General features: G+C 40.1%; 1 protein-coding gene and 3 long non-coding RNA genes across 4 annotated transcripts; 1 reads left to right on the forward strand and 3 right to left on the reverse strand.

Annotated features, from left to right (window-relative positions):
- The first annotated feature begins 4,405 nt into the window (after positions 1-4,405).
- ankmy2a (ankyrin repeat and MYND domain containing 2a) lies at positions 4,406-105,798 on the forward strand. Its single transcript, XM_042107526.1, has 10 exons — positions 4,406-4,622; positions 25,623-25,687; positions 31,131-31,269; positions 42,905-43,003; positions 45,056-45,216; positions 61,688-61,902; positions 63,694-63,829; positions 84,354-84,482; positions 87,971-88,100; positions 105,352-105,798. The coding sequence occupies exons 1-10, from the start codon at positions 4,556-4,558 to the stop codon at positions 105,456-105,458; spliced, it is 1,248 nt and encodes a 415-aa protein (XP_041963460.1). The 5' UTR covers positions 4,406-4,555; the 3' UTR covers positions 105,459-105,798.
- Positions 32,589-35,657, reverse strand: LOC121720989. Its single transcript, XR_006034704.1, has 4 exons — positions 35,582-35,657; positions 35,092-35,230; positions 34,732-34,782; positions 32,589-32,785 (listed from the first exon to the last, which is right to left on the reverse strand). It is a non-coding gene; the product is annotated as an uncharacterized LOC121720989 (long non-coding RNA).
- LOC121721010 lies at positions 60,446-84,984 on the reverse strand. The gene is made up of 3 exons (XR_006034725.1): positions 84,912-84,984; positions 68,950-68,960; positions 60,446-60,459 (listed from the first exon to the last, which is right to left on the reverse strand). It is a non-coding gene; the product is annotated as an uncharacterized LOC121721010 (long non-coding RNA).
- Positions 105,799-111,369: 5,571 nt separating the features above from the next.
- On the reverse strand, positions 111,370-112,366 carry LOC121721002. The gene is made up of 2 exons (XR_006034717.1): positions 112,279-112,366; positions 111,370-111,518 (listed from the first exon to the last, which is right to left on the reverse strand). It is a non-coding gene; the product is annotated as an uncharacterized LOC121721002 (long non-coding RNA).
- Between the last annotated feature and the right edge of the window lie 6,871 nt (positions 112,367-119,237).

Below are 119,237 nucleotides of genomic sequence, written 5' to 3' on the forward strand. Positions count from 1 at the left end.
TCAGCAAGACCAAAGAGATTGTTGTTGACTTCCGGAGAGGTCACACCCAACACCTGCCACTGACCATCGACGGTGCTGTGGTGGAGAGAGCGAGCAGCACCAAATTCCTGGGGGTGCACATCAGTGAAGACCTCTCCTGGACCACCAACACTGCATCACTGGCGAAGAGAGCTCAGCGCCGCCTGTACTTCCTGCGGAAACTCAGGCGAGCAAGTGCTCCACCAGCCATCATGACCACATTCTACCGAGGCACCATTGAGAGCATCCTCTCCAGCTGTATCGCTGTGTGGGGCGGAAGCTGCACTGAATACAACAGGAAAGCCCTGCAGCGCATAGTGAACACAGCTGGAAGGATTATTGGTGCTTCACTCCCCTCCCTGAAGGACATTTACACCACCCACCTCACCCGCAAGGCGACCAAAATTGTGAGTGATGCAAGTCACCCCGCTCACAATCTGTTTGATCTACTGCCCTCTGGGAAGAGGTACAGAAGCCTGCGCTCCCGCACTACCAGACTCACCAACAGCTTCATACACCAAGCTGTAAGGATGCTGAACTCTCTCCCTCCTCTCCCCCCTCCACCCTTAGCTACATAACATCCTGGACATTGGACCACAATGGCCGCCTGCACTACTCCACTTGCACACTTGCACACTTGTACACTTTACAACTTGTTGTTGTTGTCCTGAAAACACAACACTTCTGCTGCTCTTTCATAACTTGCACCACTATACCACTTTCTTTCTTACTTAGGTCAAACAGAACTACCCAAGCCTTTTATTGGCCTGATTTTGCACTAGTATTTTATTGACTGTCTATGCACAATTTCAACCAAATTTTGCTGCTCTTATTTTTTCATTATTATATGTGCCCTCTTATTTACTTATTTACTTACTTTTTTGTTTACTTGAATGTTATGTTTGTCTGTGGACTTAAATTGGTAAAATATGTCTTGTCTTCACCGTGGGATAGTGAGAAACGTAATTTCGATCTCTTTGTATGTCTGGAACATGTGAAGAAATTGACAATAAAGCTGACTTTGACTTTGACTTTGTTAAGCAATTAGAATCCTATGGCAGGTGTTCAGGCCACCTGGATCAACTGCCAGTCTCAGGCTTTAAGCATACAAACTGGCCCTATTAAGACTACACATCCTGTTCAACTGCTTCCTCTGCCAAAAACTGTTTCAAAATAAAAGTCCTCACTACAACATTTCACTGTTAAACAATTTAACCCTTTAAACTACTGAACTTTTTAACTGTTCAGCCATTGTAACTGTTACTTGTCATCAACAATGACTCCTACCCACTGCTAAACTGCTAAAAATGATTAGCTAAGTTAGCTAAGTAACATGGTTAGCATAGTTAGCATGTTAGCATTGTTAGCATGCTAGTTAGCATAGTTAGCATAACTACTAAAAATGATTAGCTAGGTTAGCTAAATCACATGGTTAGCATAGTTAGCATGTTAGCATGATCATTAGCATAGTTAGCATAACTACTAAAAATGATAAGCTAGGTTAGCTAAGTCACATGGTTAACATAGTTAGCATGTTAGCATTGCTAGCATAATTAGCATGTTTAGCAAAACTGCTACAAAATTTTAGCTAAGTTAGCTAAGTAGCATGGTTAGCATTGCTAGTACTGCTATAAAACATTAGCTTAGTAGCATGGTTAGCATAGTTAAAAATCTTAGCATAACTGCTAGCAAACATTAGAGCCATTCCAACTTGCAGTTATCGTCAAATATCTACTTATACACAGCCATTAAACTATTTGAATATCAACATTCATTAAACTGCTATAAAACATTAGCTAAGTAGCATGGTTAGCATGTTAGCATTGCTAGCACTGCTATAAAACATTAGCTAAGTAGCATGGTTAGCATAGTTAAAAATCTTAGCATAACTGCTAGCAAACTATAGAGCCATTCCAACTTTCGTCAAATTATCGTCAAATATCTACCTATACACATTCATTAAACTTCCAGTCGTCAACAACTTTTAAACTATTTACCTTCAACTTTTAAACGGTCTACTTTTAAACTATCTACAGATCAAAACAAAAAACGATGGTTCCATGCTATCCATGTGGGGTTACATGCCCACCAAGTTTCGTGTACCCCGGTCCCGGGAATCCTTGACGGAAATTTGGACATGCGCGGCAGTCATAATTATACCATGACTGCTGCTCTGGCATATGTTTGACCAACCAGTTTGTTTCTGTCACTGCCTTCTCTACAAAAGTAAAGATCCACTTGGCATTTGCCTCCTGATACATTGTACTCTAAATCAATCAGTGTCTATTTCGTTTTTAAATGGTAGTTGAAATTTAGCTTCAAGCAGATTGTTCTGAATTGTCTTTGACAAATATACACATCCATAACATAGGCTAATGTTATCATAACACATCAATGAACTTACAGGATGGCTACGTTGAGAAGCTGCACTTTCTAATGCATAGCCTAGCCTACAGTTTATCAAGTGTATCCTTACCGTAGCCAAAGTAGCACCCACAAACTGTGTTAATTTCACAGGAAGTCTCTTGGTCTCCCCTCTGCATTCACTCATAGGTCCTCATTTAAAAAAACTGTAAAGAATCCTGTAAGTTGCGGTCAACGATGTTCATCGCCTGAAACTTCCGTCGAATCCATCTTGCTAGGACTTAGCGAGTCACTAACGTTAGCTGACTAGTGGGGAAGACCCCTAGCTGATGTTAGAAAACACAGAGCTACACACAATAATCCTAAACGAAACTTTCTCCCCTATACACAGAAAAAAATCCGATGTACCTTACAAAATGAATGTAAAACAAATTGTGCGAATGAATTACACAATTTATAATGAAACTGTAGTAAAGTCACTGAAGGCAACTGAAATGTGATGGCAAGCTAATGGACAGTGATTGGTCAGAGTGTTGCGTCAATCATATTCAATGGCAGGAAGTGTGAAATTCTGCCCAATCGGTCACTGCTTCACGGGTGGGACTTATCTGCCATAAGCAGGGGTGCAGCTACCCATTTTTGAGGGGTATGCAACAACAATATTGGCGCCCCCCCCCCCAAAAAAAAAACACAAACAACTAAAGCAAAACAAAAGGCCAATAATTTACACTATTACTGTACATTAGTGTCTATTGAATATGTTGTTTAAAGAAATGCTGCCAATCTGATGTTTAACTTGATGTTATACTTGATTGATAAATGGTGCATTACCACTTTAAGAGAGTCTAAACGGTTCTCATAACGTCCTTTTGCCAGTTATTGCTCACAATGGATAAGGCTGATCCAAGGCACTCTAGCCTTGTTTGTTTGCACCACATTGACAACACAATATTAAGTTATTACAAGGACCCTTCATTGTTAGGATATGGAAACATGTAATGAGTTGCTGCTAGCATGACATTTCTGTTTGCAGTTACCCATTAAAAGTGCAGTATGAGCATGCACCTAGCTATCTGAATGGAATAGGCTATGTTTCAATCGGCATTATGCTTAACAAACGCTAGTTAGTCTGTTAACATTCATATTTGCAAGCCTCCAAGTACAGACGTCATCACTTTAAATCCTACCTGTTGCCTTTCACCGTCCACTTATTTAACTGCTGTTGCATCCCTTGACATGCCATCTCCTTTTCCTTCTTTCTTTTTCTATTTTTAGTCGTCAACAGCTTTTTTTTGCTGTATCCATCTTTTTCCATAGACGGCAACTCACTACTCGTAGGCATATCTGCTCGCCCAGCACTCACGGCGCCCCCACTCCCTCTTCTATGTCAAAATTCTATGATGAAATCTTATGAGATAGGGCGCCTACTCTAGCCTGTTAGTCCTCTAAAATGTTATAGAACATTGAGAAAATGTTGAAATGATTCAGAAACGGACAGCAGTAGCTACATATAGAAAATACCAAATATATTATTTTATTTTTTGTACCATCGCTTTGGCGCCCCCATGGAGCTGCGCCCCTATGCGCCGCATATAGCACATACCCACTTTTTGCGCCACTGGCCATAAGGATCAATTGAAACGGGAAAAAATCCACGAGCCGCCTGGGGTTTCACTCGATTTACATTGAAGTCAATGGGGAAAGATATCTATGGTAGTGAAGCAAAACGAAAAGTTGGTGAAGCAGTCTGATTCACTGTAATTCTCTGTTCCACCGCGGGTGCAATGGCGCTGTTGTCACTCACAGAACTGATTTCAGGAAAACAGCTCGTGTTTGTGACTGTATTTCTGTTTCAAGAGTAAAATTGGGATAATTGCATATCACATTAAAATACGGAATATTTTACGGGAAAATACTAAAACGATTTGATGAATATAACAACGTTTTGATGAACCGCGAACTTCGAATCTGTCTTCCAGCTTCAGACAGGACTTTTATTTTGACAAACTGAATTTCGGAAGTTATTGTAGGGGAAGTCGGGGTTACTGATGGATTACAGCAACCCATGCTGCAGCAACCACTGATCAACTCAATTTGATAACATCAAAGTTCTGTTAACTGTTAACATTTCTCGTCAGACACATCAAGCGAGAGTACAACAGCTGCAAGTGAAATGTCTGCTCCAGCAAAGGGGGACCTCAGGGGCGCGGAGAGGGAATTGTTACTGGTTATTGCTGCAGGTAACGTTAACTTCACCTATGAGAAACGGACAGGGACTGGACAGGACATGGCTTCTGTATGTGTTGTGTGCAGTTTACGTTATGTCTGACATAAAACTTAAAGTAGGCTTAACCAAGTTAATTAATAAAGTCGAGTTGGGATACAACATTATTCGGAGCAGTATTGTTCTATGTATCCTACAGGCAAGGTTAGTAGCGACATTTAGCTAAATAGCCTAACCTTACGTTAGCTGCTTAGCTGCTACCTTTCAGTCGTCTTGTATGATGAGCTTAACGAAACGTTAACGTTACGTTATAAGATTCCGTTTGAAGGGTTGTACTCAAGTGTAAATTAGCATTTCAGATACAGGACAGTTTACTTTTCTAGAAGGCTAGTGCTAAACCTTAAATTAAGTTTTTCTGTTCTCAAGGGACGATATGCTGTAGTGTGCAAAATACCCGTCAATGTTCGGTGGGGTCCCCATCTCCCGATTGTTGCGCGATACCGATGATCTTTTTTTTCACAATAGCATTAGGCCTATAAAATTACAATATTTCATGGATGCAAGTGTAACGTGGTAATTGGGTACTAACTGGTATAAAACCCGACTATGTCACTCTGGGAATTTCACCCAGGGAAGGGCTACAAACTAACTTTTTTTCACTAGGAGCACAGCACAGTGGCCCCCAACTGAAAATTTTAGTTGCGCAACCAGAAAATTTTGGGGCACACACCGTAAATCAATATGCTAACCAAATATTCACATTTATTTTAATTTACACTGTATCACTAATAAATACTTTGATAATACACAAAAATTACAATGTGGGCCCCTGCCGTGGCGCAACTGGCGGGCGCACCTGCACCGTACACCAGTGACCCGGGTTCGATTCCCGACCCGTAGTCCTTTCCGGATCCCATCCCGACTCTCTCCCACTCACCTCCTGTCATTCTCCACTATCCTATCACATTAAAGGCAAAAAGCCCAAAAATATATAATTAAAACAAAGAAATCACAATGTGCTGTTTCAAATTCAGTGTCACATTTTATATTTTACTGTGCACAACATATCACGGCATACTCTCTGCTTGAGGCTAAGATTATGTTTAACTAGGGTATTGTGTTTAAACTGCGAAGTGCCTGCACTGTCGGCAAACTTCGTGTTCCCCTCAGTTCTGGGGTAGCGACTGCAACATTCGCGGTTCATTGAGTTCGTCTCCTTATAGTACCTCAATCAGCTGAATTCTCACAGCTGGAAATTGTTTCTCCTCTTTGCAAATGAATAGATTGTCTCCATGCAGATTAATTTAAAACTTGTTGCAACAGACACTGCATCAATCCATAGTGTATTTTATAATGCTACTAGGCTATTTGCTTCATCTTACTCTTTATTCATTTAGGCTATTTATTCCTCATCTTCTATCCTTCACAGTACTTGTGTAGCGCATTCTCACCAGCAAACACCTGTCACCTGTCACTCATCGTCGTAGGGGAGGTTTTTGGCATCATTCCCGCGTTATAATCATCAGCCAATCAAGGTGGTCACTTATCAAGCTCGTGCATGAGTAATGACGTCAACCATAGCAACGAAGACTCACTCTTAGTTTAGGAGTTGGCATTTTTCCTTACTAAAAGTAGGTCTAAGACTAAGGCTTGGGGCCCTATCATGACAGTCAAAAGGGCATCGTCACTCGTCAAAAGCTTATTCAAATTTAGTAGAATGTCCAGTCCACATTGGGAGTGTTTTCGTTATCAACCGTCGAGCGCATGTCAGTCATTAAAAGTCAGTAAAACAGCATTTATCCTGCAGAGGAGTTGCTTATATCTCGTGACAGTGCGTCTTCAGCTGTGCTCCATACGTGTCTCTCGCCTCTCCCTTAATTACTTTTAACCGTCATTACCAGTTTGCAAATGATGGTGAATAGCTACAGTACATCATGGTGAATAGCTACAGTACAGTATTTCGTAATATCTTTATTGGGGGCCAAGCAGCGAAGCTGCGAAGGCACCCATAGTGTTTGTTAGTTTTCTTATTATTGGGGGCCAAGCAGCGAAGCTGCGAGGCAACCCATAGTAATTCTATGATTTCTTATTATTATTGGGGGCCATGCAGCGAAGCTGCGAAGGCACCCATAGTGTTTGTTAGTTTTCTTATTGGGGGCCTAGCAGCGAAGCCAAATATTGCGATGAAGCCGCCAAACAGGAAGTGGACTAACATCTCGGTGACACTTTGAGTTAACATAACAAAACTCAATACCATTAATCAGGACACTGTCCCAATCACTCACAGAAATTTTTATGCATATACATTGAACGCTCTACACCACCACCAGTTCAATGTTGGACATGCATTCATGCATGTGATCCTTTACTCTTTTGTTTGATTTTCACAATTGAGATAGCGTCTGAATCCTTGGACCATCCCAAGTTCATCGACCCCTATCGCGTCACTTTCCGCCATATTGGACCTCCACCATATTGGATTTGGTCCAAACTCTACGGAAAGTTTCAGTGGTCACAAATTTCATCCGATTTTCACAGAACTTGGTGAAGATGATCTTCAGATCGAGCCGCACAAACGATACTTGTCAGATTTTTCAAATTCTACTTTATTGGCCCATGACAGCCAATCAAATATGGCGATGAAGCCACAAAACAGGAAGTGGGCTAACATCTCGGAGACGCTTTAATGTATGAAGTCCAAATTTGGTACAGGGACTTTGTATCTGATTGTGAGGACACAGTAGGAAATTGGCATCATTTGGCCTCTATAGGGGGCGCTGTAATACAAGAAGTGGGCTCATATCTCAGCAACGCTTCGATGTATGAAGTCCAAACTTGATACAGGGACATATTAGCTGATTGTGAGGACATGCAAGGAAAGTGGTTTCATTTGGCTTCTAGGGGTGCTGTAATAAAGAAAGTGAGCTCACATCTGAGCAACACTTTTTTCTCAGCCATTCTTTATCCAATTGCCATCAAACTTGTTGTGAGTGCTTGCTCATGCCATGGCAATGCCATTCCTGCTATAGTGCACTGCTAGGCCCCCACATTGCTGCTTGCAGCTATAATTATTTTTTTTGCAACTTTTTTTATTGGGTGGATTTTCATAACATTCACAAAAAGTTCTCCTCTAAATCTTTAGACATAAATTAAATATCACATATAGGGCTGGGACAACGCATCGACGTAATCGATGATGTCGACGCAAAAAATATGTCGACGCAAAATATGCGCGTTGATTCGTCAAGCATAACGTGTGCTGCTAAATATTTTTAATCTTACACCTTCAGTGTTTTCCATACGTTGACTAATCTGTGGCTGGGCACCACAAAATCAAAACCGGCCATCACACGTTGATGTTCTATGTTGTAGGCCTACTATTTAAATTAAAGATAAGATAAAATAATTTAATTGAGCCACTTTTTACTCACACAGCCTTTCCTCGCCCCGCCCGCTCTCTCTCGTAACGAGCCCGCTGCTCCTCCTCTGCATGTGCATTTAACAAAATATTCACGATTGTTGAAGGATTGTTGTTGCCACATAGAAGCACTGCATAGAACACAGCGGGCTAAATTGCTATTAAATCAGCTTAGCATCGTGACCATGCTGCGCAAATTTGTTCAAAAATGCTGCATTAAAGTTAAAGTAAACTCTGTTAAGGTCTTATCACAGCATAGTACATTGAGGAGACTAAAATAAGTTAAGTTACAGTATGCAATCAAGCAGTATCTCAAAGCTAATGTTAGAATACTGTTTGGTTTAGCATGCTTAGTTGCAGCTGCTTGTTTTCGCTATTCATGTTTATAAATGTTTGCAAAATCCCGATGTAAATGGAAAAGTGTTTTCCAAGACTCAAAAGTGCTTGTCCAAAGGAGAATTACGAACCGTTAGTTGAACTAACTACGTTATGAATTGCATCCACACATCACACATCCACACAAGGATTCCCACACGAACGTCTTAAAATGACAGGCACTCAATTAGACATACACTACTGAACTTTATTGAATGCTACCTCTGACTAAGAATGCATTACTTTGCACTTGTATAGTCTTTTATTTTGTAATCTTAAAAGCAATTAACATATATTGCAATGTTAAAGAATTCATGTTTTTTCATTCAGATATGTAAACAAACATGTAGAAGTTGCTATTAGTGAATTAATGGGGAGATAATCGAATCGAATCGGACTGAAAAAATGAATCGTTAGATTAATCGATGCATTGAAAAAATAATCGCTAGATTAATCGTTTAAAAAATAATCGTTTATCCCAGCCCTAATCACATACCCACAAAATGAAATCCACATATGAAAGATTACAATCACAGTAAAAATCAAAAGACCAACCAACCAACAGAGAAGCATTATAAAAAGGAAACAAAACTACAAAACAAAACAAAACAAGACACACACCACATAAGCAGATGCATAATAGGTCTCCTCCAACCACTATACACCATCTTGCTGTAGGCTATGTATGAAATAGTCCCAACTAGAAACTCCATCCTCAAGCAGAACAGTTCTCCCCCCTCCATAACTTTCAACCATGGAGCCCACCCTTCCTGGAATTGCTCCTTGTGTGGTCTTAATTGAAATGTTATCTTCTCCATTGTGTATATTCCCCTAACTATGTCCAGCCAGGTGTCATATCTTGGTGGTTCCAGCTAAGCTAAGCTTCCTGCCATCTAAGGGTGATTGACTTCTTAGCTGCAACAAGAGGAATATGTAACAAGTATATTCTCTTTTTGCTCATTGCCTCAGTCTGAACTGCGCCCAGAATGGCCAAGAGCGGACCCCTCACTATTGTACAGCTGAAGATGTTATCTATAGAGTCAAATATCTCCTTCCAGAAGTCCTTTAAGACTGGGCAGCTCCAGAATATGTGAAGGTGGTTAGCACATTGTTCCCCACATGCTCTCCAACAGGCCCCTGACTGGTTTGGATTAAATTTGGAGAGGATGTGGGGCATTCTAAAGAACTTATGAACTATTTTCCATTGAAATTCACCAAATATTGGCATTAGTGACTTTATGTATTTGCAAAGAGATAGTCTCCCAAATGTCTTCCATGATTAGCATACCAAACTCTTTTTCCCATTTTTCTTTGACAAGAAGGTTGTTTGCCTGATCCATGCTGGAAAATATTTTGTACAAAATAGAGATGGGCTTTCCTATGTTTCCTTGTGTTTGAATTTTTGTCAAGTATTTCTCTATGCTACTATCAGCTCTATGTATCTTATCCCAGTCGGGATGTTTTGTCAAAAAGCTTCTTCTTTTGTCAAAAAGCTTCCTGGCGCATTCCCCTATGTAAAGTAAATGTATTAGACATGTGTCCATTGACCCTTACTAAGCTCTGAGGGGCAGTATACAGGAGCTTCATCCACCCAATGAATTTTGGTCCGAAACCAAACTTTTCCAAAGTTTTGAATAAGAAAGGCCACGAAACAAGGTCAAAGGCTTTCTGCGCGTCGACTGCTAATGTCATGCAGGGATGTTGACTTCTCTTACTTTGTTCCATAACATTTAGAAGCCTCCTAATGTTATCTGGTAGGTAACGACCCCTAATAAATCCGGTCTGATCGGGATGGATTAGGTCAGTAATGACCGTTCCAACTCTTAGCAAGAATAGAGGTCAAAATTTTGCAGTCTGTGTTCAATAACGCAATTGGTCTGTATGAAGTGCAGAAGGTAGGGTCCTTACGCTCCTTAAGCATCACTGAAATGATTGCTTCCTTCCATGTTGAGGGTAGCTCCCTCTTCTCAAGGGCATAAGAGAATACCCTTTCTAGAATAGGACTGATAAGATCTACAAACGTCTTATAAAATTCATTGTTATACCCATCTGTGCCTGGGCTTTTATTGTTTTTCAAATTGCGAATTGCCTCTATTTCTTTTTTTGTTATGGGTTTGTCTATATTTTCAGATGTATTTTCGTCTAATTTTGGGAGTTATTGTCTTTAAATACGCCTTTATTAAATCTGGATTACTATCTGTGTCTTTATCTGAGTACAGATCTTTATCGAATTCAGCAAAAGCATCGGAGATTCATTTGGTGTATAAACAAACGAGTTATCTGGAGTATTATTTTAAATTTTTTGGACAGTGGTGCTGCTACATTTCTTCCTCAACTGAGATGCCAATAAACAGCTTGCCCTGTTGCCATGCTCATAGTATTTCTGCTTTAAATACCTTACATTTCTTTCAAATTTTCCTGTCAATAGATTTTCCAACTCTTGCTTTACTTGCTTAAGTTTATTGAAATTATCAATGGATGCACTTATCTTTCAAGTTCCTTTATTTGTTGTTCCAGATCTGTTTGCTTAGATATTCTTTCCCTCTTTAAGCACGACGCAAACTGTATTATCTTCCCTCTGAGCACTGCTTTTGCTGCTTCCCACAACATGACCGGCGAGGTATCTTCTCGATCATTACATTTTAGATATATTGCAAATTCTTGTCTCACATAATCCTGAAAAGCTGTTGTGCCTAACAAAGAGGTATTAAGCCTCCATCTGCTGGACCTTTTCACCCTTCCTATATTCCAGGTCAAAGAAATTGGTGCGTGATCTGACAGAGTTATGTTGTGAATTTGACAATCTGTTATTCTATATAGTTCGGTCTTTGGTGTAAAAAAGTAGTCTATTCTAAAATATGATAGGTGAGGATGAGAATAGAATGTGTAATCTCTAGTGTTAGGGTTCAAATTCCTCCATACAGCAATAAGACCAAGCTCTTCACATCTCTTTTGAAGTGCTCTGCTCCTTGTTGATAAATGTGGAAGGGGTTGGGTAGAACTTTTATCTAGTAGGGGATTTAAAACCAGATTAAAATCTCCCCCGATCAGTAGAACACGTTAGCTTTATCCAAGACCAAGTCAAATATGTTCTTAGTAAAATGTGGACAGTTTTCGTTTGGCGCATACACATTTAACAAAGACAAGGCAACCCCATCAACTGATCCATTTACTAGGACATAGCGTCCATCTTTATCCTTGTAATAGGAATCTATACAGAAATTAAAGGATCTTTTTATCAGAACCGCAACCCCTTTCTTTCGCCCTGATGGGTGTGATGAGTGATATACTTGTGATGCCCATGATTTATTCAATTTTTCATGTTCTGCTTTGGATAAATGGGTCTCCTGAAGTAATTCGATGTCACACTTCATTCGTTTAAGTTGGTTTAAGATTTTTTTTCCTTTTGATCGGATTATGCAGCCCCTTAATGTTATATGAGACTACTTTACAGCTACACATGTTTGATTATAGTGGTAATAGTGTAGTTGAATCCATACCTTGACAACATATAATATGGACTTAAGACCCCATGGTATGCGTAAAACAAAAAAATAATAAAGAATTAAAAGAACTATACATTAACTAGAAACAAAGAACAGAAACTTCCACTCAGTGGCCCTCATTCTAATGAGCCTTCCCCGCCAGCCCCAGGCATAAAAAAATGTTTTCTTGGGTTCCGGTTTCCGACCGACCCTGTCAATTTATGTGCGACCCAAATTTATTTTATGAGCTTGGGGAAGAAATAACACTAAATAGTCTAGGCTACATTAAATAAATCCACACATAAAAGGCGAACTATAATTACATTAATTACCCCTTGCGTTATGTATAGGGATGAGCGTATTCTCTCTTTTACAAAGTAGCCTATGCACAGCTGTTCACGAAGACGATTGTTTTCATCACTTACCAAGGCACTCGCAATTTTGTCCAAACACCGCAACTTTTTCGCAAATTTGACCAATCGTAGTTTCACCGTGAAATTTCACCTACCACAACAGTCCCTCGTGCAGAATATTGAGCCAGATGGCACACTTACTTCTGCACCTTCTGCATATGACACCAAAGACTGCCCTAACGTGTTCGTTCCTCTGCAGTTTTGATGACAATAAATAGAAGGCTAATGTTAATGATCTGCTTACTTGCATCTCTCAACCTGGTGTTGCTAACCTACCTAGGCTATGAAAGTAAGTTAATTAAGGCCTACTTGGTTTACTGACATTTAAGTAGGCTATGCAACCCATTGGCAAACGTTTACCTGGATATGTCCTTTTAGCTTATGTCATGTTTGCTAGCTTGTGGGCTTAGTTTGAGTAGTGCTACCAAAATTATGGAAATTAATAAAATTGCAAGACATTTACCTCTTCTATGATCCAAGAATGATTTCATTCAAATTGTTTTTTTAACATTTATTTTAACTAATGACATAGAAGACATTCCCAATTGCATCCACATATCATAATGCACTATGCAAAAAGTGATTTACACTCGTAGCCGAACACGGTGAGATGCAAGCCTTCCAATCCACTCAGAAATGTAATTAGGCTACTCTCACGTCCTTAAAGGGGCAGGCAGTCAATTAGACGTACACCACCAATATAATGACATTAAACAGAAGTGTAGTCAAATAGTTTACATCAATATGAAATTACTAGATACTTACTTGGCTATTAGTAATTATGCAGGCCACAAACTATGAATTATTAAAAAGATATGAACTTAATATGAATTACAAAATATATGAATGTATTGAAACATATGACATGATGCCATCTCTTTAGGTGACTGTCTTTTTGGACAGTTCTACGAAAGGTTAATAACCTTTGACCTCAGTCAAAGCATTTTCACAAATAAAGTAGGCCTACTTTGATTTTCTGTAATCCTTACTGTTTACCTTTGATTATCCTTTTTAATAAGCATCACGATTATCAGTGTGATTTTGGTCTTACTAACCTTAATTGCCCTAAATAAAATAAAAAAACTATTTTTGCAATTTTCACTTCCTCCCGCAATTTCTCCACAAGAAACAGCTAAAAACACCTCAACTTCCATCCAGGCATTTTAGGTCAGTCTCAAAAAACCTCGTGAAATCCTGGAGGGACTGATTTTTTACCTATCCCTTACTGCCACTGGGGAAAAAAAAAAAAAAAACCTCAACTGACAACCAACAGGAACCAAACCTTTTTTTTTATGCCCCATAAAACTTAGGAGCAATGGCAGAGTAAAAAAGGAGTGTCCAGAATATCCTAGTCTGGGCCAAGACTGTCTGGTGTTGAGACAGCAACACAGGCATACCGATGAAATGATTTCCCTGCGCCAATTTCCCCCTGCGCCCCCAGGACCCCACCCCTTATATTCTAATTATTTAGAAACAGTTGTCGTATACCATGAGCGACATGGACACAATAACAGAGAGTTTGAAAAGTATTCCCTTTGGATTATTACAGTAAAAGAACAAAAAAGGTTCAAATAAAATAGAGATACCAAGACCCTAAAACCTATTGGTAATGGGTATAACTGACTTGCTGTCCAGAGCATATCAGGGCCATACAAATGAAATACAAGCTATTGACCAGTTACTTATGTAGCACCTCACTTATCTGTTTGAAACCATTTAAGACCAAAAAGTAATTTAAGATAGAAAAATGTATATAGAGATTAATGGGGGGAAAGTATTGTCCATCCAGGTAGAAAAAAAGTGTCCTTATTTTTCCCCACTTGACTCCCACAGTCAGATGTTATTTTAGTCCAGAGTTTTCAAAAGATTGGCAGAATGCAATAACTCACCATACTCACTTTCAGACGGAGAGTGATTGAATATCTCTCACCAAGGTCCGCGAAATAGGCTCTTTATCTTGGTTGTGTCGAGTGGACCACCCCAGCTGATGCAGTTCTCTGTCCATCAACTCTGCTTCAGATAGTGTCACGCCGATCCCCAAGTGTTTCAGTTGTTCCGCGGCCTCCCATGCGGAGTTGAAAGTCTTCTCTCCCTTCTCGTAACGTCGCTGGATATCCAGACTTGAACTTGATGCTGCGTTCTTTTAACTGCCGTTTGATCTCGGTGTACTCCACTCGTCGTCTTTGAACTGTCACCGAGTAATCATTGTCCATCCTGATCTGAGAGCCCTCATACTGCACATTCTTCATATTCCAACATTTAAACAGGATTCGCTGCTTAGTTTGGAAGTGAAGGAACTTCACTATGGTGAATCTTGGGGCTTTTGACGGAGACCTTGAGACAAGGGATCTGTGGGCACGCTCTATGCCCAATTCTTCCTCTGCAGGGAGACCGAGAGCAGTCTTCAGTAGTTTCTCTGTGAAGTCGCACATATTGGCGCTGCCCTCCGTCCCCTCTTTCACACCATAAATCTGCAAATTCGACCTCCTTGCGCGATTCTCAATGTCTTCACAATGTGCTTCTAGACAGTGTTGTTTACGCAACATGTATGCTAAGAGCTTGTCGGTTCGAATGCTTCGGTTTTCCAAGTCACTCACTCTTTGCTCTGCCTCGTTCATTCTCTGTCCACATGTCTGTAGTTGTTCCCTTATGTCCTTAATTGTTTCTTCAAATTTGTCCAATCTTTCAGAAATGTCCCTTCTCATTTGTTTCATTTCAGCTAACACTTCAGCCAGTAAATCACCAGAGTCACCTGTTGCTTTAGCTTGGGTGCTAGCTTTTGAGTTCGTGGAAGCTTTGTTTGAAGTCTCTGTCTTGCGTCCTGTTCCACTCATATTGATCACGCCCTTGGTATTACATATATGTAGTGCTGGGCGGTATACCGGTTCACACCGTATACCGCTGTATATTTTCGTTATGATAGGAATTTTTAATATACCGCCATACCGATGTATTTTATTACACAACGTTTGGAACGCTGCGCCGCGCGACAGTGTTTCAGACGGGACTTTTTTCCACGCACGCATGGTGCCACTGCGAGGCATAGTGAGGGTAAGCACAAAAAAAAGCACACCTTAAGTTTTTCCCCTGAAGTATGACCCTTAAGGCTTAATTTCTCCTTAGGTAGGGGGTTTATTTAACCCTCAAGGCGCCACAGTCGAGTTTACTCGACAAGATGCGGTACTGAATAAAACGGCCAAATAGGGTGTCATATTTCGTTCAACCTCCACTCCACTAGATGGCAGACAAGTCATACGTCATCCCCGAGTCGAAAAAACGACATGCTTTAAACAAAACTTTCTAGCTACAGCGCATTGAATCAGTGCGTGAAATACCGGAGCTAGTGTGCGTGTGAGCCACTTTGTCAGAGCGATATTGTCAACGTCAGCGAGTATTTGCATTAGATTATAGTCTAATGGCATCAAAAAAGTTTACCTGAAATGAAGTGTTGGGTCTTCTATTCGCGGACCCTGATTCTGAAGGGGAATAGTGAGGCTTCAGATGCGTCCCTGCCTTGCAATGATGCAGCTGGACAAAGTGAGAGTTTACTCCATAGTTTAGCTTACACCAAGCACAAACGTTGAATCGTTTGCCCAATGTCACTGGTGGGAATAATGTTTCACGGGTTCGGAGTGTTCATCGGGAAGTTAGCAGGGTGTTAGTGGTGTGGCGAACGAGGCTGGAGGTAGCCTAATATCCATAGCGCTAGCTTCTGTCTTCTGAACGTGTGCCTCTCCGCAATCGCGGCGACAGTAACGTGGTGGAGCCTTTGTCTAATGCCACTGGGTATGTTAGACGAGGTCGAAGTGCTCATAGGACAGTTAGGGGGGAACGTAGAGGCAGTGTGGGGAGTCGCAATGAGAATGACAGTAGGCCTAGTCCGAGCTGCGCAAATTTGCGCATTATCTCTACAGCCAAAGGCCTGCTACATAAAAAAAAAAAAATGTCAGCCATTTATTAGTAATGATTTACACTGTTGATTATCTATTTCCCTGACCATTTAGGACATGTGTTCTTTTTTGTGTGTTCATGTCCTTGTGATGTGTGTGTCTTTGTCAGCTAAGAAAAAAACAACAACAAAAAACATCAACAAAAACAACAAAAAGAAAACAAATACTAACATTGTCTCTTGTCTTGTCTCGTCATCTCACTCCTGATCTGTGCCTTGCCGTGGCAAGTGAGCTTTTGAACTAAACAGGTCTTGTCTACTTGTGTTTGTGTGTCATCTGAATAATATATGTGCCCCATACATGGAATCAGAGTGCCTACTGTATGTAGTAAATGGAAAATCTCTACAGCAAAAGGCCAGCCTACCGCTACATGCATTTGGTTTGTTTCTGCCATTTATTAGTAATGATTTATACAGTTTGTTTACTACTTACTATTTACCTGAGCATTCAGTATTGTCCAATATAGCATACAGAAGGTGAGGGACATTTTGGGGGAAAAGAAGTGGTGCATTTTATCATTCAAACATGCAACTTTTCATGAAAATTCTATAATCCAAGATGGCCGTTTAAAAAAAAAAAAAAAATGGCCGTTTAAAAAAAAAAAAAAAAGGGTGTTGCACAGAATACCTTAAATTGTTTCTTTAGTTAAGGAAAAACGTTAAGGGATACTGCATTGAAAGGGATTTACAGTCACGAACATTCTATTGAGATTGTTCAACAGCTGTAACTAGCTGGCTAGTAGGTGATGTCGTTAGTTAGCAACCCACCGAACACAGTGAAGTTTAATGTTCTTATTATTCATCTCACCTTAAGAATATTCGCTGAAATTATCCAGGTAGCAAGTAAAGCATGTTATAGACATGCACTGAGCAATACTAGCTGGCTAGTTAGAAATGATCCTGACTGTCATCAGTGCACCAAAACGAACTTTTTTGTTAATGTTTTGCCTACCGAACCGAACCGAAGCTCATGGCAGGCTAACAAGACATCCACATGAAGTTAACGTTGGCCTACCACTAACGTCATGTGAACCACACAATAACATTAAGGCATGTTTCTGATAGGCCTATTTGACAGAGTAAGCATATTAGCAGAGATGTTTTATTTTAAATTGTATAATTTTCAAAAAAAGTATAATTATTGCAAGTTGCACTACTTTTTGTATTGGTTTTATACAAGATGTTTGTGACATTTGCACAGTAAAAGTTCTGTATTTTGACAGCAATTGTCTGCATTCTGATTAGATTCTTCATTAGAGTCACAAGTGGCTTTTTGTAAACAGCATCATTTTCTGGGGCCATGCAACCACCTGCATTAGCCTACCAATATTGTGGAGTTATTCTACATCATGACAGTAAAATAGACCATCCTTAGTCAATGTACTGCAGCAATTCCTCTCTCAACCTGTAGAAAATGCTGTGAACATCTGATTATGCATGAAAAAAAAAAATACCGTCATATACCGTGAAACCGTAAGAATTTTGAAAAATACCCTGATATACATTTTTGGTCATACCGCCCAGCACTACATATATGTAAAACAAAGAATTATAAAATATCACTCAAATTAGTTCGTTATTATAGGTTTAGGGGTCCATGGGGTTGGCAGCCTGATCACAGTACAGCCATCAGCCAGGGGGCGGAAACGGAAGTCCTCTGCAGCTATATTTCTAATTATGTTTCCCATTGTAATTGTGCAATTTGTAATGTTTTGCTTGGCTGGTGTGCGTTCATGGATGATGCTGTAGGTGCACCCACCAATATGACTGTTGACAATGCGCTCTTAAAATAACATATAAACAACTCGCCATAGACTTCTGAACAGGTGTACAATAGCGATTTTTAGACAATGTGCTAAGCCACTCTCTAAGTTGTTAATTGCCACACCCCTGGGCGCATTGTTTAAAAAATAAACATGCAAAATAAGGAATTAAACTTTGTGCCGGGTGGAAAACAAGTTTTACGCCATGCACCAGGGTGCAAAATACAGTCCTTTGTGAATAACTTTTAAGAGAAAACTTCTAGCTAAAATCTTTCAGTGCGATCTAGGAGTGGTAAGATAAAATGCTTTGTGAATACGGCCCCAAATCTATGCATAAATCTTAAATAATATATCTGTATCACTAATGGTTCCAAAACTACAGCCCTTTGAAGCTTCAAATCATTTTAAGCATTGTGGTGAACAATCCTCTTTGTTCCAACATTATTGGCTCTTTTGGTATTTCACACACATTAGTAAAACTATGTGAATAGAAGTACATTTTCCTGTTGAATTAAAAAAAATCAGATCAGACGTACAGTATTTTGTGTAATTCCTCCTCTGCAAAGCTCTGAAAATGGCTATACAGTGGGCAGTGCTTCGAATTGGCCAGCTTCACTCGCGGTCCGCGCGTGGGATCACGCGGTATCACGCGACTTTAATTTGTATTTTTCCAGTGAGACGCTGCAACAACCCAAACAACCGGTAGATGGCTCAAGTGAGCAGGGTGTCTCGTAAAAAGAAATGGAGTCTGAAAAACCCTACACAGACTTCACTACAGACTTTAGCAGACTGGTTTAGAAATAATGTAATAGCCAGAAATATGCCTGCCCTAATAAAGAAATATTTGGTTAACTGCGAGTGAATCCCGTTTGCAGCCGTAGAGACGCAGGACAAATTAAACATTCTGGTTTTCTCCGAGTGCAACGATGATAGACAGTCATCATTTGGACAAAACATGGAGCATATTAACCTCCGTTGCTCAGCCAAATGCCTTCCTGTTACGTCCTGGTATCACGGAGTTACGAGCGATAAACGATTTTTGATGGTCACAAGTTTACTTCATTAGCGGTTTATTTTTTTGGATTATTAAAGAGTGTTTTTCATTTAAAGGTTTGACTTCGTGCTTATTCAGAAGAGCATTTAGTGCTCTCCCCAATCCCAGACGTTCACATTGCATGTTTGTTTGTAATGGATGCAACCGCGAGATAGGCTATGCGTTTGACAATAAGTTGTTAACAGAACCAAGACATATAGCCCAGCAGCAATCTAGGGACTGATCGTTATTTATTGAAGGGGCCACCGGAGGAATTTTGAGTGCTTCAATTGGAAGTTGCATGACCCTCTCTTGCCTGCTAGAAATTGTTCAATGACCCTCCGACAGAATTGTTAAAAAAAGACATGACCCTCCCCTGCCAATTGTCTTCCGCCCGCGCCACAACCACACACTTTGTGATAACATTCTTAAATCAATCTTTCCCGTGAGCTTGCATGCTACCAGTCCTTCCTTTTCAAATGTGTTGCGCCTGTTTGCACAATTTCACAAATAATCATATGTGATTAATAGTATGACAAATAATCCCTGTGCACGGGGACCGAAACAATGCATGCCAACTTTTTCCGTGTTTATCACGTATTTTAACTTTCCCCGCTGTCTTGCCGTTTTAATGTTTTCCCGTAGAATAGGCTATCCTATATTTTAATACTCTCATAACAGCCCTGCCATCGGGCCTGTCTCTGTGTTGCCCTGTTGCTACCCCTTGCCCTTCCAACGAAACAGATGTCTTCAAATCATCGTTTTCCTTGCTTGAAGGCGAACTTAGAGTGATGTTAACCTATTTAAGTTTAACGGCGCGATTGCCGTGAGGGCACGATTCATTGGCGCTTGCATGTTCGGCCTTATGTCTACGTGCGCACCTGAGGCTACTCAGCTGCAAGAGAAATAATTTCCCCTCTTTGTATGTTCACTGCAAGTTGGCCTACCATAACTTACCAACTCTGCACTGTAGACTGGCTATTTATATTTTTCTGTGAAATAAGCAAATGTATTTGTTCAACTTTATGAAGCAGAATTACCCATAGGGTACTTGGAACATAATACATTTGACAAAGGACAGATGAATGTTGCTAGTGACAAAATATTAACTTTCAGTGTTTTAAGATGTCTTTGTCAAGTGTTTTTCCCCATGCATTTATTCTAGGTTACTGTCAGTGACTGCCGTGAGAGAAGCGGGTTCTGTGTTTCGTTCATGCAGTGACTGACGCGAGAGAAGCGGGGTCTGTGTTGTGTTGTGTTGCGTTGCGTTAATTTATTTTCATTGGGCATACCGTGCCGTGCCGTCCATAGCTCTTCAGTTCTGACAAAGCCAAAATTACTCCTTTTGAAACAATGAGTGCAGGAAGGGGGGGGGGGGGGGGGGGTGTCCCAAGCAGCTTTCAGCCATAAGGCTACTTTGAGAACATTTCAATTCACCCGACACTAATATTCAAAATGTTGAAAACTATTTCGGCATAGCCTATAAAGCAGTTTAATTAAATGGAATGTTAGTTGTAAACAAACGAGCTACTTGGTGAGGCTTGGTCTCACAGATGCGCTCGTGCCTTAGATGGCAGGAAAAATCTTCACGATAGGCCTATTAACTAACCACCCGATTCACGTTGGCTGGGGGGAAGGGGGGCCATCAGACAATTGTGCCCAGTTAATCCGGCCCTTCCCCCAAAAAATCACACCTTCCCACCTCTGACAGCTTAAAAGAAGTCAAGAGGACTCCTTACTCACAGACCGAGTCACAAACCTGCGGTTTTGAAATCCTATGCAGCTACAGGAGCTTCCAATCGCGAGGAAGCAATTTTGCATTGTAGGCATAACTAACATGCAATAACGCCGCCAACAACAACCAAAACTAGGCTAGTCATTGTCAACATGTAAATTAAATGTAACATTGTTGTGAATCAAATTAAAATGTTCTCTTTTGCAAACGTAACAGAATAATTTAATAATGTTACAAGATACTACATCAATCCGTATGTTTCATTGGGCTACTAGGCTATTTGTTTTGCCTTGATTCATTTAGGCTAGGCCTTTTTATTCAGGGGCCATATTCACAAAGAATTTTAAGGCTAAAAGTAGCTCCTAACTGGCGAATTTAGGAGCAACTCCTAAAAATAATGGGCGTGTCACTCCTAACTTTAGGACTCCTAATTTTTTCACAAAAAGTAATTCACGAAGCATTTTAGACCTAAAAGTAGCACCTAAGTCTGGGACAGCTTAAGTCGAGAGGACTCCTAACTCACTAAGACCTATTCATAAACAGCTTTTTTGTGGCATTTTACGTTGCGATGTTTTGAAATAGCCTATGCGCAACAGGAGCTTCCAATTGCGAGGGAACAATTTTGCATTCATAAAAGGGATGCAATAACGCCACCAACAACAACACAAACTACTCATTGTTAACATGGAAATGAAATGTAACGTTTCATTGTGAATCAAATTAAAATGTTCTCCTCTTTGCAAACGTAGCCTAGGGATATGGTGACAGATTAATTTAATAAATGTTGCAAAGGTAGGCTACTGCATCAATCCATAGGCCTATGTTTCATTAGGCTACTAAGCTATTTGTTTTGCCTTACTCTTTATTCATTTAGGCTAGGCCTTTTTATTCAGTTATTAATCATCTTCCGTCCTTCGCACTACTTGTGTAGCGCACGCATTCTCCGACCTGTCACCTGTCAGTCATCATCGGAAGAGAGGTGTTTGGAATTCCCGCGTTACAATCGTCAGCCAATCAAGGTGGTCACTTCAGTCAAGCTCGTGCATGAGTAATGACGTCATCCATAGCCACGAAGACTCACTCCTAGTTTAGGAGTTGTCTGAAAGGCTTTGTGAATAACTTTTAAGAGAAAACTCCAATCTAAAATCTTTAAGTGCGATTTAGGTGTAGCCTACTCCTAGTAGTAAGATAAAAGCCTTTGTGAATAGCCTACGGCCCCAGTTATTCATCATCTTCCGTCCTTGTGTAGCGCACGCATTCTGAGACCTGTCACTCATCATCGTAAGGGAGGTGTTTGGAATCATGCCCGCGTTACAATCATCAGCCAATCAGCCAATCAAGGTGGTCACGCTTGCCCATTTACCCAAATTAATGGTCGAATATTACTGATGATCATTGTTATTTAAGAACATGCAGTGTGCGTAGGGTACCAAAAACATCTTGCTCGTAAAAAAGCATCATAACGCACATTCTGGCGGGTCTGTTATTTACTGTAGGCTGCGCAAACCACATGACTTTATTTTGGGCAAGCCTGCATTCATTCATTCATTCATTCATTCAACCTTTATTTATTCTCGGAGGGTCATTGAGGGAAGCCCTCATTTTCAATGAAGCCGAAATTACAGAAGCGAAGCAAAGCGCTCCACAAACAAGACAACATTCGAGGCCTTCTGTTGAAGAATTTTATATAAAGCCTGCGCTGACAGTAATCAGCTGTTTCTAATCCTCCTGCCCCTGATAGGCCTACCACAGCTGTGGATAGTGTGGAATGTTCAAGTAATAACACAATCCAATGTGTGTCTCAATTGTCCCCCGCTGACCACCTCACACATTTCTCTAGATTTTGCAACGAACTTACATGACACAATGCCATAAAATATGCCAGTTTTAGGACACAGAATAATGTTTGTAATGATACCAGGTAGGCCAGGTATTGTCGAAGGTGCATGGTGAAGTGAAATTCTTACTTTGGAAAACAAACATTTGCCGATATCATCGCCGATCATCAGAATATTGCAATAGATTCTGTGTTCTGGACTGCAGGTAACTTGTTAAGCCAGTGGTTATCAAACTTTTATTTCATTCCCCAGTTTGATCAAGGGGCATGACTGATGATAGTGGAGATAACGTGTTATCCCGAGGCTTTTGCAAGTCAGCATCTTCGACGGTAGTCTATTAAAAATTAAAAAAAGTTTTCGATGTCCCAAACGGAGAGCCATACTTTATTGTTTTTAACGATCTCTATGCTACTCACAAAAATGTAGGCATGGGGACATGATGAAGTAGGTTATCCAACTGTCGTGTGTTAAATTATTGTGATTACGAGCCAGTGGTTTTCAAACATTATGTGTGACTCGGACATCTAACTAAATGCAACAGGCTCATATCGTCCTCGCATTCGCAAAATGAGGACCAGTGTTTTGTCAAATTGCAAATAACGATTTTTTTTATGATAGTATAAAGTGCTTTTTGTATAGGCTATCTTAATATTGGAATATGGGGAGGGAAGTGGCGCGTCTGCAGTCAGCCAAATATGAATGTAATTCTGCGGCATAAAGCAGATGTAATTGTTTATCGTACAGAAAAATAAAAATGACATGTCAAGCAGTCAATTGACTACATTGCAGTCAAGAAGTAGGGCAAATTAATTTACGAAACCAAAACGTGGGTCATAGTTGTCTAAGCCTCTATTGCGTAGCCTGTTAAAAACGTCGCCAGATAGTATTAAATCGGCAACAACATTGTTTTCTGCAGAAGCCTACCCAAGGCTACAGATTAATTCTGAACAGTTATTTCTCTACTGTCTCAATTATCACACCACTGTTTTGATTTGCGTAGTTGCATTAACCCCAACACTGACAATAATGTAGACAGCAAATTTCAATTTCGATTTTCGTGTAGTCAAGCCTTAAGCCATACCCAAGTAGCCTAAATCGAGGTAATGTTTAATTATGCATGATTTATTTTGTTATTGAATTCGTAGGCTGGGATTACTCTCGGCAACAATTATGTAAGGGACGGCAGGCAGAGCGATGTACAGTGGCAGAGCGACGCACAGTGGCTGAAAGTGGTACTAAAGCTTCTCGCAGCTTCACGCCGCGTAATGCGCGAATGAAGTGGTCATTTGAAAGCGATGCCCACTGTACATTCATTATGTAAAAAGACATCATCACCTTTGAGGGCTTCTCAAAAAGTATGTGACACAAATTCATCAGATTTTTTTCCCACTCATATGGATTATCATGTTCATGCATTACCTTTGGTTGTTATCCTCATCATGTTGTCAGAGCTTTTTTTTTTTTTTTTAACTGGGCTTGATTTTCAAAAAAAAATACATTTTAATCTTCTCTTTCACCACGTGGACAGTTACCAGGATTTTATTTAAATTGTACCATATATCATTCTGTATGTGAGTATCATCTGTCCAAAATTTGGGCTTGTTGCTGAGTTTCTTTATTGAGATAAGATTTTTGAAAAATATTGTCGATAGTTGAATTGCTCCAAATAATTATAATGTTGCAATAATTATTTGGAGCTATTCAACTATGAACCATAAACTGTGTTTAGATTGGATATGTGCAGCAAACAAGTGGCTCTCTTACTCTTACATTGACTTCTATTGTATTAAAAGAGCACCACATGTGGTGCAAAGTGGTACTGCAGATCCAGTACAAATTCAGTGAATTTTAAAAAAAAAAATAATGTAGTATTCTTTCGCACTACTACAACAAAAAAGTCTGATTTACACATTTAGGTAATAAGGAATAGAAATGTCACAGACCAATTTTCTCATCCTCCGCAACAATTTTCAATCATTGTTTAAGTCAACTTACATTTTGTACATTTAAGGAATTTTGTTGGAAGGAACAGTATTTACTGGTTTTGGATCATATGATTGGGCCATAAACAGCCATAGCAACAAAGAGGATTGGGTTAAAGGGTTTGTTGGTATTTGTCGGTGCCTGCATTGGGGTGGGATTGCAGTTTGTCTGATTACATTGTTAATCAGATCATAAATAGCCACAGCAATGAAGAGAATCAAATAATTTTGTGGTATTTGTTAATGCACTCATCTTGAGTCTGGAGGGGGTGGGTCTGGGACATCAGATACCACTGTTCTTCTGGAGGTGTTGTGAGCCTAATTCAATTAAATGCCTATGAAGGAAGGTGCCTGCTTGATAACCCCAGTGAAATGCTCTTGAAGGCTGTTTTGTTGGTGATATTTTGTTAGTGATTTGAGCTGTGTTAGTGATTTTTAGGCTTGGAAATAGGCTTGGTTGTTGATTGGCCGCTGTGTGAAATCCCTTAACTATATCACTAGGAAATTAACATCTTTCCTGTGTATGAAATTAAAATACACTTTTTATTTTGTGATGTATTGTGCATATGACGCAAAGCCATATTGAAAATGCAAAGCCAAAGTGAAGCTTGGGGTTTCTTTTCTCCAATAGATAGATAGATAGATAGATAGATAGATAGATACTTTATTGATAACAAAGGGGAAATTTAAGAATTAGCATTAGCTTTTCCATTTTAGATATGGCCATGGAATAGTGGATGGTGATAAAGGTGAAGCGCAAATGTGCATTTACGCAATAAGCCCCATGTGGCCATAGGTTCCAGTGATTTAAGAACAGCTAAGGGCTGGTGTTAAGCTTGATGCAAAGCTGATACGACTTAGGCTTATGAGAAAAATAAATTGGCAGGACAGTTGCACAGAGAAAATGAGATGGAGGTTTGCATTTTCATTTTGTTGTTTTTATGATGATTTCTTTTTGGGTTGAACATACCTCCAATATAGTCTATTAAGATTTATTGTTCCCATCATGTCCCATCATTTAACAGGTAATGTTCAGGAGGCTTCGCGACTGTTGGGTTGTAAAGATGTGCGCGTCAACTGTTTGGATGAAGTAAGTAGAACATTATCATTATCAGCTGTTTCTGGGAGGATTTTATTTTGCTTTAGAATTAAAAAAAAAAAAAAAAAAAAATATATATATATATATATATATATATATATATATATATATATATATATATATATATATATATATATATATATATATATATATATATATATATATACAGGTGCTGGTCATATAATTATCATAACGTTTATTTATTTCAGTAATTCCATTCAAAAAGTGAAGTTTCTATAATGTATACAATCATTCCACACAGACTGATATATTTCAAGTGTTTATTTCTTTTAATTTTGATGATTATAACTGGCAAACTAATGAAAACCCCAAATTCAGTATCTCAGAAAATTAGAATATTGTAAAAAGGTTCAATATTGAAGACACCTGGTGTCACTATCTAATCAGCTAATTAACTCAAAACACCTGCAAAGGTCTTTAAATGGTCTCTCAGACTAGTTCTGTAGGCTACACAATCATGGGGAAGACTGCTGACTTGGCAGTTGTCCAAAAGACGACGATTGACACCTTGCACAAGGAGGGCAAGGCACAAAAGGTCATTGCTAAACAGGCTGGCTGTTCAGAGCTCTGTGTCAAAGCACATTAATAGAAAGGCGAAGGGAAGAAAAATATGTGGTATAAAACAGTCTACAAGCAATAGGGATAACCGCACCCTGGAGTTGTGAAACAAAACCCATTCAAAAATGTGGGGGAGATTCACAAAGAGTGGACTGCAGCTGGAGTCAGTGCTTCAAGAACCACCACGCACAGACGTATGCAAGGCATGGGTTTCAGCTGTCGCATTCAAGCCGCTCTTGAACAAGAGACAGCGTCAGAAGCGTCTCATCTGGGCTAAAGACAAAAAGGACTGGACTGCTGCTGAGTGGTCAAAGTTATGTTCTCTGATGAAAGTAAATTTTGCATTTCCTTTGGAAATCAAGGTCCCAGAGGTTTGGAGGAAGAGAGGAGAGGCACAGAATCAACATTGCTCGAAGTACAGTGTAAAGTTTCCACAGTTAGTGATGGTCTGGGGTGCCATGTCATCTGCTGGTGTTGGTCCACTATGTTTTCTGAGGTCCAAGGTCAACACAGGAAGTTTTAGAGCACTTCATGCTTACTGCTGCTGACCAACTTTATGGAGATGCAGATTTCATTTCCCAACAGGACTTGGCACCTGCACACAGTGCACACTGCACAAATCTACCAGTACCTGGTTTAAGGACCATGGTATCCCTGTTCTTAATTGGCCAGCAAACTCGCCTGACCTATTATGAAGAGGAAGATGCGATACGCCAGACCCAACAATACAATGCAGAAGAGCTGAAGGCCACTATTAGAGCAACCTGGGATCTCATAACACCTGAGCAGTGCCACAGACTTTTCATGTTCATACTTTTCAGTTTTTTTTTTTTGTATTGGTCTTAAAATATTCTAATTTTCTGAAATACTGAATTTGGGATTTTCATTAATTGTCAGTTATAAACATCAAAATGAAAAGAAATAAATATTTGAAATATATCAGTCTGTGTGTAATGCAGGGATGCATTACACACAGGGGACCTCAGGGGGCCGGATTACATTTTCGGACTGAAAATGCCAAACACATGGATAGGTAGGCTATTTGAAATTATTCATGAAGGCCTACACATTAAAAAGAAATTCCATTGGCACCAAAATATCCTCACAATGAGCCCTACAATTACATAAACTAAAGCAGGAGACAGTTACCCTCTAAAAACGTTTTCCTATCCATGCAAGTAGCCTACATTTATAAATTAGTAATGCAACAAAATTACGACTACGTACCAACAAAACACATTTCCTATAAATAACACAAGTGTTACTTTTATTATATTTATTGAAGGCTTGCACTTGAAAACACGTCAATGCATAATTAGGCCAATTAAAAGAAGGCCAGGCCAAGTAGGCCTAAACGAGTCACAGAAAGTAAGCGCCAGAATAAAGTAGTCCAAGAATAGGCCATGTGATTGAATATCAAGTAGGAATTAGTAAAACAAAGACACCTTTTAACTTTCACCAGCTTGTCCATATCGGGGGACAGTTTCTGGGCAGTGGCTATTTAGCCTACATAACATCATTCAGATGTCCGTGCGTCAGGCGATTTCGCACTTTCGATTTATTAATAGTCATCACGGAAAAGACCTATTTACATAAATATGTTGTCCCAAACATACATCTGCACAAGTATTTTACCTGCAAAGGCCGTGAGCATTTGGTACTGTGGTGGCAATGATCGATCAAATGATTCGATTGCAACAGATACATAGTAGGCTAATCCTTCGACGGTGCACAACACTGCAGTTTTATCAGTTCCATTTGGATCGCCTCTGGGACCTCGGAAGCATCAATCGTGAATGGAGAGCAAAAAGCAAAAAAAGTTCAGCAAAAACCGTGAATTGATTGTCAAACTCATGCCTGAGTCCGGAAAGCAAATTTGTGTAGCCTACTTGTCCATACTCGATTAACAGGCTGAGATTTTAGACAGGGGAAGTGTGCTGCATTGCGCTTGGAGAGCTGCGTCTTCCATAACGCCAGTTTACTTTGAAAAGCAACACTATCATAATACTTTAACGAGTTTGATAACATTTCGATAGCGACTAGTCTACCGTCAGCGCGATGCTGCAATTGACGGATTCCACCGAAAATTAAATAAAAATAAAATAAAAAATATATTCTTCCCTTATCACCCGCGGGCTGGATGTGACATACAGTCGGGCTGTAACCCTGGCATCCCTGGTGTAATGAATGAATATAATATACAAGTTTCACTTTTTGAATGGAATTACTGACATAAATCAACTTTTTGATGATATTCTAATTATATGACCAGCACCGTATGTGTCAACTGTATAAATCGTTGATACAGGCTACTAAGAAAAGCATGTAGGTCACATCAAAAATGCAATATAACCACATTGCTAGGAGGTGTTTCCTTCCAAAGAGGATATGTTGTGTATTCTACAACATTCTAATTACAGTTTTGTCAGTATTTGCTGAAGAATAATGCATAAACAACCCTCATTTTAACATCTCATTTCCACCAACTGGATTTTCATGGTCTTTTACTATGGTGTTTAGATCACCAATTGAAATATAAAAATGTGAAAATAAATTCTGTTGCAATTACTTTTGGGTCAGACCTCATTTTGCCTGGACTATTAGCTCCGTTGTGGTATTCATGCAAATTAGCTATACGTAATTACATTATGCCCTGTTTGCCCATGTTAACTAACAATTTAAAAAAAACTTGTCTGTTTGTCTTGATGTAAGTAATCAACTCAGTAATTTTCATGGTGTTATGTAAAGGTAATTTTTTCCCCCTATTTGCGTAAGAAAAATACTGTATGCGCATGAATAGGGTATATTTGGGTCTTTTTCGAAACTTTCCCCTATTGGGATTCTTCGGGGCGTTTTTCCCCTTACTCAGGACATATTGAGGATACAAAATCAGAAGTTTTCAATTTGTTTTTGCAATTTGTTCAACCTTTTTTCATAAAACTAGTGCAGTGCCCATTCAAACATGCTATTCCTGTAGCCCAATTACATGCCTGCAGGTAGGCCTGCTTTGAAAATAGAATAGGGAAAAACATAATTCCAGGTAAGCATTCAATAATGAATAGGCCTACAGATAATACAAATTATCTGTAGGCCTATTCATACAAAAATGAATAGGCCTACAAAATTGTTTTTATTTTGACGTCATTTTGACATTCACGTCTTAGAAAGCATAAGTAGCTTCTCCAATGCATGAGCGCAGATAGGTGCGTCCGAAATATCTGGAATAGTGATTTGAGTTGGTGAGCAGAAATGTCTATGGATATCACCGGTGGGCTACCCGAACCTTTGAGAATTCAAATTCCAATTATGTTAGGGGAAAAAAAAGTGAGTAGTCTACATTAGTGCAGCAGCTAGAAGCATATTTTTTCCAAAGTCATTAACATGAACAATATTAGACAGCTCACAGTATGTTGCATTTAAATTGCATATGAAAATGTATGACGATTTCATACATAATCCATTTTATGGAGCATATGCAAACTTTGAACCATTAAGATGGGCAATTGAGGATTCCGACCTATGTCACTATTCCTTATTGTTCCCATAACAACCAGAATAGAGATATTAACGCCGCCATTTTGGGAGTCAAAAAATAGCATATGCTAATAGCGATAGGCTTCAAAGTCTAATAGCGATAGGCTTACACCTGCGATTAAATCCAAGTTTGCTTCATTGAGTATTTTAAATAACCTGGTGCAAGGTGATCGACATCCTAGATCTCAAGTAAGATACCATGTCTTGATACACGCATGACCATTAAAGCGGCTCCTACACACAGTTGCGTGCGTTGCAGTGCTGGAGACGCATCCCATTCACTTTACATGGGCTCACGTCATCCGTTGCCGAACTGAATTGTGGGTCGCATTTCTCCCGTCGCTCGCGTTGAGAACCAACCAATCAAATTACGGTTATACTTCAAGTCATTTGCATAGCTACCGTCGGGAACACCCACTGGCATGCGTTGATGGAACACAACTGTGTGTAGAAGCCGTAAGAGTATTTTCTGGCTGGACTAACGTATACTCATTCCTAAATAGTGCTACTGTTTCTCAGGCTACACAACCACGTTATTGAACATGACAGGCATAAACAAAATATGTACCCAAGTGCCTGGATGAGTCGACGTGAGGGGCTGTTCCCAAAGACGAAATTGCATCCAAAGCTAGCAGCGGCTAGGCTACAGATCCTTCAAGCGAACTGTTCCGTTATGTCTGCAGCATTTTTCTTGGTGTTTCCTTGATGTTTCAGTCAATTCACACACACACAATTCAATGGGATGGAAAGTTTTCTGACCCCGACATGCGCACACCTTTTCTGTGACGTGGACCGTGAAGGGGTCAATAAGAACATAATATGTATGTCCCAAAATACTATTAGATTCCTATAGCTATTTTTCGTAAGGGCTTTCATGGTCTATAAAGGTTTGGGAGAAAAAACTAGATCATTTATAATGTCGCCAGCGGGTATTTAAAACTGAATTGGGAATTGTGTGTGGGTCTCCAATTGTGGCATATTTCTGTTTATGAATTGCTTCATCTGCACTATTTAGTGCAGTGCACTGTTTAGTAGTTATAGTAAATGCCCTACATTGGCAGCGCTGTGAAACCTGCTCCCCAGGCGTAAATCAAATGAAGATCTGTGACGTCATTAGGACGGGTCAGTTCTGGTACACAGATGGATTTAAATGTAACGTATTGTATAGATGTTGCTGATTTTTGTTGTGTATTTTTAACGGGTTGATTGTGCTGATTTTTGTTTCCCTATCAGATTTTATAGGGTGATGACCCCTTTGGTTAATGCACTTAAGCCATGTGAGAGATTACATACATTCACATTTTTTCTTCTTTTTTTTCAGTATGGAATGACCCCCCTTATGCATGCTGCCTATAAAGGCAAAGCAGACATGTGTAAACTGCTTTTGCAGCATGGAGCTGACGTCAACTGCAATGAGCATGAACATGGTTATACTGCCCTCATGTTTGCTGGCCTCTCAGGTGTGTATTGCTGTTATTTGACACTACACTTTTTTCTGTCTTTCTTTCTTTCTTTCTTTCTTTCTTTCTTTCTTATATCCTTCTTATTTCTTCAACACATACTTAGATCATACTAAGGCTAACCGCTTAGGGTCGGCATTAACAGGGCCTAAGCATTTGTTAACAAAGCCTCAGGTGCTGGTCATATAATTTGAATATCATCAAAAAGTATATTTATGTCAGTAATTCCATTCAAAAAGTGAAACTTGTATATTATATTCATTCATTACACACAGACTGATATATTTATTTATTTTAATTTGGATTAGTATAACTCACAACTAATGAAAATCCCAAATTCAGTATCTCAGAAAATTAGAATATTACTTAAGACCAATAAAAAAAAGTTTTTTTAGAAATGTTGGCCAACTGAAAAGTATGAGCATGTACAGCACTCAAGACTTAGTTGGGGCTCCTTTTGCCTGAATTGCTGCAGCAATGCGGCGTGGCATGGAGTCGATCAGTCTGTGGCACTGCTCAGGTGTTATGAGAGCCCAGGTTGCTCAGATAGTGGCCTTTAGCTCTTCTGCATTGTTGGGTCTGGCGTATCGCATCTTCCTCTTCACAATACCCCATAGATTTTCTATGGGGTTAAGGTCAGGCGAGTTTAGATAGATAGATAGATAGATAAATAGATAGATAGATAGATAGATAGATAGATAGATACTTTATTGATCCCCAGGGGTTTGGTAATTGATAATTGGGTTGGTTTGCTGGCCAATTAAGAACAGGGATACCATGGTCCTTAAACCAGGTACTGGTAGCTTTGGCACTGTGTGCAGGTGCCAAGTCCTGTTGGAAAATGAAATCTGCATCTCCATAAAGTTGGTCAGCAGCAGGAAGCATGAAGTGCTCTAAAACTTCCTAGTAGACAGCTGCGTTGACTGACTGTGGAAACTTTACACTGGACTTCAAGCAACATTGATTCTGTGCCTCCCCATACAGAAAAATTATATATTCACATATGCAGCTTGAACATATTCCAGTATAAGCACATCTATGTTAAATAAATATATTTACATCTATGTTAAATACATATATTTCCATGTATGTATCAATATATTTCAAAATATAAGTAAATATTCAATATTGGCCACTTTCTTATATTTTATGCATATAATTAAATATATTGAAATATATGACACTAAGAAGCATGATCACATGACCCTTGATGAAGATTCTGATCACATGATATATATATTTCAGACATATATTTCTCTAATATAGTTAATATTCTACTATGGTTTGATATTTTCCGCACTGATCAATAAATATTTCACTATTGTGTTTACTTAAAATCAACCATAGTATCAGTATAAAGAGGAAGAAACACACAACACTTCTGTTATCTTTTATTCTATTTTATTGAAAATCTTTGTTTTTGTTATGGAACCTCAGTTCTGTCACTTTGGCATTTATTGCCTGGCCCAGCAATCTGGAGTGAGTGTCTGGCCTGGGAACTGCTTCAGGGTGGCCTCTGAATAAGACAGAACATATACAAATTAGTGCTGTCAGTTAAACGCGTTATTAGCGGCGTTAACGGAAACCTATTTTAACGGCGTCAATTTTTTTATCGTGAGATTAACGTTCATTTTGGTGTAACAAACTTTGTAGTTTTTTCACATGCTGTTGCAACAACTAGTAACGTTAGAACAACTACAACACCACACCGATCTAGCCAGACCGGAAACTAAACAATACGCACTGACGAGAACGTATGTGCTGCATACACGCCCCCTTTTAGGGGGAAGATGACTGATATAATGGAAATCTATGCTGCATCAAAGTGGAGAGCGAAACATGCTTATAGTAAATTTACTAAATCTTGAAACAAACATGAATAAAAGGCACAAAATAAGGTGTGTTTATGGGATTAATGTGACCATGTTCCTATGTTTTGCTCTCTCCAGTTTACTAACAGGAGTGTCACGAATGTATCGATAGGCACAGTCAAACTGCCCGTGGCTGACTAATTAAGTTCAGCAAGCTTAACTTTACATGTCATAACATCAACTAAACATAAGTCACACATTCATTCTATCACTTGTAATATGAACGTAGCCTATTTCCTACAACTAGGTGAGATAATTGGCTATGTTATACTGAAGTTCCACAGTTAGCTAGCTAGCAAAGTCGCCACAATATTCCGTAGAGTCTGCCGCCTCTGGTTTGGCAAGCTAACGTTTTGCATGAGATATTATGGTAAGTGTACATGCTACATTTGTATAATACATGGGGTATTGCAAACGAATAAGGTTGGTAATGTACATCGTTTTGACATGAGTAAGTTACATAAACACAATTCTTTATAACTGGCATGTTAGTAAAATGATTGAATGTCCTGTGAATTAATAACTAGATGTAACGTCAACGTGTGATTACTAGCTGTCTTTCAATGGTATAATGTTAATGTGTTTTCCGCTAAAATGGGGCGTGATGCAGATCAAATGTATCTTTATGATGATGCGCCGTTAGTAGGCTACATAAAGGCATGCTGCACACACTTGGTTGGACTAACAAGCCGGCCAAAGAGTAGTAGCCTAGGCTGACGCATTAGTTGTGTGCCGCCAAAGATTTTTTCACCGTCACTTGTTCTGTTATCAACATTCCTCTTTGGCTGCTACTATTTGCGATGCACTCTGCTTTCGACATTCATTTACATTAGATTCCATTCTTTTCAATACAACCCTGCACACCAGCATCACACTTTGCAGCCGTGTAAATCACGATTCAGTTATTTGGTCGCTGCTCCATAAAATCTATTGTTCATCCAGTGTTTGCCTGTTAAAAACTTCGGCGTTGATGTGTGTGGCAAGTGACAGTGCACCATAGACTGTAGGCCTATAAAATGGCAATGCACTCATGTTGAAAAGTTCCTTATTTTCAACTGAACTCAAAGATAATGAATATAATATTTTCTGTTTGTTATGCCCTTTATAATGTGTGTAGGCCTACATTTTGTGCATGCACTTCTGCAGTAGCATTTATTTCAGTTTATATCAGCTATATTTCTGAAGAATATGTGTTGACTCAGGTCTGCCTGCTTGAAATAATCAAATAGACCTATGTCTTAAAGTTCAGTTAATAAAGTAACTTGCTTTGCTTTCATTTGAATCCCAATCAAGATAAACAATAATTGCTTTATTGTTAATATGGACTCCTGGAAAGTTCAGAAATGCAAAATAATAGAATTTTAATAATATGATAAAATATGTGATTAATCGTGATTAACTATAGGAATTCAGTGATTAATCGTGATTAAAAATTTTAATCGTTTACAGCACTAATACAAATAGAACATGCAAAATATTAGTGACACAAATACAGATGCTAAAGTGCAGAAACACTGTTGTGTTATCACGATAATTGGAGATAAATACAAAGTGAGTTGGAGAGAAAGACATACAAATAAAATAAACTCACCAATTATCGTCTTAGTCCTCTCAGGGTCCAGGCATTCCCTCTAAGTGCCTCCTAAAAAATAGCACAATCAATTAGGACCTCAAATAGTTACAGTTTACTAACACAGAAAAGATCTATGATGGTGAGGCGAAAATGTGAAGCAGTTCACACAGACAGCCTTACACTTTTAAATGAGACAACACAACTAATATATCATATACACAGAAGAGAGAAGCACACAGATAAACACTGAAAGGAAAAGTTAGTTTCATCCTCAATTTTTTACTAAACTTGTACAATCAAGAAGCTGCTATTACATTAAAGTTAAACATGTAAATTTTAATGTAAAATTTCACATCTGTATGAAAACACTCTACAAACCTTGTTGAATAAAAGCCTTCAGACTCACAACCTCCTCTTGGAGAGCTATTATCGCCACCTCTTCTTTAGGTGGTTGTCAGTTCTTGGTTATCTCCCACAGCTCACACTCATAGAGAGCTCTACCAGCCTTCTCTGAAACCTGCAAGTGAACAGAATATACAGCATGAATGAGAGTGGCGTTGGTGAAGGGTATACTCGTGTAATATGTAATGTCCTGGGATATTCCCACTCATGAAGTGTCTCCCATCCGAGACTGCTATCTGAGACTGTAGGGAAGCTGTACCAACCATCATGGAAAGATATGGTTAGAAAGGTATTTCAGTTCACTTTGTGTCCCCAGTAGCCTGAAGCTAATTTCTTGTCATTCAAAAGATCAAAACTACTCAAACAAATGTATAAAATTCTCAGAAACAAAAGGTTATGTTCTGCATTCGAAAATAGGCCTTTAACAAAAAAGTTATATTCATAAGTAAACATTCATTTTGATTACCTTTGGTCTATGTGATGATGAAGCATCAACATCAACATTTGTCAGTGAAGCATACTGCGGGTTAGGCTTGGGTCGTCTTGCTCTCAGGTCTTCTGGTCCTTCCTCCGATGTCCTTGATGTAGCTTTCAAGTGTTGCCTCCCTCTCTAAAAGGTAAAAAAAGGGGTTTCAGTGCTCAAATATACTACATGACCATACATGGTCCTTTTCAATACAATTCAACTTTTACATTTCCATAATTTAGCATGGGTATGAATGGTTTTGCAAGAATGTCAGTGCACAAAGCATGACAAAGTAGTTTGATAGTGCACAAAACACATTACTTACAATGCCATTTCCATGAAATTAAGCACAGTACTTGTGTCTTCAATGTCTACACGTCCACTCTAATACTCTCCAGCACATACCACATAACATCCTATCTAAAAAAAAAAGCTAATGTTAGCTCTAAGTGTTGTCCATGATGCAACAATAGCATCTAGCTAGCTAAACCACAGTGCATAGAATGTCTACACCTTAGGCTAGTAATGTTAACCGTTACATTTTCTGTCTTGCAAAAAATAAAGCTAGCGCTGGCTAATTTATGCTAACGTTAATGTTACAGAAAGTAGCAAAGGTTAGCTTCCAGCTTCCACCAATAATACCATTATTAATACGGACACTAACTTCTGCAAATGTTATATGAAAGCAATTCAGCATACAATGAAGATCTACTTACCAGCAATTTTGACCACCATGGCCTCGAAAACCGGCCAAGAGCCTTCCTTCCCTCCACCACATAACGTTAGTTTCTAGCAAGATGTTGTCCCATCCAGAGCTGTTGCAAAAGTCTTCCTCATTAACGTTAGGTCAGTCTGCAAAATACTGGTTTTGCTCTCATACTCCCCGCCAATCCACTTAACCAGAGCAAACGTTTTACATTTGGACTAGTAGCTGTTAGTTATGCTTATGTAGTGAAAAGCTGCAAACATTTTAACCGTTATTCCAACGACCTTAGAGTACGTTGGTAGTGACGTATTTTGAAGTTGAAGGTTTTTTGTAAAGCCCACCCATTACTGCCTGTGTGCAAATCATGGTGCAAATAAGTTAATTGAATATATTCACCATACATGTTCATGTACAATATCCACATATGTTACATTGCTGGGTCCCACATATACTTGCATATATACATTCTTGTACTATATATGTATTAAATATATTGTAGCCATCTATTTAAATATAAGCTGGATGTAGCTGCATATATGTGAATATATTTTTTCCCTTGATTTTTCTGTATGGGGATCTCCTCTCTTCCTCCAGACTCTGGGACTTTGATTTCCAAAGGAAATGCAAAATTTACTTTCATCAGAGAACATAACTTTGGACTACTCAGCAGCAATCCAGTCCTTTTTGTCTTTAGCCCAGGCGAGACGCTTCTGACACTGTCTCTTGTTCAAGAGTGGCTTGACTCAATGAATGTGACTATCGATATCTATAAAGTTATCACGATGCCTACGATTTCCTATGTTTTTAGAATCGATACTTTATTAAAATAACGTTCTGTGTCTGTGTGAACTGCTCCCACTCTCCATGCTCCTTGCACGCATCTAGGCAAGTGGGCGTGTCAAGCAGGCATCTCTGAGTGAGTGAGTGCGCAGCCAACGTCAACATAGTTCTTTGCAGACAGTACTCGGCTTGTGGATAAAACAAAAGGTTAAGTGAAATCTGGAACTATTTCGGATACACCGCGGATAGTGAAGGCAAGCCATCAGGTACACAGAGGCCCGTTTGTAAAATATGTTTCAAAGTCATTCAAAAGCAGTAGGCTATGCATAGAACTTGCCAACATTTTTTGAAGAGTTCAAAGAACGACAGGTTGACGAATAGGCTAGAAAACACCACTACATGATTAGTGCCAAGTTCATCTTTTCAGTTATAAGTATAAGTATATGTACTCTTTTGATCCCGTGAGGGAAATTTGGTCTCTGCATTTATCCCAATCCGTGAATTAGTGAAACACACTCAGCACACAGTGAGGTGAAGCACACACTAATCCTGACGCAGTGAGCTGCCTGCTACAGCGGCGCTCGGGGTGCAGTGAGGGGTTAGGTGCCTTGCTCAAGGGCACTTCCGCCGTTCCTACTGGATGATGACAGTAGACCTCACAAGTAGGGCTGGCCGATGAAACGAAGCGATATGTATCGCAATAGACATGTAATCGATATCAATAAAAAAATATGTTCGATAGAACATTCGATAACTAAAACACACACCTCCCGCCTTGTCCCACGTTGTCCATAAATAAATAGGCTAAAAATCTTGCATTGTATGTGCAACTCTACCAGAGTAGGCGATAGAAGTAGGCCTATCTCAACACAGACTCTTAAAGGGGTGGTTCAGGATTTTGGATATAGGACCTCATTTCCAAGTAAGCAAGTGTGATATTTATCAGTGGAGACCGTTTTCAACACGTTTCATCCAGTCGTTCTAATTGCAGAGTTCACAGGTGCTAGGCTAGCGCAAGTCAACGGTATGTGCTAGCCTGCCACTAAAAACAGTCTTACCTACTCCAAAGGACACTCGAGGGTTTGGGGGCTGGGCTGGTGCAGAGAACAGCTGAAGGGGAGATGGTGATTGCCTACGCATCCAGGGGGTTGCGTGGTGCAGAGTGCAATTACTCCACCTCTGAAAAGGAATGTCTTGCAGTCGTCTGGGCTGTTGAGAAGTGGAGGCACTACCTTGAGGGGGTGGAGTTCACCATACACACAGACCATGCTGCCTTGACCTGGGCCTTCAATTGTCCGAAAACCTCCTCTCGCCTGACTCGCTGGATCCTGCGACTCCAACAGTTTAAATTCAAATTCCAGTACAGGAAAGGCCTCCATAACATCGTTCCTGATGCCCTGTCCCGAGCTGTTACTCCTCCCTCTTCAGCTGCAGTCTGTGTTTCTCCGATCTGCCCTCTTCCCTGACTGAAATAGGAAAGGCACAAGAAGAGGAATCAGAGGTCACAGACCTAGCCAAAGAGGCAGACACCCTTAGTAGGCCGGACAGGATAGGCTTCACAAAGTTGCAAGGCCTCCTGTATCGACGGTCTCCTGTGAAGGAAGGGGGGGACAAATATCAGCTGGTCGTCCCAAAGTCTCTTGTGCCTGTCTTTCTGGCCTACTTCCATGATCATTCTCTGAGTGGGCATCTGGGCAGGCTGAAAACACTCCAGAGGATCCTTGAGGTAGCCTGGTGGCTATCCATTCGCAAAGACGTTTGGAATCACGTCAAGGTCTGTACCATCTGCCAAGTCTACAAGGCTGAAAATCAGAAGCCGGCTGGCCTCATGCAGCCTACTCCAGTGGAGGACCCTTGGGAAAAGATGGGGATGGACCTCATGGGGCCCTTTCCCCGCAGCAAAAAAGGCAACACCTTCCTTCTCGTCCTGGTGGATTATTTCACCAAATGGGTGGAGATGTTTCCTTTAAAAGATGGCAAGGCACATCGCATTGTGTCCATCTTGAAAGATTAAATCTTCAGCCGCTTTGGTGTCCCACGGGAGTTGGTCTCTGACGGGCCGAACATCTGCCGAGCTGGCGCTCGGAAGGACCCTGAAGGGCTCACTGGAGAGACTCATTAGTTCACCTCCTACGCCACAACAGTCACCATACACACTTCTGGAGAGACAAAAGCAAATGAATGATCAAATCTAAAAGAGAGTTGAGGCGTGTCAGTCCAGACAAGCCAGGTATTACAATACCCACAGGAGAGGTGCACAGCTCCTGCCGGGAGACCTGGTCTGGGTCCGTACTCACCGTGTATAGAACGCCGGTCATTACTTGGAAAATAAGTCCCGACAGCGCGAACCGGACCCCGACGCGCAGCGGAGGGGTCTTGTTCCGCCCTGAAGGGACTGCTGAACTTGAATCAAACATTCTTTAGAACACAGCTGATCAACCGTCTGCTTTCACGTTTGAATGAAGTTCCAGTCCTTGCGTAGTGATATGAAAGACGTATCAGAAGCACAAAACCCGTTGCCATTGACAGCGGTAATTATATGTTTGCAGCGTTAATTACATGAATTTATTTACCGCTAGAACTTTGGGAAATCCCATTCAAGTCAATGGAGCGTTCTACTAGCATTGTGAAGAGCCGTATAATAAGCTGTTATGCGCAATTTCTCTCCTGTCTCTGCCAAATTTGAACGCTCCTCTAGTTTCTCTCAACATGGCTATTTGCTCACTGAAACTGAACGTTAGATCTTCCATGTGATCTTCAAAAACACATTTTAATGATATTTTGTTTTTGAGGGCTTTTGAGATCTGGGGTTATTACCTTTAGTGTTGTCACAATACTAAAATTATGACTTCGATACGATACCTGCCATAAATATCTTGATGCTCGATACTGAAACGATACCGCGGCGAAATCCTAAAATATCTGGAAAAGAAATGAGCAGACCTCCTCCAAATGTGTAATGAGTCATTTGTGTTGAATTTGGTGCACTTTTGTAGTGTGCAGGTTAATTCTGGGTTCTAAACTTCCTACATAATTATTATTTTTTATAGTCAGTAAAATAGTAATTTGTGTGTGAATAAGTCCTTTATTGTTTGTTATAGTTCATTTACATTGTGTTGTGTTTTGGCAATAAAGTACCTTAAAATAACCAAAATAGGCTAGATCAAGGTCAGTGTTGAAATTACTGCATGCAAATCACTGAATACTATGCAGAGTGGCCTAATCTTTAGGCTATCTGATGTAGGTTATCCTAGGCCTTCCCGTGTTTATGAGATTTCTTTGACAGTTGCAAAGGGGAAAAGGTGAAGATAGTCTTCTTTGCTCCCACAAGTGTGTACAAGTACGACATTCCAACCTTCTTCGTCAGATAGGCCTACACCATTACCTGTTACAATATATCTGTGTACATTATGTCTATTTCTTTGATAACATTATTTGCTACCACGTAACAATAAGCCGCTATTATTATTAGGACTCAACACGCTTCAGTGGTATTATATGCTGTGGGCTTTAATTAGCGCATTTCGGGTAGCTATCCTACATCTGGGCAATAATTATTGAACAAATTGCAGTCTAGATGCCATGACAAACATTACCAGTAGTAGCCTACAAACCGAATATTAACCCTTAGAACCCGATTGACGCAAAGTGCGTCAAAAAACACACCCTTTCTTCTCTGTTAAATTGCTCCGGATCTGTTCATCGCAGCGAGATGAAACCTTTATTGCATGACAGAGCAGAAGTGGGGCTTTCCAAAGAGACCACACACTTGTCTGTACGATCAAGTATAAAAATAAAAAAAAATAATGAAATTAAATCAAATTGCAACATATTTACAGTCTATACTTCTCTGCGTTCACCTGTGCACCCATTACTCTCGTTTGAATTACTCGCGAACCCGTGATCGCATAGATATGGCAAGCATATCAGATGAAAGAGGAGACACAGGGCTATCAATTGGTACCATGTATATCGATCCTTCTGGCTTATAAAAACAGACGAAGTGACTGCAAAATAATAACGCAATAATAACACAAACCAACGCTGCACACCCATTACTCTCGTTTGAATTACTCGCGGACCCGTACGTACCGCCAAACGAAGTGACAGCAAAATAATAACTTCATATTGCTGGACTTACCCCACGTTTTTGTCTGTTTTTGTGGCAAAGCATAATCCAACGCTATCGTGTGTTTCTCTATAGCAAAATATGTTCATAATCCGGTTTTGAGATCCTAGCAAATTCCTGCATGGCATCCAATTCAAGGCTCACATTGCATCCCAATTTGTTTAACAAAGAAACAGCTTTTTTGCCTTTACTTTGTTCATGGCAATCCAGTAAAAAGTTGAGAATCATTATGAGTGCATACACCATAGACACGCTGGCTAACACGCAACCTCGGGTCAAATCAGGTCAGATCAGTTTGTGTCACAGATATGGAGCGCAGAAAGGTCATTTAAATCACTAAATAAAAAAATGGCATTTATTTCTGTAAATCACACACCACATATTTCTGTAAATTGCTCAGCCCCAGAGTATCCCTCCAACATGGCAATTATATTGCCTGTTTCAGGACAGTCTGCCCTACACACACATGAAATGCATGTAGAGCTATGAGCTTGCTGTGGTGAGATACATTTCGAAATATAAGAATTTTTATAATAAGCTTTTTATGTTTTAATTCTTTCAAAATCAAAATAAAATCAATGCTAGTACTAATACATGAAATGATGGCCTAGACTCTGCTGAAAAAAACAATATATAATATGTGTGTGTGGCACTTACAATGACCAGAATAAATCCTTATGAATAAAGGTAGTGAAAATGCCCTAAAAACAGCTTAGGGTTCTAAGGGTTAAACAGATCGTTTGCAAGTTATGATAATGTTATACTAGCGTAAACATTGCGCTTTCATCACGTTAGCACACTGATCAGTCGTTATGTCTCGTTAAAATTCATTGATGAAGGAACGTTCGCTTTATCCCAGAAAACCATACTCGTTTCAGTTAGGCTAGACTAAAACTGAAGAGATTAACTTGGCACTAATCATGTAGTGGTGTTTTCTATTGCCTATTTGTTAACCTGTTGTTTTTTGAACGCTTTAAAAATGTTGGGATATTGGGTCTGCGAGTTGCTTAGCCAAGTTCTATGCGTAGCCTACTGCTTTTGAATGACAAACGGGCCTCTGTGTACCTGATGGCTTGCCTTCACTATCCGCGATTCACTTCACCTTTTGTTTTATCCATAAGCCGAGGACTGTCGGAAAGAACTATGTTGACGTTGGCTACACATTTACTCGCTCAGAGCTGCCTGCTTGACACGCCCATTTTCCTAGATGCGTGCAAGGAGCCTGGAGAGTGGGAGCAGTCCACACAAACACAGAACGTTATTATTTTAATAAAGTATCGATTCTAAAAACGTCAAATGGTATTGTTTTTTTGCGAGAAGGCATCGTGATACCTTTCTAGTATCGATACACCGTGCAACACTAATTACCTTACAGTAAAATTAATTATCATTAGCCTACTACACATTTCCCCTGCACACATGAGAGTTTGTCAGAGCCGTGCCACTGGATATGGTTCTGAAACTAGCAGCCTACAAGTTTTGTTTTCCTTACAGATTTCATAAATGACTAGAGTGGTATCAGTTAAGTGTACAAATTACCAGATACCTGTAGTTCAATATTTGATGATTGCCTGTGTGTGTGTGTGCGCATCATTCTCATAAATGACTATCTAAATTCTTATCTGAAACTATAGCCTGCATAATAACCATGTACAACTCTGCCATAGTATGCTTTAATTAACTATTTATGACTCATGCTTTAATGCAGGTAAAACCGATATCACCTGGATGATGCTGGATGCTGGGGCTGAGACAGATGTGGTGAATTCTGTGGGGAGGACAGCAGCGCAAATGGCTGCTTTTGTTGGTATGGAAGTTGAATTGATCACTTGATCTTTAGGTAGATATAATAAGAGGACTTTAATCAGTTAAGGACAAGGACAGCAACCTTTACTTTCTAAAAAGCCATTTTTGGCCAGAAAGGGAACAAAATCCCAGGGCCTTCACAAGGAACTGCACTGTTTGGCTTGCAGGACAGCAAGCAGGCAATACAGAGTGTTTTTGTGTTTTATGTCATAGTTGTTATTTCTTCTTCTGTGTGGAATAAAATTTGCTCCACTTCAAACTGAATCTGAAAGTACAAAATATTCATTTGAATTGCTGAATTTGAGCAATTGTATTGAAAAAACAAATTTGAATACTTTATTTTGAAATGTAATTAATTTATTTGGAACTGAATTCCAGTCAACTTGAAATTGAATATAATATTTTTAAATTGAACTCATTTGCTCTGATTAAATTATCCTCACTGAAAAATTCACTCCATGCACTTCCACATTCAGTTCTTACAGTTTAAGGATGGGAAATTAAATTTCAGTCGACTGAGACACAACATCTGGTAATTGAGGAAGTGCAACAGTAGACAGTAAATCTTTTTGGAGATCTCCAAAACGGTGTCCCTAACCTCCTCTTTTTCTGCCACAGATGATGCTGTCCTTTTAGACAAGTCCCCCACTCGGCGACCCACACTGGGCAGTTATCAGACAGCTATTTTCCTATTCAAGTGAATGTGGAGGCATACAAGAAGGGGTGGGATATGTGTAGAGACCACTGCCATATTGGTGTTACAAACTAACCCATGCATTTCTATGGTGGATTCTTTGAGTGCTGTGTCTCATTAGAAAGTCTCTGACTGTGTGTATTGTAGTGATTAGGATGTTGGAGTAGTTAAATACAGTAAATATTTTTCACGTCTGTTCAACTGTGCAAAGTACAAAGAGGGACATTTTCAGTGAGGATAATTACCAATCCGAGCAAATGAGTTAAATTTCAAAATATTTACTTTACGACGATATTTAATCTACACTTTACGATAAGGGTACATTAATTATCATGAATTCATGCATGAATTAATTCATGATTTATGCCTTACTTCATTCATTTATATCTTATGAATCATCAGGAATTTACATGACTTCATAGTCTCTCATTAATGACGATATTTAATCTACACTTTACGATAAGGGTACATTAATTATCATGAATTCATGCATGAATTAATTCATGATTTATGCCTTACTTCATTCATTTATATCTTATGAATCATCAGGAATTTACATGACTTCATAGTCTCTCATTAATGACCTCATGCATGAACAACACATCAACTAAAGCATTAGGTACGGTGGGTCCATCATTATGATTTATGATTTCTTAAGCATGATCATCATGATTACATGAATGTCAGGTTTATTACTCATGAGTTCATCATGTTTGTGGCCCCTCAACTAAAGTGTAAACAATGGCATGTGTTTAGAGAACCGCACAAGTTGTGTTCAAATCAGAATTTGAGTAGTGATGACTACATTTTTGGCAGGGGTCCGTGCTCAGTGTCTCTCAGCCAAGGGGTCCTTGGGTGGAAAAAGGTTGAAGACCCCTGCTTTAGAATGTCATGTTGATCAGCTACAGACAATGAGTGGCAGACAGCGTGATGTCACTTATAGACTATCAGAGATTGAGTTACATTGTTGCAAATTTCTCAAACGATGATGCATCATTCCACAAAATGGTTTACCTTCAGTATCAGGAAGTTATTCAATAATCGTAACATTAAACATAGCCTTAATTCAAAACAGCTGTTAGGCTTATGTCATTTCGATCTACCTGTGGGCATGTAATTGGGCTACGGGTTTTCTATGTTTGAACGGGCACTGCACTAGTTGCTCAAAATGTTCAGATTTAGTTTGAAGTGGAACAAGTTTTACTCCATAATTCTGTTGCTATTTCTAGCTCATTTTGAAAATGTGTAAAACTCTTTGAATATACGTAGTACTCTTCAAGACATAACAACAAATAATCTAGCTGTTGAACATCTCTTACTCCTCACTTTCTTTTATTTTTGTTCTGTCATCCCTTGTAGGACAACATGACTGTGTCACGGTCATCAATAACTTCTTTTCTCGTGCAAGACTGGATTATTACACCAAACCACAAGGTTTAGAGAAGGAGCCCAAGCTACCCCCAAAACTAGCTGGCCCCCTCCATAAGATCATTATGAGCACCAATCTAAACCCTGTTAAGGTAACTAAGAAGAGCCCATGGTAACTGAAAGAAAGGTTTATTAGGTTGATCATGCATAATATCATAATCTATCTATTAATGAAAGGAACGTCTGTCTGTGTGTGTTTGTTATTTGCATATGTCTCGAACCGTTCATCTGACTGATTTCAAACTTGCTGGGCCCCATCATGACATTCTAAAGTGGATCGTCACTCGTCAAAAGCTTATTCAAATTTAGTAGGATGTCCAGTCCACATTGGGAGGGGTTTTGTTATCAAACGTCGAGCGCATGGCGCAACAAGGTGTTCCTAGGTTTTTTAATCAGTCATATGGGTGTGTTTGGGGCATAACATCATTTAAACCAATGAGAATGACATCTGTCATTCCCTTTAACGGCGCAAAGCGCGATATGTCAAATAAATGCATCGGTATTTTGGCATTCAACGGCGCATTTGAAGGAGGCTGCTTGCGAGACCGTATGGAGTAGTCATTCCACTAAACCATGCTTTACTAAAACCTAGCATAGCCTTCACACATTTGCACTCGTCTATTATTTGAACTCATTGGCAAAGTGAAACTAACTTCACGAAGGTGTCCGTCAACGACAAGACAGTTATATGCAGTTACTTTCACTATTGACTGACAATGGGTTACCATCGAAAACAGGCTGAAAAAAGCAACACTTACCCAAATATTGCTCAAATGACTGAACAAAACAACATTTATCCTGCAGAGGAGTTGCTTACATCTCGTGACAGTGCGTCTTCAGCTGTGCTCCATACGTGTCTCTCGCCTCTCCCCTAATCACTTTTAACCGTCATTACCAATTTGCAAATGATGGTGAATAACTACTCATCATGAGATGTACAGTATTTAGTAATATCTTTATTATGACCGCCGCGCAGCGAAGCCATCATATATAGGTTTAGTCAGATTCTTTTTTCTTTTTTCTTTTTCGCATGTCCAAATTTCCGTCAAGGATTCCCGGGACACTGAAAGACCGGGGTACACGAAACTTGGTGGGCATATACCCCACATGGATAGCATGGAACCATCGTTTTTCGTTTTGATCTGTAGCCCCCCCGCTGGACTGGACCCCCCGAAAGGAGGGTAGGGCAGACACAGTTTTCTGTGAATATCTCGAGAACCGTAGGGTTTAGGAGGACCATATTTTTTTTGTATGTTGATCTCAAGGGGCCATATCAACCCATTCCATAACCACTCATTTCATGTATAGCGCCACCTAGTTAAAAATTAAAAAGCAAAAAGCAAAAACTACAGAAAGTGTAGGATCATTATGACACCTTCCGAATGCATGCCAAGTTTTGTGAACTTTCGTTCATGGGGGGCCTTACAATAAGATAATTTATGTGTACATTTAGTGACTGTACACCAACAAGGATTCCTGGGACACTGAAAGACCGGGGTACACAAAACTAGGTGGGCATGTAACCCCACATGGATAGCATGGAACCATCGTTTTTGATCTGTAGCCCCCCCGCTGGACTGGACCCCCCGAAAGGAGGGTAGGGCAGGCACAGTTTTCTGTGAATATCTTGAGAACCGTAGGGCCTAGGATGACCAATTTTTGACCTAGATGGGGGTGGGGTTGTATAAAATGAATTTTACATGTGAAATCTATGAACTAATCATGTTTTGGTACTTGTTGTCTAGCAGATACCAGTGACAATTGAGTGTGGATAATGCAATTTAGTGAGACAGTTAGAATCATATAGGCCTTTCAGCGTGATTTATTTTTGTGGAAAAAATTTGCTGGACTGGGCGGCGGTCATATTTTGTACCGCTCTGCGGTACATCTAGTTCTAATTATGTTTCCCATTGTAATTGTGCAATTTGTAATGTTTTGCATGGATGTGCGCTGGTGTGTGTTCATGAATGATAGAAGGATGGTGGGTGCACCTGCCAATATGACTATATATGTGTGTATATATATGAAAATATACTGCGCTTTTAAAATAACATAAACAACTCACCATAGACTTCTGACCAGGTGTACAATAGCGATTTTTAGACAATGCGCCAGGCCATTCCCTAGGTTGTTAATTGCCACACCCCTGGGCACATTGTTTAAAAAATAAACGTGCAAAATACCGAATTAAACTTTGCGCGGGTGGAAATCGTGTTTTACGACATGCGCCAGTGTGCAAAATACAGCACGCTAGGTGTCTTCCTAAGATACAAGTGAGTGCAGTGCCATCTTTGACATTGTTTGAATAAGAAATGCAAAAGATATTGTGGGCGACTCAAAGCTTTGGTTGCCGAGAGGCTGAGTAGGGGAGACTAACTTGCCCGACGCGCTGTCCAATAATTTCCAGTATGGCTTCCAAGAAAGTTAAGTTCCTTTATTGTAGTAAAATCGGCATCTTGAGAATATCAAACACAGTTCAATGTCTATCAATTCATAAACGTCAATAAATCCAGAAGTAAAATCCACAAGTTTCATGTAGTCCACAACAGCAATAATTCCATTCAACAGCTTAATATATCAAATGCAGTCAGCAAAACGTAAGGCTTCCCCCCATCACCCCCTCTCTGTTCATTCACAAAACACTTGAGCAGCAAGTGAGCAGGTGATATTATGATTCTTGCCGCCACTAACACCATGTGACCCAATTACCGTGAGTAACCACAGGTGCACAACACAGACGTCATCTGACCCCAACAGATATTGTTAAAAGAAGCACACATTGGCTTTAGCCGCTGCAGCCACTCCCCTTCTCACACGGCGCAGCACTGAATAATTGCACGCAGGTAGAAAGTCACGTCATACAAACTTGATGTACCGCAAACCAGTACAAAATATGACCGCTGCTCAGTCCTGCATATTCTCTTCGCAAAAATGTGTGAGTGAAAGAGTGAGAGTGTGCACGGGACAAGGACTCAAGGAGAGTCTGTGTTAAGGTAGGCCTTCTTCTATACTCTGGTAGAGTTGCACGTAGCTCTACAATGCAAGAGATATGACATTATTATTTAGCCTATTTATTTATGTATCAACCTAAGGCAGGAGGTGTGTGTTGCTATTATCGAAAGTTCTATCGAATATATTTTTATTGATTACATGTCTATCGCGATATGTTATTGTTTTATCGTCCAGCCGTAGTGTGCGTGTGCCTGCTTGCCTGCATGTGTGTGTTTTTATGCGTTTGTCTGTGTGTGTGTGTGTGTGTGTGTGTGTGTGTGTGTGTGTGTGTGCGTGTTTATGTGTGTGTGTGTATGTGTGCGTGCATGTGGGTGTGTTTGTGCATTCGTGCGGGTGTGTTTGTGCATGCGTGCGTGAACATATTTGTGTTTATGTGTGTGTTTTAATGTGTGTGTTCATGTGTGTTAATGCATGTGCTTGTGTGCATGCATCTTAATCACAGTACAGAATATTTTTATAAAGAATGGTTCAGCATACAGAAATGTGTTCTTTTTTCATAGATTCCACTGAATCAGTTCTTTTTTTTTCAGGGGTCCCAATGATTTAATGTTTATATGTTCAAGATTTTTTGGATGTTATTTCTCTGACATTTACTAACTTTAACTGACTATATTACAGTGGGCATTGCTTTCAAATGGCCACTTCAGTCGCGCATTACGAGGCGTGAAACTGCGTGAAGCTTTAGTACCACTTTCAGCCACTGTGCGTAGCTCTGCCACTGTACATCGCTCTGTCAGTAGCCTGACTGCCGCCCCTTCTGAAAAAGCAGGAGGCTAGGCTACCTTTAAACGTAATTGTTACCGAGAGGAATCCCAGCCTACGAATTCAATAACAAAATAAATCGTAATTAAACATTACCTCGATTAAGGCTACTTGGGTATGGCTTAAGGCTTGACTACACGGTGGTAGCGAAAATCAAAATCTGCTTTTGATAGCCTACCAGTGCCGCTCCACAAAACAAAAAAATATCTTAATTTGCTGTCTATGTTATTGTCAGTGTTGGGGGTAACGCAACTACGCAAATCAAAACAGTGTCTTAATTTGCCCTACTTCTTGACTGCAATGTAGTCATTTGACTGCTTGACATGTCATTTTTATTTTTCTGTAAAATAAACAAATACATCTGCTTTGTGCCGCAGAATTACATTCATATTTGGCTGACTGCAGACTCGCCACTTCCCTCCCCATATTCCAAGATTAAGATAGTATGAAGTGCTTTTTGTATAGGCTATCATAAAAAAAATCGTTATTTGCAATTTGACAAAACACTGGTCCTCATTTTGCGAATGCGAGGACGATATGAGCCTGTTGCATTTAATTAGATGTCCGAGTCACGCATAATGTTTGAAAACCACTGGCTCGTAATCAAAATAATTTAACACACGACAGTTGGATAGCCTACTTCATCATGTCCCCATGCCTACATTTTTGTGAGTAGCATAGAGATTGTTAAAAAAAACAATAAAGTATGGCTCTCCGTTTGGGACATCGAAAACTTATATTTTTAATAGACTACCGTCGAAGATGCTGACTTGCAAAAGCCTCGGGATAACACGTTATCTCCACTATCATCAGTCATGCCCCTTGATCAAATTGGGGAATGAAATAAAAGTTTGAGAACCACTGGCTTAACAAGTTACCTACAGTCCAGAACACAGAATCTGTTGCAATATTCTGATGATCGGCGATGATATCGGCAAACGTTTGTTTTCCAGAGTAAGAATTTCACTTCACCATGCACCTTCGACAATGAATAGCTCATTATACTTGTTACTTGTTACTGTTAAACGTAGGCCTACCTGGTATCATTACAAACATTATTCTGTGTCTAAAACTGGCATATTTTATGGCATTGTGTCATGTAAGTTCGTTGCAAAATCTAGAGAAATGTGTGAGGTGGTCAGCGGGGGACAATTGAGACACACATTGGATTGTGTTATTACTTGAACATTCCACACTATCCACAGCTGTGGTAGGCCTATCAGGGGCAGGAGGATTACTGTTAGCGCAGGCTTTATATACAATTCTTCAACAGAAGGCCTCGAATGTTGTCTTGTTTGTGGAGCGCTTTGCTTCGCTTCTGTAATCTCGGCTTCATTGAAAATGAGGGCTTCCCTCAATGACCCTCCGAGAATAAATAAAGGTTGAATGAATGAATGAATAAATTAATGCAGGCTTGCCTAAAATAAAAAAAAAATAAAGAATTGTTCCCTCGCGATTGGCTACGCATTTCAAAACATCGCAACGTAAAATGCCACAAAAAAGCTGTTTATGAATAGGTCTTAGTGAGTTAGGAGTCCTCTCGACCTGTCTCAGACTTAGGTGCTACTTTTAGGTCTAAAATGCTTCGTGAATTACTTTTTGTGAAAAAATTAGGAGTCCTAAAGTTAGGAGTGACACGCCCATTATTTTTAGGAGTTGCTCCTAAATTCGCCAGTTAGGAGCTACTTTTAGCCTTAAAATTCTTTGTGAATACAGCCCCTGTACAGCTCCTGTAGCTGCATAGGATTTCAAAACACGGCAAAATGCCGCAGGTTTGTGAATAGGTCTGTGAGTAAGGAGTCCTCTTGACTTCTTTTAAGCTGTCAGAGGTGGGAAGGTGTGATTTGTTGGGGGCAGGGACTGATTAACTGGGCACAAATGTCTGATGGCCCCCCTTCCCCCCAGCCAACGTGAATCGGGTGGTTAGTTAATAGGCCTATCGTGAAGATTTTTCCTGCCATCTAAGGCACGAGCGCATCTGTGAGGCCAAGCCTCACCAAGTAGCTTGTTTGTTTACAACTAACATTCCATTTAATTAAACTGCTTCATAGGCTATGCTGAAATAGTTTTCAACATTTTGAATATTAGTGTCGGGTGAATTGAAATGTTCTCAAAGTAGCCTTATGGCTGAAAGCTGCTTGGGATCCCTCCCCGTCAAGCAATATAACCATACAAACGCGCTTCCTGCACTCATTGTTTCAAAAGGAGTAATTTTGGCTTTGTCAGAACTGAAGAGCTGTGGACGGCATGGCACGGTATGCCCAATGAAAATAAATTAACGCAACACAACACAGACCCCGCTTCTCTCGCGTCAGTCACTGACATGAACGAAACACAGAACCCGCTTCTCTCACAGCAGTCACTGACAGTAACCTAGAATAAATGCATGGGGGAAAACACTTCCCCATGACAAAGACATCGTAAAACACTGAAAGTTAATATTTTGTCACTAGCAACATACATCTGTCCTTTGTCAAATGTATTATGTTCCAAGTAGCCTATGCGTAATTCTGCTTCATAAAGTTGAACAAATACATTTGCTTATTTCACAGAAAAATATAAATAGCCAGTTATGGTCTATAGCGCAGAGTTGGTAAGTTATGGTAGGCCAACTTGCAGTGAACATACAAACAGGGGAAATTCTTTCTCTTGTAGCTGAGTAGCCTCAGGTGCGCACGTAGACATAAGGCCGAACATGCAAGCGCCAATGAAGCGTGCTCTCACGACAATCACGCCGTTAAACTTAAATAGGTTAACATCACTCTAAGTTCGCCTAAAAACAAGGAAAACGATGATTTGAAGACATCTGTTTCGTTGGAAGGGCAAGGGGTAGCATCAGGGCAACACAGAGACAGGCCCGATGGCAGGGCTGTTATGAGAGTATTAAAATATGGGATATTCTACGGGAAAACATTAAAACGGCAAGACAGCGGGGGAAAGTTAAAATATGATAAACACGGAAAAAGTTGGCATGCCGTGCACAGGGATTATTTGTCATATTATTAATCACAAATGATTATTTGTGAAATTGTGCAAACAGGCGCAACAGATTTGAAAAGGAAGGACTGGTAGCATGCAAGCTCACGGGAAAGATTGATTTAAGAACGTTATCACAGTGTGTGGCTGTGGCGCGGGCGGAAGACAGCGACAATTGGCAGGGGAGGGTCATGTCTTTTTTAACAATTCTGTCGGAGGGTCATTGAACAATTTCTAGCAGGAAAGAGAGGGTCATGCAACTTGCAACTGAAGCACTCAAAATTCCTCCGGTGGCCCCTTCAATAAATAACGAACAGTTCCTAGATTGCTGCTGGGCTATATGTCTTGGTTCATGTCTGTTAACCACTCATTGCTGTCAAACGCATAGCCTATCTCGCGGTTGCATCCATTACAAACAAACATGCAATGTGAACGTCTGGGATTGGGGAGAGCACTAAATGCTCTACTGAATAAGCACAAAGTCAAACCTTTAAATGAAAAACACTCTTTAATAATCAAAAAATAAAAAATAATAAACCGCTAATGAAGTAAACTTGTGACCATCAAAAATTGTTTATCGCCTGTAACTCCGTGATAACAGGACGTAACAGGAAGGCATTTGGCTGAGCAACGGAGGTTAATATGCTCTATATTTTGTCCAAATGATGTCTGTCTATCATCGTTGCACTCGGAGAAAACCAGAATGTTTAATTTGTCCTGTGTTTCTTCTACGGCTGCAAACGGGATTCACTCACAGTTAACCAAATATTTCTTTATTAGGGCAGGGCAGGCATATTTCTGGCTATTAAATTATTTCTAAACCAGTCTGCTAAAGTCTGTAGTGAAGTCTGTGTAGGGTTTTCCAGGCTCCATTTCTTTGTACGAGACACCCTTCTCACTTGAGCCATCTACCGGTTGTTTGGGTTGTTGCAGCGTCTCACTGGAAAAATACAAATTAAAGTTGCGTGATCCCACGCGCGGACCGCGAGTGAAGCTGGCCAAGTCGAAGCACTGCCCACTGTACATTGTCTGTAAAAATTACAGCCCAAAAGGCTCTTTTAAAGAGCCACGGACCTGATTTCATTAAGACTCTTTCAAAAGACTCCAGTGTGACATGGAGACACATGTATAAAAATGACAAGTGACAAACTTAGATGGGAGGCGAGTGTGATTCACTGATATTAATATTAGCTGTGCTAGATAGACTTGCATGCATGTAACAAGGACAATGGGTCATGTCATGTACTGTAAGGAACATGGTACTGCAAATAAACAGAAACATAGCCTTTATTACACATTATAACAGAAAGCAAGATTAAAAGCCATTATTCTGTGTATTTGTGTTGCATTAGTCCCGCACGTGTCATTTGGTTGTCCTTTTCAACTCACTTTATCATTATAAATCCCATAAAACCTGAGAAAAATCACGACTCCCAATGCATTTCTATGGAGCCGTGTACTGCAGTTGTCGGAGTGTGTCTGCCTGTGCGGAGCTACTGGACTGCCATTGGCTCATCTGTGTTTGATGGGCGGGGATCAAATGGAATTGTAAAGTTAGAAATGCCATGGTTAAGGTGTCTTGCAACAGTGGGAGGTGAAGGCCCACATTTTATATGTCTGTGATGGTTAGTAGTGTACGGGTAAAGGGATGCTACCATTGGACCATTCTACCCAGTAAAATTGACAAACCACTTATGGTTCAGTCCGAGCCTATTTGTTTCCCATTTCTAAGTCCACATAGAATAGACAGACTGTAAGGAACTAAATTTGACAAGAAGTGCATTGAACTAGAATATGTACATTTTATGTTAAAAGAAGAAATTCAGCCAATTTTAACACCGAGCTCAATTGAGCATGTTCACAGAATACTGTTGGTAGGACAAATCGTGAAAAAATCATTGCTGTCTGATGTGAGTTAGCCAGCTACCAGCTAAAGCAGCCAAAGTCCATACAAGCTGTGCTATGAGGGCATACTAAACTGTACCTTTGTGCCTCCTAACAGACTCAAAATGTCAAGACAAGTGCTATGAACAGGGTCCTTACATGACATCACTGTGCATGTTCAACCAATAGTTGTGATGGAACAGTATAAATCCTGTGTTTGTACCCTCTGTCAGTCTACCTGTTTCCCTCCGTTTCTTCCTGTAGCATAAAGTCCATACTAGAGATGCACCGATTGCAATTTTTGGGCCGGTTCCGATTTCTGATTTTTCATAGAGTTTCACCTGCCGATACTGATTTTAGCCGATTCCGATTTCATTTCTTCTAACCATTTTACAGCACACACAAATAGTTTTTTTCTATCTTTTCTTTAATAGAACATGTTAAAGGAACACGCCACCCAATGTCAGTAGTAATATATGTTCTTACCTTAACTTTCACGAGTTGAGTCATACCTCTCCCGTATCGGTACGTGCACTCAAACGCTCTGGTGCGCAGCGCGAATGTGTTAGCATGTTGCTATGCTAGTGGGCTCAGACATAGCCAGACGTAGAAGTAATCAAAAACATCCACGTTTTCCCGATTTAAATACAGTTACAAGAGTAGTTGATTAAAATGTCTACGGTCAAACAAAATTAAACGGCAATTTCCCAAGCGAATAAATGGGAGAACTACAATGTGTGGCGCAATAGCACTTGGCAGTACTTCGACCTAGCGTAGTAATATTAATTAACACCTAATTGTAGATCCTATCCACCACAGAGTTTAGAATCAAGGCATGATCGGCCTCCCCCTCCCCTCTGAGCGAGAGAGAGGCACACACACACTAGAGATGCGCTGATGGGCTATTATTTCAACCATAACTGCATAGCAAAACTTATCATCCATCCACCATCCATCAGCACCAAAGTTTTTTGACCAATTTTCAAAACCGCACCCGCCCACCATCCGCTGGTTGTTTTAATGTATATGGGTGATGCAGCGCTGCTGACGTGAGGCTAGAAAGCTCTTGCCTGTTCTAGAAAGACTGATCCAATGCAGGGTTCCGGTCTGTGCGAGCATGGAGTAGCCACACTTACTTCACGCTCCCACCTACTATATAAATTCTAGTTCTCAGCTCCTTTTTATTCACACCGGCGAATAAACACCAATAACTGGTAACCCCCTACTGATCGACCTCAATGAGAAGATGGCCACAAAACCCAGCAGAGGTACGAAAAAGGACAAAATCGCTGCCAAAAATGACACAGCTGCTGGCCGCGTGGATATGGAGGCCATAGCTGCCATGCTTGAGGAGCACAGAGCAGCCCTTTCGACCGACTTCAAACCTGCGTTTTCAACCCTCGAGTCAAAATTGGTCACAATTCAATCGAAGGTAGAGGACCAGGAAAGACGGGTGCTTTCCCTCGAGTCTAATGCCAATGCAGTCAGCGAGAGTATCGGGGCTTTGGAGACTAGCTGCTCAGTGCTAGCCAATGAGAATGCTAAGTTACAAGCTAAGGTCTTGGACTTGGAGGGATGAAGCAGGAGGAATAACATACGTATTATCGGCCTACCTGAGTCTATTGAGGGCGCCCGTCCCACAGAATTTTTCGCCGGCCTCCTGGTGGAAGTTTTGGGGGAACAAGTTCTTACTTCAACACCAGAATTAGACCATGCCCATCGTGCCCTCACCTCCAAGCCAAGCCTGGGCGCGAAACCTCGATCAGTCGTCATCTGCTTTCACAAGTTCCAAACTCGAGACCTGGTGATTCGCGAATCCCGCAAGATGAGGGGCAGACTCCTGTATCGCGGCGATCCCATACACATCTTTGAGGACTACAGCCCCGATGTGTTGAACAAGCGGTCTGAATACCGGGACGTCATGAAAGAGCTCTACAATCTGGGTCTCAAGCCTGCTCTGCACTACCCAGCTAAGCTGTTTGTCACACTTAAACACGAAGGCAAGAAACGGCTTTTCTCTCCCCAGGAAGCCCGAGAGCTTGTCTCATCATATCGCCGTCCACAGCCAGACGAGTAGATGGAGCTCTTTAGTCGTTCTCAGCTGTTCCTCAGCTAAGACTTTGGGAGTCGGGGCCCATTTGGGGATTGTCCTACGTGCCATGAGTTTGACTTTTAAACGGCCGGCGGTTAGGTTTTGTAGGCTTTGCAGCAAAGTTACCTGTTTAAAGGTGCAATTTGTAGGATTGTTACCGAACGTTCTGTAGGCCAAAATCAAAACACTGGTGAACGTTCTCAAGACTACCAGACGCGAGCCTCTTCTGGGTTGCCAGATGGAATGAAGACTTAGCTAACGTTAGTTGACCTGCAGCTGCTTTAACGTTTCTCCAACCATGACCCAGCTACACATTAAGGAAACAATGAAAACAAAAAATACCTCTCTAACCAACGTAACATATTTAGCTGAAGTCACCGATGCAGATGAAGTTTAGCTGGCTACCTGTTGTGGAGAAATATGGCCAGCTCTGCGTCAGACTTGATATTCTTCATTTGACGAAGACATCACCATATCAGGAAGCTCCTCCGATGTCCACTTAATTTGTTTCTTGTTTTAATTTTGTAAATTTGCCTGCCTCTCGTAGGCGTTCATGACTACAACTGACAGCTATTGACAATTGGCCTTTGCTAATTTGGCAACCCAAATAGGAGGACGTGCTAGCCCATTATTAATACGCTATTCTAGAATGAATCGTTCAAAATATAAACGAAAATTCCAAGAGATTCCGCCCCGTAACTCATTTTTTTCATGGGTTTTACGGGTTAGAGTAATGTTGTCAAATAAGCCATTACGTCAATTCATCGTGTTTCCTTACTCTCTGACAACATATGGTGATCATTTTCTGAATGGTTACAGTTTATTTTCCATTATTTCCTACATACCGGACCTTTAATAAGCAAGTGCCTATAAGGTTTTGTTTTTTTCCCCTGATGTGCCATTCTTAAGTCTATTCTATATGTGCCTCATCACTATTGTGATTAGGCTACTCTTAACTGGGTGTTAACTTTGCCACCATTTCAATTTCATTTGTAAGCAAATGTCAACAGGTTATTCTAACCTTGCACAAACTAACTTTACAATGACATTTTGGTCTTAGACTCGCTGATGGCTTAAGCATTTCTCTGAACGTAGGAAGGGGTTTTACAACTAAAACTTGTTGGTTTCTACAAAGGTGTTTATTAATAGTCTTACTGTAAGTTATGGGGCATACTGTACAGTTTGGTGGGTTGCGAATTCGAGACACGAGAGCCCAAGAGATGCCTTCCAGCAGTTGGAGTTACCCTTTGGGTAGTCTCCTTGCTAGGGATGGGAGGGGGGTGGGTTATTGTTTAGGGTCTTCTTTTTCTTTGCCAGCTAATATATGTTACTTTTGCTTCCTCTGTGACAGTGCATGTTTACTTTACTTTACATACTTAGAAAATAGCACATAACATTTCTGCAACTCAGGTGCAAGCAATTTTTAACTCAATTCCAGACATTTCCAGTACTAACATTGTAATTGGGGGAGACTTCAACTGCGTGTTAGATCCTCTTCTAGATAAACAGTTTTCTAACTCCCTCCAAAAATCAAACTCCTGTATTCGCCTAAACACTTTGATTGAGAACCTCAATCTAGTTGATATATGGAGGCTGAGGCATCCAACTGTAAGGGACTATTCCTTCTTCTCTCCAGTGCATAAGTCATACTCCCGCATTGACTATTTCTTAATGGACTCTAAACTGTTAGCATTAGTGGACTCAGTAACATACCAACCCATTATGATATCAGACCATGCCCCTTTGGCCATGGTACTAAAAATTGGGGAGGTTAGAGCTAGACGCAATCAGTGGTGCCTTGACCCCACGCTCTTTTCAGATGAGCAGTTCACTAACATCTTACAAGAACAGATTTCTCACTTCATCACAGACAATGATACAGGCGATGTCAACGACTCCATTCTGTGGGAAACGCTAAAGGCTGTCATCAGGGGACATGTCATAGCCTATGTTTCCAGTAAAAGGAGAATGGAAGGCAGTAGACTCAAAGACATAGAACATGAGCTTTCTCTTCAAGAAGTTGTATATAAAAATAACCCCAATGATGCCACTCTTGAAACAATTACCAACTTAAAATATGAATATAACACTATCCTTTCGCAAAGAGTTGGCCAATTACTTGTAAAAACTCGACAAAATTACTTTGAGCTGGGAGGCAAGCCCCACAGACTCCTTGCAAGGCAGTTGCGACACTCGCAGGCTACACACGCTATTCATAAAATAAGAGACCATCAAGGTTACGTCACAACAGATCCAATCAAGATAAACAAGGCATTTGCTTCATTTTATGAGGACATGTACCAGTCTATTGTCAATGCTACTGATTCTCAGAAAATGAACAACTTCCTAGACAATAGCCAACTCCCCACATTAGACGAAGCAGCGGCCAAAGCGATGGATGCTGCCATAACCCTGGAGGAGATCCAAACTGCTATTTCTCAATTTCCTAATAATAAAGCCCCCGGCCCCGATGGGTTCACCATTGAATTCTACAAGAGATACTCATCTAATCTGGCCCCTCTGTTACTGCGCATGTTCACTCATTCTAGGGAAACCACAGAACTGCCTCCCTCACTGTACAGTGCAAACATTGCTCTGATCCTTAAAAAGGACAGGGATCCTTTGGAAATGGCATCATATCGTCCCATATCTCTCCTCCAGATGGAAACAAAAATACTCAGCAAAGTGTTGGCCAACAGACTCTGTAAATACATAGCCAGTTTGATACACCCCGACCAGACCGGATTTGTCCCAGGCAGACATATATATTTCAACCTACGTCGTCTATTCAACATTATATACCATAAACAAAAGGAGGAATCAGTGGTAATTGCATTAGATGCCGAAAAGGCTTTTGATTATATTGAATGGAGTTACATGCTGACTTCCCTGAAATACTTTGGCTTTGGTCCAGACTTTATTAAATGGATAGAAATGATCTATGCTCACCCCCAAGCCTCAATACTTACTAATGGTGACCTCTCCCAACCATTCCGTCTTCACAGGGGCGTCCGCCAGGGATGTTGGTGTTCACCCTATCTATTCAACCTAGCCATTGAAGCCCTAGCCAGTCAAATTAGATTGAACCAGGAGATAGCCCCAATCAAACTTCATGGCATAGAGAATAAGATATCCCTTTTTGCAGACGACATCACACTATTCCTGTCACACCCCAAAACATCCATCCCACCATTATCCCACCATTATTCTGGCTATAAGATCAATTGGGGAAAGAGTGAGCTAATGCCCATATCTGATGGAGTGGACTTAAACTTTCTGGGAACCGCTCCATTTAAATTAGCAAGAGACCAATTCAAAACTTTGGGTATCATTGCGACGCGGGAGCATGGAAAACTCAACAGTAACTGGGAATCCAAAATACAACAATTGAAACAGAATATTCAATTTTGGAACACACTGCCCATTTCTATGGTCGGGCGCATCAACGCTATAAAAATGGTTGTCCTTCCTAGATTTTCATACATTTTCCAGAGTATCCATTTTCCAGAGTATCCCTGTCTTTATTCCCCTCTATTACTTCAAAAAGCTGGACTCTATCATATCCTCCTTTCTATGGAACAATAAACTAGCCAGAATATCCAAAAAACACCTGTTTAAGTGTAGAGCGGAGGGAGGCTTTGGTTTACCTTACTTTAAGCTTTACTACTGGGCCACCAATCTGAATGCAATACTTTACTCGCGTAAAGGTTTCCCGACAGCCCACTACAATCAAGAAGATGTGCCCTCTTGGCTTCAGATAGAAATATCTGCATGTGGTGCCACCTCCCTCCCAGCACTCCTTAATAACCCTGCAAAAATAAAGACACCTCTCTATATAAAAAATCCAATTATACTTCACTCCTTAAGAATTTGGAAACAAATTAAATCTTGTCTTGATTTGCCCTTAGTCTACATAGACAGTCCAATCTGTCACAATCATGCTTTCCCCCCTGCTTTGATGGATCCAGCCTTTTCCATCTGGAAAGCCACAAATATTTTGTTCATACAGGACCTGTACCTTGAAGGAAACCTAATGTCATTTCAAAATCTCCAACAGACATATGACTTACCGTCCACACACTTATTCAGGTTCCTCCAGATCAGGCATTATATCAGGACTCATATACCACAATACGAACACACGCCCAAACACAACACATTTGATAGTCTTAGACGTCTTGTACCAGGGAGCAGAGGCACAGTTTCCTCCCTGTATGGTATCCTATTGGCCCATGAAGGAGTGTCCACTGATAAGTTGAAGAATGATTGGGAGCAGGAACTTAATATGGAGATTTCAGGAACGGTTTGGGAGGGAATTCTGGATAGAATTCATAGCACCTCTATAAACTCCAGACATTCCTTAATACAGTTTAAAGTAGTCCACAGGCTCCATTACTCTAAAACCAGGCTCCATGCCGTATACCCTAACATTTCCCCCTTATGTAATAAGTGTGCAAGACAAACACAAAAACACACAATAACAACTAACGGACTCTTACACATCATTTTTGGTATTGTTCGCCTCATTTTGCAACAGTGGAAGTCAGACACCAGCCCTCTTTTCCAGCTGTGGCTTAGAGAGTTAGGCAATGTACTTCACATGGAAAGACTCCGCTATAAGATGTTGTACAAAGAAAGGATCTTCCAAAGAATATGGCAGCCTCTGTGGGGGGGTTTAGGCTTTGTAGGTTTTTGCTGTTTTGTTGCTGAATTTCTGTCAAAAAATCCTGAGGGAAATCTCTTGTATTGTTATCCTGTATATTCCCTGTATAAACGTTTCCTTCAATAAACATATTTAATAAAAAAAAATAAAAAAAAGACTGATCCAATGCAGTAAATATATTAAAAGGCTGAAGTCCTACATTGGCTATGTTGTAGCCTATCCCCAGAATATCAGCAGCAAACTCAGTCTCTGTCTCGCAAAACAGTCTCCAAATAACGCACATCGGCATGTTGCCTATTCTGCCAGCTTGTGCAAATATATCGCCCAAAATGCTTGATTGCATTGCATTCTCCACATTTTTAGCTAAATTTTCATGTACCACATCAGCATTTTTGCCAACTACAGTGTGGGACATTAATTTCACAGACTACAAATATAAATGCACTGTTATGGAACATCCATTTTTTTTCTCACATCCAATATCCAACTAAAGATATAAGAACAATTTTCATGATACATTTGAACATGCTACCATGGAACTTATTTTCATATGCATTGATGAATTTATGGGAGGGCGAGGGAAAAGTGGGAGTAGGCTATCACGGCATGTCTCAGACTGACCGGCCGGTCGCCGGTCATGGCCGATCACGTGAAAATCATCCAATTCCGGTCACCAGACCTATCGGTGCATCTTTAGTCCATACCAAAGTTGAACTCATGCCTTTTCCCATTTCCACAGAGACCAAACGTGAAGTTTATGTCCAAAATAACGCTTCAGCATTCAGCATTGCAATGTTTATATATTAATATTAATGACTGTAACAACATGGAAGCTCCAAATGAGAGTTACAGTGGTGTCATGTAAAGAACCTGTTCATGGTGCACAGCACTTGATATGACAATTTGAGTCTGTTAGGAGGCACAAACGTACAGTTTAGTACATGCCCTCATAGCACAGCTTATAGGCAATTTGACTGCTTAAGCCTATAGCCAGCTAACTCACATCAGACAGCACTGATTTTTTCAAGATTTTTTCGACCGACAACATTCCGTGAACATGATCAACTGAGCTCCATGTTAAAATTATCCGGATTTCTCCTTTATATACTGTAGCAGTTTTGTTGCAGTGGTATGATTAGTGTTTTTGTACTTGGTGTTGCTCTGTGTATGTCAGATGGTGTTGCTGGTTCAAGAAAACCCTATGCTTGCGGAGCCAGAAGCACTGGAGAAATGCCGTCATGTGATGGAATTGATTTGTGAGAAGTGTGTGAAGCAGCAAGACATGAATGAGGTCCTAGCTATGAAGATGCACTACATCAGCTGTGTGCTTCAGAAATGTGCTGTCTTCATGAAAGACCGTCAGGACAAGTTGGATGGTCTCATCAAGAGGTAATGTTGCTGAATTTGATACAAAGTGCTTTTCAGATTAAACATTGATAAGATTGAGCTAAACCATTAATGAAAGCAAAACAAACATAAACAAAACAGCCAGATGCCTCTTCATAAAATAACAAAAACACCTTCATAAACAATAGCAAGTTTTATCGTGAGACTGCGTGTCGTTTGGAGCAGCATATCGATAGGCTATATTAAAAGCAGAAGATTTTCAGTTTGCTTCGGGATTTAATTCACTTTTGGATTCTTTGATTATAGTGCTAAATGTTTAGCCTGACGAGCCAGACCCACAATAAAAATGTAGGGTCTGGGCACTCACTGTTGGCAGTGGTCAGTCCGAGGGGCGGGATAATCGGTTGTCTTTCAAATTCCCTCTGCACACAATAGGACAGTGCCATGTGTCCCATGCGTTTTCCCATCAGCGGAGCTAGTTGGCTAGTTCAAACTTTTGCCAACTTAAAAAAAGCTTAATTCGTGTCACGCTTTTCGCCAACAGCAACATCAATCTTCTTTGTCTTGAAGTAGCAGGGAATTCAAGCCAAACCGTTGCAACTCTGCCATCAATCATTATGTTAAGCCCGCCTAACGTCTCTATACACGATGCGATTGACCCTATCGAAGTTTAATTTTTCCAGCTCGCAAGCCAACAGAGAGTTGCTAGACTAGCCCGGGCAGAAAATTACATTTGCTGCCGCTAGGGTGCGTCTAGATTTCTAGGCTACTAAATGTTGGGACTGTCGCAGATGTACTGTAGGCCTATCAGCCATCGAAATTAAAGCTAATCAGGGGGTAATATTGTGGAAACAACTGAAAAAACGTTGAGTGAATATATGGTCCATACTGTAACATACTGGCGTGCATCTATGAGCATTTAATTAGGTTATCATAGGCTGCTCGCTATTTTTTTCCAGCGATAGACAATGTTGTGGTTAACTTTACTGCAAACTGCTTTACACTCCTTTTTGAGAACATTGACAATGTCAATGTCAAAACAGCATGTTATGATACTCTTTGTAATCTCCATTGCAGCAGATCTAATTTACCTTATGCTACTCCAATCAGCCCGCCGGCCAATTTTCAAGACCCAATGTGGCCCTTGAGCCAAAAAGTTTGGCCACCCCTGATATAAATCACGATCTAACTCAAGAGGGTTTGTCCCCGGGATATTAAAGGTTGTATCAGCGATAGCGGGGATACGTCACTTCTGTTGATGTTTAAACAAAACAGAGAGCTAGCTCGCTAGTCCCTCCCGTGCAATTAAAACTCTCCTAAACGCGCATCTCCTCGGTTATTGGTTGAAATACTTTATTTTGCCTTTGAGTGGGTTGCCAACCCTGTTGGTAGAAATTATTTTTGTGTACAGATCTCAGAGCCTAGGTTGCCTACAGAGACGCTTTTTTTGACGGCCTGCTTATGGGACAGACAGCTAGCGGATCGTTAGGAAAGATTAGATGAATGTGATCATTTATGTTTGGGCCTTTTTGCGGCCTGCAATCGCTGATGCAACCTTTAAGTAGACTCTTAGTTTAAAATTTCACGCTATTTCCAATAGGTCCTTCTCCAAGCTTTATTTAATGCTACTGACTGATGGACAGCTAATACAACTTTAAGCAGGACTGGTGTCACAAGTAGAATTTGTTCGGCTATAACCGCACTATGTAAGTTTGCCAGATCGGGTAGCGGATCTGTAGTTCGATGGAATGAGACATAAGAAACTACAAATATGACTTATGATATACTTTCATAAAGTTTCATTTGTTTTTGTTTGCAAAATTGTAATTCCAGCCTTCTGAAAGGACGAGATGGAGATGGCTTTCCTCTCTATCAGGAGAAGTTTATACGTGAGTGCATTCGAAAATTCCCATACTGTGATGCCACTCTTCTACAGCAGCTGGTCAGAAGCATTGCACCAGTTGAGATTGTAAGTATACCTGAGTGGAAAGGAAACAGTGCAGGAAATAATTCTGTTGTATGTAGTCAGTTGTGTCAGTGCTGTCTAGAAAAAGCTTTTTTAAAAAAACAAATGCCAACAAGGCTTTTGGTCTAAGATCAATCACATTGTTTGGTCTAAGATCAATCACGTAGATTAGATTAGATTAGATTAGAGGTCTTTATTGTCCACTACTGTGGAAATTCGTCTTTGGCCCCACCAAACTTGTAACACACACAAGCAAGACTACACAACAGGTACAACATAAAGCAGACGCAAAGAAAGACTACACAGCAGGTACATGCATTCTATTTGGCACCAGACGTAAGCTACAAAAGGTACCTGTGCTAAAAGTAACATGTAACGAAAATGAAATTGAAGCAAAGGATACTGTTACATATCTAGGTATTACTGAAAATGAAAAATAAGATGCAGGTTATGCAAAACAATATGATCCGCTTCATACTGTCTAAACCCTCCAGGTATCATGTTGGAATAAATGAGTTTAAGAGGGTAGAATTCCTGCCTGTAAAGCTTAAGGTTGAACCATTTAAACTCAATCATACAATATCATGAATGGTGTAGCCCCAAAGTATTTGGGATTTCAGATTCTGATGGTGCACATTCAACATGCCCATGAGACTAGGACCAGTGTCTGTTCATGTAAGGTGCCATGTGTGAATAGTGAAGCAAGGAAATATTTTTTTTACACAAGAATTATTTTATGGAATAGTATTCCACTGAATATTAAAATGGCAGAAACGAAAAGGGATTTTAAACATAAAGTTAGGGTTTACTTGTGGAAAAAATAGATCATTAGGGGAAAATAGACTCTAGACTGGAGACCGGGTATTTATTGCTTTGTAGCTCATGGTGTTTTATCTGGTATTTTTGATGTGTAATTGTTTTATTTTATTTATTCATTTTATTTTTTTACCTTTAGAAGGGATGTATGTGTTCTCTTCCATCAGGGACCATGTTGAAAAAAGTGTTCATCACTTTTACATGTTATCCCTTGGATCCTTTTGTCTCTCTATATCCATAAATAAACCAAACCAAATTGATATTGCATTACCTTTAAAAAAGATGTCATTATCTGTTTATCCACACCTGGCTCATTAGACCCCCTACAGCAGACCAAATAGGATTACTGATGATGCCATATCCCATGTCCTCTCACCTGGATATATAAAAGGAGAATTAAGCACGCTATAATATAGCTCGGCATTTAACACCATTGTGCCCACCAAGTTAGTCGCTAAGCTTAAATATGTAGGATCTTTCCATCCCCGGATCCTCAGTGCGCTCTGAATGCGTCTTTTCCTCCGCTGGGAATATAGTTAATAAAAAGAGATCATCACTGGGCCCTTCAAATGTGGACTGTCTTGTGTTTTTGGCAAATAACCTGTAGGCCTTCAGGCCTAAGACCCGACAGTGACAGTGCACTAAAAAGACAATGGAATAAATTGTGGTCAGTTTTTTCCATTTTTTTATAAAAGCATCAAGAATGTAAGTAGCCTTTTTCATTTTTAATAGCACTTTATTTATTTTTTTATGAACCTCAGGGTAAACGTTCTTTGTTGTCACATGTTCTCGGAATTGTGTGCCTCATTAAGTGTGCTTGCAAAGCAGCACACTTATTGTTCATCTTAACCCTTTAGGCACCAGAGGTTTTTTTCCGAAACGATCAATTTTGACATCTTCATTTCAAAAGGCTATATCTTAAAAGTGATAAGAGATAGAGACTTTCTGTAAATTAGAGAAATATTAAGGATGACCCAAAGTGTATGTAGAGATTAAATGTTTATATCTAATTTGCATATTATGACGTCATATGGTGGCGGCCATCTTGGATTATAGAATTTTCATGAAAAGTTGCATGTTTGAATGATAAATGCACCACTTCTTTCCCCCCAAAATGTCCCTCACCTTCTGAATGCTATATTGCACAATACTGAATGCTCAGGTAAATAGTAAGTAGTGAACAAACTGTGTAAATCATTACTAATAAATGGCAGAAACAAACCAAATGCATGTAGCGGTAGACTGGCCTTTTGCTGTAGAGATTTTCCATTTACTACATACAGTAGGCACTCTGATTCCATGTATGGGGCACATATATATTATTCAGATGACACACAAACACAAGTAGACAAGACCTGTTTAGTTCAAAAGCTCATTTGCCACGGCAAGGCACAGATCAGGAGTGAGATGACGAGACAAGACAAGAGACAATGTTAGTATTTTTTTTCTTTTTGTTGATGTTTTTTTGTTTTTTTTCTTAGCTGACAAAGACACACACATCACAAGGACATGAACACACAAAAAGGAACACATAGTGTACTGTATGTCCTAAATGATCAGGGAAGTAGATAGCAAATCAACAGTGTAAATCATTACTAAATGGCTGACTTTTTTTTTTTTATGTAGCAGGCCTTTTGCTGTAGAGATAATGACTCCCTATCCCTATAGGGCCGGCATTCCCATCATCTTGTGATAGACTATGCATGACCTAATGTGTGTGTGTGTGTGTGTGTGTGTGTGGGAGAGGGAGAGAGCGTGTCACCACCTCCACCATGCGAGCAGCATGGCCAGATCTGCCTCGCGCGCGCCGAGTGGAGAGAATTTGCGCAGCTCGGACTAGGCCTACTGTCATTCTCATTGCGACTCCCCACACTGCCACTACGTTCCCCCCTAACTGTCCTATGAGCACTTCGACCTCGTCTAACATACCCAGTGGCATTAGACAAAGGCTCCACCACGTTACTGTCGCCGCGATTGTGGAGAGGCACACGTTCAGAAGACAGAAGCTAGCGCTATGGATATTAGGCTACCTCCAGCCTCGTTCGCCACACCACTAACACCCTGCTAACTTCCCGATGAACACTCCGAACCCGTGAAACATTATTCCCACCAGTGACATTGGGCAAACGATTCAACGTTTGTGCTTGGTGTAAGCTAAACTATGGAGTAAACTCTCACTTTGTCCAGCTGCATCATTGCAAGGCAGGGACGCATCTGAAGCCTCACTAAACGAATCACCGTCATTTTCTGAAGGCAGATATTCCCCTTCAGAATCAGGGTCCGCGAATAGAAGACCCAACACTTCATTTCAGGTAAACTTTTTTGATGCCATTAGACGATAATCTAATGCAAATACTCGCTGACGTTGACAATATCGCTCTGACAAAGTGGCTCACACGCACACTAGCTCCGGTATTTCATACACTGATTCAATGCGCTGTAGCTAGAAAGTTTTGTTTAAAGCGTGTCCTTTTTTCGACTCGGGGATGACGTATGACATGTCTGCCATCTAGTGGAGTGGAAGTCGAACGAAATATGACACCCTATTTGACTAAATCGGCCGTTTTATTCAGTACCGCATCTTGTCGACTATAGTCGCCTGTGGCGCCTAGAGGGTTAAGTTTTATTTTTCCCGTCTCCCTAATTTTTTGTCAGCTCTAGCTCCTAGGCCCTTTGAGACAGAGACATCGTTCCAACTTTAAAACGTCCGGTCAGTACCGGTGTAAGTTGGTCGCGAAGATGACGTCAGGTGGGCGTGTCGTTCGTCCGCCATATTGGATTGAACAGAAAGCTAAACTAAATTTTCACAGGTCACAAATTTGGTCCGAACGCCACGAAACTTGACGTACATTATCCTTGGACCAAGCCTCACAAAAGTTACCGGAATGATTTTTGATTTTCGAAAGCGTTTGCCCACCACAGCCAAACGAAATCGGCGACGAAGCTCCGAAACAGGAAGTCGTCCATATCTCAGGAACACTGTCACATATCGATACCAAATTTTGTATATGAACTGGGGACTCCAATGTGAGGGTGCATAAGCTAAAAAAAAAAAGAAATATTCCAAAAGTTTCCATCATTTTGCAAACCACCCACAGGTATTTGGTAACTCTCACCATTCACCTTTGCACCATTCACCTTCTATCACAATGCCTTCCAAGTATGCTCAATGCCTCTGGGCAGCCACAATGTCTCTGGGCAACCTTGCCCACTCATGAAATCCTTGCTCTGCCATGGGATAGTATGGACTTACGAACTGAAATAGCAAGGAGAACAGTAGCTATATATAGCTTACATAATAGAGTTGTTTTCACATTGACGGTATTCAAATTAAATTTTTCATTATTGTTAAATATCATGATGGGAGAGTATTATTAAAAATGTTACAAGTATGCAAATTCATATGTTTACGGGAAATTAGGTTTTACTGTGTTGTTTTGTTGTAAAGACATGCAAGGCATTCTGGGCCGTAATGAACAGTGGTCGGCAGCACTCCATAGGCTACGTATTAATATGAATAGGTGTTTCTGTAAACCTAGGGACAATAAACAGCTATCTCTGTTACAAAAACGAGCTGGTAATCGCTCATTGAAGAGGGAACTATGATAAAAAGATTGTTTTCCTAAAAGCATGGTGTTGACAAAAGAATAAGCAGGAAATGCCACGTTAATCTTAAATAGCCTACATCTGAACGCTAGGTGGCAACGTTGTATTACATTTCACTAAATGCAGTGGAATTAGTGTGAGCTTCACAAGGAAGGAAGGTGCAAATATTATGTAATTTATCATGGGAAATTATTGGAAATGTTATTTCTTGTTTATTCTAATTGCAAACCACACACATCCATTAGTAATCACACGTACACATTTAATACTGGAAGACTGTCATTTCGTTTATTTGATGTTGCTTAGCAACGGGGACAGACTTCAGAGCAAAGATTCTAGAACAGAGCTTCAGAGAGACAAGTTTTGAGTTCGTGGCCAAGTAGGCTACCTAAAATATCGGTTTCCATGTGTATGTGCTGGATGGTGTGCTTCCTTTATGAAAGTAAGTGTTTTATACAGTTAACGTTACAGACATGAGTCATGTTGTAGTGGTCCACATAAATGATGCCCCTTCTGTTATTAGAATGCTAAGTGGAGATTTTAACATCATTCATTTCTTGTGTGGCTAGAAGCTAGCTAGCTAGGTCATAGGGAGGAGATGTTGCTGTAACTTTATGAGATTTATGTTGCTTAGCGTAATGCCATGGTCATTTGATATGTGATGCTTGTACTCGTAACTTCGTCACTCGTAACTTTAGGACCCCTATTTTTTCTTTACTAAGAGTAATTCAGGAAGCATTTTAGCCCTAAAAGTAGTGCCTGAGTCTGTGACAGCTTAAGCGAGGACTCCTAATGAGACCGATTCACAAACAATGTTTTGTGGTGGCATTTCACGTCGCGATGTTTTGAAATGCGTCTAACAATCACGAGGGACCAATTTTGCATTGTAGGCATAACTAAGGGATGCAGTAGCACCACCAACAACAACCAAAACTAGCCTACTCATTGTTTACATGTACATTAAATGTAACGTTTCATTGTGAATCAAATTAAAAGATTCTCCTCTTTGCAAACGTTGGCATAGGCATATGGTGACAGATTAATTTAATAATGTTGCTGCGTGAATCACGGTAAGCGCGAATGAAGTGGCCACTTCTTAATGGGACTCACTGTATGGAAGTAGGCTAAAATAGAGATGTTTCAAATAAGATAAGGTTAGGATATGCCCGCTTGACAACAGCAGAGATAACTGGCCTTTGGCCATAGCAACCATCCATTTAGAATGACTGGCCTTCATAGCAACCAAGGATCTTAGCTGTGATTCATGTACCTACAGTATGCATGCAATGTAATGCAAAGTATAGAAAGGTGATGAAATATATACAGAGACAGGTCAAGAAATATAGTGCAATGTAGACAGTAGTATACAGTTGATTTACAGAAGGTGGTTTAGTGTAATATGAATTAAATATAAATATGTGCAGTGTATTAGCAGTTATCTCATACAATAAGTAAAATAATGTATGTAGATGTAGCAGTAACATAATAGTAGAAATAATAATATAAATATATATGCAGTGTATTAACAGAATATAATAAAACAGAATAAATATGGATATTCAATATGACAAATATATAACAGATATGTACATAACATACATGTATGCCACTTAGATGTTTTACCTGCACGCCTTTTTAAAGAAGTTTTTACCATCATCTGCCCTCTTGTATTGGCCATAATTAATCACTCACTAACCAATGGAGTGGTCCCCTCAGGTTTTAAACGTGCAATTGTGCAACCTTTACTTAAGAAACCTAACCTTGAGCCCAGTGACCTGAAGAATTATAGGCCTATTTAGGGCCCGAGCACCGAAGGGCGCAAGGCCCTATTGCTTTTGTAAGGATTATTATTATTATTATTATTATTATTAGGGCCCGAGCACCGAAGGGCGCAAGGCCCTATTGTTTTTGTAAGGATTATTATTATTATTATTATTATTATTATTATTATTATCGAGTATTATTATTGTTATTCTACTTTTTTGCTTTCCTGTTTTTGAGGTGGTTAACATGGTCGAAAACTCTTGAAATTTGGCACACATGTCAGGTGTCACGCATCGCAGTTAGGTACAAGAGCTTGACCCTGGGCGTGGCCCAGGGACTCACTAGCGCCCCCTTAGGTGACTGATCCCGTTGTTGGCAAATATTTTGAGGTGGTTAACATAATCGAAAAGTCTTGAAATTTGGCACACACATCAGGTGTCACACAAAGCAGCTAGCTAAAAAAGCTTGGCCCCGGGTATGGCCCAGAGACTCGCTATCGCCCCCTTACGCCCCCTTAGATGACTGATCCCGTGGTGGGCATATACTTTCAGCTACACACACCAAATTTGGTAGGTGTCTGTATCTCCCCAAGATGAACGACTTTCGTATGTACAATGCATTAGCCACGCCCAACAGGAAGTAAGGTATTTGGGATTTTTTGCAGACTAACGTGATGAAATATGTGATTAATCATGATGCCAAAAGAGGGGCTTCCCATGGGTGAAAACGCATGAAATTTGGCACACACATCAAGTGATACAGTGAATAGACAAGGATAAAAGCTTGGCACTGGGCGTTGCCCAGGAACTCCATAGCGCCCCCTTATGTCACTGTGACTTGTGGTTGGCATATAGTTTTAGATACACACACCAAATTTGGTGGGTGTATGTAACTCCCAAAAACAAACCACTTTTGTATTAACATGCCATTAGCCACGCCCACAGGAAGTGAGGTAATTGAGATTTAGTGCGTTGTGGACATGATCAATTTTAACATACTTCTCCTAGACGGTTGATCCGATTCATGTCAAAGTTGGTATACATGACGCCGAGCTGTTCCTGATTATAAATTGTGAAGCTTTTTTTTGATATGTTGTAATTTGACGAAATGGCGAAATTATTAATTTTCATACCCTTCCACATAAACAATAAATGTGTCATAATTCACCATGCATGGCTTGAAATGTTTTAAATTTCACAGGTCATTGAAGACCATGTTAATGATAATATTCACATGCCCATAATGCATTTTTGGCATAGCGCCACCAACTGGCAACAGAAAGAATGACAATTATACTGATGCCATATGATCAATTTAAACATACTCCTCCTAGACGGTTTGTCAGATTCATTTGAAATTTGGCAAATATTATGCCAAGATGTCGCTGATGTTAAATTGTGAAGGGATTTTTGATGACTTATATATTTGATATGATTTTAATATCTCAGCACATAAACAGGAAATGTGTCATAAATCACAGTGCATGGAATGAATGGTCTGAAACTTCTCAGGTTAATAGATATTATAATTATGATGATATCCAGAGACCCTATGGGCCTGCCTGGCATAGCGCCACCACCTGGCCAAGCAGGAAAATGTGCCAGAAATTGGTAATGCCTATATTGGTTGATCTGAAACTTTGCAAAATATTGGATATAATTATTGTGGTGATATTCACATGTGTAATTTCCATGCCTAACATAGCACCACCATCTGGCCAACCAAAAAGTGTATCAGAAATGTTCTTTGCTTAAAATTAATGGTCTGAAATCTCTCAGGTTAATATATATTATGATTATGATGACACCCAATGGGCCTGCCTTGCATTGCGCCCCTACCTGGCCAAGCAAGTACATGTGGCAGAAAATAAAATACAAAAACAAATAACACAAGCATCAAATATGTAGATTTCACAAATGCACCACGTCGGTGCTTTGTTGGATTCTGACATGTCACGGGTTGCGGCCTGCAGGTGCTCGGGCCCGCCATTGCCGCTTGCGGCTATATTTCTAAATTACCTTTTCTGTCAAAGATACTAGAAAAGGTTGTCCAATCTCAGGTTTCTTCTTATCTGAGTGAGTTTAATATATGTGATAAATTCCAATCAGGTTTTAGATCTCTGCACAGCACTGAATCAGCCTTGCTTAAAGTCCAAAACGACATTCTCTTAGCAGTTGATTCTGGATCTTGCGCCCTCTTGGTGCTTCTTGATCTGAGTGCAGCATTTGACACAATTGACCATAACATCCTATTAAAACGCTTGGAGGATGAAGTTGGTCTCCAGGGTTCTGTTTTGCAATGGTTCTCTTCTTATCTTAGTCATAGATCATTTTCAGTTAGTTTAGGCAATTTCTCCTCTTCCTCTGCCCTTATAAAGTGTGGTGTTCCTCAGGGTTCCATTTTTGGCCCTCTTTTATTCTCTCTCTATATGATACCCCTTGGCTCAATTTTTAAAAAAGTATAACATTCAGTATCACTGCTATGCAGATGACACTCAGTTTTACCTGCCTGTTAACACTAATGGCATTTGTTCCTTGGAGAATATTTTTAACTGTCTCAGTGACATCAAATGCTGGATGGCAAGAAATGTTCTTCAACTGAACGAAAGTAAAACTGATATAATTATTTTTGGCCCTCCAAGTGATGTTTCTATCTTGAAAAATGCACTAGGACCTCTCTCTGCAAACTGCCACAGTGAAGTAAAGAATCTTGGGGTTTTCTTTGACTCCTCTTTAAATTTTAATAAGCAAGTAAATAGTGTGGTCAAAGGCAGCTTTTTCCAGTTAAGAACCATTGCAAAACTGAAGCCCTTTTTGTCCTTCTCCGATCTTGAAACTCTTATACATGCTTTCATAACATCTAGACTAGATTATTGTAATTCATTATATGCAGGCCTGACCCACTCCACTCTCAACAGACTTCAGCTAGTTCAAAATGCAGCAGCTAGATTATTAAGTGGCTCTAAGAAACGTGAGCATATAACTCCTGTGTTGGCTAAGCTGCACTGGTTACCTGTGGAGCACAGAGTTAAGTTTAAAATTTTACTTTTTGTCTTCAAAGCCCTCAGTGGTTTGGCACCTACAGTGGGTCCCAGTTAAAAATTGACACTTCATTCACGATCAAGGTGATTCACGCAGCTGGGTGAAATGTAAGTAGAACTGCAGCTGCTTGGGGGCAGCATAGTCCGCTGTGGCGTTCCACGGTCGAACCAGACGGCGCATTCGACAGCAAGGGCTGTGATTGGCCGAGTTTTCAGTGTGTTTCTCTGTGTTTTTAGCAGCCCCTGCAACATGCTAGTCCACTGTAGCCTACGCTTTGTACATAATGTTAAACATAGTTTTGGATTCAGTGGCAAGATTTCTTGATTGTACAGTGCCTATCTCTAAGTAATGTTTTAAAATGAGAGCAAAGTAGGCTACATTGTCGGTAGTCATGAGAAGTTCGCTTGCTAACAGAACATAAATATGCTGCCCAGAAACCTTGTGAATAGTTTTTTTTACTATACCAACGAGGTTGAAATATAGACTTTGCCTACAGCATCTCCTTAACAGTAATGTTAACAAAATGACAGCATTCATATGACAAAGGAAAACGAATTTGGTCACTCAAGACTGTGCCACAGCAACCAGTGTAGGCTACAGTCCTACCCAATAGGCCTACTCGAAGCAGATAGCGTTGTCTGATGGTCGAGTGGGTTAATGCACGTATTTCCAGAACAGGTCTGCAACTTTCAGGCAGTTCTGAGTTCGAATCTAGGCAGGAGAAAAGCCATATAAAGGCCTAGGCCTATTGTTATCATTTTTTGCAAGGTGTTGCTCCTGGCAATACTTGTTTATAAGACGTTTGTGATTAATTGATAGCTGTTTTTAGGACACGTTAAACGTTCTTTATAATGAGCGCATAAAACGACTGTTACGCGCTGTTACTACTGTAAGCTACAATGATTGCAATACAAAAATATGCGTGTGTTAGTTTTGTGATGTTTTGTACTTTTGCCTTATGTGTTTTCAGGTTTGAGGGCTTTTTTGGCAAGATTGACCTGGGTTAGACTCTGCATGTGTTATTTCTCCGTAGGCTATGGAAAATAAAGTCAATTTTCGACACACGTCTGTTATTAGTTCAATAACAAGTGTTGCTTGTTAAAACGTGTGACTAGTGAAACTCAAATGATTTTAGAAATATTTAGCCAAAGCCAAAAAGTGTTAGAGAGAAGGAGAGACGCCGGTGCAGCTCAGATGTCGTCTTAATTTTCTTTATTCTTTAGTAAAAGGTGCAGAACATTATTAAACTTTGACTAACGTTTCGATGTTCGTTAGTCAAAAACATCGACACATCGAAACGTTAGTCAAAGTTTAATAATGTTCTTCGCTGTGCCTGTCTTTCCAGGCGCACACAGCTCGTTATAGCCTATCGAGTGCCTTAACAGATAGGCTCTGCTCTTGGGTTTGGCCTCACAGCGAACTCAACCCTCTTGTTGCTTGCAGTTTGTTAAATAAAGCGATGCAGATTACATTATTTATTTCTGATTAATTGCGTCTTTTGATGTCTTTTGCAACATCTGCTTGTTAGGCTGGGCTACTGTCAATGTCCTGTACAGGTAAATGTTCAACAATTGCCGGTGTAGGCCTACAGGCTATAATCAATTATGGACTGTTCAGGGGCTACCGGAGGAGTTTTGGGAGCGTTAGTCAAAAAGACCCTCCCTCGCCAGCAAGAAATTTTTCTATGACCCTCCAAAGTGATTGAGAAAAAACGCATGACCCTCCCCAGTCCCAACAATTTAGGCTATTGATGCCTTCTACTGGGTAGGCTACTGGGTCAATTTGGGAGCTTGCATGCTACGACTCCTTCCTTGAAATGCCTTGAAAAGGCTGTCGTTTGCACAATTTCACAATAATCACCGGGACCGAAACCTGTCAACTTTTCCTGGGTTTATCGCGTATTTTAACTTTTTCCTCGCTGTCTTAGGAGGAGCTGCAGGGCCGTCGCAAGGGGGTGCGAGGCCCTGTGCGGACTTGACAGATGCATGAACTCACGTGCATGAAATCATGCGATAGCTTACTTTACACATAGCCAAGGCTACCGTCGGTGCATTTTAGTAGTAGCCTAGTCTAATAAGCTACACCAGCTTGTCTGTAAGAGGGGAAATTGTATAGCCTATAACATTAGCTGAGTCACATATTTGGCCATATGGTGTTTATCATAGGCTACATCACGAAACCAAATAGTGTAACAAAGGCGAACACTTTAAAAGGGGAAATGAATTGGGCATGAATCATTGTGCTGAACGGTATTTGTCAATGAGCAGAAACACACACGACATTCAAACTGTTGGTAAGATGTGCACTATGGAAACTGGTCTGTAGGCTAACATTGGACAAATAAATGACACTGACTTGCCATGTCTTGATTTGCCGCAAACTCAGCAATGAAATCATAGGCCAGTTTGCAGGTAGCATAACGTCTTTTTCAATTAATAGAAGGGAGAGCCCAGTCTCTCCTGTGACATTGAGGTGCGCAAATAGCCTGTTCAACTTCGAAAAGCTTCATTCACCCGATGCCAGTCACTGATCGCAATTTCAAATTTCGGGAAGCTTCGTTCAATCTTTTTAAGTTTTAAGTGCAGTACAAGGGCGCGGGAAGGGGGGTGCTGAGGGTGCTGCAGCACCCCCTGCTGGCAGGAGATAGATTTTTAAAATTTGTATAGCTATATTTTTAAATAATTACTAATTTGCTGTCTGTCATTATTTATATTTGTGTATGTGAAATGATGAGTCAAATAGCAAAAAAGGGTTATGGATTGTTTGGAATATAGGCTACTAAAAATTAACAGTTATAGAGATCAACGTGAACGTGAGTCAGTTACTATAAGAACCGTAGCGTGATTTCAGCTATATGTGATAGCCAGAGAATGTCTAATCTGTAAACGGGCTCTGTTGATAGCGATCAAGTGTGTAGGCCTACGATTGATATAGGCCTACATATTCTATGCGATTTACACGTTCAAAAAAGCATGGATAAGCTGAAAGAAACTTTAATTGTGTTGTACAGTTTTGCAAAATTATTAAATTATAGCTTGTGAAATCATTTCACTAGTCGCAGATAGAAATTATTAGGACACATTCTTGCTGTGGAGACGACACACTTTAGGCTATTCAGGAATTATTTGCGAGATCATTGCAGCCTGATTATTAGCCTATATTTAAAGCCAAACATCTCTGGTGTGGTTTTGACGATCAGAAAAGTAATTTTCCTTAGCTATACTGAAATAGGCTAATGATGTCAAGTGCGCTTTTATGGGTGCAGTGGAGTCGGAGTGCTGTCGCGGAACATTGGAATTTGTGGCTGCCCAGGACGTAGATAGATAGATATACTTTATTGATCCCTAAAACTTTTCTCTATCACCCGAAACATGTCCAGGAGGGGAGAAATCGTCGGACATCCATTATTTTTGTTATTCAGCACCCCTGGTCAAAAATAGGTGCCTGGTGCAGTAGGCCCCTATCTGCCCCCTTTGGAATTATATCTTGAGCCTACAGTGGGCAGTGCTTCGACTTGGCCAGCTTCACTCGCGGTCCGCGCGTGGGATCACGCGGTATCACGCAACTTTAATTTGTATTTTTCCAGTGAGACGCTGCAACAACCCAAACAACCGGTAGATGGCTCAAGTGAGCAGGGTGTCTCGTAAAAAGAAATGGAGCCTGGAAAACCCTACACAGACTTCACTACAAACTTTAGCAGACTGGTTTAGAAATAATTTAATAGTCAGAAATATGCCTGCCCTGCCCTAATAAAGAAATATTTGGTTAACTGCGAGTGAATCCCGTTTGCAGCCATAGAAGAAACGCAGGACAAATTAAACATTCTGGTTTTCTCCGAGTGCAACGATGATAGACAGACATCATTTGGACAAAATATAGAGCATATTAACCTCCGTTGCTCAGCCAAATGCCTTCCTGTTACGTCCTGTTATCACTGACTTACAGGCGATAAATGATTTTTGATGGTCACAAGTTTACTTCATTAGCGGTTTATTTTTTTGATTATTAAAGAGTGTTTTTCATTTAAAGGTTTGACTTCGTGCTTATTCAGTAGAGCATTTAGTGCTCTTCCCAATCCCAGACGTTCACATTGCATGTTTGTTTGTAATGGATAGGCGCCGATACCGTGGATGCTCCGTCTCTCGGCCACCCACTGAAAACATCGAGCACCCACGTGTGACAGCTTACAGTCCCGGCTAAATTTACATTCATTTAAAATCAAACATTGCAGTTTATGTTAAATTCAGCATCTCTCATAATGTGATTGGATATGTTGCTGTCAATTCCCTACTTCATATACTAACCACCAATGAGAGCGTCTCTCGTATGAAAATTCCTGACACTTTCCACCTGAAGAATTAACGCAAGGCTTTGTCGGGTCTTCGCCCCGAATGTTTAAAATGTATATAGCCCTGAATATCATTTTAAAAGTAGTCTGACAAAGCTTATTGTTTTGTGACACAGCTAAACACTGGTACCTCATAGAACGTCTATAACATAGCCTAGGTGGTCGCAACTCACAAAAGTAAGCAGATAGAAAGAACTCACGCAAATCTAGCCTACAACACGCAGACAGCTTTATGCGCAGGGAAGAGAGCACGCGCGCGCACACTGTGCTTTATGATTGTTGCCTTCTGATGGTATCTTGCTAATTCACTGAACTGCATTAGGTGACATAAATGGTATTGCCTTTATCTTATAACTCCTTGTCTGAGCGACTACCAGGCCTATGGTTTTTAAAAGTCAGATGTTCCCTGACAAAGACATTCGAAAATTAAGAATGTTTATTGACTTGAAAAATACACTAATTTTTGCAAACTCCCTTCATTCAACCCTTGAAGACATCGCGGTCTGGTGCGCTATGTAGATCGTTTCTCGTACCATTTAATTTCTCAGAATTTAGGTCTACTAGGCCTACAATAACGTCATCACCAAATACATCTTTTATTTTTAGTTGATCAACCACAAAGAGTAGCATAGGCCTACTGTGCACAGTGCACTGACGACCGTAACCAGTTGTTGTAGATGAGAGGCAACCCCTTGTTTCAGATAGCCTGGACAACATGTTACCTGGGTGTTGCCTACATTATTAATTAATGGTAGCCTACAATAGTTAATTGATTCGCGTAACATATTAGTTGGCTCAAAGAGTAGGGAATCAGGATGGAGAGAGAGTCACGCGTGTGTTGCTTTTGCGGGATCGAATCCAGTTTAATGCTAGTTTTCAAAACATATATTTTTTACATGTCTTTTGTCCGAGTGGCTGTAATGTAGCCGAGCGCTCATGGCGTATGAAAAGCGACTTCAAACCGCCTAAAACAACTTGTTTGTGAATGTCTGACAACTGCTGCAGCGCGTGCACGCGCAAGGAAACCAGTAGGTGGAGAAACCAGAAGGCACACAACACCGGAACGATTTTAAGGCTATTTCGCATAGGCTACTCAATGGTGCTATTTCACACGGATTATAGCGACCCCCACTCACCGGGGTTAGTGGAAGGTGTTAATAGACGATTGGCGTAGCCTACAGTGGACTAGGGCTGTCAAAATTGCTCAAAAATGACGTTCGAATATCCCCTCTAAAATAAACACATGTATTCGAATATATTGGAATATCTAGGCTATATTATTTGAGCATTATGTCAGTGATGCGCATTATGTCATCTGTTTTTAACTTTTTGTATGGTTATTGCTTGACAGGGGGGATCCCAAGCAGCTTTCAGCCATAAGGCATTTCCTAATTCACCTGACACTGATATTCAAAATGTTGAAACTATTTCGGCATAGCCTAAGCAGTTTAATTAAATGTAATGTTAGTTGTAAACAAACGGGCTACTTGGTGAGGCTTGACCTCACAGATGCGCTCGTGCCTTAAATGGCAATACAAATCTTCACGATAGGCCTATTAACTGACCGCCCGATTCACGTTGGCTAGGGGGCAGGGGGGGCCATCAGACATTTGTTCCCAAGGGTCTATGAATTGTTAACCCGGCCCTGCCCCCAACGAACGCAACTTTCCACCTCTGAGATAGCTGAAAAGAAGTCTAGAGGACTCCTAACTCACTAGACCTACTTACTGTAGGCTGCGCAAACCACAAGCCTGCATTCGAGGCAGGCCTTCTGTTGAAGAATTTTATATAAATCCTGCGCTAACAGTAATCCTCCTACCCCCGCTACCACAGCTGTGGATAGTGTGGCATGCTCACGCTTTATGTATCCTTCTTGCAAACTAGGCCTATAGCCCAACCATTTACGTCTTCAAAAAATAACAACTTGCCAGATATGCCTTCATAAATTTGGGCTTCATTCAGCATTTTGTTCTTCCACTGGAAATGACTCTTCTACATTTGCTGCCTGCTGCATCCTTTCTGTTTGTATTGTTTAGAAAATGTTTGACGTCTTGAGTTAATGCATTAAACATTGTTTGCTGGTAACCAGCCACAAATAGCCTACAGATTCTTGCGTGCGTTCTCTCCAAAATGTGTCCGTTCTATAGGCTATCCAAGTGCATAATTCTGCGGCATAAAGCAGATGTATTTGTGTATTGTACAGAAAAATAAAAATAACCTGTCAAGCAGTCAATTGACTACATTGCAGTCAATAAGTAGTGCAAATTATGAAACCAAAACGTGGGTCATAGTTTTCTAAGCCTCTGCTGTGAGGCCAAACCCATGAACAAAGACGCATTGATATCTGCAATAGATATCAATTTTTTTTGGCGAAACAAGCTCACAGCCGAACAAGTCATACTGAAGGGAGAGGCAACTGGCATGTGATCTCCCCACGGGCCAATGGATGTACAAGTTTTCTCCTGTGCCTATTAATTAATTGATATTTAATCCAGTGTTTTGTCAAGTTGCAAAATGCTATTCGTTTTAACGAATTTTTATGATAGTATGAAGTACTTTTTGTATAGGGTACTATCTTAATTGCTTTATACTCAATACTTGACCAATGGCTATTGCATCTGTCTATTGAAAGTGAGAATGTGGCATGTGATATACTGTGTAGGCTTCATAAAATAAAATAAACAGATTGCTAATGGCCTACAAGCTGATCTGGGGGGCGTTTCCCGTACAACTATGGAGGTTAGCTAGCTTTTTTTTTTTTGCATCGTTCAACTAACCAACATGTAAGTTACGACTGTTTCCCAAAACTGTCGTACTTACATAGTACTGTAAGTTTGGACCATGATAGTTTCTAAACTTCAGTAGTCTGGACTAAGGTGGTTAATGACGTTTAGTAGCACGTGAACGGGCACCTGCACATACTTCTGTGGCGCATTGCGTTAAGGCCGGCAGATGACAGCCGCCGTTGCACAGCAGTTACCAGTCCCCTGTCCAAGAGTTCGAATCTGGGTTAAGACGTTGACAACAATATTGACATCGTTGTTTACCTAAGTTTATCTTTTGTGCAGATCATATTATCAAAATCAGAATCAGCCTTCTTGGCTTGGTTTGCGTAAACTAACAAGGACCCCCCCCCCCCCCCCCCTTCCATGAAAACACCTTATTATTATCTGCAAGTGTGTGACTTTTACTTACGTGCACATGGCTGCAAATTGACTTTTAATTTATGTATTTTCTGCCTTGGGCATTTTAAAATATGGATGTATGGTGGTTAGAAGTGTAAATATCAATTAGAAACCTAAATATATTTATAATTATTAATTTGCAAACAAATAACTGGCGTCAGTGATGTCTTTGACATGAAGATCCCTGGAACTATGCTTCTAGCATTCTACCACAGGTCGAGAGGTGTAGTTGTAACTACACAACTTTACGATAGTGGTTGCGAACGTTCGTTGCTACTATGGTTTTGGGAAACACTAACGTAGTGGAACGATGCATTGGACTATGTAAGTTCCAAATATGAATGTAATTCTGCGGCATAAAGCAGATGTATTTGTTTATTGTATGTCAAGCAGTCAATTGACTACATTGCAGTCAAGAAGTAGGGCAAATTAATTTACGAAACCAAAACGTGGGTCATAGTTGTCTAAGCCTCTATTGCGTAGCCTGTTAAAAACGTCGCCAGATAGTATTAAATCGGCAACAACATTGTTTTCTGCAGAAGCCTACCCAAGGCTACAGATTAATTCTGAACAGTTATTTCTCTACTGGCTCAATTATCACACCACTGTTTTGATTTGCGTAGTTGCGTTAACCCCAACACTGACAATAATGTAGACAGCAAATTTCGATTTCGATTTTCGTTACCACCGTGTAGCTCAAGCTTGTGGCTCAAGCCTTAAGCCATACCCAAGTAGCCTAAATCGAGGTAATGTTTAATTATGCATGATTTATTTTGTTATTGAATTCGTAGGCTGGGATTACTCTCGGCAACAATTATGTTTAATGGTAGATCCTGCTTTTTCAGAAGGGACCGCAGGCAGAGCGATGTACAGTGGTAGAGCGACGCACAGTGGCTGAAAGTGGTACTAAAGCTTCACGCAGCTTCACGCCGCGTAATGCGCGAATGAAGTGGTCATTTGAAAGCGATGCCCACTGTATTATAAGGTCCAGTGCGTTATGTCCTGGGATTCGAACGTGCTCAAAAAGAAAAGAAAAAAACACTTTTTTTTATAGACGGTTATGAGGAGCAATATGAGTCGTGTCATTCAGACTCAACCCTCTTGTTGCTTTGATATCTTTTTCGTTGTCGTTTGAACGTCGGCAAGCAGGCATGTTGCAGTTGCAATTTAAGTGAAATTTCTACAGTAGGCCTACAACATGCAACATGCTTGTTAGGCTGGGCTACTGTCAATGTACTTGTACAGGTAAATGTTCAACAATTTCTGGTGTACAGACTATAATCAATTAGCTAAATCATTTGTCTAGCTGTTTAAAAAAAAAATCGTGCTACATTCAAACGCAAAAGGTGCTTTGATATCTTTTTCTTTTGAACGTCGGCAAGCAGGCATGCTGCGGTTGAAATGAATGAGGATAAATGGTTTTATCTGCGGATTTATTTTTTGCATTATTTTGAATATGACTCGCTCCAGTCTCAACAGCACACAGATCCCCTCTCGCTTTCTCTCTCTCCATCCCTGCGCACGATGCTTTCTTAAAGGAGCTGCACCATCTTACAACAATTGCATCTACATTTTCATATTAGAATGTTTTGTCAAGTGTAAGCTTAAACTACCGTGATCAATTTAAAGGTACACTATGCAGGTTTTTTAGCTTGATATGCAAGTTTTTTAGCTTAATTTAACTTCATTTAACAGCTTCATAGTCATTGGAATGGTTATATGTCTTTTTTTGGGTTGAATGGTGGCCGTCTCGCTTCCCCCTAGCGCCTGAGAGCGGAAAAAACACCCTTGCAACTGTGGGCCGGCGGGCTGACGGCCTCAGCGTCAGGAAGTATAACGAGTGTAACGAATTGCTTTACTGCATTCAAATACACATACACGCCAGGCACCGGCTAGAAAAAGGTAGCGATGGAGTTTCTCAGACATTCGTCATGACAGAGCCAGAGAAAAAGAAGCAAAAACTGAGAAAACGGTAGCGGAAATTGCCAATACTGCATAGTTTACCTTTAAGTTCCCGTGCCCCCGCTGAAAGTCTCATGCGCTTATCAAATCTATAAGTAACCGTGACAAATAGGGTATAAGATATATAAACTCATGCTATTGTATTATCATATATGTATGCATATATGTATCACATATACTATAAAATAGTAGTGGCAGAACTCCAAAGTGACACCTTGTGGTTGTTTATGTCAACTGCAGTTTGTGCCATTTCTGCTGAGAAAATGGGGTGCGTGATTCCTGAAGGAACCCGTCCAAACTTAACTGGGACCCACTGTAGTTACATATGTGACCTACTAATTCCTTACAGCACTCCAAGATCACTTAGGTCTTCATCTCAGAATCTTCTCTATATCCCCAAAACACGCCTTAAAACTAAGGGTGATAGAGCCTTCTCTGTTGTTGCCCCCCAACTCTGGAATAGTCTACCTGTACATATTAAGTCCTCTCCAACCATTGACTGCTTTAAGTCTAACTTAAAGACTTTCATTTTCTCCCAAGCCAATAGTTGAATAGCCCTCTCCTAGAGCTTTTGAGATATTGCCACTGCTCCAACACTGAAAGGCACTGTTACAATGCCTGGATCAAGCCAGGTTCAGCATAGCGTATGCCACTGTCTGCTCACGTTGGTGACCGGACCAGGGCAAGCACACTTTCGCAGTTCCCGCCGGAAATGCAGTCTAGTTTTATTTAACGTTAAACAGAAACATTAGGCCTACTAAAGTGTAGGCTACTGTACTGACTAAATAGATATTGTGTGAATAAGCCAGGTTAGATACAGCAGTTTCATGCACTGCAGGCTTCCACTGGTTTGATTATTTACCGTTTCATGTCAAGGAAAAGTTCCATGTTTACCACAGCACAGCTCGCTCGGACCATTCAATGTCGGTTCTATATAGCCTACTGTAAATTAATGTTAATAATATTTGTTTCACTGAATGAAGCCTTCTATATTTGGGACAAAAGTCTGACCTTGAATTGCACAAAACTCTTGATCAGCACTCAACATTTGTTTATTGTTGTTGTTCGTTTAAACCATTATGCGCAGAGAGCATGAGGGTGCTGGCGAGAGAGAGAGAAAGAGTGAGCAAGCAAGCCAGAGTGAGGTCTGTGGTCTTGGCCATTAGTTGTTTTACTTGTTTTTGTGTAGGTAATACGTTGTCAAATATGTGTACTTAAATAAACTAACCCAAGTATTTATGTCTCTGTATTAATTTGTCCTGTTATTGACATAATGCGCGTCATTGACAAAATGCTTATCTAGATGTTCGAATAGTTTGAATATTTGTATTTTTTTTAGAGCGAATAATCAAACGTCATTTTTGAGCAATTTTTACAGCCCTACCCTGCACAGAGTGCTCAGATTTGCCGAGAGAATCGTTAGGACAAAGTTACCTGGGTTACAGGACATTTACATCAGGCTTTGCCAGTCAAGGACAAAGAAACATTCATAAACATGCACACTGAATTACAGGCTCAGTCCCTGCCCTGTCATGCTTACTTTTGTTTTTTTTTTAAACTTTTTTTTACTTATTGTTATTTTATTTCTTGCTCTTCTACTTTTTGTAATATTTCTTTCCCATTTACACAGCGGGGAGTTGCCCTCAGTTTGCTGCTTTTTGTTTCTGAGCAAATAAATCTCTTGAATCTGGAATGTTTGATATGTGTCTAGCTTTATAGTTGTTTGTCTGAATCAGTGTGAAACAAGTTATTCTTATGGTAAACCTTTTCAGATATTACCTTTTTTTGTTTGTCTTTCTCCCCAGGGTAGCGACCCCACAGCAATCTCTGTCCTCACACAGGCCATTACAGGACAGGTGGGTTTTGTGGATGCTGAGTTCTGCACTACTTGTGGAGAAAAAGGAGCCGAGAAACGCTGTTCAATCTGCAAAATGGTAATGACAGCTTTTCTTCCTATTCGTCCCATCTTTATAGCCGACTGACATAGCCAGTGATGTTGCCCATTTTTTAATTGGGGTATTTGAGTATGGTTTTAATAAATCTACTGCCTTTAAGGCTGTATCACACATTTTCAAATCAGCGGGTGCGTTCGATCTTGCAGATCTGGCTGAATCTTCCAATACAAACATGCCTTACGTGTAGCCAGATCTGCGCAGCACTGATTGGATCGAACACGCCCGCTGATTTGACAATACCAAACCAGGAAGCCATAGAATTTTCTTCCTACAGATACAGGTCTTGTTATAACCTCTCTGTACACTTTCAAAGTTTACAATACTTTGGTTTGTCTGTAGAAACCCTCACCACACTACCACAGAAGTGTAATTATATTTTGAGCATTGTAAGTAGTATAAAATGGCGACGTGGCACCTTGCCCTGTTAGCATCACTGTAAGCCCATTCAGTGATGATGCAAATAACCTGTCTTGCTCAAAACACCACCAATTAATGTCATTTTGCTCTCCATCAAAAGTTTGAAGTTGTTAACTAGAGTAAATAGACCCTAGGTTGTTTTTACTCCAGTTACGCTTTAATATCTCACATTGCACATTCAAAAAAGGTAAAAGCCACCATTCTCAGTACAATAATTGTGCAGTTACAATATACAAATATAGCCGCAAGCGGCAATGGCGGGCCCGAGCACCTGCGGGCCGCAACCCGTGACATGTCGGAATCCAACAAAGCACCGACATGGTGCGTTTGTGAAATGTACATATTTGATGCGTGTGCTATTTGTTTTTGTATTTGATTTTCTGCCACATGTACTTGCTTGGCCAGGTGGGGGCGCAATGCAAGGCAGGCCCATTGGGTGTCATCATAATCATAATATATATTAACCTGAGAAATTTCAGACCATTAATTTTAAGCAAAGAACATTTCTGATACACTTTTTGGTTGGCCAGATGGTGGCGCTATGTTAGACATGGAAATTAGACATGTGAATATCATCACAATAATGATATCCAAATTTTGTGTAAACTTCCAGATCAATGACCAGGTGGTGGCGCTATGCCAGGCAGGCCCATTGGGTGTCTGGATATCATCATAATCATAATATATATTAACCTGAGAAGTTTCAGACCTTTTATTCAAAGCATAGAGCATTTCTGGCACATTTCCGGCTTGGCCAGATGGTGGCGCTATGCTAGGCCTGTGAATTATGCATGTGAATATCATCACAATAATGATATCCAATATTTTATAAAGTTTCAGATCAATCACTTAAGGCATTGTCCATATCTGGCACATTTCCTGCTTGGCCAGGTGGTGGCGCTATGCCAGGCAGGCCCATTGGGTGTCTGGACATCAGCATAATCATGATATCTATTAACCTGAGAAGTTTCAGACCATTCATTCAATGCACTGTGATTTATGACACATTTCCTGTTTATATGCTGAGATATTAAAATCATATCAAATATATTACAACATTCCAAAATCCATTCACAATTTAACATCAGCGACATCTTGGCATAATGTTTGCCAAATTTCAAATGAATCTGACAAACCGTCTAGGAGGAGTATGTTCAAATTGATCATGTGACATCAGGATAATTGTCATTCTTTCTGTTGCCAGTTGGTGGCGCTATGCCAAACATGCATTATGGGCATGTGAATATTATCATTAACATGGTCTTTAATGACCTATGAAATGTAAAACATTTCAAGCCATGCATGGTGAATTATGACACATTTATTGTTTGTGTGGAACGGTATTAAAATTAACAATGTCGCCATTTTGTCAAATTACAATATATCAAAAAAAGGCTTCACAATTTAGAATCAGGAACATCTCTGCGTCATGTATACCAACTTTGACATGAATCGGATCAACCGTCTAGGAGGAGTACGTTAAAATTGATCATGTCCACAACGCACAAATTCTCAATTACCTCACTTCCTGTGGGCGTGGCTAATGGCATGTTAATACAAAAGTTGTTTGTTTTTGGGAGTTACAAACACCCCCCAAATTTGGTGTGTGTATCTAAAACTATATGCCAACCACAAGTCACAGTGACATAAGGGGGCGCTAGCGAGTCCCTGGGCCACGCCCGGGGTCAAGCTCTTGTACCTAACTGCGATGCGTGACACCTGACGTGTGTGCCAAATTTCAAGAGTTTTCGACCATGTTTACCACCTCAAAAACAGGAGAGCAAAAAAGTGGAATAATAATAATAATAATAATAATAATAATAATCCTTACAAAAACAATAGGGCCTTGCGCCCTTCGGTGCTCGGGCCCTAATAAAGAGATTGTCTGTATTAATTCCGCTGTGCACAGATGGAAGTGAGAAGGAAATGTTCACTATAGGGGTGGCAAAAACATAATGTTGCGATTACATCGTCAGCCATAACACTATGACCTCTGACAGGTGAAGTGAAAAACACTGATTATTTCGTTATGGTACCTGTCAGTGGGTGGGGTATATTAGGCAGCATCTGAACATTTAGTTTGCAAAGTTGAAATATAAAAAAATGTAAGGATTTAAGCAACTTCATCAAGGGCCAAATTGTCATGGCCAGACTGGTTCAGAGCATCTCCAAAACTGCAGCTCTTGTATGATGTTCCCGGTCTGCAGTGGTCAGCTATCAAAAGTGTTCCAAGGAAGGGAAAGTGCATGGTGAACCAACAGGGTCATGGGTGGCCAAGGCTCATTGATGCACGTGGGGAGCGAAGGATGGCCTGTGTGGTTTTCATTTACATCACTTGGATGGCTAGTTTCATCTAACTTTCATTTACTGGGGAACACATGGCACCAGGATGCACCGGCGGAGGCAGTGTGATGCTTTGGGCAATGTTCTCATTCCCGACACTCACTCAACCCTCACACAAACTTTTATGCAATTCAAGGAGAGACTCAATGATAAATTCTTTACTGGTTACATTTTGACAACAGTTAAGGTAATGAATTGACTCATTTATTCATCATTAACCCACTTACTTCCGGCACAGAGAGTTGCTGCGTGAAATTGCGGTACACAGATGTATATAGATTGAACGTGTTGTGTGGCTTGTGTATGTGGAATGCATCTCATAGAGTCCGACATAGACGATCTGGAAACTTGGGTAACGTCAAACAAACATACAAAACATAAAGATTTTAGACTAAGTTTTAGGGCAACGGGATATGGAGGCAGCCAGCTCGCAATTCTCTTTGCAGGAAAAATCCTACTGTAGCAGTAGCACAATACTAATCTTTCTCTAAAGGCACATCACAGACATTTTGACAATCTAATATTGTCATATCACACATCCCTAGTACAATAGACATCTATCTTTCTTTCTTTCCTACAGCTGTATGTGTAAAAGCACTTCATTTAAGTGTCTGTGGGTTGTTTTTGTTGTTTTTGTTTATTACTATTACTATATTATTATGAGCATTATTATGTGTTTTGTGACAAAGTCTGTAAACTCTGTGCAGGTGATCTACTGTGATCAAGCTTGTCAGAAGTTGCATTGGTTCACGCATAAGAAGTTGTGTAGAAGATTGCAGGAGCAGAGAGAGAGGCATGAGAATGAGTCTGCAAAACACTTTGAGACAACAGAGACAGGTAAATAACCCTCTTGGACTGAGGGTATTTTGACACTCATATTTTGGCATATGAGTTCAGCTTCCTTCCTATGTCAAATTGTACCTGTTTTAAGGAAATGTTATTTTATTATTGTTATTATTTTATGAATAATATTTTATGTATTATTTATTTATTTAGTTATTTATTGTACCGCAATTATTATACTATATCTCTTTGTTATTTCATTGTTACTGTAATCTCGGCTTCACTGAAAATGAGTACTCTCAGTGAACACCCGAGAATAAATAAAGGTTGAATGAATGAATGCTTCAACGTTATTGAAGTGGTATGCATGTCATGTATCAGGCGTACTCATTAGGCGGACTCCGGTCCAGATAAGGACCCAAATACAATTTAATCCAGACCAAGACCTTTTTTGACACTGTGCTGTTTACTCTGCGTCAGTGCATCTTTTTTTTTTTTTATCAAGACCAATCACAACAGCTGTAAAACCATTAGTATGACAACATAACCATTTACATGCAAGTCAGATAGTTAGTCAATTTATTAATCTGTGTGTTAACAAACCATTTACAAGGTATCTATCTATAAATTGCAGGAACGTCTGTGTGTGTGTGTGTGTGTGTGTGTGTATGTGTGTGTGTGCCGCATATCTGTCGAACCATTGGCCCGATTGATTTGAAACTTGATTTGAAGCATGAGTAAGTGCCCGTGAGTAAGTGCAGTGTCAAGGCTTGAGCGCAAGTGACACCCGTCTTACTAGTTCAACTCCGGAGAGTTCCAAGCTCCCTCACGCTGGCGCTCGCCTAAGAATGAATTCCTTTGCATCTATCAATGCATTCACCGAAAATAAATCAGAGACTCTGACCTACACAGACGAACAAGGTGCCAACATAATACTACCGCACTTACTGTTCCAAGATCTCTTCAAACCTCCAGAGCCGAGTACTCTCTCCCTCAGCAGAGAGCTAGAGGACCTCAAGAACAGAGACATCAGGCTCCTCTGGCATTCTCCTCTGAATATTGGAGAGTTAAGCGAATTCCTCACAGGACTTCGCTTGAAGAAAACGCCCTCGTTCGAGCACAAGTGGGAACAGATCTTGAACAAATGCTCCCTGGAGAAAACCAAGACTGAAATGGATAAGACTACCGAAAGATCCGAAAAACGGAGACACAGATAAAGGCGCAAATCGACGCAGATACATTCAACACCATCTCCACTAAAATAACCGCATCCCACAAAACTTTCCAAGAAGAACTTCAAAGCTACAAGATCAAGAAATACGAGAGGGACATTAAGGACTATGCCGAAGGAAAGATCTATGACTGGAAAGGAGAGGTGAGGAGTCTCCGTAAACCGCACGCTGGCAACTGAAACATTGAAATGTCTTAATCAATTGGAGAATAGAGAGGACATCATCATTCACCCAGCTGACAAGGGTGGTTCCATAGTTGTGATGAGCAAAGAACAATATGATCAAAGTATCTTCAGTTAAAAGAGACCCCTTGATCAATATAGAGTGGAAATTGACGAAATAGTGGTTACAGCACACTCTAGAGGTTGGATTACAGAAAGGGAGAGCGATTTCTTAATTGTGAAGCATCCTATATGTCCAGTGTTCTATTCTGCCGCACTAAGGCAGAAGGTCGTAACTTCGATTTTGGCGAAAATGAGTTTTTGTCATTATTAGGACAATAAACATACGTTTTATCATGTAGACAAACATCAAGTTTCAATTCGGTTGTTTTTTGGGAGAAATACGATTATATTTTTGCCGTAATTTCAAAAAGCCTAAGGGAAACTGTGGCAGAAGCCCGTAACATCAGATACGGCTTTATGCCTCCCTTTCACGCTGCTACTGAACACTCGATTGAAGTTACGGTGCGAAGTTATGGCAAGCTGCCTTCTGACCGACCATCAACGTGAAGTTGTATTGCCGGCTGGCGTTATGTCTAGGCTATGCATTATTCAATTAAATCACCTCAGACACACACTAACTTCAATAAAGTGTATACAGTAGCCTACATGTTTTGCAGTGCTTGCTTTTTGTTAGATTGATGGCTTTGAAACGTAGCCTCGCCTAAATGCCAAGGACAAGGAATGATTATGCTGGTGCATTAAAGATTAAACTTAAAAGCCTAAACTCAACAACATATTCAGTAACAAGCGGTGCATTAGAGCATGGCTTGTAGCCTAGGATATCTTAATTCACATCACAGCCCGTAATACAAGGCTACATGTCAACTGGAAAAAAATGTTAGCTCTCGCCAGCAAATGATAGTCATTGACTGAAAACTATGCGAGTTTGTTGGAGCCGCAATGACACACCCAAATGATGGTCATTGACTGAAAACTACGCGAGTTTGTTGGAGCCGCAACGACACACCTTACACACACACACACACACACACACACACACATCAGCAGCAGGAATGTAGTAATTTAGAGCTTACCTTTAGTTGAACCCTGGTTAAAATCCATACCAAACAACAGACGAGAAAGCAAATCCATTAAATCTGCCACGAGTTTTTAAAACTTGCTGCTGGCTAGTTAAAACTACCAAGTTGTTACAGGCTGTCAATTCTATCAGTGCAATCCTAAAGTTTAGTGTAGCTGCAGGTTAGTTGGGAAATTAAAGCTAGTCGCAAAGCAGGCAGCTTTAAATTGCAGTAATATAAAATGACCAAATAAAGGCAACCGATCACATCCTAATCTACCTAATTTGTGTGGGAGAACTTTGTTTTATCATCTGCATTTGGTTTGCAAGTTTCCATTCTATCCAGGAAAATGTATAGGCCTAGGCTACAGTGTTTAATCATAATTTTGAAAAGACCTACACACATCATCAAAATGTTTTCCTGATTTCATTATAATAATGCAAATACTGCAAGTAAAGTCCCAAGAAATATGAATTCCTATGTTTTCACTGAAACTTTTCAGCAGACATTAAGATGCTACAATAGGATGATTCTGAAGTATTTTTGCCGTTCTAGGCTGGTTATCAAAATAAACAAGCCAATGAGTCTAAATTAGTGCCTCATATCCAAACAGAAAAATATGCTTTATATTAAAACATCAAAACACTCATTCTTAATTCTGACATCTGTCAGAAGTGACTGTCAGTGTGGTAGGCTACTATGAGTATGAAATACAGGAAAACATGAAAAAACTATCATTTTCATATGATGTTGATAAATGTGAAGCCATAGGCATAGCCATAGTTCAATAGGGTTAATATTGCTTACATTTTAAGTGAAAGTTATCATTGTTATCATAACATTGTGCTATAAAATAGAAGTTAAGGTATTTTGCCTTAGTATGACCGATTGTCATTTTGTGGGCAATACTAAGGCAGAATACAGTAACTTCCAAAAAAGGGTCAAAGGTCAAATTTGAGTTCAAATTTTTTTGTAGATAGATTAACCCTTAGAACCCGATTGACGCAAAGTGCGTCAAAAAACACACCCTTTCTTCTCTGTTACATTGCTCCGCGACTGTTCATCACAACGAGATAAAACCTTTATTTTATGACAGAGAAGAAGTGGGACTACGCACTTGTCTGTACGATCAAGTATGAAAATAAAAAAAAATCATGAAATTAAATCAAATTGCATCATCTTTACAGTCTATACTTCTCTGCGTTCACCTGCGCACCCATTACTCTCGTTTGAATTACTCGCGAACCCGTGATCGCATAGATATGGCAAGCATATCAGATGAAAGAGGAGAAACAGAGCTATCGATCTTTCTGGCTTATAAAAACAGACGAAGTGACTGCAAAATATTAACGTCATGTACACAAACCAACGCTGCACACCCATTACTCTCGGAGTAATTACTCGCGGACCCGTGATCGGATATATGCCACGTATGTTAGATGAAGGAGGAGACACAGAGCTATCATTTGATACCAAATACATTCTTCTGGGTTATAAAACAGACGAAGTGACAGCAAAATAATAACTTCATATAGCTGGACTTACCCCACGTTTTTGTCTGTTTTTGTGGCAAAGCATGTTTATAATCCAACGCTATCGTGTGTTTATGGCAAAACATGTTCATAATCCGGTTTTGAGATCCTAGCCAATTCCTGCATGGCATCCAATTCAAGGCTCACATTGCATCCCAATTTGTTCAACAAAGAAACACCTTTTTTGCCTTTACTTTGTTCATGGTAATGCAGTAAAAAGTTGAGAATCATCATGAGTGCATACACCATAGTCACACATGCTAACAGGCAAACTTGGGTCAAGTCAGGTCAGATCAGTTCGTGTCACAGATATGGAGCGCAGAATGGTCATTTTTCATCGCTAAATAAAAAATGGCATTTATTTCTGTAAATCACACACCACATATTTCTGTAAATTGCTCAGCCCCAGAGTATCTCTCCAACATGGCAATTATATTGCCCGTTTCAGGACAGTCTGCCCTACACACACATGAAATGCATGTAGAGCTATGAGCTTGCTGTGGTGAGATACAGGTCAAAATATAAGAATTTTTATAATATGATTTTTATATTTTAATTATTTAAAAATAAAAATAAAATCAATGCTAGTACTAATACATGAAATGATATCTGGATAGCCTAGACTCTGCTGAAAAATCAATATATAATATGTGTGTGTGGCACTTACAATGACCAGAATAAATCCTTATGAATAAAGGTAGTGAAAATGCCCTAAAAACAGCTTAGGGTTCTAAGGGTTAATACAGGTAAACACTACAAAATGTGAAAATGACAATATTATACCTATTACTCAATTGTCAGGACATTAAGATAACTTTAAAGTCATTTTTCTCAGTTTCACACTCTGGTGAGTTAAGGTCTTTTGCCTTAGTAGGGCAGTATTGGCTACCTAATATTCATAAGTCTCTTGAGAACCCCCCCCAGCTGAAGTACACAGAAACTACTTCCAATATGCCAACGCATAGTATCTCACATCAGAAACAAGGAGTCAGTATGGGAAGTTGTTTTGCGCCCTCCTATGCATGTGTAGTGACTCTGGGAGGAAAAGTTTATCTACAATTCCCTCAACAATAGATTTCTACACAATATCCCCTTGTGGAAGAGATACAGTGGGCATTACTTTGAAATGGCCACTTCAATCGCGCATTAGGAGGCATGAAGCTGCGTGAAACTTTAGTACCACTTTCAGTCACTGTGCGTCGCTCTGCCACTGTACATCGCTCTGTCAGTAGCCTGCCTGCCGCCCCTTATGAAAAAGCAGGAGGCTACCTTTAAACATAATTGTTGCCGAGAGGAATCCCAGCCTACGAATTCAATAACAAAATAAATCATGCATAATTAAACATTACCTCGATTTAGGCTACTTATAGCCTATGGCATAAGGCTTGTGCCAAATAGAAAAAATGTTGGGGGTAACGTGTTACAAAGTACAATTCAAATTTCAGTAATTCATTACAGTTACTGAATAACTGTAACGTCCATTCCTGCGTTACTCTTGATATCTCTAATATATTGTTTCCATAGGCATGCAGTGCTTGCTTATTGAAAATATAGATTAGCCTAGACACATTATTTTATGGTAGAGATATGCGCAGGACAGAGCACGCATTCTCTTCTTGCACTGCTCTCCCTCAAACAGGTTGGCTTCAGCACGCACCTCCCCTACGCAAATCAAAACAGTGTCTTGTGCAAGAACTGTTCATGCAGACTACAACTGGCGCGGTGTAGCCTACACAACTTTGTTTAAAATTGATGCATTCAAGTTAACTTTGCAAAGTTAGTGTTATAGCCTACTTATCACAACGTTGTCAATCGCAAACGCTAATTTATTCTAACGTCTCTCTACGGAACTACTTGTTTAATTTGCGGAGGACGAAAGCACCTTTTTGATAATTGAGCCAGTAGAGAAATAACTGTTCAGAACCTAATCTGTAGCCTAGGGTAGGCTTCTGCAGAAAACAATGTTGTTGGCGATTTAATACTATCTAGCAACGTTTTTAACAGGCTACGCAATAGAGGCTTAGACAACTATGACCCACGTTTTGGTTTCATAAATTAATTTGCCCTACTTCTTGACTGCAATGTAGTCAATTGACTGCTTGACAGGTTATTTTTATTTTTCTGTACAATAAACAAATACATCTGCTTTATGCCGCAGAATTATGCACTTGGCCAGCCTATAGAACGGGCACATTTTGGAGAGAATAGAAAATACGCATCGGAGAAAATAGAGAATCTGTAGGTTATTTGTGGCGGGTTACCAGCAAACAATGTTTAATGCATTAACTCAAGACGTCAAACGTTTTCTAAACAATAAAAACAGAAAGGATGCAGCAGGCAGCAAATGTAGAAGAGTCATTTCCAGTGGAAGAACAAAATGCTGAAAGAAGCCCAAAGATATGGAGGCATATCTGGTAAGTTGTTATTTTTTGAAGACGTAAATGGTTGCGCTATAGGCCTAGTCAAGTTTGCAAGAAGGAGACATAACGCGTGAGCATGCCACACTATCCACAGCTGTGGTAGCGGGGCAGGAGGATATAAAATTCTTCAACAGAAGGCCTGCCTTGAATGCAGACTTGCCCGAAATAAAGGCATGTGGTTTGCGCAGCCTACAGTAAGTAGGCTAAATAACAGACCCGCCACAATGTGCGGTATGGTTTTTTACAAGCAAGATGTTTTTGGTGCCCTACGCGCACTGCATGTTCTTAAATAACAATGATCATCAGTAATATTCGACCATTATTTTGTGTAAATGGGCTATGCATTGGGTTAGACACCAGGGGCCATATTCACAAAGCCTTTTATCTTACCACTAGGAGTACTCCTAAATAGCAATAAAAGATTTTAGCTAGGAGTTTCTCTCATATTCACAAAGCCTCTCAGACCTACTCTTAGTAAGGAAAAATGAGAACTCCTAAACTAAGAGTGAGTCTTCGTTGCTATGGATGACGTTATTACTCATGCACGAGCTTGACTGAAGTGACCACCTTGATTGGCTGATGATTGTAACGCGGGAATGATTCCAAACACCTCCCTTACGATGATGAGTGACAGGTCTGAGAATGCGTGCGCTACACAAGGACGGAAGATGATGAATAACTGAATAAAAAGGCCTAGCCTAAATGAATCAAGAGTAAGGCAAAACAAATAGCCTAGTAGCCTAATGAAACATACGGATTGATGTAGTATTTATATCTTTGTAACATTATTGAATTAATCTGTTACTATGCCTATGCCTACGTTTGCAAAGAGGAGAACATTTTAATTTGATTCACAATAATGTTACATTTAATTTACATGTTGACAATGAGTAGCCTAGTTTTGGTTGTTGTTGGTGGCGTTATTGCATGTTAGTTATGCCTACAATGCAAAATTACTTCCTCACGATTGGAAGCTTCTGTAGCCGCATAGGATTTCAAAACATGGCGAAATGCCACAAAAAACGGTTTGTGAATAGGTCTGTGAGTTAGGGGTCCTCTCGACTTCTTCTAAGCTGTCACAGAGGTGGGAAGGTGGGATTTGTTGGGGGCAGGGCCGGATTAACAATTCAAGACCCCTGGGCACAAATGTCTGATGGCCCCCCCTGCCCCCCAGCCAACGTGAATCGGGCGGTCAGTTAATAGGCCTATATCGTGAAGATTTTTCTTGCCATCTAAGGCACGAGCGCATCTGTGAGGCCAAGCCTCACCAAGTAGCCCATTTGTTTACAACTAACTTTACATTTAATTAAACTGCTTATAGGCTATGCCGAAATAGTTTTCAACATTTTGAATATTAGTGTCGGGTGAATTAGGAAATGTTCTCAAGTATAGTATAAGTATATATACTTTTTTTCCCGTGAGGGAAATTTGGTCTCTGCATTTAACCCAATCGGTGAATTAGTGAAACACAAACAGCACACAGTGAACACACAGTGAGGTGAAGCACACACTAATCCCGGCGCAGTGAGCTGCCTGCTTCAACGGCGGCGCTCGGGGAGCAGTGAGGGGTTAGGTGCCTTGCTCAAGGGCACTTCAGCCACGGCCCACTGGTCGGGGCTCGAACCGGCAACCCTCCGGTTACAAGTCCAGAGTGCTAACCAGTGGGCCACGGCTGCCCCAAAGTAGCCTTATGGCTGAAAGCTGCTTGGGATCCCCCCCTGTCAAGCAATATAACCATACAAATGCGCAGCCTGCACTCATTGTTTCAAAAGGAGTAATTTCGGCTTTGTCAGAACTGGCCATTGTAGGCTATGTAAAAATAAACTTCCAAAACTAATGAAAAATATTTATCTTCTTTCAGTTAATTCAAAAGTTTCCAAAAAGTTAAAAAAGATAACTTGACGCGCGTCATTGACATAATGCGCAAATAATATAGCCTAGATATTCCAATATATTCGAATACATATGTTTATTTTAGAGGGAAAATTTGAACGTCATTTTTGAGCAATTTTGACAGCCCTAGTCCACTGTAGGCTGCGCCAATCGGCTATTACTGTAACACCTTCCACTATAGCCCCGGTGAGTGGGGGTCGTTGGTTGGATTTTGTAGTTAGGCTACTGCAAATGTAACACCCTCGTTTCTATGAAACTGGAAACAACTGAACCAGGAGACTTTGTCACAAGACAAAACAGATGTCTCAAAGCCCATTAGATTAATGTGAGCCTGTGGTTTAGATTTGTAAGACAAATATTTGGTTAGACTAGGCTAGCTAACTTTACACTGACACAACGTAACAATGCTCTGAAGTGACGGTCAACATGAAATCCAAAACTTTTTGATCACTAAGTTGAAATTTCTAGCTCAACCACAAATAATTCTGATTCTTTTTAATATCATCCAATAACTAATTCAATGTTGATTTAGGCCTATAGGCCTAACTTGGCCTACTTAGCAATACCATTGAACACCACTTAAAAGTTCAACGAAGAGTTGCCATTGCTGCTGCTGTGCTGAAGAGATGTGGACGGCACGGCAGGGCATGCCCAATGAAAATAAATTAACGCAACACAACACAGATCCCGCTTCTCTCGCGTCAGTCACTGACAGTAGCCTAGAATAAATGCATGGGGAAAAGCACTTCCCCATGACAAAGACATCGTAAAACACTGAAAGTTAATATTTTGTCACTAGCAACATACATCTGTCCTTTGTCAAATACAGTTGCATGTAAAGTATAGCTCTGAACAAAACCGTTCAAGAGGGCCCCAGCAGTGGCGCGACTGGCTGGGGCACCTGCACCGTACGCCGGCGACCCGATTCCCGCCCCGTGGTCCTTTCCGGATCCCACCCCGACTCTCTCTCCCACTCACTTCCTGTCAATCTCCACTATCCTATCTAATTAAAGGCATAAAAAGCCCCCACCCCCCCCCCCCAAAAAAAAAAAAAAAACTTTCAAGAGTTATTTAAGGAGAAGTCGAACGTGTGTTTGGTTTCATTTGTCCCTCCTGGCTGGGACAAATGAAACAGCATGGGGGACGAATGAAACATCCTACAGCTTTTGACAACACATCATGAATGGTACTTCAAGTATGTGTTATTTTAGATAGATTGCTGCTGGGCTATATGTCTTGGTTCATGTCTGTTAACAACTCATTGCCGTCTTGCGGTTGCATCCATTACAAACAAACATGCAATGTGAACGTCTGGGATTGGGGAGAGCACTAAATGTTCTACTGAATAAGCAGAAGTCAAACCTTTAAATGAAAAACACTCTTTAATAATCAAAAAAATAAACCGCTAATGAAGTAAACTTGTGACCATCAAAAATCGTTTATCGCCTGTAACTCCGTGATAACAGGACGTAACCGGAAGTCATTTGGCTGAGCAACGGAGGTTAATATGCTCTATATTTTGTCCAAATGATGTCTGTCTATCATCGTTGCACTCGGAGAAAACCGGAATGTTTCATTCGTCCTGCGTTTCTTCTACGGCTGCAAACGGGATTCACTCGCCGTTAACCAAATATTTCTTTATTAGGGCAGGGCAGGCATATTTTTGGCTATTAAATTATTTCTAAACCAGTCTGCTAAAGTCTGTAGTGAAGTCTGTGTAGGGTTTTCCAGGCTCCATTTCTTTTTACGAGACACCCTGCTCACAAGAGACATCTGCCGGTTGTTTGGGTTGTTGCAGCGTCACTGGAAAAATACAAATTAAAGTCGTGTGATCCCGCGTGATGTTACGCGCGGACCGCGAGGGAAGCTGGCCAATTTGAAGTAATGCCCACTGTACATAGATGATGTGGTTTTTATTTGGACTGGAAATCTAGCTGAGTTGAAGAATTTTATGGAATATATCAACGGCACCACCCCTTTCCTTAAGTTCAGAAGTGAGCATTCACTTGAAAATGTGGATTTTCTGGACTTAACTATACGGAAAAATACTCAAAGTAATCTGGAGACAACCATCTACCGTAAACCTCTAAGCAGGAACACGCTCCTCAGAGCAGACAGTCACCACCCTAAGAGATTGATTTAAAAACATTCCAATCGGTCAATTCTTGCGTCTAAAAAGAAATTGCAGCACTGAAGCCGACTTTAAGATCAAGGCCGTGGAGATGGCTGATCGATTCCGTGAGCTATGCCGAAGTTGACATCTCTGCAGCATATCAGCGAGCCAAATCCACCCACAGGCCACACCTGCTGGAGAAATCTAGGCGTGCTTCAGCTCCGCGTCCCGTGTTTCTCCACGGAATTCTCAGATATAAGTGAGGAAATAAAATATGTCATCAAAAAAACTGGCATGTCTTACAAACTGACCCATCCTTAAAAGACATTTGTGCAGAACCCCCCTTGATGTCATTTAGGCAATCCCGCTCCTTAACCCTCTAACCGCCCATGTCGCAATATTGCGACAAGCGTCATTACTGAATAAAACAGACGATAGACGCGAGTACAGTGTAAAATCTCATTTGTACTCTTGACCACTAGTTGGCAGACACCCAGAGCTACGATTCAAGCTCAACCTTTTTTTTCAAAGTTTTCAAGAAACTCGCGAAAAACACACGAAGAAGATGCATTTCCTCCATAACGCGGAAGCGATGCAGGCCATAGTTTTGCACAAATTGAAGCAGAAATACACCAAATGTTGAAAAAAAAAATTCACGTGTGAAGTCTTGGATCTGTTATTCACCTATTCTGATTCTGAAGGAGAATATCTGCCTTTTGGAGAATATGATCGATCGTCTATTGACTGATAGTCACGGAGCGTCTGTGAATGGAGGTGCGTCTTTTTCGACAGTGTCCACTAAGCATACCATGCTTATTTCGACCCTCTGCCCAACATAGCTGGAGGTGCCAGTGACAATAGTGATGGTAGTGTCCGTAATGGACGTGGGGTTGTAAAAATAGGGCTCTGAAGAAAACGCAGGGGTTGTAAAAATAGGACTCTGAAGAACTTCAAAGTCACCCGCGATATGGAACTGATTTGACCAGGCTACTTTATTGTATATTAGCATAGGGTTTGTGATTATAGTAATAGTTTACTATTGTTGGTTTACATGTGACTGTGTTCCTGTTCATTTGTTATGTCGGTGAAATGACAAAAAAAGAAAGTAAAACTGCTCAAATATGTTCAACATCTAGTATTTACTGAAATGTGCATAATTCACGCTGGTTGCCATCCAGTGACGTCATAATATGCAAATTAGATGAGTAAATTTACCTTCATAAACTTCTGGTCATACTCAATGATTTTCACGTTTACAGTAAGACTTTATCTCTGACCACTTGCAAGCCATGGCCTTTTGAAATTTTGATGTAAAAATCTAATTTATATTTTTTAAACCCTGGTGGCTAAAGGGTTAAGAGAGAGACTGGTACACACATCTATGAGCCCTCCTAAGCAGCTGACCTGGTTACCAGTACCACCCCAAGGTACCACTACCCACTACCCATGTGGTGTATATTTTGAAATGTCCTTGTGGGTTGTTATATGTAGGGCAAACCAAACGTCCACTCAAACAGAGGATTGCTGAGCACAAAGTCGCTATACGTAATCATAACATGGACTATGCAATAGCGCGCCACTATGTCCAGGCGAATCATGGCTCTTGCGCTACACTTAAATTCTGGGGAATTGACAGAATACTGCCTCCCCAACGAGGTGGAGACGTTGTCAAAATGTTACTTTGAAAGAGAAGCGTTTTGGATCCACACAATCAACACAGTTGAGCCCCATGGTTTAAATTAAGAATTATGTCTGTCTTGTTTTCTCTAACAATGTCATCTTTTATTTTGACTCTTTTGTATTTCTAATTCACACTGACCAAAGATGTGCTTGATGCTTACTTTTCTTTCTACGAGTGCTCGTACTGGTTAATTGTTGTTAATACCCACCCCGTGTGCTCCGGTCATCCCTGGGTTTAGTCTCTTTGAAGTAGCCTAGCCAGTTTCTCTAAGTGCAGTGTCAAGTTTGACGTTGTTTGGATAAGAAATGCAAAAGATATTGGTAAAATAGGCACACAATGGCTTTCACTGCTCTACTGTATTCACTCCCCCAGCTCTATGTGTTAACCGCATATCTGTCGAACCGTACGTGGGATTGAATTCAGACTTGGCAGGTGTCTTGCTATGGGCACCAGTAAGTGCAGTGTCAAGTTTGATGTTGTTTGGATAAGAAAGAAGATTTAAAGTTGTTTGGATAAGAAAGAAGCACACGTTGAGGGTAAGCAGATTTTTGGCAGCACTGAATCGGGGCACAGCACGGCCCAGGCTACTTTGGACTTAAGACTTTGAATAAACAAACAACAATTCCGGCAATGTCCCAGTTTAAAACTAGCTATTGGCTAATGGTCCCGAATTTAACAACGTTTCAGAATGCCACACAGCTAGCCAGAGAGTGGCTGACAGAGCGACATGCCACTTATGTTTTTGAGTCATGTCGTTGCAAATCTTATATGATGATGCATCTTTCTACAAAATGGTTTGTCATCTATATCCGTAAACAAATAATAATTTGTTTTTATGTTTATGGTTCTTAGCAGACTTTTCTGGTCCAAAGTGACTTATAATGACAATAAACATTATATTAACATTGAAATTAACAGTTTGAAGTGAAGTCTAGAAATGCACCGATATGGAATTTTAGGGCCGATAACGATAACCGATATTTATTGGTTTGTTGTGGCCGATACCGATACGGTAACCGATAATATTACTCTTGAAAAAAAATTGTGAAAAGTGATTTGGGGAAAGCATTTAATAAGCATAATTTTATTGCAGTAATTTTACCTACCACCAAATGATGGACAGAACTCATAATAGTCTTCAATAGTACAGCAGTCAACATAACAGTAGCCTAGCCCTACAGTATGTGTGGCTCCTTTAAGTGAACCTGACGTCAGTGAATTGCGAGTGAGTGGCTAGAGAGTATGAATCGTTTTCATTTAGGACTAAACACTCATAAACGGCTCAGCTGGGAATAAGCTACAGTATAGCGACCAAATCAGAGTTTGTGAGGGAAACTTAGTTTAGTTTCAACTGTGGGTAACTGAATAAAGCTGCAATTCCTCAGACTGTATCTTATGTCCGTCTACTCTGTTGGGCACAACCTGCTGCAGCAGAAATGAAAGGGGTTAGCCCCGAAGGTTTTAATAATTTATTATGATGACCTGTCTGGAACTGAAGCAGGAATGGTTAGTATATTTCTAGGTAATAATACAAAACCCAAGCTAAAGTAATGCAAATATAATACTAAAATACAACTTAGAACTAGAAACACAATTCCCAAGGAATTACCAGTGCATGGAAATGTAAAAGTTGTGATGTAAAATATTATGTATAGTTAACATTTTTATTATAATTTTTAGTAGTTATGTTAACTATGCTAACTAACATGCTAACTATGCTAACCATGTGACTTAGCTAACTTAGCTAATCATTTTTAGTTGTTATGCTAACTAGCATGCTACCAATGCTAACTATGCTAACCATGTGACTTAGCTAACCATTTTTAGCAGTTTTGTTAAAGTGTTGAAATAGTTGATGACAAGTTAAAAGTTGTTGATAGACAGCTAGTTTAATATATAGTTTAATAATAGTTTAAAAGTAGACTGTTTAAAAGTTGAATGTATATAGTTTAAAAGTTGTTGATAGACAGCTAGTTTAATAGATAGATAGTTTAAAAGTAGACCATTTAAAAGTTGAATGTAAAAAGTTCAGTAGTTTAATGGGTTACATTGTTTAACAGTGGATTATTGTAGTGAGGAGTTTTATTTTGAAACAGTTTTGGGCAGAGGAAACAGTTGAATAGGATGTGTAGTCTTAATTGACTTATGCTTAAAGCCTGAGGCTGCAGGTGGCCTGAACACCTGCCATAGGATTCTAATTGCTTAATGGCCGTATTATGATGTCATAATCGGCAATGCTAAGTCTATGGGGATTTTTTAAAAGTTTTTCTTTAATAGTTTATAAAAGTTTCAAAGTTGAAAAGACATAGCAGCTTGGTCCGTTTGAAGACCTACGTTACAAAGTTTGAAGAAGTTGTTGTTGCCTAGGAAGAACAGTACAGTGCATTTTCATGCACTGTAACTAGAAATGGCAAAAGTTGTGATGTAAAATATCATGTATAGTTAAAATAGATAATACAGAGATGGTTACTATGGTGATGCTAGGATAGACATGGTGGTTGCATAGCTTAATAAAAGTTGACTGTTTAAAAGTTGAATGTAGACAGTTTAAAAGTTGTTGATAGACAGCTAGTTTAATAGATAGATAGTTTAATAATAGTTTAAAAGTAGACCGTTTAAAAGTTGAATGTAGATAGTTTAAAAGTTGTTGGTTTAATAGATAGATAGTTTAAAAGTAGACCGTTTAAAAGTTGTTGAAAGACTGAAAGTTTAATGAATGTGGATATTCAAATAGTTTAATGGCTGTGTATAGGTAGATATTTGACGATAACTAAAAGTTGAAATGGCTATGCTAACATGCTAACTAGCTACAGTTGGTAGGAGTCATAGTTGATGACAAGTAACAGTTACAATGGCTGAACAGGTGAAAACTTTAGTAGTTTAAAGGGTTAAAATGTTTAACAGTGAAATATTGTAGTGAGGACTTTTATTTTGAAACAGTTTTTTGGCAGAGGAAGCAGTTGAACAGGATGTGTAGTCTTAATAAGGCCAGTTTGTATGCTTAAAGCCTGAGACTGGCAGTTGATCCAGGTGGATTTTACGTTACAAAGTTTGAACGAAGTTTCTAAGTTAAACTGTTCAAGAGAAATTGCGTACGGAAAAAGTGGTAAGCGGAATAATAATAAGAAATTGTTGTTGTTGTTGCCTTGGAAGAACAGTACAGTGCATTTTCATGCACTGTAATAAGAAGAAGAAGTTGTTGTTGTTGCCTAGGAAGAACAGTACAGTGTATTTTCATGCACTGTAATAAGAAGTTGTTGTTGTTGCCTAGGAAGAACAGTACAGTGCATTTTCATGCACTGTAATAAGAAGAAGTTGTTGCCTAGGAAGAACAGTACAGTGCATTTTCATGCACTGTAACTAGGCCTACTTATGTACTCGTTCCACTAACGAGTTTGTTTATTTGTTTCCCCGACCAGCGCGGTAAAGTGCAAACACATCATCAGCACAAGACGACTCTAGATAGGGTTGAGCTCCGCTCTGGTAAGGTTAAATGGCGGATCATTCACAAGAGGATTTTGAGATGCACAGATTCCCAAATGAATGCATATCCACAGATTTTGTTAGAGTGGTGAAATACATTCACACCGCTGACATTATATTGAGGAAAAAGTATAGCCAACCAAGCTCAAGTAGCTCAGTGAAGCCAGACGGACCTTACGTATACCCCCCCCCCCCCCCCCCCCCCCCCACACACACACACACACACACACACTCTTTATTTTATTTTTGACCAATTTGGGTATTATTTCAATTATTTATTTATTTCCCCCCCATGTTATATTGTTGTTGTACCATTGTCATTGTTTTATGTTTGTTTGTAAGCACTTTGGTTCAACTCAGTTGTTTTTAAATGTGCTATAGAAATAAAGTTGACTTGACTTGACTTGACTTGACGTAGGCCTAAATTAGGACTTAAATATCGGCGCAAATTATCGGCCAGAATTCTGTTATCCGACCGATAATAATATTTTCATTTTTTCACTTATCGGCCAATAATATATCGGCCGCCGATATATCGTGCATCCCTAGTAAAGTCATATGGTCTAAATAATAATAATATAAATACCAATATTTTTAGTTGACTAAAAATTCAACAAAACTAGATGTACCGCAGAGCGGTACAAAATATGACTGCCGCCCAGTCCAGCACATTTTTTCCACAAAAATAAATCACACTGAAAGGCCTATATGATTCTAACTGTCTCACTAAATTGCATTATCCACACTCAATTCTCACTGGTATCTGCTAGACAACAAGTACCAAAACATGATTAGTTCATAGATTTCACATGTAAAATTCATTTTATACAACCCCACCCCCATCTTGCCTGTTCATAATTCTGAGAAATTCTTGAATTGTGTGCATGTGTGCGTGTACACATTCATGTTTATGTGTGTGTGTGTGTGTGTGTGTGTGTGTGCGTGCTTGTGTGTTTGCCTGCGTATGTGTGTTTGTGCATGTGCATGCATGCGTACATATGTCTACTGTGTGAGTATGTGTCATACGTATGAATACTGTGAATGTATGTGTGTGCGTGTGTATCTGTTTATGCACATGTGTGCACATGGAATGGGTTAACATGACCCCTGGAGGCAAATATATGGAAAAAATTGGTCATCCTAGGCCCTACGGTTCTCAAGATATTCACAGAAAACTGTGTCTGCCCTACCCTCCTTTCGGGGGGTCCAGTACAGCGGGGGGGCTACAGATCAAAACAAAAAACGATGGTTCCATACTATCCATGTGGGGTTACATGCCCACCAAGTTTCGTGTACCCCGGTCTTTCAGTGTCCCGGGAATCCTTGACGGAAATTTGGACATGCGAAAAAGAAAAAGAAAAAAAAAATCTGACTAAACCTATATGCCCAAGCGGCGGTCATAATAAAAACAATAACCATTAACATATTTAAACCACAACTCTGTACCAATTACTGTAATTAGTTAGATATAGGGTAAACAGATAAGCTTTCAAACGCTTTTTGCGATTGAATTTATTCTCTGTTTGGACACAACATGGACGAAAGCCTGAGACAAATTTCCTACATTGTGGGACAATCAATACAGGGAGGGCTGTTGTATGTTGATTTTGCATTTGGCCAAATCTTTAAATTGATTGTTTTGTATTTAATGATTACTTCACAGGTAACCTTTAAAAGGTAATTTTTATTTTGTTTGTTCTTCTAACAGTTGATGAAACACAAACTGCCAAGGCAACACAGTCGGCTGAAGAGACCGCTACAGCATTCAAGGACCTTTCTATGGAGCCACCCCCACCATCTGCCAGCTCTGCCTGAATGACACACTCATCTGTCCAACTACTTTTACTGCCCATCCAATAACAAATCATGCCTATATATGTACAGTATATAATATTTAAGCTTTGGAGTAAGCCACATGTTCTAGATCAATACACAGGGCCTTCTCTCCATAAAAAAACATTGTTTGTTTGTTTTTTGTTTGTTTTGTTTTTGTGAACTAGTAGAATACAAACATGTAATGAAATTATTATTTTTTAACTGTTGAGACAACATTAAATAAATCCCCCTGGATATGCACCATATTTGGGAGCCTGCCCAGAGCCATAAGTTGCCCATGACATGATGTGTGTATTTAAAATAAATGCTGTCTACATGATAATGGCTTTTAGGTTGTTTTCAGGAAACACTAATCTCTTGTGAGCATTCTGAAGAAGGACCCAGCTCTTGAGTCTGTGGTCTCCACAGCAAATCTAATCTGGTGAGAGACACAGACAAGAAATGTAGTGTTTCCTGTAGCTCCCCTGAAAGTTCTGTGGGCTGAAGCCCTGACAACACACATCTGTCTCCCATCAGTGATTGAGTCCTCTTCATCCATCAGATCTATTGTTGCAGTCTTCCATAGGGAAGCCTTTTCGTCGGTACATTTTGAAAGAGAGAGAGCGAGAACAACTTTGGTTACTTATAGTATAATTCTGGCTAAAATTGACCTCAGGGTGTTTTTCTGCATTAAAACATCAAATAAACCGTGAAGACGTATTTTTCGTTGATCAACCACTACAGACCTTGGCCCGGTATATGCTATAGCCCCAAATTGCAAACAGAGACTAGCTAGGGGCAGTGAGCTAAACGCTTCCCGAATAGCATTATTGTTCAAAACAGCACCAAACCTCGTCAGTAGCTTGCTCAGGGTCGCTACGCATAAAACAAAGCACCAGCAAAGTAGTTAGCGAACCCAGAGTTTATTAGAGTTTATTTATACATGTATTTACACTCATGTTAACTTGAAACAGAGGGACAGAAGATAGGAATGACGTGATTGATGAGCACAAATTTAGACAAATTAGAACTGCTCCGGTAAAATATATTTTTGCCATGCTTAAATGTTGCACTTTTTGCCTTAATATCCCTCTGGCAATTCATTTCTGGTCATTCATTTTTGGATGACTAGATACCGTATTTTCCGGACTATAAGTCACACTTTTTTCATAGTTTGGCTGGTCCTGTGACTTATAGTCAGCCTCCCAGGTACAGTTGAAACCAGAAGTCTACATAACCTTACACATGATAAAGTAGAGGAATAAAACACATATACTGTAACATGCTAAAAGAGGAATAAAAAATAATCTTTTGGAAATTGATCTTAATGCCTTAACTAAAAAAGGAGGAAAAATCCAACCTTTAAGGACACCAATTTTCTTTGTGAATAAATAATGTTTTGTAAATAAATACATTTCTTAAACAGCGTTCCCATGGGTTCTTAAAAAGTCTAAAATTCTGAACTTTTTAAGGCCTTAAAAAGTCTTAAAAACGGACAGATTTTAATCTGAGGTCTTACATTTCATGTAGTCAGGTCTAAAAAAGTTTTTACCAGAGAATGTCTAATAGGAAGAGAATTGGCACTGTCAGGTTACTTCCGGTTTCTGGACTGGTTGCAGTTCCTCCTCAGGTTCAACTTGAGGGTGCTCGCAGGCGAGCGCAGAATGCATGGAGGTCTATTTTTCTCTGGATATAATTTTTTTTGAGTAGTAATTTGAATGTTGCATTCGATAGGAGAGGCAAAGAAAATACACACTGTTGATTATTATATATTTTTAAAGTCACGTAATTCTTCTAAAAAGCCATTCATGTCAATGACGTCATTCATTAGCACAATGCTAGCGTGTTATGGGCAACAACGATAACCTGACTCTCGCTTCCGTTGGGAGTGATTTCGGCACCATATTTTATGGTAGAGCCAATCAGGACGCAGGGCGGGAAATTCATATATGTGACGTAGCGTAGAAGCGACTGTGAGACTGTTCTCAGAGTCACGCTCTTCGTAAACGGGCTCTGGTTTTACCCTCGTTCATTTCCAGAAAGGCTGGCCGCAAAAAAGTATTAAGTCGTAGCCTACAAAGCAGAGCTGTAGAGTAACAAAACCAGCAGAACGCTGCCCTCAGAACATTGGTTTGGTGTGTTGTAGTTCTTTCTGGGGGATATTGGTGTTGGTACATATGCAGTGATAAAACTACAAATCCTGTGATAAATGCAATACCTGCCCACGAAATACGTCTGCGTCTCCTCAGAATTTGTTAAAGGGACACCAGGCAACGTTTTCGTGTTAATTACTCATCTTCGTAAGTCGGTATATGGTTAAATGACTCATTACAGGGCGAATGAAGACTCTCTCGCCCACCCCCACTGCCTGTAGGAAGAATATCCCGCTTGCAAGTTCAGTGTATTGTACCCGCCGACCGAAGCAGGATCAGTTTACATCCTGCATCCACAGCACAGAGGCAGGCTAACGAAACGCGATTGTTGCAAACGTGTGTATAATGGCAGAGCCAGCGAAGAAGCAGCGAAAACCCTTGACTGAAGATGCAAACAAAAAGGAAAAGAGCTTCAGACCTGCCTTCAAGTATAAGGCCTGCCTGGTGTCCCTTTAAAGTTTGGCTACGTGTGGAAAATTGGAAAGTGTACTTGCAATGAGACATGGCTAGATCACAGCAATCTCTGCTGTTGGTTACAAGAGGTACCCAGCTCCAGGCACGAGGCTCGCTGCAAACTGCAAAAAACTGTTCAATTTGTGACTCTGGGTGTGAAGGTGCTGGAGTCACACACCAGAGCAGAGAAACATAGCTAGTCACAAAATGCGAACTGTTTATCACAGCACCTAGCCGCTAATATCATTTGAAAGCTCCGGTTCCGCTCTCACGTGACGTCTGTGTGATTTATGTGAGATAAAAAAATAAAATGCAATTCAAGAGAATAATGGACATGACATTTGGACATTTGGATGCATATTATTATATATATATATCATATTTTTTAAGGGTGCTTTTGATCATCTTTTGAGAGACACATGCCCACCCAAAACACACTTTCATACCCAGTTTCAACTCCAGTCTCATTTTTGACTTCCATTAGGAGATTAAATCTATTCTATTTGAGGGCAAGTTTGTTTTAGTATATTTTCATTTTGGGCCTAAGGTGGCATGTGGCACTGATGTTTTTCCTTGAGTATAGGCCTACTACAATTGAGCAATGTCAAAATCTGTTGGGTGTGGGCGGATATTAAAGGCAAGATTTTCACCTTTTATGAAGCCCTACCGGGTCCCTACCGAGAAAACCAGCCATGCAACTTCCAAGAATGGCGCCCCACCAAAACTCGCGAGAATCTGAAACATTACCTTGTCAGTAGATATAGCTCTTTTTGGACAAAAGCATTTGCATTGTGTACATGGGAGAAAAGTTGCTATTTACAATAGGAGAGTAACATATAATACATTGCGACTCTAGAGGGAGTTGTAAACTCGCCAAAAATACCTAAACCTGCATAGTATACCTTTAATATGATTACTTTATCTGTAAATTAAATTACATTTTTGCTTTTTCAATGACTCGTGGCATCGTGTACTGTAGGTCTTAAATTTCAATCTTTATGGTCTTAAAATGTCTTAAAAAGGTCTTAAATTTGACTTACTGAAAACTGCAAGAACCCTGTTACAGGTGCTCATACGTATATATACCCCTTTGTTAAATTCCCATAGAGGAAGGCAGATTTTTATTTTTAAAGGCCAGTTATTTCATGAATCCAGAATACTATGCATCCTAATAAAGTTCCCTTGGCCTTATATGGTAGTTGCATGATATGTATGTATTTAGCCTACGTTTCTGGAGACAGTAGGCTACAGCTTTCTTGAGAATAAAACACTTCACTGCTGCTAACCATCACCATCCTCCACAACCATGAGGATCTAATGGAAAATGATCTTTCGTCCCCTTTTTGCTTACTATTGTAAAAACCAGCTGTTACACAAGTGGCCGGCATCTCGGTCAATATTTGATATAAAATTTTCAATTTTTAAGCTATTTGTAACTATGCAACCCAACTGTTGTAGGCTAGCCTACCACACTGCCTTGCCTACCACTCCAGGAATTGGCATAACAAAGCTATTTTAGATTAGGGGAGCGCGGGGGACAAAGTAACGCGGGGTTAAATGTAACACGGACTTTTTCCCTATTTGCAGGGGGTTGATCGAGGCATGCTATTTGTCATTTGTTCACATTACTATGAGACAGTGTTCCACAAATTTTCAGTCAGTATGGACGTGTTTCCACGTAGATCTGCAGCAAAACACCTTTTGAAGACATCAACGTAAATGTCTAGGTGGTACTTGTGTTTCCATTACTGAGTTGTGGGTGCAGCTCACTGACTCCAATCTTGTATCATCTTAATAACCGTCTTGTAGGCTAAAAATGAACACCGTTTTCAAACATGTAGCCAACTCATAGCAGGAGCTAGCTTATCTTATAACAAACGTGACCCAGCGGGGTTAGTTGTAATGCGCTGTTACAACTAAGCCACTCATACTGTACAATGATGTTGCAATACAAAAATATGCGCGTATTAGTGTTAGTTTAGTTCGTTTTTGTGATGTTTTGCATTTTGCCTCATGTGTTTTCAGGTTTGAGGGCTTTTCTTGGCAGGATTGACCTTGGTTAGACGTTTTGCTTCCATTGGCGCATTTGTCTCATGTTATTTCTCCGTATAGAAAATAAAGTCAATTTTCGACACACGTCTGTTGTTACTTCATGACTTATGTATCATAAATAGTCAGATCCTATTCTATCATACACATTCAGATACATTTATTGAATTAATTTAATTAAAAACAGCCTTTGGGATGAGTGTTACAACTAACCCACATATGGGGCAGGTTGTAACATTTCACCTATCGCCACTCTCGGTGGAATTGTAAAACAACGTAGCTCCTACAAACAAATTTCCAGTGCATATGTGTAACAGTTGCTTGTTAAAAAGTATAACTATTGAAACTCAAATGATTTTAGAATTATTTAGCCGTAACCAAAAAGTGTTACTTTGTGCCCCGCGCTCCCCTAGTCTATATTATTAGACCATCTTAATTTTGCCCATATGTTAGTCTAATGCAAGTTAGACCGTTTCACAAAAATAAAGACTGACTTATTTTAGACCAAAATAATTAGACACCTTACCCCCCAGGCTAACTTCTGGGACTAGATCCTATATACAGTATAACCAACCAGAAAAACTCAGAATGTGATATTAAAGCTCATTAATTGTATTGCAGCATCGGCTATATTAGGCTGTTATCAGTCCCTCCAGGAATTCGCGATGTTGCGATCGCAACAATTAACGCAAATTCAGCAAATCCTCGTGAATTCTGGGCGACCTCGAAATTTTGTCCAAACACTGCAACTTTTTCGCAAATTTGACCAATCATCATGGTTTCCCCGTGAAATTTCACCTACCACAACAGCCCATCGCGCAGAATATTGAGTCAGATGCCACACTCACTTCTGTAGACACCAGAGACTGCACTAACTTCACTCCTCTGCAGTTTTGATGACAATAAATAGAAGGCTAACGTTAATGATCTGTTTTACTTACTCATTGAATCTATGTTAAATCAACATTATTTTGTCAATGTTAAAATCATTGAGTCAACGTCGCACTTAAACATTGATCCTATAACATTTTGCACCCTCTATTAATATTGAAGCAATGTTGAAATTACAACCAAACTAAAGATCAATGCGATTTCAATGGTATTTCAATTGATATTAAACCTCAGTAAACCACTTTTAATCTGGAAACATATTGGGAAATTCACATCCTGCTTTATATACAGCCAGGATAAATTTGACTAGGCCTAGTAAGGCTGGTTTAGACTACACAATCGTGCATAAATAACCAGACAACTTATCAGTTTGAAAATCAAGTGCATTTATTAACTCTTCTTCATTTAGAAATTCACGTGTGTTGTGCTTCCCTGCCATCCATTCAGTATAGCATTCATAGACCACCCGTTCGCAGTTAGCCCTCCACCATCCAGTAGCAGAGTGAAGTGGCACCTAACAGAAACAGAAGAAAAAGAGATAGACAGTGTTAGATAAATATGTTCAACTGAAGGCTACTTATAATTGAAACTTTAGAATAATCATAGAATATATATTCTATATGTTTGTTGAGTTTGCTGTCAAAATGCCAGGCTGAAGATGGTGTTAGAATAATTCAGTTTCGCAAGCTGGGTGAGCTCATTGAACATGCCGTGTTTGCTAGCAGCACCAGCCATTCGGGCAGCTCTGTTCGTCCGAACACTTTTGCTGCCCAATGAACGGTTAATGATAGCAGTCTAGTCAGATATGACTTAAAGTTGACTTATATCAGTATTGCTAAAGTTAGCCTATTAAACTCACAAAAATATGATCACCAGGAGTTACATAAATGTTAGCTAAATCTCCACGTAAACCAGCAGCACATCTTCAGCCTATAATTTTGACAGCCTAGAAGCTAACGTTACCGGTAGGCCTAGCACTACTTCATATTTTATTATCATGAGTATAATAAACTGTAACTTACTGACAACAAAGGTAGGACCTAATTATAAATCAGACTGCCGAGTAACGTTAACCTAACATTATGATGAACTGCCATAACGTAAGTTAGCCTAAACATTAATTTGACAACGGCAAGTAAATTTAGCTAGCCTAGCATTTGAATCAGTTTGTAAATCTGACAGTATGATGTACATAGACTGTAAACATGACCGAATTTAATGTAGTACACTTTTACAATAAAACATTATCGTTTGATAAATAAATGCTTGCTTACCATTAAGGAGAAGTGAACTTGACAGAGAGCTGAACACCCCCGTTGGTCTGACTGAACTGTTGCTGAAAATGAACTGGACAGTTCAAACATCGTCGCGCGGTCAACTATTAACGTTTTTCATGTGACGTATTCTAGGTTCTATAGCTTTGTTTACATCCAGCCAAAGATCCTTGATTACTAGCGGTAATATATATTACAATAATTAATTATTATTATTATTATATTATTAATATAGATTACAAGCTCCGCTTGAACCCTCTCTGATCCAGCTGGTAGGCAAGGGACAAGTTGAACCCATTGAACATCGTTGTCTGCAGCTTCCTTTCAGTAGGCTACATCTCTGTATTTCAGCAATGTCAACATTTCAGGCATCAATAAAGGTGATGATGAAACGTTATCCCATTGTTCAATATTTGATAGCCTGTCACAGGAACGTTGTTTCGCTAAAATCGCCCTGATTTGGTGCATTGATCTGTATCGATAACGTTATGGGAGAACCTGCATGTAGCCTAATGGTAGCCTAACTTTTTTTCTCTGTTCAAAACTCGGTTTACACGAAGACAATAGCCTTTCTTAGAAGCTGTGAAATTTGACCAGAAAGGAACATGTCTTCCTTCTGAAAGCTGACACAAAATCAAACAATATTTGATCATTTAACTTCAACTGAACAGCGACAGGTCTTGGTAGGCAGTAGACTCAGCAGACGTTAACACGGTAGCCTGCTGTTATAGCCAGAGTCAGTCAGCATCATGTAACATTAATGGCGAATCCTGTAACATATTATATCATATAACAGCGATGGCTTATTCGAAGACGATCTGCATGGATATATAACCACCCAGAAAAACTCAGAATGTGAGTGATAAAGTTCATTAATTGTATGAAACTTTTTATTAGTTATCCATTGCAGCATCGCCTATATTAGGCTGTTATGCTAGCTCAGCCTTTAAATATGTTGTTATTTTGGTCATGTGGACTTGATTAAACGGGTAAAGATAATTCATAAACTGCTTATTTCTTACATGACTGAAGCAGTAGCCTAGGTTCAACAGTGGTGTTTGAGGTTGCTGTGTTAAGTTGTGTGTGATCTAAACAATTAGGATCAAATCAGTTTATTTTGACATACGGGAGTTAGCATGACCTATAACGTTAGCCTATAGCACATAAGCCTATTCTGTTTTCATTTATTAGCATTTGTTGTGATTATATAATCAAATGACACTCATGATAACTTGAAATAGAAGGACAGAAGATAGGTGATTGGTGTCCACAAGCACGAATTTCACGAGACAAATTAGAACAAACTGTTCCGGTAAAAATAATCTTGCCATGTTTAAAATGCTGCACTTTTTCCCTTCATAGCCTATCTCTGGCAATTCATTTTTGGATGACTGTAGATAGTAGTATTTTAGCCTACGTATTCGTAGACAGTAGGCTACACCATTAGGCTATCTTGAGAATAAGACTTCACAGCTGCTAACGATCATTCTCCACAACCACGAGGATAGGTAGGCTAAATGGTCGTTCGTCGCCTTTTTGCTTCTTATTGTAAAACCAACTGTTAGGGCCTACACAAGTGGTCGGCATCCCGGTCAATATTTGATATTAAAATTTCAATTTTGAAGCTATTTGTAACTATGTGTAGCCTATGCAGCCCGACTGTTGTAGACTTGCCTACCACTCTCTGCAGTGCCTTGCCTGCATTCTTGCCTACCACTCTAGTTGTAAACAAACGGTCACATGACATTATGACGTAGGTGCAAAACCTTAATAAATCCACTACTTTTCAATCACCACGTTAAGATTTCCCAGTCAACCACAAATCCATGACTTTTCAAGATATTTTAGTGAACTATGTATCGATGCTCTATCGATTATGGCAACATAAACTATAAACCAATGTTGTTTCGATATCTCTCTTATCGATATTCATGCACTGTCGGGTTTTTGTCAGGATTGTAATGCTGATTCAATGTCTATTTACCATTGAGATTTCAATATCAACCAAAATGATGATTTGGATGGAAAATCAACATCATATCAATGTCACCTTGCTATCTGGGGCTGTCATCTCAACCTAGTGTTGCTAACCTGCCTAGGCTATGAAAGTAAGTTAATTAAGGCCTACTCAGTGTACTGACATTTGAGCAGGCTACAATATGCAACCCATTGGCAAACGTTTACACCTGGAGATGTCTTTTTAGCTCGTGTCATGTTTGCTTGTGGGCTCAGTTTGTGTAGTGCAACCAAAATCATAGAAATTAATAACATTGTAAGACATTTACCTCTTCTATGATCCAAGAATGATTTCATACGAGTTATTTTTTAACATTTATTTTAACTAATGACATAGAAAACACCCCGAATTCCATCCACATCGTAATGCACTATGCAAAAAGTTATTTCCAGTCGTAGCCGAACACAGTGAGATGCAAGCGTTCCAATCCACTTAGAAATGTTTTTATGCTAGTCTCACGTCCTTAAAGTGGCAGGCAGTCAATTAGACACACCACCAATGTAATAACATTAAAGAAAAGTGTAGTCTAATAGTTTTAAATCAATATGAAATTACTAGATACTTAGTTGGCTATTAGTAATTATGCAAGTCCCAGAATATGAATTATTAAAAAGATATGAACTTAATATGAATTACAACACATGAATGTATTGAAACATATGACATGATGCCATCTCTTTAGGGGGCTGTCTTTTTTGGACAGTTCTACGAAGGGATTTTCTGTAACCCTTCCTATTTACCTTTATTTATACTTTTTAATAAGCATCAAGATGATCAGTGTAATTTTGGTCTTACTACCCTCAATTAAAAAATAATAAATTAAAAAAATCGCAACTATTTTTGCAATTTTCACTTCCTCTTGCAATTTCTTCGCAACAAACAGCTGAAAACACCGCAACTTCCATCGCAATGTTTTAGAAAAGTTGTCGCGAAATCAGGCATTTTAGATCGCAGCAATCTCAAAAAATCCTCACAAAATCCTGGAGGGACTGTGTTATGCTAGCTCACAACAGCCTTTATGCTGTTATTTTGGCCATATGGACTTGATTAAACGGGTAAGGATAATTCATAAACTGCTTATTTCTTACGTGACTGAAGCATTAGGTTCAACAGAGGTGTTTGAGGTTGCTGTATTAAGTTCAGTGTGTGATCGCAACACAATTCATAGGATCAAATCAGTTTATTTTGCCATATCTGGGAGTTACAGTAGCCTACTGACCTGTCCTGTAAGCCTATTCTGTTTTACTTTCTTAGCATTTCTTGTGATTATATACTGTAATCAAATGACTCAGGATAACTGAAATAGAAGGACAGAACATAGGAATGGCATGTGATTGATGTCCACAAGCACAGATTTCACGAGACAAATTAGAACAAACTGTTCTGGAAAAAATATTGCCAAAAAGAAATATGTTCAGTGCAATCAATCATCATTGGGTGACTTTGTATAATTTGAATACCTGTGTGCACTCATTAATTCTCCTCAGATTCTCCTCAGATTTTACTACTGACTATTTGCAGGCCTCCAAAACACTCAGCTAAAGTTTTTCTTAAAGAGTTAGGTGAATTGTTGTCAACTATCTGCATAGAGTTTGACTGTCTTATTATATCAGGAGATCTATTTCTTGAATTTCCCCTGGGGATCAATAAAGTATCTATCTATCTATCTATCTAGATCTAAACTTGCATGTGGATAATCCTAAAAACGGTTATGCCAAGGAAATTATTGCACTACTTGATACCTTCAACCTAACACAGCATGTACAGGGGCCAACACACACTCTTGGCCATACCCTCAACCTTGTTATCACAAAGGGTCTCAATGTCTCTACAACAGTTAGACCTAGCCTTATCCGATCATTTTTGTGTGTTCTTTAATGTGTCTGTCACCACACACTCAGAACAGATCTATGATCGTAAAAAGGAGACTCATAAATGAACACACAAGTGCTCTCTGTGAGCAACTGCTCTCACAGACATTTAGTCAGTCCCTCCAGAAATTCGCGATGTTGCGATCGCAACAATTAACGCAAATTCAGCAAATCCCTGCGAATTCTGGGCGACCTCGCAATTTTGTCCAAACACCGCAATTTGACCCCAAGCAACGTTTAACATCATAAAATATATGGTTCACTTTTTTTTTGTTTCATGACTTTTCCTCAATTGAAGGGTACAACAGAGTAAGCATGAAATTTGTACAATAATATGTTTTCAATGTCCTGTACAAATATTTTGTACATTGGTGTTCCTTGGGGTCAGTTTGACACCAGCTGTATGAAACATAAGATACATGAATAGATTCATTGTGGATATTATTATTGTAATAGTATGAGAATATATTGTTATTATCATTATTACATAAACAAGTACATATTACATAAAACAAGTCATTTGGCAGGACTGTATAAGTCAAAAGGTGAAGCAACAGCAAGCCTTTGGGCTGCTGACACTGGATGGGTAATATTGCCAGCCAGGGTTCCACGGTTCATAAAGGGGTGTGGGGGAGTGGGATTGTTTTGTAGGGCTTTTGATGGTGGTTATTACACACTTGTTAAGTACCTGTCACAAAAAAACTGGGTAACAATATGAATTATAATCATTTTCTGAGGGTTTATTTAGCTGGGGTCAAATTGACCCCAAGGATAAAGCATGTCGGTAAGATTTGAGGGTAACACAAGGGTTAAGGCCTACTTGGTTTACTGACATTTGAGTAGGCTATGCAACCCATTGGCAAACGTTTACCTGGAGATGTCCTTTTAGCTATGTCATGTTTGCTAGCTTGTGGGTTTAGTTTGAGGAGTGCTACCAAAATAATAGAAATTAATAAAATTGCAAGACATTTACCTCTTCTATGATCCAAGAATGATTTCATTCGAGTTATTTTTTAACATTTATTTTAACTAATGACATAGAAGACATTCCCAATTGCATCCCCTTATACAATTTAGCCAGGAAAGCTATCAGTTTTCTATTAGGATATAGTTTGTTTACCACAGTCACGGTCCTCTGTGCAATTTTGCATTTATAATAGGCCTAGCTCTGAAATTGGGGGGCGAACGCGTCACAGAGGGGACAGCGTGGACATCTCGCTCGCAAAAGAAAGAAAAAGAAAAAAGAAGGGAGGCGGACTGGTGCTATACATAAACAATAGATGGTGCAATCCCGGACATGTTACAGTGAAGGAGACAATATGCTGTAAGGATGTGGAGTTACTAGCGGTCAGTCTACGACCATACTACATGCCGAGGGAGTTCTCGCACGCCATTGTTGTCTGTGTCTACGTTCCGCCTCAAGCCCTCCCGGACACAGCGTGTGACGTCATTCACTCTACAGTCGCTAGGCTCCAAACTCAGCACAGTGATGCCTTCTTTGCGATCTCTGGTGACTTCAACCACATTACACTGGATTCCACCCTCACAAACTTTTACCAGTTTGTTGACTGCCCAACTAGGAAAAACAGGACAATAGATCTCATGTATGCAAACGTGAGGGATGCTTACAGTGCCACCCCCCTTCCCCCACTGGGGAAGTCGGACCATAACCTCATTCATCTTCAGCCAATGTACAAGCCAAAAGTTCAGAGGCTACCAGTTGCCACACGCACCTTCAGGAAGTGGACACCGGAAGCGGATGAGGCTTTGAGAGACTGCTTTGAGTCCACTGACTGGAGTGTGCTACTGAATGGAGAGGACTTAGAGGAGGTCACACATTGCACCACTGACTATCTGAACTTCTGTATGGACATTGTTGTTCCCACAAGGACTGTACGCTGCTATCCAAATCACAAGCCTTGGATAACCAGTAATGTCAAGACCCTTCTCAATAGGAAAAAGATGGCGTTTAAGGAGGGGGACATGGCAGAGCTGAGGCGAGTACAGGGGGAACTCAAGAATAAGCTGAAAGAGGCTAAGGAGGACTACAGAAGGAAGATGGAACAGAAGCTGCAAGATAACAACATGAAGGAGGTGTGGGACTGTATGAAATCTATCACTGGCCTTAAGAAGAGCAGCAGCTCTGTGGAGGGAGACCTGGACAGGGCGAACCAGCTGAACCACTTTTACAACAGGTTCGATTGCCCATCCCCCAGCCCCCACCCCACCTCATCACCAGTGCAACACTCACCCCCACCATCACTGGATATTGCACCCCTCCTCCACATGGCGACCATGAACAACGAGGTGACAACGACTTCAGTCAACAGCCATCAGACACACAGACCCCAGATGCTGCCCCCCTCCCCTCCCCCCCTCCATCATCACTGCTGATCAGGCTATCGCACCTCTCTCCCACATGGTGACCACGAGTAGTGCGGCAACAATGGCTTCAGCCAACGGCCATCAGTCTCTAGCCACACGACAACCCTCTCAGAAGCACCCCTCCTCCTCCTCCCCTCCACTCCCCTCATCCCCCCCATCATTACAGCTGATCAAGTAAGTTATCTTTTAAAAAAACTTCATCCTCGTAAGGCAGCCGGGCCTGACAGACTGTGTCCAAGGCTGCTCAAGGCCTGTGCTGCTGAACTGGGGGAGCCACTGAAGCACATCTTTAACTGGAGTCTACGTCTCGGACAAGTTCCAACACTGTGGAAGACATAATGTCTCACCCCCGTCCCCAAGAAACCACACCCCAGTGAGCTTAATGACTTCAGGCCTGTCGCTCTAACATCACATGTGATGAAAACAATGGAGCGACTGGTCTTAGGTATGCTCAGACCCCAGGTACGCCATGCACTAGACCTGTTACAGTTTGCATACCAGGAGAAAGTGGGCGTGGATGATGCCATCAATTATCTTTTACACAGGACACATTCTCACCTAGACCAGGGGAAAAGTGCTGTGAGAATCATGTTCTTGATTTCTCAAGTGCTTTTAACACCATCCAACCCCTCAGACTGGGAGACAAGCTCTTGCAGATGGGTGTGGACACTCACCTGGTAACCTGG

The sequence above is a fragment of the Alosa sapidissima genome, chromosome 10 (assembly GCF_018492685.1).
Source record: "Alosa sapidissima isolate fAloSap1 chromosome 10, fAloSap1.pri, whole genome shotgun sequence".
NCBI classification, from domain to species: domain Eukaryota; kingdom Metazoa; phylum Chordata; class Actinopteri; order Clupeiformes; family Clupeidae; genus Alosa; species Alosa sapidissima.

Bases quoted from the DNA above. Each gene is read 5' to 3' on its own strand.
- ankmy2a (XM_042107526.1), top strand. From the start codon at position 4,556: ATGTCTGCTCCAGCAAAGGGGGACCTCAGGGGCGCGGAGAGGGAATTG. The intron at 61,903-63,693 runs GTAATGTTGCTG...TTGTAATTCCAG, and splicing joins TTGGATGGTCTCATCAAGAG to CCTTCTGAAAGGACGAGATG. The intron at 84,483-87,970 runs GTAATGACAGCT...AACTCTGTGCAG, and splicing joins GCTGTTCAATCTGCAAAATG to GTGATCTACTGTGATCAAGC.